This window comes from Motacilla alba, chromosome Z, assembly GCF_015832195.1.
Source record: "Motacilla alba alba isolate MOTALB_02 chromosome Z, Motacilla_alba_V1.0_pri, whole genome shotgun sequence".
Lineage (NCBI taxonomy): Eukaryota > Metazoa > Chordata > Aves > Passeriformes > Motacillidae > Motacilla > Motacilla alba.
In genome coordinates, this window is record NC_052046.1 from 30103049 (window position 1) to 30235882 (window position 132834).

Consider the following 132834-nt stretch of genomic DNA (forward strand, 5'->3'; position numbering starts at 1 on the left):
TTTTCTTTCTCTTCTGGCAAACAGGCAGGGACCAGAAAGACAGCAGCAGAAGTTTCAGAAGACACAGATGTAAGGTACATTAGAGCTTCTCAGTAGCACTATGTACAGCAATGTGGGCTCTTCTGCTGTTAATGACTGCTTTGGTGGCTTTGAACAGTGTTTCCAAGCAGAAAGCACATTTTGAGGGCCTATGAAAACCCATGCACAACTGCTCTGTCAAAAAATACAAGGGAAAACCACAGTTGTATTACTAGCCTGTGCAATGCTGGTCTGCTTTCCTGAATTGCATGAAATAAGCCAGGCCTCTGCTTTCCTGCACTGCATAAAATAAGCCAGGCCTTATCTAGAAGCTGATACAAAAAAGCTGAAACTACACTCAACTCTTACATCTAATAAGCCATATTTCTTAGGGGTATCATTTTTAAACAAACACTTCAAGGGGGTCAGCTTTACTGTAAATTTATTAAAATTGAAATAAAGGATTCTCCCCACTATAAGCTACTGCAAGGATTTTTCATGAACGTACTGATTTCTGACATACTGATGCTTAAGGAATTGCATGAACACTGGCGACTCTACCACCTTAAATATATTAGGACAAAGCCAGTATATTTTATACAGCGAAGTGTATTTTAAATTATTCAAAAATTCTGACCTGGAAAGTCCTTCAGAGATGGTACAGTTCAGCTCAGAAGCAAACATAAAGCAGAATCAGATTCCTCAGTTGCTGAGGCCCACAGAAAACTGTAATATCAGTGGCTTTTCACCTGAACAGTCCATTAAGTTTCACTGCAGGAGGACCAAGTGAGGCTGGTACTCTTGGTGGTATCTGAGAAGTCTCTTTGCACTCCTTGTACTCATCATCTGCTTTGGATTTACACTGTGTTTGTAACTCCTCAGGAAAATGAACAATAAAACCAACAAAACAAGTAAAAACCCTGCAAAAAAACCCGCAAACCACCAAACCAACCAATCAAACAACAAAAAACCCAACCATTCCAAAAAACCTTTATTGTCCATGAAAAACCTATTACATGACCCAAACTGAGGTAAACCACTGTTAATGGATTGCAGTTAAGGTCAAGCTGTGTAATGGTCACAGTCTATGGCTTTGGTTACAAATTGGGAAGGGGGAATTGGACATCTTTCCCCTTAAAATTATGTGATCCAGATTCTTTTGAACCATCCATGTTGTGTGTTACTGTGCACTCTTGAGCTCTCTGTTCTTTTCTATGGCTCCTTGGTATATTCTGCCACCATCTTCTGAGTTATCATACCTTCCCTTCGTCTTGCTTCCTGCAAAATCACCTTTGTCCACTACTATGCACGGCTCCTTATCCCCAAAGAAGTTTGTCATTCCTTTCCAGCTAACTTGCCATGCTCTCATCACCATGCTTTCCAAAGAGGTCAGTCTGCAAGCAGGTGACTTGCTCTTCTATGAATACACAACAAGCGAAGATATTTGCCAAGATATCATTTAGCTCTGGGTGCAAAAACAACAGGTGCAAGACCACGTTTTGAGACCAACACACACTGTTGTTATGGGTTAATCCTGGGCAGCAGCTCAGGGCCACATGCCCACCCTCCCCCCTGTGGGATGGGTCAGAAAATCAGAATGGTAAAAGTGAGAAAATTTCTGGGTTGAGAGAAACACAGTTTAATTTGGAAAGCAAAAGCAGTGTGCACAAGCAAGGCAAAACAAGGAAGTCATCCACTACTTCCCATCAACAGGCAGGTGTTCAGCTATTCCCTCAGAAAAGCAGGGCTCCACCACACATAGCTGTTACTTCAGAAGACGTTAACTCCAAACACCCCTCCTTCCCCTAGCTTTTACTACTGAGGACAATGTCATACAGCATGACATAGCCCTTTGGTCAGTTGTCCCACCTGTGTCCCCTCCCAGCTTCTTATAAACTTCTTCTGCTAGTGGGACAGTGTGAGAAACAGAAAAGGTATCCATGCAGTGCAAAGCACCCCCCAGGAGTAGCAAAAACATCCCTATATTCTGGTCACAAACTAAAAACATAACCCCATACAAACTTCTATAAAGAAAATTATCCCAGCCAAAATTAGTACAGCTGGGAAAAAACCTCCATAGGCCTAGTGGGGGTAACAAATCAACAGAAGAAGGACTGGACAACAAGGGAATTCCTTCCAAGAGTAATCAGGGAGCAGATTAGTGGAGAAAAGGTGGAGGAATTTGGTGGAAAGCATAAAGATGGGAATTGGTACCAGAGGATTACACCACTTGGCAAGAGCTGAGCCACAGGAGAGGTTGAGAGGCTACTCTAGTGCTGCTTATCACCTCTCTTACTTCTGCCCCTACTGTTGCTACTGGTCCTTATTTTCCCATGCTTTCCCTGCTGGCTTTTGACTTTGCTGCAGTCATGCCTGAAAAGCTTTAAGTGGCTAAAAATATCATCTTTCTGCACTTATCTCCCCTCTCCCTACTAGTTCAGCCTTGTCAGTGGCTGAAGTTAGCACCAAAGTAAAACGAGGTTATTCACCCAAGCTATTGGAATATGCAAAGGACACTGTATCAATGAGCCTCCTACAAGCTTGGCTTTTGGCAAGCCTAGTCTGGGTGCAATGGCATAAAGTGTTGTGATTTTCAGATGTTCAGGCAGGAACATGTGAAGAATTTTTCTTGGAGCAGAAGAGGATTTAACTCCCTTCCACATATCCATTCTCTCACAAATTATAGTGTACTTAATTGTGGTTTTATTCTTAATTAGCAAGGTATAGGGGAAAAAGTGCTTCCAGAACAAGAAGTTCTAGGAAAAGTAATTTTGGACACTGTGTTTTAGTGAGTCACAATTGAAAAGAGTATTTCTGGCTCAGTTATTTACAGAGAAGCTAGAGTGCCAAGGTTCCCCCTGCCCTGCTTCCAATCAGACACTTTTCCATCTTCTTCTGTCAGACACTTCCCATCAGACACCGTGCCAATCTGTCCTTGTTTAGGAATGGCACTCCTCAATTTTTGCGCCCTCAAGACTCTCCAAACCACACACCATTCCCTTGCTCCATTTTCTCTTCCCCCTGCAGAGTGCTGGAGAGAACTGGAGGCACAAAAGGCAAAGATCACAGGCTGAGAGATAAGAACTATTTACTGCAAACAGCAATGAGACATGAAAACGAACAGCAATAGCAACAAACTCCCTGATAACAGATAATTTTGAAGAATACTTCTAAAACCAGGATCTTTCAATACAGTGGACAGACAGGCCCATAGCCTCAATTACGTCAAAGATACTCTGCTGCCCAAATTAACTCTGGATCGCAGCCTGAGTTTCCACACTTTTGTATCTTCTGTCCAGCACTTGCGCTGGGACACTAATCATCACAGCAACTGCTCCAGGAACTCATTTCACAGTCAGACAATTCCATTGACTAGAATTGGCCTGCAGTAACAAGAGTCTGTGGTTCTCTACTGCACTGATGGCTCATTTATCTATTCAAAGCAACAATTACAATACTTCCCCTTTAATACCTAAAACCTCCCAGATTCTAGCTCATATTTTGGAGTGGGTTATTTTATTTTGAATGCGTGAATATCAAAGCCTGAAATATCAGTTTCACTAGCAAAGTTCATTGCCAGGATGTTAAGAAAAACACCCACTGAAAGCAGACATCAAATTGTTGAATTTTACTTATTTAATAGTTAACTTAATAATCAGGACTTTATTTTAGGTCTTCAACATTCTGTTGTAACCTGCATTTCCAAATGCTTAACAGTTATGGCCAACACTCTATTAAACATTTTTACAGTTTTCTGTTGAAAAGCAATTGGCTGTACAATCACTCCAATGCAGCTGCCCCTTGTAAAATCCTCCTGGGTTTAAACTTATATGTCAAATCTGCAGCACTATTTTCTCTATCACCAAAAATGTATGAAATTTTTCTTAGAAAAATAAAGACACAAGAAGTTATATATTGCGTAGTTTTACTTCCACAAGCTCAGTTTCAGGAAGATCTGGAATTCTGTTAATCTCCTTGCTAAGACACTTGCTACAAAAACCTTATCATTAGAGCACTACAAAATAAAATGCTACTATATTTATTTGTTAATTTTGAGAGAAAGTATTTACTCAACAATAATATATTCATATAATAATATTATTTATATTAATTTCAGGTTTATTTTTACAAAACAAACCATTACAAACCATTCTTTTTCTACAGATCACCTGAATTAATTTTTTTAAATTGCATTTAAATAGGGAAATGGGATAATAGCCACATCTGTGGTAAAGTAAAATTATTTACCAAAAGCAAATTCCAATTTTTTGGAAAAAAGCCCCCAACCTTAAAAAAAACAACAGTCACAGAATAAGTTTAGGATAACCTAGAAAAATTACCTTCACTTCTGATGCTGCATTAACTGATAGAATAGAAGAAAAAAATTTTTAGTTAAACCTACAATTGAGAAGAGTAGGTTATTCAGAAAAAGTGACCACTATGAAAGACTTGAAAAAGAAAACTATGCATTTCAAATCTGTCCAACATCTGTGTAAGTTTTAAGAACCAAAGTTCACAATCATCAATTTTTTGAGGGTTTTCCTCTTTGACAATTTCTGAATTCTTGAAAGCCAGATGTTTCAATAAAGATATATAAAATACTTCTGCAGAACTAAGATTCAGTCATGCTTGAAAGGTGCCGTTGCCGTCTCTTGAAGCGCTTTATGTTCCATCTGTATGTCTCCAGCATAAAAGGTCCATTGTAGACAAACAGCACAGTCATCTTGTCATTGTAAGTGAGATTCTGCAGGAGCTGGTGAAAAACACGGAAACCAAAGTCAAAATAGCTAGATGTTCCCCATTATCTAAAAAAGCTGAATAAGATCTATGAAAAACCTTGGATCTCAAAAATATCATGATACTAGGATTACAACCTGACAAATGAAGTGTATTTGTTCCTAGAAACCCCGTCAAAGGGACTCATTCTTCAGCCAATTTCCATGCATCACTATTCTTATTAGAGGAAAATTTTAGTATCTAATCTGTACCTTCTCTGTCATTGACCTCACTGCTTTTTTGCTGTATCCAGAGAATACCACCACTCCTCTGTGGACACAGAATAATGTTTTTTCCTTTTTTCCCCAGGGCAAGACAGGAGACAGTACAATTAAAAGTAAATCTATGTCTCTCTTTAGCCTTGTGCTTCTCTGAGCTAAGCAATTTCCACTAGTGGAAACTCAGAACGATCAAAATTACTTAGAAGCTGCACTGCTACCTTCTGGAGTAATTCCAGCGCCTGCACTACTTTTCTGAATTGTAACAGCCAAAGTTGGATACTTATGATAATCCACACTGTGCCAAACACAAGCCCAGCAGACAAAGATGTCATGCAAACCATAGATTATAAGCAGTGCTCAGGATGACATTGAATAATTTACCTGCCACTGATGCTCAACTTGTCACTTCCTCTCCCCAGACATTTAGGCATTACAACAGATGCTGTTGTTGATTTTTCCCACTTAAATACAAAATTTTTTGTTTGTCTGTACTGAAATGAATCCTGTTTTCAATAAAATTTACCTAACCTAAGATTATTTAGAATTTCACTTTACAGCAAAAAAAGGATTAACTCCCAACATGGGAGTTTTCCGTATGCTTAATAAACGTCATGTTTCACCAGATTTGTATTAAAAATACTAATTTTCAAACCCACTTCTAAGAACATATTAGTTCATCTACTCATTATGACAGCAAATCACAACTACTCAAAATACAGTATTCCTAATTAACTTTACTGCATATTAATTTATACTCCTTCCCTCTGCAGCTTGCTTAAAAATACAACCAGGGGAGGTGTCAATACCCTGAAAAAAAGGGTTGCAGTTTTTCCTGTATCCACTGGGTACACACATAGAACTTGGCTTAGTACAACAAATTGTCCCACTTTCTAGTAAGTGGTGATATATAGCAGGGGCTCAGGAACTTTCATGCAGGTAAGCCATGAACAGCAGAGTCTGGTCTTGTCAGCTCACCCTGTGCAGCCTTTTTAATTATCCTCTGATGCAGCCCACACAAACACTCTTAATCAACTAAACCTTTACACAACATGCTCTCTCACTAATTCTTCTTGTGACAAGTCACTGTAACTTGCCATGTCACCTGCTTGTGGGGGGAAGAGGGAAGGAGGCACAAAGAGTATCTTCAGCCCCCTCTCCATAACCCTGTCTCTTACTGCTGAATAATGCCGCAACATAGTCCTCGAGTCTCCTCTTACCATGATGTTGACTTTTTTTGGTTTTTTTAAAGTTTGGAGATTTTTAAAATTCTGCTTTTTAATTTTAATTTTGATCTTTCTGGTTAGCTCTGCATACTCAATTTTTCCCTGTCTCTATTCTTAGTAATTTGACACAAGACTCAACCTTTACAACAGACTCTGGACCCCAGATAGCAATTTTCTACAACTCCTTAAATTTGGGAAGCATTAGAGTTAGTTGAGCTATCTATCTTTCAGCATCCAAATAATTCTGTTCTTTCTCTAAGTAGGAAAGTGCACAGAAACCTGATTACATAAGGAGAGTAATCACAAGAAGACAAAAGGGAATAGATAACACAGAACAACAAAGAAGTAATGCGGGTCAGGAAATGACCGAACTGCATGGAGGTAAGCATACTGCAAGATCAGAAGGACAACAACAACAAGCGTTACCTTCCATCTCCTTCCAGTAAGGTAAATGCTATGAGGTGGCCTTACTCAGACCCTTCAATTGCTACTTACTGAAAAAAACTGGACATACCAGCCAGATTTTCTAAAATACAGTGTATAAAGAGATACAGGAGTGATATCTTAATGAAAACCAGCACACTTACTGTCTGCTCGTCTCCCTGGTGTACAAGTAATACTGACTGTTTCAATTTGTCTTGGATCAAGCTCAACATAACATTAGTCTCTGTTAAAGGTGCAGGTGGACAGCCACCCTATTTACCCCTTTCAAGATTTGGCACTGCATCACTAGCAAGTAAAACTGCCTTTTTCAAAATTTTGACCAAAGAGTACAATTAAACTGGTCACTCTCAGAGCATAGATCTCATCTTTTATGATCCTCTAAATCTCAGATTAATACAAGAAAACTATTCAAGTGATCATGTGGGACTCTTCTAGTTCTGATGTCAGCAGCACTGGCCTTCTCCTCCTCCAGTATCATCATCTGACTTGTCTGGAAGCTGGTCTCTGCTATAGTCTGAATTTTGTGTTAGCTAGAGGCATTACCTTTTACAGCCTTTTCCATGGCAACCCTGTCCACTGGCGGCTAACACATGGTACTTCCAGTGGGGCCACAAGTCCAAAGCAGGTTTCTGAGGAGATGAGCCTTGGTCTAAGTTGTCTGAATTCTTGCCTGACTGTCCTTAAAATGGACAAATAAGCCCTTTAATCCAAATTTCTTAGGTAAAACACAGGGAAGTTACACAGTGTTTACTGGTGTATTATCACACCAAATCCCATTCTCCTACACTTTAAACTTCCTATTTCAATTTCTGCCACACACCTTTGGTGTAATGAGGAAGTACTGAGACGTCCTTTTTTTACAAGCAGTTTCCACAACCATTTCAAAAACTCTTCTCTCATTCATTGGATCCATTCCCTGAAAAGAAAAAAAAAGGTCTGTTCTCTCCACTATGTCATAAGCATCTGTATACAGAAAGAGCAATACCACACTACTGATTCTCACCTGATTTATTTCATCAACAACCCTGAAAGGACATCTGTTGAGTTCTTGTAGAGCCATCAGGTATAACATAGTGGAAACAGTCTTCTCACCTCCACTATGATGATATGGAGTCAATTCATGAAGTTCAGTGCTACTGTGGAATTTGACTCTGATGCGAATTCCATACTTCTCATACTCCTCCTGTGAAAGCCAGTACCTTTTAAACTAATTTTCTTTTTATTATAGCTTATTTTGCAATGACAAGCAAACTACAGGACATTTATACAAATGTACATGGTCTATCAACTACTCAGGTTCAGCTTAAAATCAATATATTAATTCTGGTTCACCTATATATATTAATCCTATTTCATCTGTTTTCCTTCACTCATCTACTTTTGCTACAGGATTTCCAACACCATTTTCTTTCCATGACTACAATTTGTTAATTCCTGTTAAAAAAGATTTTATATGCAGTAAGAACATCAACAGGAAAATAAAAATCTTGGCTAGAATAAGAAGAAAACAATGCCCCTATAAATGCCATTAACAGAAAAAAAATGCCTTAGGATACCAGCAATTTGAACAGTGGAGTAATGGTGTGTTTGTAGGCTGTGCACCAATCTGAACCTCCTCAAGAGCAAGCAACTCAAAATCCATCAACCACTGGCTGTCCAAATCCAGGACAGCCGTTTCCTTTTCATACTTCAATGGGAAAACCACACACAAGGATTCCAATTCTGCCTTTTCTTTAACAGGAAAGTGAAACTTGGCAGCAGCCTAAGCCAATCGTGCAAGGTATCAGGAAAACAGATGCGGCTCAAAAGAAGGACCACACAATGAAATGCATTCATGTTTAAGATGAAAAAGAAATCTTCAGAGAACTCTCTATGATTGCTGAAGTTGTGTTCAGCAGCCACTGAGTTCACTTGGTTGGTCAGAGCACGATGCTCACCAAAGTTGTGGGTTCAATCCCTGTATGGGTCATTTACTTACGAGCTGGACTTGATGATCCTTCTGAGTCCTTCCAACTTACCTGTGATTCTGTGAGTTGTTCTGACTATAATTTCATGTAAGGAGAAATAAACCCCAGACTCTAAGTCTCTAAGCCCATGGTAATTTCAGATGCATTAGCAAAATTAGGTTTGAAAAAGTGAAGATACAGGCTAGCAAACCAAATTAAAAAGATTGCTGTGAAACACAGCCACAATGGCATCAGTCAGACCTTGACAACTGCCACACTATTTTGAATGCCAGGGTGTGCAACTGACAGATTTTTCCAAAATCTGACAAAAATGATACTCAAAATTCCTTGTGGTGAATTGAGGAATGTGAGGGTTATCATGGCCAGCAGTACAAATTCTGGTTACTAAGTGTTACCTAGGAAATTCAGACTGTTCCCAGAGGCTTCTGCTAGAATGTTAAGGAAGAACCCAGTGAAGTGCTTCAACAGTATCACAGGGTCACTTTGGCTGGAAAAGGCCTTGGAGACAGAGCCAAACCTATGCCTGAACACCAATCTGGGAAATAGACCATAGCACTGAGTGCTCTGCCCAGTCATGCCTCAAGCATCTCCAGGGATGGTGACTCCATCACCTCCCTTCTCAGTCCACTCCATGTTTAATCACCTTTTCTGTAAAGAAGTTTCTGCTAATGTCCAATTCCTCTTATTATCCAATGGTGACAGCAGGTGGTGTCACCAAGGACATCCACAGATCTCAAGATTCCTATAAAGCAGCCTAACAGAGGCCTGAACTTCAGTGCCACAGAAATATCTCTAATAAAAAGTAAGTCAACCTCAAGAGCCTCCTTCTTCTTATCTACAGGAGAGGCAAAAGATTCTCCTGCAGAGAAGGGCAAGGAGTGCAAACTTGAGAACAGATTATCCAACCTTCTAGATTGCAGCCATTGATCCTTTGAGGAAAGAAGTTTTACTCACTGGCACAGTACTGCTAGCTGATCTCTTAAAACTATTTGTGACATCTTTGCTATGGAAAAGCAAGACCTTCCAAAGGAGAGATTCAGAAAGGCACTCCACACACCTTTTGCTTTTAAATAGCTTTACTGCTCCTTCTGTGTTCTCTCTTTCAACATACTTTTATTTAGAAGACAGTTTTTGTGTAATATAGATCTGTTGAGGTAACTATCAAAAGACCTAAAAAGTCTATGTTGTAATGTTCTGCTTTTTCATATTACTAGTCTCTAGGTAAACATTTTTATGCAGTTCATATTAAGAGCCTTACCAGTCACTCTTCTGCCCTGAGTAATAACTGCCACTGCTATTTTAAGAAAAGCTGCTTGAGTAATTTACAACAACAACAACAACAAAAAAAAAGTCAGAAAAAAAATGTGTTAAATTCCACTATTGTGTTGTCTATGTGTTAACATATGAAAGTCTTGACATCATCATTTCAGTGATCAATTTAAAACAAATGACCAAATTTCCCTCTCCAGTTCATTGCACTGAATACTTCTCCCCAGGTTCTACTGATGCTTTAAACTCTTCACCAGAGGTAAACCCTACCTATAAAGTTACTGAGAAGGTAACGGGATGGGCCAAATGACAGCTGCTTCCAGAACAGATCATATGGCCTGAGACTCCAGCAGAAACTACGTGTAGAACCAAATCAATTAAACACCTAATAACAGAAGATTTAGATGACAGAGGACAAAAATTAGCTGAAAATTCAGAATTAAATAATGAGCTTAAAAACCTGAGTAACAGCTAAGTAAATACAGTGTTTCTAACTAAGCTTTGTAAGTTGCAGGCCTATTCCAAAAGTCAGGAGGTAAAGTCCTAGTCATCTGGATAAAAACTCACTTGCCTTCAATCAGACTGATAAGTCACTGAAAGTGTTGAGTAAAAGCTCAGTGCTTTTAAAAATAAAATCTCCACGTGACAACTTGTTATTTTTCTCTAGCAACATAATGATCAAAACATTATGCAAGAAAATATGAATGTTATATGAAAAAAAAATCATACCTCATTTTCCATATGAAGATCAACTTCACCAACACATTGCATAGAACTAAAGAACTTACTGAACTTTCCATTAATTTGTTCAATCATCACTTTCAAGAGATTTAGCCACTTTTCTTTGACCTAAAAACAGACATATCCACATAAAACCAATTTAAGACCTGGATTTTCCCCTGGAGATAGCATTTACACTGAAAAAACATTGTAATTAGGGAAGCCAGCATCTCCGTTTACACTCAGTCTGAAATGTTACCATTTATTTCTGTACATACATTCCTACAATAACATAGAATTACAATAATGATGCAGAAGTAACTTGAGCTATTACCTGTGAAATGTTTTGCTTATAGTTATTCAACTCATTTTTCTTTTCCTCTAGATATTCTGTTAACTGCTGTATTTCTTGTGTTTGCTTATTGTATTCTTCAACAACCTGCCAGAACAAAAAACATGCAGTCAGCAAAATATTTGCTAATTGTAACTCTGACTGTAAAAATACCACTCTGCATCAATACTGTTCAAACACAATTACACAGACTACAGCACTGCACACTAAACAAGACGGATTTCTAACTTTAAAGCAAGGAAACAGTAAAGCTTTGTTTCTCTCAGATTATTACAACATCTTTTTTTTTAAAGAACCTACTTTAGATCTTAGTAGATGCAGAATCCAGCATTTACAGCACATTGTTCCTACTGTCTAGCTTATTATACCAAGAGATCTAGCAGAGAGTGGGAAACAAGTACAATGTGGGTAGAGGGGGAGGGAAAGCAATGAACATACTGAAGCACTGAGGCCTGTGAAACAGGAAGCCCTGGTTTTTTCTTCATTCAGAAAAGCATCAATTTCCTCCAATGTGTTTGGAAGAGTCTGAAAAGCCTAAAAGACAAAGGACTGCACATGTTACAAAGCAATACTAATAAAGGACTCAAGTTTTCAAAAAAAAAAAAAATTGGATAAACCATAAACTATTTTGTAACTTTTAATCAGGGTGTCAGATGCTCAAGATTTAACATAGCAAGATTCCCCCACTAACTATTCTAGACAGAGAAAGAAGGTTGGAAATGCTGTTACATAATTAAGATACATAATTAGTTGCTCTTTAGCTGCCTAAATTGTGCAGGCACAGATACACAGAGATTCAATGTAAGACATAGACTATGCTAGATAAGTCATGCAAATGATACTTTGAAGAGGCTGGGTTCAGACCTCAGTTCTTTGGTGTTGCTTCATTAGAGTAGGAAGGTAGAAAAATATGGCCTCTATTTACTTCTGTGACCACAAGACTCTGGATTTCAACTGAAATCACAGATCTAATTTTCTCTCCTCTGTGCACAAAACAAAGTGGAAGCCATACGGTATCTCAGCACTATTGCAAAGGTGGTTTAAAAGGCTAATGACAGTAACAGAAGTACACATAATCCTTTACTGGGAGCCTTCTAATAAAAAAATACATTATTCTTTGCAGGAGAAGTTAGAAATTCAAGAGATAGGTGAAATTTTCTTTTTATACATACAACTTTAAATTCTTCTGGAAAATCTTGATTCGGACCCAATCTACAGATGTGTTGAGCCTGTTTCATCAATTCCTTGCACTTCTCATAAAGAAGTTGCTTCCTATTATCCAGTTCATGAAAACGTTGCTGTTAGAAATATTAAAAGGTATTTTTAAAAATCACCACCATCTTTTTTTTAATATTATTGTGAATTTCCAGAGCTAACTCTAGCACACTAGCATTAAACCACATCTGAAGCAGAAAAAGTAGGCGAAAACAGACTATTAAAATATCAAAACAATTTGCTTCAACTAACAAAACTCATTATACATCTCTGCTCACCAAGTCAAGAGATGCCAAGGTAAACTGATCAAAAGCAAGTTCTTCAGAAATACCTAAATTTCTTTTCTCTCAGCTTAACAAGTGTTCATGTAGGTTTTAAGAGTTATCATCCCAAGTTTTTACTGTCGTGTACTTCAGCTAAATATAGGAGCCCTCCAGTGGTGAAAAAAATTCAGTTTTCATTTGAAATCATACAGTTAGAGAAATACTTATTTCACAGTTTTAAAAACAGGACATAGACATTGATAATCACTCTCATTACTTTCTGGAACTGTAACTGATTGTTATTTACTAATTTCAACAGAAGCGGTAGTAATGGGTATGATCATTAGTGATCATCTCACACAAGTTAGTTACCTGTTCTCAGCAGCTATCAACTCAAAAAAACCTGTTCTTCCCTGCCTCTCTACTAAGCACTACGAAAAAGATCTTTGTGAAATGCCTATCTATAATGCAATCTCCACAAACATACTGTAAAAATATTTTTCTTTACTGAGTTGGTGCTTTCAGAAAGGTTGGAAAATTTTTAGAAGAGGCCTTTTTTAGACCACCTGAAGTCAAACTAGAGAAATCTAGGCTAAATATTTAGCAGTACTAACAGCCACTTCTAAACAAAGACACAGAAGCATCCTTTTCAACAGCATAAAGGCTTCCCAGAGAGACATTTTCATAGTAGGTACCCCAATATTTATAAATATTGTTACCTGTGCAGCTCTTAGCTGTACAGTTCCTGCTTTGTACTCTGATTGCAGTCTGTTCTTCTTAGCTGTCACCCTGGTCATCTGAAAAGCCAAATCTACTTTGATGATGTTCAATGGTACGATTCTCTGCACACAGGAAAACAAAGTAGGGTTTTTTCACCAGACTCAAAACTGATATAATCACTACTTTAGAAACTACCCATCCTTTTAGTCATAGCATACCATCTCACACATTCAGGTCATGAATACTACTGTCAAATTCAATAAAAAGTGGTGACCCAAGTTCTTAAAGAGGTATAATCCACATGTACTTTTAATATGTACCTACCAGATACACATATAATTTCCACCAAATATATATAAATACACATATGTAGATGCATACACACTCCTACTTTCAACCCACAATTTTACATCAACCCTCCGTCGCCCCATTCTTCTTCCCTTCTCACTATATACTAACACGAGAAATGTAAGAGCTAAGGCCATCTCAATTATTACTCAGAGAGAAGAAACCAAGAGGTGTGTATTGGTGGACGTCATACGTCACACAGAGATAGAAAAAGGTCAAAAAACAAACACAAAAGACATACACATCTTGTAATGACATTGCAGTTGACTGACAAGATGTACTGCAACTCTTATATCTGATGTCTTAACTGGAACAGAACATGACAACTAAACAAGGCTGTGTTTGGGAAGTTATGTAACAGACTTTAATGATCACTAGCATCTGGTTTGATGACATTGACATTAAAATGCTTGGGTTTTTTTCACACAAGTCAGCCTCAGGAACAATCCAGAGGCTTCAAAACCATCAACACACTGCTTACTGTCTAAAGGGTAGCTACAATTATGGGCCATTGAAAGCAATTGTTTATCATGTCTTTATGATATAAAGCACATAAATACAAATGAATCCTCTCCCTTAATGAAGGGGAGGATAAGGCTTCTACTGCAGACCTAGGGGACCTACAAGATAAAATTCTGAGGGCACTAGCATCTGACTACAGTGGTGAGCCAAGGTCTGAGATCTTCACTATTTGTCATTTTAACACAAAGTTTCTATAGTTTGAAGTTGGGCACAGAAAAAAGTTTATTCCTTTCCAATTCTCTTAGGTGATTTTAAAATAACTGTTAGAAATACAGACTTTAAAAAAATTAGAAAGTGATGAAAAATGGAAATAGTCAACATTATTCAATAATTAAGAAAGCTAGCTTGAAAACAGTGACAGTAACAAATGTTGCATGCCTCCTACTTAAATTACAAGAATTGGACTCTTCACAAAAGTGGAACACATACCAAGTTAAAAATACATACCTTCATGAGATGCATCAATTCAGTAACAAGTTCTGCTTTTTGTTTATTTATTTCTTTGATCTTTACATTTGCCAGCTGAAATTCCTTCTCTAGGTCAATAGCATCTTGCTCCAGCTGTCTTAAACTATGGGAGGAATCCATATTTGATTTATTATGACTAAAAATAAATCACACTAAAACCACAAACATTCTTACACTTGATGACAAACCAACAGTTAGCAAGAAAAGGAATTTGTAATCACAAACATTCCTAACACATTGGAGGCATCCACAGACTATGCACTTTAAACCAAAGAAATACAACAGACAAAAAAGTAGCAGTTAAAGAAACTCCACTTTTGACTACTAACAGCATCATTGAGGAAGCATAGTCCTTTACTTCTGGACTCAGAGAAATCCGAGAAAAAACAGTGTAAGGAAAGAACTTCTTCTGATACCTCTTTGTAACAATACAACAAAGGTGAGTTCAGGAAGTCTACTTAATTCTTCTTATATAGTCTACCCAAAAAATAATTGTATCCTCATCTCAGTGAAGAAAAACAAGAGTTTTCACTTGTTTTAGAGGTTCGGAACATGGAAGAGGAACCATGACATTTAGTGAGCTGCAAAGCATCTGGAGATTTTGCAAAACTGCTGAACATGCCAAGAGGATGAGAGAGGAAACTACAAACTGGTCATTCTTGCTTTGATCCCTGGGAAAATTGTAAAACAAGTCCTTTCAGGAAGCAATTCTAGGGGCATAATGGAGAAGGTGATCATAGAGATTTATCAAGCATTTACAAAGGGCATGCCATACTTCAGGAACCGAACTGTAAATCAATGAGGTGACAGAGATCAAGCAGTTGCTACTTACATCAATTTTAGCTTTCTGTTAGGGTACATGATAGAAGCTCACCTTCACACATATAAGAGAGACAACAGCAGCTGCTAGAAGTCCATATAATACCCTGCATCTTGGCTACACCCAGGCCCACCACATGAGCCATGGTCCATGAAATGCCCATCTCCAAAAGCCCAGGGCTATGGGGGCAGATGGGAATGAAAATTCAGGACTCAGAGAAAGGGACCACCCTGTCCCAGGACAGTCTCAGTACCAGTGTTCAGGTGGGAAACCAAACAACCTAGTCAACACTAAGGCACCCTCTGGACTGAGCGGGGGGTGCCTTCTTGCACTACAATTAAATCACAGAATTGGCTGGGTTGGAAGAGACCTTAAGATCATTGAGTCCAACCACTAACCTAACACTGCCATATCCTTCACTAAACTATGTCCCTAAGAACCACCCCTATATGTCATGTTACAAAACAAAAAAATAACTGAAATAAACCAAAAATCCACTCTTCCAGGCAATGATACAGCTCTCATGTAATTTCAGGCTCTGAAATACAAAAGTAATATCTGAAAATACTATTGTTAAGTAAGTCTACAGGGATACTACACTGGGCTTCAAGAAAATGAGTGAACACATGACTGCAAGACTGAACAGCAGACCCCGACCCCAATTTAAGTGGTGGCACAACCTCTGGTGACAGCTCTCCTGGCAAAGAGACAGCCACACCCCCTTCCCACCTTCCTTCCTCTTCAACAAACCAGTTATTCTCCATTGACTGCAGTTCACCTGGAAACCCTGTGGTTTCGTGGCTCTTTCACGTTTCAGTGGGCATTTCTGTCTACATTAGCAGTACTGTGAATGTACCAAACATGCTGCAGTATATTTGTGGGATACTCTGAGTGACCCAAATTTCTCACCGTAGCTGAGCAGCCTCACTGCTGGCCAAGTCCTGCGAAGGTTCACCAGGGTTACCAATTGCTCACTGAAGCTCATAAGCATATGGATATCTTTTTGAAGCAGCAGAGTGTAAAAATTACACAGAGGACACAAAACAGTGTTCCTACCCATGATATAGAAACTACCTAAATAAAAAAGTAAACATATAACATAACGAGAGGTCTTGTTTCTGACAATTTTGCTGTTATCTCAGTGGAGATTGCCCTGAATCTCTGTTCCTAAAGGCCAAGTCCTCCAGCTTCACTAGTCATCAATTCAGTGTCAAAACCTCGGTCTGTAGGGGGCAACACTAGCTGAACAGAGTCCTTTAACCTCTGCAGTCAAAATGCCACTATCAGGTGCTGTTACTGAGATTCCTCCCAAGCTGTTCAGCCCCCAGTCCAGCCCTTTGCACCTCCTGTAGAACAGCATAGTACTGGACATTGTGTTATAGAACAGACATTACGGGATCCAGCAGAAAAGCACAGGACTCTTACTATTACATATTCAAGAGTGCAAATAAATGTGAGGAAAGGGAGAAACTAGCTAACTTGGAGAATAACATGTATAGGAAAACAGGTTCTATATGAATAGAAGGGACACTTAGATGTAGTGGGCTGGCTGCTACCCATGTCCAGCCATGCCCAATTGGCACATTCTTTTTTTACTCAACTCCATTCCTCCCTCTTTTGCTTTCTACTCAGCACTCATGTGTCTGAAAGTCTAAGTGCAAGCAACTGTAGTCCAATCACAAGTCAGAGGGGGAAGCATGCTTGTCTGTGACGGCTGCACGTGGCTGGAGAGACCAGAGCGTGTGTACCACGGGATGACGCAATTGTCCATGCTGCCAGCACCATGGTACAAGTGTACAAGATAGGGCTTGATCCCTAGTAAAGACCAAGGCACACTAGATAGCAAGCGGCCTGGGAGCCAAGACAATGTGTGAGTCACTAAGGGTGGCACCACAGGAAGAAATGGGTACTGGAGGGATCAGCCTGGCTGACACAGACTCCTGCCATGTGTATGTACTTATGGGTTACATGACAGGAGTACTGGCTATGGGGTGCAGACTGGGGGAGTCATGGCTACCTCTGTAAATATATATTACCTCTGTATCTCTGAGTCAAGGACCACAGAATGAGCTACTGGGAAACTAAGGAATCACAGCCGGTTCAGCATGCAGGCACACACGGGTGAGTGAGACAGTCTCTAGAGGCCGACAGAAGCAGGGCTACAGCCTCAGGGGTTTGCATTTCCAGTACAAGCAATTTGGGAGACTGAGGTCTAGGGGTAGTGACTGTGCAGATTCAGAGCGTCTGGAACCAGCTGCCAATGGGATCCACACTGCCCATAGATAATGCACAGACAATGCACCAGGGTAATCCCATGCTGCTCAGACACAAACATGAGGCAACCACCAGTGTTGCATCTGTCCAGTTGCTCTGTACGGCCACTGTGCAATGTGCAACTACATACACATATGCTGTTCAGATGTGTTCTGTGAGTGTCTAGCAGGAAGTCAGGCTTAGCCTCACTACTAGATACATGCACGAGCATTAACCTGCATCAGCTTCATCTTCCTCTCAGTCTTCTGGATCCAGACTAATTTCTCTCATTTTCTGAGTGCAGTGCACTCAAAAATGCATGCACCATTCATGCATTCAAATTTCAAGACCATAGTCTGGATTAATTGAAGACTAAATAGGTAAAAAAATGTGGTTCTATGGTGACTCTTGGTTTGTTTTATCTTGCCCAGAAGTCCAGAAGCCCAGTACCAAGGATTATGTTCTGGATCCTGTCCTGTTTAGAACTCCTGCCAGCGACATGGAAGAACAAAGAGAGGGCCCTGTTAGGTTTTTAGACACTGAACTGGGAGGGAGCAATAGGCCTGCAGTTCACAGAGGTCTACTGAAGCTGGAGAAGCAGTTGACAGAAGATCTGTGAGATCCAGCAAGGACAAATGCAGAGTCTTGTCCTGCAAAGACAGTGGGTCTGTGAGTAATACAGGCTCAGGACAGACTGGCTGCAGCAAAGCTCTGCAAAGAAGAGCCTGAAGCACTGGTGGACAGTGAGCTGCGCATAAGCAAGAATCACGCTGGCAACAAACCAGGCTGTATGAGTAGAAGCACAGGCAAGCTAAGTGATTTTTCCTCTCTGTTTAGCACTGCACACAATTTGGACCACTGTGCCAAACCTCAACAACTTGGCACAAACTTAGAGAATCAAGATGGTCAGGGGCTATAGCACACACTCTACAGCACAGGATAAGGGTGCTCTGTTTGTTCACCTTGAACAAGAGACTAATAACAACAGCCCCGTATCTTTCTACAGCAGAAACCACTGACAGGAAGGAACAAAGTTCTCTTATGAGGTACACAGTAAAAAAACTGATAGACAGTGTTCCTGGGTTAAAACAAGAAAGGTCCAGACAGGATGTTAATGCCATCTACACTGCCCACTGGGAGTGTGTGCCTAAATCAAATACCTGCTGAAACATGCCCTGACTCTGCCTTATGACAAACGGTAACCAAAATACTAATTACAGAGGCCCATAAAAACAAAATGTATGTAATGAATGATACTACTGACAACTGGGGCCTTACTCAATCCCTGACATGCTTACTTAGTGCCATTTATGCATATTATAGCATTATCTAGATATGTGCTACGAAGTCAGAACAATAACCTAATATTGGAGTAAATACACACAGTGAAACTTAACTAGAATCCTATGATTTTACTACAGAAAATCATCTGGAACACTGCTACATGTTGTCTCAGATACTGTAGTAATTTTTACACACCTTCCTTGTCTTGATTATCACCTGCAGCTACTGCTCAACTACTGGTTACTTTTTAAGGGTAAAAGCACACTGCAGTAAGAGAAAACAAAAATATATCTGCTTTTAAAATGATAACATAAATATTATAGATTTTTTCATAGATAACATAGCTTATTTCCTACCTATCATACTTCACACCAATTTTTGATTCCAACTGCCTCCTCCGGTTTCCTCTTTCTAAAAGCTCCTTCTTCTCTTGTCTGAGCTTATTGTCCTTGTGATCCAGAAGTTTCTGTCTCTCAAACAGTGCAGTCAAACGTGTATCCAATGACTTTAACGTATTAATGATGTCCTGAAATAAAAGAACATGCACCACAAGCATTCTTACTGCATACCATACTAAACATATGCAGGCTCTGCTTAATGCATGATAAAACAGCTAAAAGTTCTCAACATACAGAGTTACAGAAATACATTTGTACCTGTCGTTGGTTTTCCAACTGTCCTCTCTCCTCTGTATCCACTGAACTAGTGAGATACTGTGCCTCCTTCAAGCACATGTTACTAGAGATGTTTTGTTTTGTGTAAGAAGATACTTTAATAACATATTTTTCTTCCGCTGTATACATTTGCCTCAGATTGGTTTCCTGTATGACCTAAGAAATACAGAAAAATGTTAATCTGACAAAAGCATTACTTAAGGTAACACTTTTTAGAACAAGGAACAAGTGTGATTGATAAACACAGTAAAAAAACTTCAGCTTATGCAGCTCCTACTTACTAACAACCTTTGCAAAAAGATGCTAAGTTTAATGCAGCATTACACTTGTAATTCAGACTGGTAAGCAAAGAACTGTTGAGATACTGTTGGAGTATATTACCACAACTAACTAAACAAGTCTGATTATCAAGATATTACAGACACCAATAAAAAACTGTTAGCACTGGTACTGCATAGTGAAGAAAGATTGTATTTACAAAGTATCCTGTGTAACAAAGTACTCAAGAATTAATAGATGAAATCACAAAGTGAGCTGTAACATATTAGTCAAGCAAATACATCTGAAGGGAAAAAGGTATAAAAATACCAGAGCTGCTCGTTTTAAAAGATTCATATCAAAAAGGATACTATAAATAACCAAAGATTTACCATAACTCAAGATATATAAAGAGAAAAAATGTTCACTAAACCAGAAACAGCAAAAAGCCTCCATAGGATAAGTTACATTTGACTAAAAATGTTGTTCAGTTTATACATGCATATCAGCTATATTCTGTCAATTACATTTAGTGAATAATCAGGCTGATTGAATTTAAAATGTCTTGCAACATGTTCGCCCATAATGAAGTGTTCCCACTTCTACAAGGCAAACAAAAAGGAAAAATAAAACTGCTAAAGCAATTTTTTGCATTATCCATATTTACTTGCCGAACAACTTCTAAAATAAAACTCCACACCACAGGTGCATTTATGCTTCTTCAGATACTTTACCCTTTCAATCATGTCTCTGGTCTTCTGTGTTCCCACAGGAACATCATGAACATGGTACTGGTAACAAAGGTAACTCATCACAGGAGGAGGAGCATCAAATAACTCTCGTAAATATGAATAAAATCCATATCGGCTGAAGAAGAGATAAAAAAGCAAGCATCACAAATCAAATTCAGCAGGTAAGGAAGCTGAAGTAACTGAAGGGTCAGAAAGAAGTCCCATTAACCCAGAAATGAACTGGTGATAATTTGATTTGCATAAAAAATTCTAATATATAGCAACAAAACAAACCCACTGCATTTATAACTATTTCTGAATACAATCAGATACATACTGTAATTCTTCAATAGGTCTTGAAGGTAAATTTTCAACACATGATTCAGGAGGTGCACATACAGCATTCACTCTTAGTTTCTGACGATCACGCACCTATATTAAGATTATATTAGATTATTTGGCAAGGACCAGAAAAATACACCATGTGCAAATAAAATATTAATTACTGATTCAGAGTCAGAATTATTTTCAAGTGATGACCTCTGAAAGAACTTACAAATTCACTCTGGCTCAGAAATAACCAAGTTCTCTAAAAGGAAACTCTATTAACGTCCCTGAAAACACTATATGCTAGGGAAAATAAAAGCAATCAAAGAAACCCAGAGCCAAGTGCTCAGTCTAAAGAGCTAATCATGTAAGTGAAGATAAGTTGAGCTGGTCAAAGCAGTCTTGAACTGAGTTCCACAACCACACAAGCAAGATAAGCCCCCAGAACTTCAGATATCACCATTACTGTTCAGGTATAAAAAAGTGGTTAGTTTCCACTAAGAAGAAGAGTGTGAAGAGTGGATGAGTCTTCAAAAATTGCAGGACAGTTTGTCACTAAATACACAGTTGTGTTGACTGCGGTTGGGAAACATTGTGACAGTTTAATACCATATCTTCTGGCTTTTTCCTCTTGCATCATCTGCCTGACTTTCAAAAGGAACAATCTTCTCACTGATTCAGGAAGACAGCAGAATTATAAAAAACAAGCTTAATTTGCTGCTTGGACCACTGCGTGTCACAGAAGATGCTTCCTGCCTCTTTATTCAAAGGGCAGTGGAAAATTTTGGTACTAAATTTGTAGATTTCTGCTCTAGCCATTTTCTTGTACATAGTATTTTCTACTTAAGTGACTATTGCCTTAAGGAAGGAAGGAATGAGGAAAACAATTAAAAAAACTACATCTTTTTAATATTCCTACATGCATCCAGTTAGTCTAGCTTTAAGGAAACCTTAATTCTGAACAAAATCTTTGAACACTTCACATTATCTACTTGTTATGATATAAATATCTATTATTATCATGCAGATTTACTCAGTAGACTCCCAAGTTCAGGGTTACTACTTCAGTACTTAATGAAGTTTTAAATTGGTGCCAACTTGCCTCCACCAGAAATGTCTCCATATCTTCTTGACACTCAAAAACGAAAGCCCTCATGTCATTGGAAGAAATGTGATTTTCAACGTATTTTGCATGTCTACTGTCTTTCATATTGATCTAATAAAGAAAGGTAATAAGCAAGTGATTTAATACAACTCAACTTAACACCCCCAAAAAAACACTTTAAATAATCAAGATGATATCCACATGTATATTTAATGAAAACAAGAACTATGTCTTTAAAAATTTATTTCTTTGCCTTTTTTGCAACCAATTCTCTTGGGAGGAAACCTATGGTAAGTCACAGATCACTGTGCTTAATTTTTAGCCATCCATATACTTTTTCAGCACTCCTGGAGTTATCACCATCTCTCACCATATCACCTCTCCTGCTCCATCCTGACGTTACAATTGAAACCACCCTCTATCTTATGTCTAATGGCTCTGCTCCAGCATTAGTAAGGATTTTCAATTAGCAACAGTAAACACCACACTCCTTAAGCTGAAGTGCATTTGAATTCCTAAGAAAAAAGCCCTACATACTTAAAATGGATGAAGCTTTCCAAATGTGAATGAAATGTTAATGTTTGTGTTTTTCATTTAACTTTCACTAGTAATTAAATATTATGTCACTGTCATTATACATGAAACACAAAGGCAAAATTATGCAGAACTACACAATTTAACAATCTCAAATTGGCAAAAGGCTGGGTATAGTTAATAGCAATTTGAAAGCTGGAATTTTTAAGTACACGAGACTGATTTACACGATACCAAAGTGTACTGGTTTTGGCTGAGGTAGAGTTAATTTTCTCCACAGTGGACAGTACGGGGCTGTGTTTTGGGTTTGTGCTGAACAGAGGGTTCATTATACAGAGATAGCTGTTATTTCTGAGCACAGGTTACACAAAGCCAAGGCCTTTTCTACTCTTGGTGCTGCCACTATGGTAGGGTAGGAATGCATGGAGACTGGGAAGAAACAGAGCCAGAACAGGTGACCCGAAATGACCAAAGGCATATTCCAGATCATCATCCTCAGTATATGACGTGGGGGGAAGAAGGAAGGGGGCACACTTGGGGTGATGGCTTCCCACATGTCAGTCTAGGAATGGTATTCTTCAGTTTAGAAGGACCACTAAAACCATGCCACTGCTTGCACCCCATGTCCTCTCCCTGCCTCAAGCTCTAGCAGGATGGAGTGAAAACTGGAGGCAAAAAAGGTAAAAATCATGGGTTGACATATGAATAATTTACTGGAAAGAGCAATGAGGTAAGAAAGCAACCAGTAACTGCAGCAATTTTAATAATAAAAGGTGTAAGACTAACAATTTACAACCCCAACAAATGCTGACTGCCCACTGTGACTTCTCCCAACCTGAAAGAGATGCCATTCTCAAAAGCAAGAGTCCCTTTCCCCCACTCACGTTGCAAAGAGGTGTGATTATATGGAACAAATTAGGGTCTGGCCACACTCTCTCAGCCACTCATCCTCTCAAGCATTACCAAAATTTAACCCTGACCTTGGCCAAAACCAAGACACCAAGTCACTGTTGCGCATGAGGGAGCCCAGCTTTCCTGGAGATGGCTGAACACCTGTCCATCCGTGGAAACGATGACTTAATTCCTTGTTTTGCTTTCCTCATGTTTGGCTTTTGCTTCCCCTATTGGATTGTCTTTATCTCACACCATGAGCTGTCTAAGCTTTTACTCTTCTGATTCTCTACCCAATTCTGCACATGGGGCAGTGAGTGAGCAGCTGCCTGGGAGTTGACTGATGACTGGGGTTATACCCCAACACAGAGAAAACAAATCCACACATCAACTAATGTCAGAGAGGTTAATGAGGCCATAAGTAAAAGTAAAGATATCCCTATTGAAGCATTTATAAAATTATCTTGATGTGGTTTTTCAGGGAGAATTCAAAGTTCTGGTAATAACAAGAAATATTTGGGATTCTATTCTAAACAAAAGCCATTTTGAACAGTCCTAGTACATGTACCAAGTGTAAGAATTTGTATATAAATATTCTAATATACTAATTTAAATTGTAGTAATACATTATTAAGTAAGTTTGCAATTCTGAAAAGAAGTGCAACTGGAGATCTTCATCCTTGTCACATTACATGGAGCATATACTGCAAGAGGTGCACTAAAAAAGTAATACCCTCTTTGAAAATTTAGCCCTGGCCTGCTACTTCTAGATCATACAGCAGCTATCAAACCAAACCAAAACACAAAACAAAACTAGCAACTGATTTCTTTGTCTCTAGATGGCTGGGTACAGTAAACAAAAAAAACACTTGGAGATCACAGAGGGAAGTAACCACAGCTGAGCAGGTTGTGCTGTAAGGAGAGATACTCAACTGGCAACTCCCACTGCTTTTTTAAGCAGCAACTAAGAACTACTTAAGTAGTAAGATTGGATAAAAACTGGTTGCACCACAGAGAAAGCCTGCAACAGGCATTTTCTTATGGAGGAAAGGAGCCATCCCACCTTACTCAATTACTACATTGCCACGGAATTCTAAATATGAATATCCTGCATGTACTTGGCAGTACATTCCAAGATGTGTCTCAAAACTCTCCCAGTCATTCTTGAAGCCTTGCAAGACATACATAATCTAACTGCTAACAGAGTGGTATGCAAGTGAATCTTCTTACTTCAAGCATCATGGGTTCACAAGTTTTTTTTTTAAACTTGTCTTTGTTGTTTCTTAGCCACATAAGAGCAGAGTGCGTGTCTCGGAATCTCATTTTAAGGTTCTCTTCCTTCATATGCATTATATTATTAAGTTGTCCAAGGCGATCAATTATTCCTGTAATTTAAGGCAGTTTCTTAAAAAGAGTCCACAGCAAGTGCATATTATAATCAGCATTTTCTGGTATCTAGTTTCTACACTCCTCCAAAACTAAGGCTGTTAGTAAATGGTAAGAACTAAGTTTCTCTTTCCAGAACTGAGATGCTGCTAATTCTGAAGAAATCTTAAAAACTATAAAAGCCTAAAATCTAAAACAGAATTTAAAACTTATCCAAAGAATAATAAAATATGGTAAGCACAGTAAAAATACAATAATTTTGCCCTGAAAGTATTTTTTTTCCAAGACCTGTTCTACCTTTGTACTCAAAACCAAAAACATCCCCAGAGGAAAGAGACAGTAGGACTAGTAATGTGAAATATCTGTGTTACTTCATGCTGGCAAAAACCACAATGTGTGACAAGAGACTGGGTATGAAAGCATCTGCTATTCAGAAGAGAGAGATCAAAACCTGAGAATTTTTTGCTATTCAAGGTAAAATAGTGTCTCCTTCCCCAGGTCACCTGGACTCCCTAGGTCAGTTTCTTCTTGGATTTTATGATTCTTGGATTGCCAACAGGTATGTGCAAATGAGCAACATTCACGGAGGAATATGTATATAACACTCTCACAACCTGTCAAGTATTTAAACTTAATTTCATTTCTTAGAAATGACTAATTGCAAATCCCAGACTAATGTAAAGAAACTCTGGAATTAAGTTTACCTAAAGTTCATCTAAGGACAACTGCAGCATCAGCAGCTACTATACTATATGTAATATATGAAGTAGCTAGATCGCTTTTCACAACCTGCTAACTACAGACCTTCCTTTTTAACCAAAAAAATCCCCCAAACTGCCAAAGGAGTCTCCTTACCCAGATATCAAAAATACTGATCATTTGAAGGACAGTTTTAAGGTCAATTGTTAATTTCGCATCTTCTTGTTCAATTTTGAAAGTGATTGTTACTTTTAACAAAGCTGTTAACAACAAAGAGGACTGCTATACATGTAAGCCAACTACAGGGCTTGAAGTAAACCTTGAATTATTTCACTACAGCAGGACAAGGAGATTCTGTACAAGCAGATTCATTAAAATAGTAAAATAAATTGACAAAGAAATGTAAGTAACTTACTTTTCTCTTCCTGTTCTTGGTTTTTTTTTTCTGCTCTTAGATCACTGACATCATTATCAATATTTGCCTTCTCTTCTTGTAATTTTTTCAGTTCACTATTAACAGCATCAATTTTTGGCTGAAGATTCTCACAGACTGCCATTGTAGCCAGCTCATTCTGCCACTCTTCTATTATTTTTTGAGTTTGGTGTATTTTCTTCTGCCTGTTTGTTTCTTCATCTTTTTTCATTCTGAATGCTTGATTAATTTCTTCAATCTAAAAATTTTGAGTATTTCCAACAAGAAATGAGTTTGGTATACAGAACCTACAGCAAATACTTAGGATACTTGTGCAACTGCTATTAAATGCTGACATAACCATGCACCCAAACCCCAAGAGTCTGTTACAGTTCCAATAGCACTATGGCAATTGAAGAACATAAGCAAAAATACAATCAAGGCTATAAACCTATTTTTGAAGTTGCTTCATTTTCACAAAAGCAGAACCTTAAAGGTTAAAAAATTGATTAACAGTTTACAGATTAACAGAATACATCTAAAGTTTAGTCTATGATTAAGTAAAATCTATAGCCCAAACACAACTTGGAAGTTTTGACTTTGCATCCTTATACATTTCATTTACTATACATTTCTTGGCCAAGTGCTTAAATGAGACTGTTTCACATCCTTGCAAGGATGTTTCTTTTACAAGATGCAAGATGTATATCCTTAGAAGCAGTAACCCCAGCCTCTCACACTACAGAAGCTGTAGCTTCTCAAGCAAAGCCTATTACAAACAGCATGTGTGCATATGTCTCTGTCTATCCATATATACACACACACTGTCCATTTTAGTAGGCAACATAATTTATACTGTATACACCTCTCTCTTAGTAATTCCTGTTTGACTGATAGAATTCTAAAGATACACTGTGTGCTGGAGGGAGTGAAGAGTGCAAGCACTTCCAGCATCTTCACAGTAATTTCCCACTCTGCTAACAGAAGAGCAGACAAAAAAACCAAATACAAACACCAAGAAAAGTCAGCAAGACTCTTACCTGTTTATCCTTCATCTCCAAAGCATCTTGTTTCTCTTTACATTTCTGGGAAATATTTCTGATTTCAGCAGTCTGCATACAGCAAGATATTTAAAATTACAGTCATAAATTCAGTTCTATTTGTAAAAAGTAGTCAGATTTTAAATAACATCTTGTATATGCATAACTAAGTATTTACTCCCCATTTTACTACTGACAAAGCCATCCTCATCCATTTCTTATTCTTAACTGTATCTGTAGCATGTATAATTTCAGCAATTTGTGAAGACTTGCATAACAGCATTCGTACTGTACTGTTCACAACCATTCAGCTACAGGTTTGCAAATTTTGGCATGACATATACAGGAAGCTCCTGATCTGAAACTAAAATACCTCCACCCTTGATTTCAATACAAATGTTACATTCAGATGCCTACAATTATAGAATGTTCTTGCCTCTTTCTCCAAACCAATTTTGCAAAGAAAGGTGATAAACTAAACAGCGAGCACGGCTTAAGCTCCTAGGCACAGGATGGCCAAACCAGGTTTGTCCAAGTCATCCTACCTCTGAAATGCATTGTGCTAGAGCTAGATCCTACACAACTGAGCTTGACAACTTGTTGGCTCATGTGTAGGCATCCATGTCTCTGCTCCTTCTCTATCCTCAGCTTCTATAAAGTGGAAGAAAAACATAGGCTGGAAGGAATTTCTTGCCATCACCCAGTCCCATCCTTTCTCAGAGCATGTTTTATTAGCTCAAGTTGCTCAGGCACTCACACAGCTGAGTTCTGACACGGGGGAAGTACACTATCCTTTCTCCGAAAACTGAATTCCTCCTTCCCTAAACCCTAGAGGCTGAAGCACTGTGAAGAGAATACTGGAACACTGCAGAAGGATGGAAAGACTGCAAGTAAATTCCAGTGCAGACACGGAAACAAACACAGCACTCTCAGCAGAAGAAACATCTTCCTATGAAAAGTCATACTGAAAACACTAAGATGCATCAAAAAAGGAGAAAATAAAACTATGCAGAATTTTTTCCCTACCCCAACCTCAAAAAATTTAAAGAGTCATGCAGACAGTTTGCATAAAGCCAGCACAGAAGAAATACATCTGGGTCTTGCAGTTGACTGCTAGGAAGTACTGATTCTGTGATGCTCTTTTCAAAGAGCTCAGGGAGGCAGCCTGAAGAGGAAGCTCTCTCCAGGAAACTGATGCACAATATTCACAAAACAGTTCTGAAGGCTCTCGAAATTAGGGCACTACTAAGGAACCAGAATTCTGTTTTTCATTTATCATCGTATTTTCAGTTATATGTTTCTAGACAGACCTACCTACAGAATAGACAAATAGCTAGAACAGTCTTTATGATTTTCATTGTACAACCAAAAAGACAGCTTTACACCATTAAATATTGCTAAAAAAACTGCATTACCTAATTAACTCTGTTCAAATGCCTTTAAAGAACCCGAAGAAACTGTTCTGAAAATACACCATTTCAAACTTTTCCTATAAAATGGGTCCATTTCTTTTTTTCCACATTCTACATAATACCACTCAAAACACCAAGTGTTACTAAAAATTTTTATTCCAATCCAGAAATTGAGAGGGTTTTAACACAAAGAGACAGGAGAAAAAGTCATGCAATGTCTGGATATATTCATTAATATAATTTCCAGATTTACTCCACCTTTCCTTGCTGTTCAGCTCCTTCCAGATAAAACTACAACTCCATACTAGGCTTTTTGCCAACAAACTTCAAGAAAGACAAAATGAAGATGTGGTTATTTCTGCTTTCATATATATATATATCCTCATGTCAAGAGAAAGATCTCAAGAAGCAGTCAGAATTAAAGTAATTTGATAATGGTTATAAGCCTGGAGCAAAGGATCTGAAGAGAATTATATTCCCTACAGGTCTGTGCATCCAGAATAGAGCAGACTTAAATATTAAACTGCTTTCCCTTAATGCCAAATTGAAACTAATCAACTCTTTCTGGCTTACAGAATATTTACCTGTGAAATTCTTGCTAAATGCTTGCGTTTGTACAAAGACAGAATTTTAAGTTACAAAAAATTCAAGCAGTCTATGAAAAAGTGAGGAACTAATCATGACATAGCAGCTTAAGTCATTTTAAGCTACTTAAGTCTTGCACTTTAATATTACATCAAAACTATCTCCTGACAGTGCAATCAGCACTCATTCTCCTTTCCAAGGATATTTCAACAGCCCAACTCTGAAAGTATGTGTGAGGGAAATCCATTTCAGCAGCTGAAAAAAAGGTACCGTCACGGAAGTTCAGAAAGTAGCAATGCATCTCTCAGATCTTAACTTGCCTGGTATCTTGCAAATAGCTAATGCCATAACCACACATATAATACATTCTCTTAAGTCTTTTTCCGCAATTCTGGACCCTGAGCTCAAGACAAAATAATAATCATTCAATTTAGACTTGAACATATCATTTAACATCAGAAAAAACAGGTTTGGAAGTGTCTTAGTTTAATACTATACACAGAATAGTATTAGTTATGAATAAGTAGTAGTTATAAATATGAATAATATTAGTTATGAATTAGTTACAAAAACTGTAACTCATCACTGGAAAGCCACATTAGAGTATTTCAGTAAGTCTTCTATAAATTACTTATTTCCAATTTATCCTCTTTCCTTCTTTCTGTATTTCTGGCTACTGGAATACTGTAGAACAAATGTACCTAATCCAATTTCCAGACATACATTATTTATTTATTCATTATTAATTTATTATATAAATTAATAATTAATTAGCACAAAGTTAACCTTTTGAATATATGGTATACAAAAGCTTTACTCAACAAGTTTAGATTGAAAAGAAAAATATGCTGATTCAAGAGTACAAATGAATCATCTCAAACATTCTCTCAGGTTTTCTTCCACTGTTTTGTAGGAAGTGCCTATGCTGAGCAAGCTCCCTGCAAGTTAAAACTAAAATGATTACTGTTTGTCCTAGGTTTCTCATAGAAAACAAAAAGTACAACCTTTAACAAAAAAGATTACTTTTATATGAATACAGCCCAATACTTCCAAGAACAGTGGTACCAATGATCAAGTAGAACTGCTCCCAGTTTCAAAAAAACACAGTAGCTTGATACATACGAGTAAAATCTAACACGATAAGACCAAGCAGTGAGAACAAAGTTTAGCAAGTCACAAGAATGAAGGCATTGTTGCTTTATGAAAATCAACTTCAATTTTCCAGATGTTAACTTTTCTCTAAGAAAGTACACTTATCTTTAAAGAACAAAAACTTCAAAACAAAAAGCCCAACCAGACCAAAAAAAGGCAACAGCAGTAAGACTGCAACATTTTGGAACATTTAGGTATTTTGCCTCACAGTAAAACAAACTCTTGCAATACTGCAGCACACAAAACCTAAATACTTTTACCTAAGAATTTTCTTATAATTATGAGGTACTTGAATACTTCCTAATGTTGGTGTAGTGTTTATCACAACAAAAACGTTTGTTTGGGGCAAGGGTGTGTTTTGGTGCCTTTTTTTTTTTTTTTTTTTTTTTTTTTTTTGAGGAAGCACATGACTAGCTTATTAACTCACAGTATATTAAATGCCACTGAAGTTTCAGACTCTCATTCTACAAAATGCTTCAAGGCAGTAGTCTTCTACAGGTGTCACATGTTTCCACCTCAACTCCTCTGAGCAGGTCACTTACCTTCAAACAGAACTCACTGCAGCAAACAAACATTCTCATGTGATCATTTAACTCTGGTAACCCACTACAAATTTGTGCAGCTTATACACACAATGACTTCTGCAGTCTGAATAGTAAATACTAGTCAAAATCCTCCAGGAAATTACAGTACTCTTATTTTTCATATGGAAATTGTATTTTTCCATAAACCCAGGAAAAGCAGCTGTTAAAAAAACTTACATAAACTGTAACATATAAGTAGCTACGTTTACCATTAAATTCCCTAATGCATAAAAATATTCACAACTGATGCGAGATTACTGTCTAATTAAAAAATCAAGTCCTACTTATGCAATTATGATCAATATTAGAGGAATGCTTTTAGGCCAGTAAAGATGTAATTTACCTTAAATAAACCACATTTTGAGAAAATAAGAGGAGTGAACATCCAACAAACCCAAACCACAGAACAGATGAAAACAGGCATCTAATTTAATGAAAGTACTTAACTTAGGGAAACTATTAACATTATATTCCACAATATATGTACATTATTTAACGTACAATGAAGAGAAATTTTAAAATTTGTTTTTACAAAGCCAAGAGCAGACTGAAGAGCTGCTACTAAAGGTTTACTAAGGAACATATTCCTTGAACAGACACAGAGAAGGCACTGAGAACCAAAGGCACAGGTGCTTCAGGTAAATTTCTGCTGAAATATCATTATGACACACTACGAAGAAAGAGGTTATTACTTTAGATTTTACAAAGCTGAACACAGAGTGCCTGAAATATTGCCTATGTTAAACAAGAACTTCAATACCTACATTATCTCTGGTTTTCATATCCAGATTGTTTAAATTTTCTTCAGCTTCCTGGATTTTCCTTGTCCATGGGGCCTGCATTTCTCTCAGACACTTCAGTTCTTTCTTAACTTGGTTTCGGCACTGTTTCACTTCTTCATGCTGTTCACGAACATTTTCATATTCCTTGGAGTGAAAGTAAAACAATATAAAACTGCTGTATTCTATTGCAGTGTTTTATACTGTCCAAAGATTTTATTTAACTGCTCATGAGTTTCAGAAAAATATCTCTTCCAGAAACTAGTATTAGAGCAACTATGTAATTAATACTGTTACAAGTTCCAATGACAAAGAGTTGTAGGGATCGTTCAGTCCTCAGTAACAAGGACACATTATTAACACTTCTTAAATAATATGCAATTCAAGAAGCGGAAGAAACAACCCATTTGTCTGCAATTACCTTGTTTCCAAGTTCATCTGGGATCATGGAAAAAACTCCTTAGCCCTCCTCTGTTCATAGTTTGAGACTATTTACACAGAAATCTAAAAGCTAAGGAGCAAATAACCAGAAACAACTTCGGGAGAAAGAAAAGGAAAGGAGTTGGACAGATCGTCAGAGCAAGTAACAGACACAACCACTGCTGAAGTAAACCAAGGGGACAGAGTGGAACATACTTTTGGGAAACAAAAACTCCACCACACACCACAAACACCAAAGCCATTGCTATCTAGAAGTTTAACTCAAGATACATTCATGAGAGAAAAGAGATGGTAAGCAGTAGGGTGACCAAGAACCTCCACTTCAGGAAGATGGGAATTTTGTAGAGAAATTAGCTTAAGCTAAAGGAGTCATTATTAGTGATTTTTCTGTGTGTGTTATACTCTCCGGGGAGAAAAAACATTAAAAAAGGAAGGATCAAAAAGAAGGGGAAACTCTCCCCAGCCCCCCCAAACTAAGAAACATAAGAGAATGATACATTCTATGACTATGAAGGGTTCATGAGAAAAAAATAAGATGCTCAGAGGTCCAGAGAGAGTAGATTCATGTATGCAGGGGGACAGAGGAAGAGAAGGCTGTTTGACTTTGCCCCTAATTCAAAACATATGCCTAGTTTATTCCAAGCCCTGGAGGTTATTATTACAACAATAGTAACAGTAATAGTAACAATAATAATAATGTTACATAAAGACCACCTGGAAGCTGCTTTTAACAGGTGAATTTCCTTTATCTGCTACCACTTTTTCATAGTTACTTAACTAACCCAATGAATCACAGATAAATCAACCTAGGCTACAAAATCCAAGCTCTTTCTTCACAGTATCTTTTTCATGAAGTCAAAAAGTATCTCATGAAAGCTGCTGTAATTCTGTGAAGTACAGTCAGTAGCCACTGTTACAAAGTTATAGAGATAAAAGGATTATATTTTCACTAATCTGAAAGATTAAGCTTAAAATTTATCTCTGCACTAAATAAGGCACTTTATTTCAAGATTAAAGCAAATGCACACATGTACAATCACACTTCAGATTCCACAAATAAAGTACAAGCAAGTTCCACAGAACTGTCATGACATGATTTTTTACATAGCAAATCCTTTTAATACTTTAAGAAAATCTGACTTCACCAAAATACAGAGATGTTGCGTATCTGTACTCAAGTAACTTTGATGCTTGTAATTATGCACTCCACTAAAGACTTGTAGAACTTCCAAAACATTTCAGTTTTCTCAAGAGGTATTTGCATCTTAAAACAATGGTTTTTTAGATTGTAAATGTGAGGGGAGGAAAAGAAGAATGGATATAGCTTGACCAAAACACATTTTCAAAACCACATGACATGATTCCAGGAACTATGGAATTCCACGGAACTTAAAGTATATGTTCAAAAACGTATTAGACATGGATATATGTGAAAATAGTGCACAATTCTCCACATTTAGAAGCAGTTGTCATTGTCTCGGAAAAAAAAATGGCTTGACAAAAAAACGTTCCTCAGGTGAAAAGCAGTATAGTCTTCAGAATTAAAATGCACTTCAACAGTGATCAGAACATGAACAAGCTCATCACTAGACTTCCTCTTTTCTTCTATGATTAAAAAACAGTCTAATGTCATATTTGAGTTATCATATTTCCAGGCTGTTTCTCTATTTCACAACATAACATCATGCAGTGTTTATACATTTGCCTTCCAGCTGACTTGAAAGCTCAGGTGTAGCTACTCTGCTTGGTTACAAAGGTAAATTCAACAGATAGGAGTGTTTAGTCTTCAAGTTTAAATCTGCATTTTGAGGAGGATGGAGCAAAAGAAACATCCACAGAAGGAAGAATAAACTCCCATACTATTCTCAACTTCAGTAAACCCCATTTTAAAACACAAAACCACCAATTTATTCTTAGGACTAAACAGTGCTAGGTCAAAACAACAACAACAAAAAAAAAAACATGCTCTTTTAGAACAATGAAATTCTTCTTTGAGAAAGAGCTTGGTATGTTGCAATGTAAGAGGATACCAAAAATTCTGTCATAGTTTAACAAATCACAAAACAGCAACAGAATGTGAAATTTTATTACAGCCCATAATTCAGATATTCTCTACCTAGTAAAACAATTACGTTGATGCCCTTCAATGAAAGATCTCGTGTTAAAATTTATCAGAATTTCCCTATAGTCACTGCTCTCGACATTGCTAAAGTGCATATTTACCTCCAGTTCTCATCTCTTTTCCCTGAATCTAATATACACTACTGATTCTGTACTGTCAATAAGAACTTCACCAAGGTGTCAAAGCACACTGTTGTTTCCATGGATTCAGTGGCCAAAAAGTTAACTGAGTGCAACCACTAAAAGCCTTTAACATACTAAGCAATATTAACTGTCTAGAAGACAGCAGTTGAAGTAAGGTGTGACAGTCTGACTAAACTTGCTTAAGTATCACATAACTAACAGCAATGTTCTCTAATTTATAGAAGGCAACTTAATTGACAGCAGATAAAATCATTAGTTTAGTCTTCCTCAACCAGTGTCCAGCAACCCTTTAGAGCTCTGTATAAGCAAGTATCTTACAGCAGAGATCAATCAGCATCAGTTTACATTTACTATGCAACACTAGGCTAACACACAGGTAGTAAGAAAAAATCCCACCGTTCAGCAAGTACTGACATCACAGAAGGCATACCCTACTTCCTTAACACCTACCACACCATCCATCTATTTCAATTGTTACTCCTAAATCCCCCTGCTGTTAGCAAGATGATTTGAAGGCAGTGATGGGTTCGCAGTTGCTCAAGATGCAAAGGCCATAATGCTCTATGCATAGCCATGTGAGGCTTCGTTATATGCAAAATTGCAAAAGTAAGTTTTCTGCATTCTTCACGATTAGTAAATTAAGTTCTCTGGAAGTTCTATATCTGTATTTCATTAACTTTATACTTATATATGATTAACTCTAACCTTGCAAACAAGGCAAACAACATATTGTTTCAGTAAAATGAAATCTCCATCAGTTTGAACTGTTTAGAATAATTTAATCTGAGTGATCACTCAACACTAAACTAAGGCAGCATTAAAGTGCTCCTCAGAAAGACTTACTTTCATTTGTGTAATTGACCTGCTCTTTTCTCTAGGTTCCTTCAAATGTGTTTTAATATTTTTCTGTCTAAATGCTAATATTTTTGAGATTGGCAATTTAAATTCAGTGACATGTCTGTCATGCACACTGAACTTCAACTAATAAATTAAGAACCTCTAAAATTTTAACAAAAAACATAAAAAAGTTACAGCTGAAGAAGCAAGCAGAGCTGTCTAGAGCTTAAACCAGCTGCCTCCGCACAGAATAAAAGAAGTACTGCTCTTGGCCTGTACTACTGGCTTTCCTAACTGTGCAAGAACTGCCCGAACTACTTCTGAAGCAACCTATGCAGCTAGGTATGTAAGCAAACATCACAGTTAGACCAAGAACAGAATTTCACGAACTGGCCTGCTTGCACTAAGCAATTGTAATGATATTCAAAATACTCCTGTCACACTTCTTCTAAAGCAACTTTTGGCCTATTTCTAATTTCAGTCTTACAGAAAACAGGTTAAGTGAGAAGAACATTGGCAATGAAACTTACCACCCATGGCCTTTTCCTCTCAAGCATCTCTATTAAGTCTACATGGCGTTTGCATTCATGGTATCTTTCAACATCTTGCTTGTACCGTTCAACCCTCTGTTTCATTTTCTCCAATGAGGTCGTTTTTTCTCTGCACAAGTTCTGTAATACACATTTTCAAGTTTTACAGTATCTAAACAGTTCCCAGAAAACAGTCTACATCTCACCTGTACATTAAAGCAGAAATTTAACATCAGAGGAGACATTTCAGTACAGCAGTAACTAGAGGGGAACCATCCCAAATGACAGGAACAGCAGAACAAAGGATTAAAAGAATGGCCTGTATGGCTAAGGACAGACATTGCTGTCAGAACAAGGTCCTTTTCTTTTTTTTCTGTCTCTTTGTTTTCGAAGAAGTGAGCAACACTAAAGCAAAGGACCACGCTTGTTCATAAGCCAATGACTTATAGAAGACATAGAATATCTGTCTAGGAAAGCTATTGCCAGTCAAAAATCCCAGAGAAGAAAGGATTACTTGACAACAGGCATCCCTCATCTTTTGGGTCTGGACCATTTGCACACATCTTCGTATTTACAAGCATGTGAGTGTCAGAGTGAATGAGTTCTGAGAGAAGACGAGCATTATTTCGTAAAATCAACTTACCACAGACTTTGTAAATAAATACCACTTTCTAATTCTGTTACATGTCAGGGTAAAATTTATTTTACTTTTCCTACATTCACTGCTGTCTAAAGAACGTGTTTACCTCTAGTTCTCTTTCCTTTTCTCTGAAATTTTTCAGTTCGCAATGAAACTGGTACATTTCTGGAGAACCAATGGATTTCTCAGTGGCTTCGAGCAACTCAGTCTTACTCAGTTTCGTAAATTCTCCAACTTTGTCCTGTGAAATTTTAAAAAGTTATAAAAAATATAGGATTAGCTAGAACAGTGCAATACAGTAATTCTGGATTCATACACTGAAACATACTTCTCACAAACATCACCTGACTTACAGTTCAATGCTAAATAACTCTGTCATAGCTAATGACCATCTCATGGAGTAACCACCAAAGAGCATTTGTGCTCAGGATGCTGAAGCAGCCTTGCAGTATAAATACTATGACTAACTCAAAAGTTAAGCCACGTAGAAGTTATTACTAAAGCTGGCAGCCAAGGCTATTAGGAAGTATTTCTGTTGAAATCAGAGGAGCTCAAAACTGAGACTGATGCAAGAAGTGTGCTTGCTGTTGATACACTGGGAGAGAACATATAAACCAGAACTATCCACACTGCAATATTGGCTGAACTGATATTTATGTACTAAAGAGAAAAAGTTCTTTTAAACACAAAGGTATTTTACCAGAGTATGCTGGAAGTTCCAAACAAGTACTGTACGTAAGTGAAAATGAATGATACACCACCTGGCATATTTTTATTTCTGCAGTATTAGCTTTCTAAACTTTAATGTTCTTCTACATGTCTTCTTGAATTCAATAATAACCCCATGGCTAGGCTCTGATAAGGTTTTCTTTCACTACCATTCCTGATGATCCACATGAACTGGGAAGGAACCTGTCACAACTTTAAGGTGCAGTGTGAGGCAACTTAGCTCTCTACACAGGAATCCTGATCTGCTTGAACATGCACTCAAATACAGGAACTGCCAGCAGTATTCTTTAATCTCTCTCCTTTAAGACTTACTTTCCATTAGGATGATTTTACTCTTAGATAATTCAATCCTATACATATTTCAGCCCTATGCTCAACAAACTGCTGACATTACCAGAAAGGCTATATTAGCAAGTGCTGCTACTTAAACACAAAGACAGGGAACATCAGCATCTTTCCTTTCAGAGTCAAAAGGTACAAAATTGTCCGATTAGTGAGCTTTAAAGTCACACAGCTCCTCTTTTCTTTCACCATCACATCAGCATGCTGCCTCAACCCTCTTGTTCTTTGTGCTCTCCCACTGAACTAGGTAAAGTGCTTCTAAAGCTAATCAGCAACAAAAGCTTCTCAAAACACAGCACTCCATTTGCACCCACTGTCTTTCCAAATTGTTTCATACCTGAGGAAGAAACTGGCACAAATTGTCCACTTGGATGTTTAAGGCTGCAATTTGTTCTTCTACTGTTTTCAGGGTCGCTGGTTTTCCGTTGATAAACCACACTGATGCATTATTCACCACATAAATCTCACGTGTGACAATAATATTGTCTGGTGACTTAAACCTGATTAATAGAAAGAAGTGTTCACACTTTCAAGAACACCTGAGAAGTGTTACATCTTCAAAGGTTACCCAGTGTCAAAGTATTGTTAGAATTTATAGATAGCTAAATATTTAATCTAGATTAACTGGACAGTAGCATCAGATTCTTATTTTCATGATTCAGAAAACATCCAGTACTTCAGTGATGAACTAAACTCACACAGGAAACATCAAGAATATTTGCAAATCAACTCAGAAGTTACATATGTAAATGAGATGCTCATGCTGAATGTATTAAATACTTAAAAGATGCCAGAAATATGAACAGTTTCTATAAAAGCATAATCTGCGTGACATTTAATAAGTTTTAAAATTGGTGTGAAGGAGGTACAGAACATCTTTAAGTAAGCTATGCACAGCTTACTTAAGCTATACATCAGTAAGCTATGCATATATACTCAATTAGAGAAAAAATAGCATACAACACAATAAATACTTATTTATTTTCATTTTCTGCTTTTAGAAACCACAGAAGATACATAAGTTTTCTAGCTCCATACCTGTTTTCAAAAATTTAGTCTGGTTAAGATGCAGCAATAACAACTAAGTCAAACTCCTGGAATTTGGTTTACCATTTTGATTTAAAAATTGTCTAGTGCCTGTTATGCACATTGTTAAGGATGGAGAATATAGACTTGCAGAGTGGCCATGCACCTCAGGACATTTAAGAACGGAGTTCAAGGCAGAAGTGAGCACACATCTGCTGCTGGTGTTTGCACTAAACACCAAAGGGACATGATCCTATTTCTTGATTACAGAACTATTACTTTCTGCATCACCTCACTTTAATTTATTAGACTTCCTTCCAAAGACCTACTAAGCCATGCTCCTATCTTTCATTAAAATAACATCATCTTACCATCATAACCTTTCATCATAGCTACACTTCAAGTGCCAAATTCAACAAAGGCAACACATGCCTACAGAACTTCAATTTTTAGTTCCTGTCAAAAAAGCAATCTTCTGCATCACTGGTCTCCCATCCTAGATGGTGTATTTAACAATTTTCTACCAATCAGACAAAGGACTCAACTACACTGCAACCATGACATGCTAGGCCTAATGAGCTATGAAATGCTAAATCTTCACACACTGCAAGATTCTTTCCAGAATTTCAAGTAACATTATAATATATTTATGTTAAAACAACCGCAGCATCTACGTGAAAAACATCCTATCTCCTGAACACATTGCCTGGCCAATCTCTAAAGAAGGTCTTGCTTGATTATTACCACAATAACAAAAATGGACAAACAAAATTTTTTCCAAGGCCTGCTGCGGTTTTTTTCCCTCAATAAAATTTTCTTTTTAGAGAATCTGATCAGGGTGGCCAATTGTTATATAAATTAACACAGGCTATGAGTCAGTTGACTATCTGCTCTTTCATTCAGGCCAACAGACTAGGCTAAGTTTATTAAAATCACCTGTGCCATAGCATCCACAAAAAAAGATGCATGTAGTATTGCCCTATGCATAAGCTACTAATGGAATTTTAAGTTCAAAAGATTTCCAGTTGCTCTGTTATGCAACAGCTTATCTACAAGACTGCATTACGTGGAATTAGTCAGATCTTTTATTTTCCTTCTTTTCTATCTGCGTGTGATGTTTTCAGTGAGAATGCAGCAAGTCCCTCCTACCAGCAGTATCACTATAAGAAAGTGAAGGCAGATCAATCTGTTTTAAAACTTAGACTTTTGTCTTTTTTTTCTTTAATGAAAAGAATTCTAACCACCACGTAGTGATGGCAGTAGTGACTATATCATCAGAACCGTAAATCTAATCAAAAGCTAAAAATACCATATAGAACTATCTTTTTCTATGCATTTTTGTACATCAAAACAAGGTGAAATGCTTCAGAAAGCGAGATCAAGAGTAGCCATCACTGCTTATTTCTTGTGTAATAATTATATAACTTTATGTTCTGAAGCCTGCAGGAATTAAAAAAGGACAAATTAAGCTTAAAGACAGACCTCTACACAACAAATTTTCTTCTCACAAGTTTGTGAATGACTGTGTGGGGAAATGATCCATTTAAAAGCGCATGAGCAAATAGTTTTACTACTTACAGTTCAATTTCCACTATGCCTTTCATGCACCCCTGCTTCACAAACAGACCAATCTACAAAATTAATTTACAAGTTGTTATTGCAAAATAAAATGTATTATCTTACAAGAATACACATTTGTATAATGGAGCTACTTAACAATGCATTTTATTGAAAACTCACAATTAAAAGCAAAATAAAGCACTAACTATAAATAAAGGAAGACATTACTATCCTCCACCATCAGCATTAGAAACTCCTCTACAAGTTAACAATTTCTGATCAACTTCAGCCTCCAAAACTGAACAAATTAAAATCAGCACATCCACAGACAGGAAGAAGTTCTCATGAATGTGGGGAACAAAGACAAGTGAAAAGACACTGCCGAGTACCTGTATCAGAACTGACAATTCTAATAGTATGAAATTACATCATGAGAAGTAAAGATACCCACACACAATACTGCCATGCAGTCAATTCCCATATTCATATTTACTTATGATAAGAGCATATGTGCCATCATTCAGGCACCCAGATTTATTGCTCCAAACCTACTCAGAGAAATTGTATCCAATGAGAATATCCAAGAAAGCAAGTGCAAAAACTTGAAAATTTCAAGATATTAACTTCATACTACAGCATCAATGTATATCTTGACAGTAAAAAGTGAAAATAGAGTAGATCTATCCAAATTCCATTTAAATCAAAGACCAGTGCCTCTATACTTTCAGCTGAATTTTCAAGACACATTAGCAAGTATGTTATTTCTAGAGATACGATGTATTTTGGAATTTATTTTAGACTTTGTCTATTTCTTCTTTAGTTGGTACTTCTTATCAAATGTTTAGGCCACTAAGTGGCACTTTTCTACCCCACTGCAGATGCTTAGCTATCTTCACATAAAATCTCTAGTCAACTCAGATTGCCCTATAATTTAGGTGTTTCCATTTCATAATTTATACAAGGCAGCAAGTAGTTAACTGAAATAACTTTGTCTCTGGGATTCAATTGAGATTCCATACTTTATATAAAGTTAGGCAAATCAAGGAAGAGAGTCTTTTCCCCTATCGTCTGCTAGACAGCGCACTGAATGAAATTCAGATTAACTATGAAAATTACAAAAGTTCATAATTACCTTATCAGCTCGCCCTAAGAAAGCAGGTTTTCCAGCCAGTCCCAGGCAGATGGCACAAACAATGCTTGACTTGCCTGTGCCATTGGCACCTACAACCACGTTCAGGTTGGGCCCTGGATGTACCTCACAGACAGTGTATGTTCTGGAAAGCACATCAAGTTTTTTAATTTTAAAACACTATATTACCTTAAAAAAAAAAAAAGAACTTACTTAGGAACATTTCATTACTTTATTAAACAGATACAATTACCTCATCTAGACTCAATCATGAAATATGTGAAAACATTTCAGTGAAACACCATGAAATACATTCCCACCAGCCAGAGTACTCACCAGACCTGTCTTTAAAATCAGTGACTATGAAGAATAAAACCCAGCAATAGGATGACAAAGACAACTTTTTAAATTAACTTACTAGGGTCTCATTTTATTTTCTAACTCAAAAAGAAGACAGAAAACGGATCATGCAGTAGCTTTCTGGAGTTACCGTATCAGCACATCCCTAGTGTTCAATTTCTTTCTAACTGCATTAGACATCTTTCATCATGTGCATCCAGAATGCCTACTGCAAGAGTAACTACGGGAAGAGACCAAACTCACCCATGCAAACTCGTATCACGTTAACACCCTAAATTTATAAAGAATCATTTGATGAATCATTCTACTCCTGCACTGTGCCAAACACAGAGAGCTGAAACACTACCACAAAAAGAGAAGTACAAATTAGTTAATGGCAACGCAATATTATAAACCATGTACTTGTGGAAGAGAAGGTATATGAACCCTTAATGAGCATTTAACTAATGTATCGGAGGATTCAATTAACATCTAACACGTGACTCATGCGCTTCACCACTGTAGATTTTCAAGGCTAGCATGGAGCTGTAAGAAAATGGTCCGACAACTTCTACAGGTCCAAATACATCCAAAACCAATGGTACTCGTAGTACACAGCAGGTGGAAAAAACACGTGCAAAGACCACAGACACTTCATCCTAATGCGTCTCAAGGCGTATCGCCACAGTCCTGGGAGCACCTTCTGCAGTCTCCCCTTCTCCAGTGCTTGGCAGCCACCTGCCTGAGAAACAATGAGCACGCAGAGGCTGCACGGCCGACAGGAGCCATTACCTCTGGGCAAGGCTGGCCAGCAGCGGGGTACGCGCCCCCAGGGAAGCGACGCTGCGCTGACAACCCTTGGGACTCGTAACCCACACAGCAGTCTCTACCAGCTCCCCACGCCAAGTAAAACACCACCCCGCACCGCTGCTTCCCTTCACTCCCTTCCCGCACTCCCTTCTCCAGCCCTCGGGACCGGCGCGACCCCGCTCCGCTGCTTCGGCCCCTCTAAGGCGGGGCGGAAGGAGCAGGCCGCGGCCGCTCAAGGGGGAAGAAACGCCCCCCGCTCACTTACAGAAAATTCTTCATGAAGATCCTGACGATGGAGCCCGGTACGAAGGGGGACCAGGACTCACCACGCCTCACAACCTTCCCCTTTTCCCGCGCCGCCGCCATCTTTCCCCCCAGGCCACCCCTCCTTCCCCCTTGGCAGCGAGCCCGCGCCGCGCGCCCAACCCCGTTGCCCGAAGGGGCGGGACTGAGCGGCCCTAAAGCGCCTCATTGGCCGGGAGCGCCGGCGCCCATTGGCTGGCGGGGCGGGGCGGGGCGGGGCGGGGCGGGGCGGGGCGGGGCGTTGAGGCCCTTGTTGCTGGGGCGGCGGCGGTGGGCGCGCCCCGCGTGGGGCCGGGGCGGGGCGGTACCGAGCACCGCGTTCCGCTGCCCGTGCGGTCCGGTCGCCGCCGCCGCGTTGCCTGCCTGCCTGCCTGCCTACCTTTACGACGTTATGAGCAGCTGGCGTGTTTAGTTTGGAGAAAACGGAGAGGGAATCTCATTGATGCATACAACTATCTCAAAGGCCGTTGCCAGGAGGAGATTGCTAGAGTCTATTCAGTGGTGTCCTGCTCCGGGACGAAGAGCAGTGGCCATAAAGTAAAGCTCAAGAGCTTTCCTCAGCATGAGAAGAGCTTTACATTGAAGATGGTAGAGTACTGTAACAGCCTTCCCCTGGAGGTTGTGGAGTCTCCCTCTCCGGAGGCATTCAGACCCCACTTGGACACATTCCTGTGTCCTTGCTGTAGGTGACCCTGCCTTGGCAGGGCGGCTTGGAATAGATCCTCTCCAAAGCTGCCTTCCAACCCTAACAATTGTGTGATTCCATGATTCAGGCTAATGGTTCAGGTAAATAACGTGCCAAGACTGCCTGTTGGACAAGAGGGGTTGGTTTGGCAGCAGAAGTTCCCGGGTGTTTCGGGTGAGCCCAGGAGCCATGAATCCAGGCTGAGGCCTAAGGAGAGCTCAGACCGAGGAATGCGGCCGGGAATGCCCCACAACAGACAGCTCGTCTTTTCTTTGAGGTGAGATGAGAGTCAAGTTTTCTCTTTTTCAAAACGTGAGAGGTAGAACAGGACTCAGTGTGCCTGTCACACTGCAAGAGGAGTGTGCTCTCTCTAGGCTTTGCCCTTACAAGCTTCTCTGGAGCGGTGGGTCTCCTGAGTGAGGGCAGTCACAACTGGCAAGCTCTGCTCACACCCAGGAGGACAAAATGCCAGGTCTTTTAGTGCTTGGCTTGAGCTGTCTTTGTTAATCTTCATGATTCTAAAGCGACATTTATATTAGGTTTATTTTGGTGTGACACCATAGTCAGAATACCATTTCATTTACTTTACAAAATCAGAATAACAGTGACATTTTATAGCAGTTACTATTCTGGATTTCTGTTGGTATAAATGAGATCTGCATTTGCCCTTCTTTTTGGAAATTAATAAGGATAATGATAAAATGAAAACTAATGGGACAATATTTACCGAATAAAACCAATATTAAGCATAAGGACCGTATTGAACAGGAAGACAATAAAAGGGCTTTACACTGATCTCGGGACAAGCTGAGTTCCTGTCCAGCACAAAGCTACATTTACAGCAATCAAATACAAGCCCATTACCGCTTGGGGCATTATAGCTGCTGTTTAAGGTTTATTTAATTTCTATTTTACAGATTGTGACACATCTAGCATCAAAGCAATTATTTGTAAGGTCTTCACTGGCTTTTGAAGAAATTTTCAGACATAACACAGGCCTGGTAGGGCAAGCCTCAGAAGAACTGTTCTTTGCCCCACTGTGGTCCTGGTACATCTACTGCAGCAGTGAAGCAAAGGAAAAATAGTAAATAAATATGGGTCTGGGACAGCAATGAATTGCATGACGAGTTTCCCATTTGGACAGAGCTGATAGAATATTTTTTTTATCTCACCGTAAAACTGAAGTTTGCCAGTGGAGAAATCACTGTCTGGTTAATGTACCATACCCAGTTTTCAAATGTTTTATAGTCATTCTTTCACTAGTCTCTGAATTTCCTATTCTATGAACTGATACTCACCAGACACTGAAGTACATGAAAGCCACCTTTCAAATTTTCCCTCTGTACTTTACTTCCTGCAACAACAATGATTGGAAAGGTGATGTTCCCTACTTAAGGAAGAACTTAGGTGTTTCTTTGGTTTGGTTTTTTTGGTGAGTTTTTCCTGTCCCGCTTTTTTTGCCTCCCCTATCTCTTCCTCCCCCTATCACACCCTGTGGATAAGTATTTCCTTCAGTGATGCTGTTAAAATCACTGTAGCAGTGAGGTCCCTAGAAATCACTCAGTAGAGACAGGTTAGAGTCCTTCATTTAGGCTTTTGTTTTATCAGCTAAAATCTAATTACTTTGATGAAGTAAGGCAGAGATATATAAATCTTTAGCAATAGGAGCCTAACAGTTGTACTTCATGCTTCATTTCATTTACATACTGAGAACCAGCAAGTCTGATTATTTTAACTGCTTCATCTTCACTTGTTTTCTGCTTAGATAATTTGAGCTGAATATTGATAACAAAACATGCACGTTACAGAACAATTGTAAAATTGTGTTGATGCATAGGAAACAGTCCATTATTTCTGTTTGCTTTCATTTTTGAATAATAACAAAAGTGATGTGTTCATAAGCAGCTGACTAGAGAGACTGTAGGTACCTAGGAGAGGCAGATAAGATATCAATTCCTTTTGGCTCTTCCTCAGTCTCTAGGAAACAAAAAATGGCTTCAATCTGTGTGGTTAAATAAATACATGAGTATTGAATGTATTACATTAAACAATCTCTTCAATTGTTTCTGCCACCAAAATGAAAATTTACAAAAGATGCAAGGGCTCTTGCAAAGATCATCTGCAAAGATCATCCCAGGAGCTGTTGTTCCTTACAGGCTGTTAGGAAAAGCGTATTTTTCATTCTGAAAGGACAAGGATATGGTGGCTGTAAGAATAATTTCTACCACTCAGTACATAGCTGCCTGCAGCAATTCAGATTACTTTTTGTTAGCCTTCCTAGGTGATGTGATCCACACATTTCATTCATGTCATGTTCAAAAATATGAATTCAGGCTACTTTATTAGGTTCAGTTCTTTCTCCTTACACTGATTAGTACGAAATCTAGAGCAGAGCAATAAGATGATACTCAAACTTACATTTTATTAGGAAGTTACAGTATATTTAAAAAAAAAAACCCTTACAAATACATAAAACCTTAAAAAACAACAAGACGTGAATTCAATTTCCTATTAATACAAATGCAAGACATCTGTGGTTGGGCAAAGTGTAAGTGCATTCTCTGTGAGTGTACAAACTTATTTAATATAAAAAAAAACCAACAAGACTCTCATCCCAGAAAACATATGGCTTTAAAGTGTTTCATTTCATATAGCTCCACATGCCAGCATCTTATGCTGAATTATACTGAACACTAGAAGTGAGTTTGTTATTGACAAATATATTTGTTATAGTAAAATAATGCACTATCACAAAAAACTGCCAGCAGAGTATTAAGTTTCCCAGAGAGATTTGTCATTGAGAATAATTGCACTTAACCTGTAGGATAATACTAGTAGCTAACACTATTTTCTTTGTTATTTCAAAACATTTATAATTTTCTTAACAAAAATCCATTCTATCCCCAACACAAAACATTCACTGAATGCAGATTTAAGATAACACAATATTGGACTTCAATTGTGCAACTTGAATTTCCTCTTTTTACTTACATCCCAGAAACGTTAAAAAAATTAAAAATGAATGATATGTGCAAAATGGGAAGCCTTTATGTAATAACTGATACCTCATGCCAAAGAGGAAATAATATCAAAAAATTATGGTCTAAGAAGCCCTGAGTCAATAATTTCATTGAAAAGGTGAGGAACATGAGTGCTCAAAGTTCTTCCTATGTATTGATGTGTATTCAAACCAGTCCAGTATTTACTTAAATCATATTTTAAAACAGGCAGTTCATGCAGTTTCTCACAAACAATTCTTTAATGTGCTTCATTCCTTTCAGCAGACTGTATTTAATACTCAATTTCATTTAAGCTGTCAGGATAGCCTGATGAGAACTGAATTTCTTCCACTTCTGGAATACAAAGAATGAAAAAATACTGTAATTATTTTTATTTTTGTCATACATAAGAGTACATACAGCAGAATTTAATTAGCATGCTGGATTTAAATGGTACTGTCATGTAGTTTTTAAAAAGTTTACAGCCACTAGTTCACTAGTTGAGATTCTGAGGATGATGTCATATCTTATTAGAGGGTAAAAGTTCTGCACTAACCCAGCAGCCTGATATGAAATTCAAATGGAGACTCAAGGGAAATATCACCCACCCACAAACAAGCACTGTGAATTTCAGGTGTCTCTTACAAAGTATCTTGAAACTTACCCAAACAAGGTCCTGCCTGGAACAGAATATCATCAATAGCAGTGTCACTTCTTATTGACACACCACGGATTGCCTCAAAAATAATCTGTAAAGTAAAACACAAATTTTCATGAATCCAAATGGTGGAAGGACTGAAAAAAAAAATAATAGCCATGCAACCTGTTCAAGGGACACCCTTTACCCCCTCCTCTGCCCTTCCTTCCCCTCTCCTTTCCTCTCCCTTTCATTTTCCCCTGTCCTTAGACAGACCTGTGGCTTTGCATCATCCCTTCTCCTTGGTGCCCCCTTAAAAATACCACCCTACAAGAAGCTGCCATTTCACCACAGCTCAGTAGCTGTGTCAAATCTGGACAGGGCTACAGACAACTGAAGGAAAAGAAATTACAAAAATGATCTTGAAAAAGCCCTACCACTATTGACTAAAAATGATGGCATTTAAATTTAAATACTTTAAAATTGTATTTAAATATGTTAAATTTTTTTTAAATTCATAACTATTTTCCTACTTGCAACCTATTCATCTCTTTAACAAATTCCTCCCTAACTTAATTTATAAAAGTTTATATAAAAGGTTACATTTTTTCATGTTCTTCAGGTATCCATTCAATGCCACCTACATTTTAACATTTTCTTTTTTTTTTTTTTAATAATACATAACTTGGATTCTAGTACATACTTCAATATTCCAATTTGAATGCTTCTTGCTTATTTTTCTTACCTGGTAGTTTGTATCACTTTCATATTCTATCAGTCCCCTTAGCCATGAGATGCTTTGTTCCCCTGTCCTCCTCCACAAAGGTATCTCTTCATCATCCCCTTCCTTTTTTAGATAAACACTTAATAATCCAGTCCCAGCTCCATACATATGGTAGAAAAATGTCAGGCACTGTTTTGCAGATGTTCCTCTTAGTGATCTTGAAACTAGGTATGCTCTCTGTCCATAGACCATGTCAGATGCCTCTATATACATGTAGTATCCTTAAAAAGATATAAGTAAATATTAGCAAAGTAGGATACATTATGTTGGAATGTTCATTATGCTCAATATACTCATTATATTAAAAAAAACCCATGACTGAAACTGTTTTGATAATGATTCACAGACTTTCTGCATTTGTGAACTGTAATATTTAAGATACTATATTGTATGCTGTAATAATGATGGGTTTGAATTCATACAGCCAAGAGGTGATCTAGTCTTTCTAACAAGTTTATAGTATTATTCAGTTTTTAGGGAAAAAGGCAATTTATTTTATTATGCTGTAATATGAGCGTTAGGTTTTGATTTTTAACTGAAGGAACTTTTACACATAGTGAACAACAAAGTCTTTGAAATAGATTGCACTAGGTTTGGTACAAACAAGCTTGGGAATTCTCCAATACACTGTATGAATTATGGATCTACAGCTGTAGATAATCTTCCTTTTCACCTTCTCTCTTGACTGCTGTTCGCCACCCAACTACAGCCTGGCTGAGAGGGGATGTCTTCACTAGGGGTTTGTGAAAAAAATAGGACTCTTGAGTATCGCAAGAGACTCTTAAGCATCCACTGGCTGCTGTAGCTGCTCTCAGCATTCTCACTGATCCTTGCGAATTCCCACTCCCTCTGAAGGCAATCTCACCCCCAGGACTTGTGGTGACAGACAGGCAGGTAAAGGGACAGACCACAAAAAGGGAACACTGGCACTGCATGAAGAGTTCCTGCATTATCTGAGTTCACTGTCTTCTGGCAGAGTGTACATCTCAAAACAGAACAGTTGCTTCATGCAGTGGATGGAATGTGAGAATGCTTCTCAGTCTTTTGATGCACCTCAGTTTGCTCCAGCTGGTGGTATCCGAGTGATGGAATTAGGGGCATGAATTTGCCTTCCACAAATTCATGGCTTGAACCCTTAAAACTTGGTTATATCTGTTGAAATACATAGCCACAGAAAAGAATACAAAGGAAGAATATACTACAGCTGCTGTTACACCAGGAATTGCACTCTGATAGAGATTGATTCATTGGAATTCCGAGACAGCTGCAAGTACATTTGAGGGTATGCTTTAGGCTGTGGTTGGTGGTGATGCAGTTTTCTGTGCACTCATGCTAATGGGGGTCCTAAATACTTGAACTTGCACTAGTGAGTGCAAATGTGCACTTGTGGAGCACATTTTCAAGATAAAGGACTTGTGGGATCTCTTTTATTCTTCATGTTTTCTTTTAAGTTTGGACCCAAAGGGGTTCATACAGAAGAATCCCAACCTCTTGCACAGCTTGCTGTTAAGAAATGAACTAAGGAATAATTATTCACAGACCAGGCTTAAAAGGCTCTCAGTTTTAAAGTCAAGGTATCAGCCTCGCTTCTCAGACTACTTAATGATCCACATAACTGAAAACAGATCTGAAGTCAGTTTCAGGGACTATTCGCATAAACTGGGAGTTTGGAAGGAGCTTTGCTGTGGGATCTGGACAATCATACTCTTCTTTTATCTCCTAAGGAAAAGGCTACTTGGGGACATGACACCCAAATTATCCACAGGGCCTAGAGATAATTCAGATTAAATGTCATATTCCAAAAACCACACATGAGTTCTCTGTGGAATCTGCTTACTTAATTTGATTAGTAACTTTTCTGAACAGAAGAGTAAAAGCTTTCTCTATTTTCTGGGTTATAATTTAAAATATTTCATTAATATTTTTTATTAACTGTCAATCTCTGTTCTGAAAGTTCCATGTGAGTCTTAACTCACCTACCCCAGTAGTGTGGTCTCCTTTCGGTCCAGTGTAAGAAGTGGGAGTTGGACCCCTCTTCCTGTGCCAGCTCCCACGACCTCTCTTCTTCTGGGTAAACACACACTCATCTTTTTCAAAAGTGCATTCTCCAGGAGTGGGCAGCAACAGATCTGTAAGGAGAGGATATAGTTTAGAACTTCAAATACATTATACTGATATATGGAGAGATTACACGAGTAATGTATTGCATTTCCTCACCTGCTGACATCAATTACAGCTACCTGGCAATGCTTACAATAGTCACAAGCTTATATAAGCTACCTTCAAACTGTCTTACAAAATTTAATTTAATTCTCTTCATGTCTTTGGGAAAATCTGTGCCCTAGTCTAGCTCAGTGCCTAAGATTCACTAGTCCTAGGATTCTTTAAAACAGCTAATTAGTCTTCACAACAGTGCTTTGGACTAGATGATCTTATGAGGTCTTTTGGTTTTAATGGTTGGATTCAATGGTCTTAGAGGTCTTTTCTAACCTTAGCAATTCTGTGATTCTGTAACAGGCTCTCTTGTAGAACAGAGTGTATTACCAGTGTAAATTTCTTCACTGTTTTGGCACCCCAAGCAGGTTAGTAAGTCTCAGCATGTATAACATGCATAATAAATGAGCCTTGTCAAAGACTGGAGTTATTGTGAACTGAAATCAATGCCACATTTAGCTTTCCTCTGTTCCTTTGGCACCAGACTCTTTTGCAGCCTACAACAGACCACAGAGCTGCAATAACTAGAGTATTTTCATTATTTCAATTCTATTAGATCATACAAAAGCTGATATAATTCAGGTGCATGCCAGGAAGGTTCTGTCAGGTAATCTTAACTTGTCATTCAGAAGTAGACATTTTAAGTTGCTTCCACATTTGAAGAGGAGGAAACCTTGATACCTCTGGGGCATTTTTCAGGCATTTGTTTTGCTGCCATCAAAGACAAGCTATGGCATGACTATACACCCAGATACCAGTTCTGCACCTTTGGTTCCTTTCCCAATTACTTAAAAATTACAGCAAAGCAAAAGAGAGAGAGACAACTGTTGGAAATCATTTAGAACAATGGCATCTTGTTTTGTACATGTGACTTCTCTCTGTTTTGTTAGCCTGAATGCATAAAATCCAATCAAAAGAGGTCATTAAAAAGCTATTAGGACCATTGCAAAGACATGGCTTTATTCCAAAGAAGACCGGGATTGTAGATTGTGCCTGCATCATGAGAATGTTTTTTTTTTTTTAATTAGGATACAATTGTTGTTTTGTCAAACCTCACAAAGTCACAAAAGAGGGAGTTTGGTGAGTTCAGAGAGGTTGGCCTGTGCATGTCAGAGGGTAAAGTTTTGCTGAAAATCATTCAGTTCCTCCCATTACAGTGGGAGTCTTGGACTGCTTTTTTCTGTCTTCATCAAAGAACTGCAGCTCAGGAGAGGCTGTGTCTTGGCCTTGCACAACTGTACTTTTTGCATAAAAAAAATTATACTGTGTTTTTAAAAATACTGCTTTGGGGTCCATTCCGGGCTTCTTCAAGACCATTTGAAAACTACTTTTCACTCAGTTAACTAACTGTGGGTTTGTTTTAATGCCCTCAAAGGGCCATTCACCTATATACAACTGCTCTGGAGTCACTGAAATTTATTAGGAGTTAGTTGGTACCCCTGTGAGCAAAAACTGCTCCTTGCTGGATGTTTGCTACTTTGCAAAAACAGGATTTATGCAATAGTTATTGGAGAAAAAGAAAAGACAAGAAACCACAACAGGATGAAGGCAGTTGTAGGACAGACTTGGAAAATTAAGGTGTATGATGAACTCTTACTCAAAAGGATAGCAGCTGTTGGATGACAAATACACATGGTCTTACCAGCAGCCTGGCAGCTTCCCAGGCTCAATGATACATCATCCAGTGCCACAAGTCCACAGTCCCAGAAGCTTTTACACCAGCTAACAAAGACAACCTGCAATACAGGAAGGAAGTTTCAGGTACAAAACCTGGCACTGTTAAGAGTCTGAAATGTTAAATGTTTTTCCCAAATGCACAGATAAATTTGACATCTACAGAACAGGAATAATGGATCCACTTTGCCTTGGCACATTCTACCAATGACTGAAATGTTAATTCTAGTGGGGACTAAATGTACGTTTTCAATCTAAAGAAAATATTTTCTCACTTTTGTAGGCAAATTATGGATATCTGTATGTAATTCCCATTTTACTGGAGTATTTTTTGTTGGTGAGAAAACATGACTCACTGAGATTGCTGTGATTTTTTTTTTTGCCCAACACTCAACATGAACAGCTCTAATATCTTCAGCTATCTTATCCTGAAAAGTAGGAGGTTTTATCCATGGAAAAATATATTTGAAAGAATGATGTGGAATGATGGACAAGAGTGGCTGTGGCAACATGCAAAGAATAATAGAGATTAACTGAAACTACTACACAAAATGGGATTATTCATAAATGACTCAGTGCCATGACATCATAGAGCAGGAGATTTGAAATGTTATCCATAATTCACAGTGTCATCTGAGTTTGTGAAGATTAATAAAAACATCCAAGATCATTGACTTGAATAAACATTAATTCTGCCATGGAAAATACAAGTCACTCATGAGATATTAAAATAAAATGTAAAGAAACTGTTAGACTCTCAGTTGCCCTTCTACCAAAGTTGACACAGATCTCTTTGAATTATAGAAGATATATTACGATTTATTTTGTGAAACACTGCTGGCAGTGTTTGGCCTAACTACTCCAAACCATCTGTCTGACCACTGGGGTTATGACCATAATTTAGGAGGAGCTTTTCAAAACAATTCCTTTGGGTTGAGGTATATTCTAGTGATTGCAAATGGATTACTGTCACTTCTAACTGTTTAATCTTCTGGACAACACCTCAGTTGCATATTTGAGGTTAAATGCTGACTGACAAGTTTCATGTGGGTAACGCATTCAAAAGTTGTTGCATTATTTAGTATGTTCTCTTCTAGTAGGCTTGGTAACACCTTCAGTGTGGTAACTTCATGGTATTTTGCCAGTTTGTTTTGCAATGTAGTATTTATTGACTCATTTGCTTATAATAACAGTAACTACACCAAAAACTTGAAGGCATGTATGCATTATGCTGCTCGGGGTGGAGCAATTTTTGAAACTCTTCCATTCAGTGCTATCAATCCTGGTTATTATTAATTATCTGTCTTGTAAACTGCCACAGGTATGGAGTTAAGGAGTGCCCCTGTTAAGAATGCAAAACTGCTCAACATATGGTGGCCTAAACCCCACACCTTTTTTTTTTATTCTTCCCACTGTAGAACTGTATCTTAGTCTCAAGGTTTAACAGGACAAAAATTATTTCATACTTCATAAGTTCATTGTCAGGAAACAGGGGCCATCCTTTAAAAACAGTAGCATCTCTTGGAAAAAACATAAAATAAGTGAATAAGTGTAAAATAAGATGCTGACTTCCGATGAATATTATTTACCAGAATTTTAATAAATTCATTCTGATGACCATTTGTAATGAACTTAAGACATATTATAGCCCTAAATCCATGAATCTTCGGAAAACCACACATGTAAGGATGAAGTCAGTCCTCATTTGTGAAATAACATTTCTACACTATGGAGTCATCTTTTAAGCGATGCAGGATTAAGTTCTTTATTCTTAGATTGCAGTAATTTATTCCATACAAGGTATGTAACAACCCATTGGAACATGGAGAAAGCCCTCAATTAAAAAAGCATCACAACCATAACTGTGGTCTCTCACAATGGTGTTGAGGGACACACTGCCATGAGCACACTCCATAATTTCAGGGAGGAAATTACAAAGACTTCTACTTGGGAGCTTCTACTTGGGAGTGCTGAGATTTCAGTATTGGCTATAGCAAATGTACTGAAATTATAAGTCCCCTTAATTTATTTTGTTGTTACATTCTTGATTTAGTTTTAGGCAATGGACTAGAACATTTTTATTCCAGGTCAAATTTATTCACTCTTCTTCTGTTTTAAATATCCTTTTCTGCCATAAAGCAAAATATTTGAGTATTTGAACTTTACTTACCAAAATTATATCAACTTGATTTTACTCTACTCATTTTCACAGAGTCAGATCTCTGAATCCTTCCTACAGTCTCAATAGAACTAATCTCAAGTTGCTTTGCATTTGTTCTTGTTTTGAAGTAAAATATTTGCTAGGTCAATTTTTCCAAAATAAAATATTATGACTTTATTTCATGCCTTGGAGAAGACAATAGAGGATTCTTTGTGCTGAGCTTTTTTTTTGTCATAAAGCATGGCAGATGAACAACATACTGATTGTTTCAAGCTAGGTAACAGAGATTCCTGGACTCACATGCTATTTTGGATGCTAAATTAAAAACATTATCCAGTGAAGGCAGTTGTTGCCTGTGTTACTGAAAAATAAAACATATTTCTCATGTGTCTTTTTGTTCCAATAACAGGACACAGCTAGGCCATCAATTTCCTCCCAAACCATTGCCCCAGCTTAGAAGCTGGTTTGTTTATCTCACAGTGCCTAATCAATGGTCTTGGCCTTCAGTCTCAAAGTATCAATAATCCTTTCTTAGCACTTATCCTAGATGATATGAGGTATGAGCAATGCCAGATGAAAACAGCTGGTTGAGCAAGCTTCTGCTAAGACACCACATTGGGTTGTGCTGCAGATACTGGGTGAGGTAGAAGGGACTTCTCATCCCTAGCACTCAGCGATTCTACAAGGAGTTAAAACTCACATGCATATAAAGTTAATCTGCTTTTGGAGGAGAAAAAAAAGGAGGACATGCAGTAAGGTACCTTTAGTGTAAAGAGGGATAATGGGGAAGCTTGCTGTAGGAGGTTTGGAGGGAGCTGGACTGAGAATAGGAGAAAAGGAGATCCCTATATGTTCCCTTGGATCCCTGTATGTTCTGTGTGTTTTCTTTTCTCCTTGTTTATCCCAGAATGTATATATCTTGCTCAATTAGAGAGTCAGGTCAGCCAAACAGAAGAAAAACATGAAAACAGCCCAATCTGGTGACTTAAAAGCAAGCTTTGCCTCTGCAGCAAGGTGATTTATCTTTTCCATCCTAATGAATATTCCTAGGTTTAAATGACACACTGTAAATCTGTGTAGACACAAAACTTGGTCTGTCACTTAGACACATTTAAAGTTCAATTTCCTGAAGAAGGACAGTTATAGTGGAGTCTGAGGTGTTTTTTTTTCTGTGATGCTATTGTTGTAACTTCCTCACAGTAACACAAAACTCAGTATTACAAAATCAAAAAATTGTGGGGGGATAGAATGGAGATGGTATATAAAGTAATCTTACCCCTGAGGAGTTGCAGCTGGGCTAATTATCAAAATGAGGAGAAGGCCTAACTTCAACAAGCCACAGCTGTAACTAGTAAGAACAATAGGAGCTATAAAAGAGTGGGTTGGCTTGTCAAGAGGCCACGCCTTAAAGCAGGAAGGGAACTGGAGTCAGTCGGTTACCTGGTGAGAGAGGAAGGGTGTGCTCAGAGGAGCTGCTCACCAGAAAACACCGAATAGGTATGAAACTTTGCTAAGAAAGAGATGAGAGCATAAAATTCTTGTTAAATATATGCATATATGACGAGAAAAAATAATTTAAACACTAGAAACAAAAGTGTGACCTGACAGGAAGAAGCAGTCAAGATGTTTTCACACAAGATAGGGAGCCTGACTTTTCAGTCAGTTGTGCAAATAAAGATCATGTAAGCATGGGACATGCTTACATATAAGCATGTAAGCCAGAGACTGACCACACAGGGGATGGGAAAACCATTCTGACTGTCTCAGGGCTTTTCAATACAGATGTTTTCAGTGTAGACCAAATTACTCATGGCTAGCTTAAATAAAACTAGATTTTAAGTGGCTTGCATTTCTTTGGCCTAAACACTCAGAAACTCATTTATCAAGAATTCAAGTAAGCTATTAAGCCAAAATTAGAACATCTGCAAGCTTTCTGTCATTTAAAATGGCACTCACCAGGCAAGTTCAGTTTCTTGCCATGTAAATACAATGAACTTCTATGGGAAAAATAATGTAATATGAAAGCTTCTACATAAATAATTGGATAACATTGGTAATAGGCTTGTAACAGTTGAACAAGTATTTTTGAAAACTTTTCCTATCCAAGGGCAGAAATAAACAATGAAAGAGAAACATAAAGCTAACAAAATAACCTAGTGCCACAGGCTGTTTATCCTACATCTCCTCTTGCTGGATTGCACAGCCTAGTAGACAACACTGCCTGCACACAAATATATACAGGACACTGATATTCTCATCTGTCCCTAACCACCCTCCCAGATTTCCACAAATGTACTGTAAGGGCTCTAGCCTCAGTTTCCTGTCCATTAAGGATCAGAGATACCAAAAGGAGATGTGTAACATTTCATGCAACATATCACCTTGCTGAGCAACTGCGAAGATGCAAGCCATTCAGGCATTTAGGCACTGCTTCCTAACCTGAGTAACTTTTCCAGTTTTCAGTATGCTATTTCCTTACCATGCATCAAGCATCACAGGAACTGAGGTTCCCACTTAGCAGCACTATCCTACTGTTTCCAAACTACCTCCACCATTCTTATTTTAGGCATTTATGGTGACTGTTCTTCAAGGAGTTTTTTATTTTAAAAGGTAAGGGAAGGAATGACAGGACTGTTCTATAAAACTGCAGCTCATTCCAGCCTCTTTAGGGTGCATACCTTATTGTGGGAAGACTGATAAAGGTTTTGTAGGAACAGTACCAAAAGAACTTTTTTTATTTGACACAAGTGTGAGTTTTTCAAAGGAAGAGCAGGAGGAGGAGGAAGAGGTGAGGATGAGGATGTCTGCCCTCCTTCAGTTGGCACCTGACTGAAGAACTGCATTTTTTACTTTAATGACTTGATCACAGAGATCTAGGTTTTCATTGTTTATCCAAGATTAGTTTAGGTGGACGAACAGGAAACACAGATTTCTTGCCAGCAAAGAGAAATAAATGCTAGAATAATTTAACATTGAGCATCACCATGGTGATGATATGAGAAGAAAGGTCCAAAGACACAGATCAAGTACTAGGAAGGCAGCAGGGTGATAATAGATATTTAGGGAAAACAGTACAAGAAACAAACCTGCACTAAAGTTTTTATATTTTGTCCAACCCAAAAAAAGCTGAAGAACTTGCTGAACTGGAGGTCACAACTGGACCAGCGTGGTTACAGTCACTGTGAGGTCTATTTTCCGTGGTTTTTTTAAATCTTTTTTAAAATGTATGTATACTATTGGCCTCCACAGCATCTTGCAGCAAAGTTTCTCAATATTGTTCTGAGAAACTCTTCTCTTTTCTTTGTTTTAAAACATGTAAATATTCAAGTGCAACACAGACTCACTTGATTTTCCTTTCTCACAATTGCAACTAAAATTAGTTATGGAGGATAAGAGAAAGCAACAGATGAAGTCAAGTAAAGAGAGTGAGGAAAAAACATCTAAGAGGAATAAAAGAATACTTGAGCAATAAAAAACCAAAAATGCTGCCACAGCTAGATGAAATAGTAGGATAGACTCTTATGCCAATTACCTTTCTGAGGATTTGATTTTGAGCTCTTTGGGATGTTCAAGAACTATTTTACCAGGTAATATTGCAGAATCTTGCATGATGGAAAAAAAACACAAGATGTTTGCTTTCGAAAACCTGAGCATCAGAACGATAACCCAAATCTAGCAAAAATGAGCAGAATTGATAAAAGCAGACCCAACTGAACTCAAACCTTCAATTTAATATTGGTATTTGGACTTCGTTGTGAAGTTGCATAAGAGAAATATTTTTCCATGCTGGTGTTTACCCACATACACACGCATGCGCACACACACACGCATACACAATATTAAAATGTAGATTCTTGCTTCATAGTTTATGTGAGCTTCTCAAGGATGCAAATGATATGTGAAATTTTCTTCCAGTTAACTCCTACATTTTCCTGACATTTATTGACATGAAAGATCAATTTCAGTATATTAAATCAAGTGAAAATAATCTATATAATTCAGATTTAGGTTTTCATGCTGCCCTTCCAGAGGCTTATACAACAAACCATGAAGGATTTAAGTGATGCCAAAAAACATTAGAACTTTTTTTCATTTCTTTCTTCTCACACTGATTCCCTGGGTACAGTATAAATCAATATACACTGTATGTATATATGATCACAGGTATTTACGCCAACTAGGAGAGAGTGCTGCAAGTACAAATTAGGAAATCAGGATTTTCAGTTCCCTGCTTTCTCACTAGCATTATCAGCGTGTGTATTTACAGTACGTACACACACACACACAAACATACACACATATATAAATATAAATATATATGCACACAAACACATATATATGTATGTAGGTATAGACATTTATGACTTGCTTAGCTGGATCATACCTGCCTAGCCTCTAAAACATTTTATTTTCAAAATGTCATATTAAAGCCAGCTGGCCAGCTTCCTATTTCCTGCTCACAAAACTCAAGCCATCATCTTGTGCCAGACTGCAGTTAGCTAATTCAAAAAGAACTTGCAAAAACCATTACAGAAACGAAGAAATGAAAATCTACATTTTTTTATTGCTCTGATGCAAACAAAAATGCTATCAAATCTAAAATGTATTAGATGGATTTTATATATTTTTCAAATCTTTGGGAGTAGTATTTGTAGTAGAAAAAAGATGAAGGATGTGAGTAATTGGTTATTTTACAGCAATTGTTTTCTGGCTGAAAAAATAATTTTGACATTCAGGACACATTGTCATTGATTTGACCAGCTGTTGAGGAAGTGCCAGGAGACTGTTTACTGTTTCCACATGGGCTGACCCAATCCAAAAATGGCTCCTGGTAAGCAAGAAGATGTTAAACCAAACTACTGTGAATGCCTACAACTTCTTACCATCCAAGTGATACATCTCAGAAAAAAATAAAGTAGGCACATCAGTCACTACGTCTGTATTAGAGGAAAGGCGGCAACCCTATCTTATTTTGAGACCACCTCTCTCCACTGAAAGACTGTTTTTCACTTGTCTATAACGTTGCCAAGACACAATGATCTCAGCTCAGATTTTCCATGCTAGGTCTTTGCTACAGCCTTGTTTTGGAAGATTTAATCCAAAACAGTTCCATCATTTCTGAGAACAAGGCTAGGAAAAAGGGTTTATTTTGCCCCTGTTAAACAAAAAAAATTCTGTCAAAAGCTTGAGCACTCCAAGGCTTTGGAGTAGAAGCAGAAGAGTGTAAAGAGTCTGATCTTTATGCCAGTGCTATCTTTTCTGTCAAGTCATTCATTTTTGAGAAACTAAAATTTGTAAGAAATGGGACAAGCAGGGCAAACAGAATGGAACACGAGTAATATTACAGGGGAAAAAAAAAATGGATTGTCCAGAGCTGATGGTAAGATGAGGACTGGAATGGGGGGCAGAGGGGTGGTTCATAGCCTATAGGACAGGTTAGATAAAATAAAGATGCCTCAGTGAGGACTCAAGAGACACAAGGACAGGTTGCAGGAGACAGGACTAGAGAGGTCAAGCTTCTGTCATGTCTCTCAGCACTGTCTCCCTCCAGAGTCAGATGTGTAATCCCATACTTGCTGGTTCCTACCACTCCTTTCTACCAGCCAAAACATGCTCTGGTGCACCTCCACAGCTGCCCTACACTGAATTGAGTGGGTTTTGCCAGCTCTTTCACTACTAGGCAGACACATCTTCACAGATAACTAACCTGAGTGTTTACACAGTACCACACAGTAATACTTTGTTTCCTTCTGTTGCCTTGGAAAAGAAGAAACAAACAAAATAAAACATGAAAAGACTTTTTAAAATGTTAAGGTTGAAGAGCTGGACATGAGATTGCAAGGAAAAGCCAGAATCAAGTTCACTGTGCAACTTCATTTGAGCCTACTTCTAAATATTACGAGCAGACAGCCTGTAACGACACCAGGTTTTCACCCTATTCCTTAAGCAGATATGCTTAAACTTTGGCATTATTTGTCTTTTTTATGCTACCTTCCCATCTGTAAACATACATTGATGTACTTTTCTATTTAATATATTTCAGAACTTCACCTATTTTGTTCTGTTTATCTAAGGAAAACCTTATAAACTGAACCCCCTGTCAAATACATAGTTATTTAGCTAAGGGGTGCCTGAATTACGGTTTGCTGAACACATGCTGACTTACGTAAAGCCCAATAAATCTCCCAGTATTTTGTGATATTTGAGAAATGCCTCCTCAACAGAAACTTCTGCAACTTGTTTCCATGGGAAGGAAGACTGTAACAAGACCTGAAGTACCCAGAGAAAAATTTTGAGACTTGGCAGAGGCCAATAAACCATGCTGCAGGGCATAGTTTTTCTCCCCCTCCTACACATCTTCTGACTCAGAAGCAAGTGAAGCAAGCTTCTTCACAACTATTTTACATATCCTGACTTCTAGGAAAACAAAAATTGTTCTTCACAAATTCATGCTGGAAAAGATTTTCCATGTAAATGTCGGATGCTAAAAACCTGCCACCGCCAAGGCTGTCAACCAGTTCTAACAGTCATGCTCAGATGTTAACACTACTCATGCAGTTAATTATGCTACTAAACCCTTCCAGAATTAATAAAGAAATACCTAAACAGGAGATGACAAAAGTAAATTATAAGCTTGCCATTTTAACTTCTCTGCAAGTGTCTTGGGATGACACTATGAGAAACTTTTCTCGTATGCACTTGCTGGGCACTAATAAAATTCTTTCTTTATTCTCTAACACTTGAAAGGGAATTACAAATTCTGTTATGTTTTATGGATAAAGTACATAAATAACCCATTGATACCTTTATCAGGTATCAATGGTATCTCACAGAAAACACTACCCAACAACTAGGACTGAAATTTTACATGTAAATTTGCCTCTCAACATAGTTAGGCAACTGGTTTTTGGTGACCTTTTATGGTCAGTAACTACTGTTATTTCAAAAACTAATTTGTAGTGGAGAAAATATTGAAGATTTTTGTCTTTAATTTAGAAATACTTAAGAGTTGCAAGACAAGCTTCCATTCATATGTTCAACATATTATCACACTCTGGTCAACACATAGTGATCCATCTGTTTCTCCGCAGATAACTCACTGATAGTGAAAATTTTTACAGAAATCAGGATAAATACAGAAGTAGCACTTAGAGAAATCTCTTTAAAAGTCAGTCTTTGAAAAAAGAGTGGAGCTGAGGAATTACAATGGCTTAAGGACTTACTCAGAAGGTGATGTCAAGTACCAATGTGTTATTAATTTGCTGAGATAATGTAATGACCTCTCCAATGAGACACTGCTAATTCTTCAAGTCCATTGCTCTCATTTACACTGACTTCTAGTTTCATATTGTAACCCAGCAGCTGAGTTTAGGCAAGGAGGATCAGCTCCCCATTTTGACCAGAATTTACCAGTACTTTTTAGATAAATTAAAATCTGCAATCGAGTGTGATGATGATATGACTCACACAGGAAACAAGCAAACAAAAATGAGAGGATGTGGAGCGTGCTGGGAAACCAAGACTCAAATGGCTTTTGTTAGAGCTCCTCTGGTGAAATCTCCAGCTGATTCACATTGCAGGTATAGCTCACTTAGCATTAATCCTCTAACAAAGAACTCTGAGAAAGCAAGGAAAATCTCCTCTTGGAATTCAGCAGATATGAAGAGTTGGCTCTTACCTTGCAAGGCATAGGCTTTTTGAAGGAGATTTCAGCTTGAGTCCAAACTCCCTTTGGAGAGTCCAAGACAGACCAGATTTTCTCTTGAACAACATGATTCTCCTCAAAGATATAAACTGCAAGAGTGCCACTCATCTTGAAAAACCCATATAAGGCATAATAAAAACGCAGACAAAACTGCAAGTTTCCTGGCAGGGTTGGGCCATACAGACGTCCAATGTACCCAGGCTGTGATGTAAACTTTGTGTTTGCCAACAAATAATAGCCTGCAAGACAGCGTAATTATTGTATTTAATATGGTATTAGCACAGCTGATTTGCTATTAAAGCAGCTTCTGCTATTGCGTAAGACTTGGGTTACAAAAACAGTTCCAACTGGCAAGAAATAGATTATCACACTCTGACAGGAAATAACCATTTTTTTTCCAAAAGCATCCTGTCTGCTTCTAGCTAAACAGGCACATGGCTAAGTTACCAGAAATAAGCACTTATCAAATTTATCCCAAAAAATTCCCTGGCTTGCTGGCCTCACTGCAAAACTAGCCTTTTCAGGGTTACCACTGTGAGACAAAAAAAAAAAAAAAAAAGAGGGTGGCCTATTATTCCCAGCACCAAGTATAAAGAACTGAAACCTTAGTGCATATGATTAATAACCATGAATACTCTACACAAAGAGATGTCTGAATTTGAGAACTTATTAACCAGTCTTTTCACCATGTGGTTTCACTACATAGTATTTATGTTTTCCCTTAAAAAAGCCAACTATCCGAAGCCTAGAAGAGCTAAAAGGCCAGTTTTCCCCACTAAAAACAATGCATTAACCTATTATTACATTTACTTCCATATTTTTTTGGATTCATCCCTCCAGCAACTACAGAACAGTATAGTGAAGATATTCTGATTTATGGCCCTGCCCGACTATTCAGTAGGTGACCTTCCTACTCTACACATGGGGAAGCACAGCCAGAGTTCCAGACAGGACCAAGCTGTGAGCGCTGATTTTTAATGGCAGAGAGTTGCACTGAGGCAAGCTAACCATTGTGCCAGTGATATTACTTAACAGAGTGAGCAATGATACAATAGGTTAACCTTAACCTTTTATACAACATTTATATATAGTCTGACTCTTCTAGGAGAAAGCAGTTTTGATTCACCGAATCCAGTAGTGTGATCTCCTGCTCTATACACATTGCGCTTCACTTTCACTCTGCTCCATCCTGGGCCATCTTTGTGATCTTGGTAAAAATTACACAGATCTTCCTCAAAATTGCAGCCTGCATTGGCAGGATTGAAAGGAGCTCCTAAAAGAAAGATGCATATGTTCTGTTAGGATGAGTACAGTGTGATAAGCATAGGTTTGATGCAGAAGGATGCTAAAGCACACTTTGGTTCATCTTGCTTTTCTTTACTGAAGATAAGCATGTGCAAAGATTTACACATATATAATGCACAGCCATGATGAAATCAAACTATCAAATTTCTATTGCAAGTTGGTTGGTCTTATATTCTTGTATTTTTTGCTGGAGCCATGAGAAACCCTGCTTTGTAGTCCCCCTAGAACACAAATGAGCTCCAGATACTAAGACCAGATTCTTCCTCCAGGACAGATAATTCACAAAGACATTCAGACCATTTGTTTTCATCTGCTCCTTCATTCAGAAGATTGTTAGGACAAAATGAGTGTGTCCATGTGCCTGTGTGTGCACTGAACATCAACATTCAGTATTTTTTTTTAAGAACACTTACTAAAAATCCTCTTTATAGTTGCATGTAATGTGTGTGCATATGCATGCTGGAAGTAGGGAAGTAAAATAGGTTTTTGTTCCTGTACCACCTCATGGCAACTTTGCTCCGGAGCTTGCCTTACACAGTGCTAACACTGCAGTGAAGAAAGCTGAACCACTTATAGTAAAGTTGATTAAAAGTAAAGCTAAGACCCACCCAGCCCTGCACATGGCTCTCTCTAGGCCTGCAGTATGGACTTCATGGGTCAGAACTTGCTTCAGTCTGAAAAAAAAGTGACCTTGCTGTATGGGCCATGCTAGTAAGTAAAACATTTCTACTTCTTCAAAGGCCTCACCGGTCTCTTACAGAAGGCCCTTGGGGAAGGAGAGGCACAACCCAAAGCTATCATGCAAATTTTGGCTTTGCCAGGAGCCCAGCGACAGGACATTGTGTATGTCACTCTACAGCAGCACATATGACCTTTCTCCATGGAGATGAAGAGAGCTCTTTTACCAGTGGCACACAGGCAATCAGCTTTAGTAGAACAAAAATTGTGGCTTTGGAGTGATGCCTAAGGTGCGTCAGTCTCAGATAGGCCAAACCTAAGCCCTCCTACATGTCTTAACTCTTCCTGAAGCTATGGCCTCCCACCTCTGCTTTCCTAGTTATAGAAAAAGCAGGCAGAGCACTACCATGTGGCATTAAACCCATATTCTGACTCATCCTTTGCTGAGCAAGTTTAGTACTCTGGTACCTTTTCCTCCATTTGGCTAACATCAAGACTTTTGTTGAACAAAACTTCCAGAAAAAAAAATAAAGAAAAAACTTAGTGCTATTATATATACTGCTATGGCCAAATACAAGGAGAATAGAGATCTCTTGCTTTTTAACATCTCTACTCAGAAGAACTGAAGATGACAATAATTGATAAGTCTGAAGGATCAAACAGTATATGTAGTATATGTTGTATGTAACAAAGTATAAACCAAATAATTTACTTTCATTTCTCAAACAAAAAAAAACCAAGAACAACCACAAAACCAACCTTCAAAATCAAAGTTAATAGGCGGAGTTCTAGATGAACCTATCATATTCAGGACAGATTCTGATCCATTCAGATTAGATCTGAACCATTCAACCACTGGGGCAGAAAATGCTATAAAATTTATCCCATTTCCCAACAGATATAAGTTGTCTGAAAATTAAAATGGAAAAAACAGATAAGCAGCTCCAACCCCATGAAAATTGCAAGCATCTACTGGGATTTTTGTTGCAAAATAAAGCAAAAACCAAAAATTTATTGAGGAGATAATGAAACAATGGATTTACTCAGCCAGGAGATGTGGATTATTAATGATTAATGTATCTGGAATCTACCTCCTTCAGCAGTGATACTTCAGCAGTGGAGGCAGAGCTAGCAAATACTGAGATAAAAAGGGGGAAAAAAACAGCCCCTTTTTCACTGATCACTTTTGCCAAAAAATTCTAACTTCTGACCAAAGGAATAGATGGCATCATTGGGAAACCACTAATCTACTTCTGACTAGTATTTAGTGCCAGAGTAAAAACCCCCAGCAGCCAGCTACCTAAGAGGCTGCATTCACAAATGACAATGTTCTTTGTCCTAAATGCCTCTGCATCAAAGGTCACAGGGATTCAGGTCGTGTCTGTTGTTGTGAAAACCTAACAAATACTCGACAGACACACCCTGCCTCAGCTGAATAATACCTCCTGGGAGAGTGAAGACAGGGAGGTAAGGCTCACGTTTTGGCTCTGAAGAACACCTCAGGGCATGTGGCATGAAGAATGCCTACACTGGCATTAATGAAAAGCCCGGGGCATTTTCTTCCTCATACCATCACACCTGGGAAAATCCACCCTCTCTTTCTGTGACAAGCCTGGAAGTGGTAATTTCTCAAAACCCGTAGTGATGCAAATACAGCATTCAATCCAGCACTCCAGCTGCAGAACCCTGAGGCAAGGTTTTTGGAAGGAAGCACTAAGAATTGGTTTCTGAAAAAAATGAATGGCACAGGTGTTATCTACTGTTATGTCTTCTGAAGGAAGAGGAGCCCAGTGGCACTGGTCAATTGAGAAGGTAGCACCAAAACTGCAAATACTGACAAACAGTTCTGAGGGGCAAGGCAGAGGGAGAAAACAAGGGAGATAAATAGCAGCAAGAGCTCATCATACCTGTCTGGTTGCTGCAGTAAACCGGAGAGAAAGAAATGTCATCAAGGGCAACATAACCTCCCTTGGCGCTATTGAAAGCAACTTCAAATATTACCTAGAAATTATAGGAAGTTGTTATTCATCTGCCATATACTCAGCAATAATTTTGGTACACATCTTTGAAATACAGAATTCTGATTGAATGTCCCAGACAGACTCGAGCAGATCTCATACAGTGCTGAAAGTGTTGGGACTAATTAAATTATATCACTTATTAGGGATATAAATCAGAGCTTGACCTTAGCACCAGATCTTTGCTCACTCAAGGTCAAGGAAACACCAGAATGAATATAGTTCTTCTGCTTTATGAAGCACCACTTTTAAAGATGCAGTAAGGCTTCTGCCATTGTATTATATAAAACCACTTTTCATAATCATCAGTCTGTACTGACTAGACCTCCTCCTGTCCAGATCAAGAGCTAAAACCCCCGTGTTCATTACTCTGCTATTAATATGTTAAATTTACAGTTTTCTGTAAATATCCTCAGACATTGAAACCTGTGACTTGGCATTAGTTGTCAGTGAAGATTTCCTGTACAGAATTTATTTAAGAACCAGAAAAGCTATTGCTGCATTTTGTTTACCACAGAGATCAAATAATGTATTGTATTAGTCATTCCCAGGGGAAATAATTTCCTCAAGTAAGTGGAGCACCATCAATAACTCTGAGGATGTATCTTAAAATTTCTCTTATGTATCAAACGTCTGAGATACAGGAAAACTTTGAGAGCCAGCCCCAGGGACAAAGCAAGGAAATAAGGACACATGCTTTTGGAGTGAGATTCTTTTCAGTGAAAGCAATGCCTGTGATGTTTTGCAAACTAGGAGAGCTAGTGAAAGAATCCCTAGCAATCTCCTTTAGCTAGATGAAACAAAGAGGAAGACCCTCTCGAAGCAACCGAAGGATTTATGTGTTAAGATTTAAGATTATTTCTATAAAATGATCTCTGAAATAATTACTGTGTTAAATTACATAGAAATTCCTTGAGCAGATTAAAGGCCTGTCTAGCCCAGTGTGTTTTTTTCCAGCAGAGAGTACCTACAGAAAAAATTGAAGACAATTACAGGCTTTCAGTTCTTCTTTCCTTACATTATACTCCTGATGGATTCTTGCTTTCCCATTAATTTTTCTGATCACTTTTTTAACTGATCTTAATAATGGTATCCATGGTATGTTGAGAAAGTGAATTCTGTGGTTGAATCATATATGAAAAGACCCTCTGTTCATTTTCTTTTAAAACTATTACATGGTAAGTAAGAATTTGGAACAGCAATGTGTATTTTGAGAAACAGGGAACAGTTAATCTTTTCTGTGTCTTCCATAATTCTTAAGAACCTCTAACATATTCTACTTCCATCTTATTTTATAAGGGCTGAAAATTGTTATTTCATTGATGAAAACTTCTCCATACTTTTCATTATCTGTGTCTCCCTCTTGGACAATATTTTTAAATCTTTTTTGAACCTTCTTAAATCTTTTTTTTTAACTGAGAGCTGAAGTTGCATACCCTGCTGAATACAAGGTTTCCCTGTGCATTTACCCAGTGGTACAACATCCTGTGTTTTGCTATTTATTCCCATATGGATAGTTTCCAACCTTCTGGACAGATTTTTGAATGCCACCAGGAAATGAAAGGATATTTTCAAAAACTCAACAACAGTATTGCCAAGCTCTAAATGATCATTAATTTCCATCGATAGTGCAAGGACTGATTTTCTCCTTTTTAAATGTGAATTTAGTTTCTATTAAGTGAATCAGTAATTCACTTACCATTCTGTATTATGAAGCCTTCTGAGAGCTGCCTTCCTTTCCTGTGAAGTCTGATGATTTCAATGGATTATCACCGAATTTATAGAGTGTAAAAGGCCTACATAACATCTCATGAAAATTAGCTTTACCCCTAATAATTTCTGGAACTCTACAGGTTTATGGTGAATTAGCAAATAACTTAAGTAGAATTAAAGCAAGTAGAATTTACCTGTAATCCATGTATTAGAAGTATATATGTATAGAGAGAGTATATGTTTATATATATATAAAAATTACATATATGTGTGTAAAATACACATGTAAGTATATATGTATATATATAATATACATACACTTTATTTCAGTCTTCTAAATTTGGGGTACTTTTTAGAAAACACTAGGGAAGAAAATATTCAATTTTTTTCTGATACTCTTGACAGTCATTATAATAACCATCAAGAGCTGTCTTTCACATTTAAGGACTACTGTACTCTTAGGACCCAAGTTTGGACTTTCTCTCATGAACTGCAGGATCTAAGTAAGGTGGAGAATAGACCTCGAATATTTTTTTAAATTTTTCTTCTGCAGTATTTTTCTTATGTATTATTTTACAATACTCAGCATCCTCAAAAATGGATCATAGAGTCACAGAAACAGGGAACTGAGAGAACATTGATATTACTCAGCAACTAAAAAACCTCTCATCATTCAGACTCTACAACCTCCCAAGATACTCTGATCAAGCACTAAACCACCTGGCTTCAAAATCAAGCATGAGTGTGGAAAGTGATCCCTCCTTGACCTTTATGCAAAGGGTAAAGATGTAGATTTCCTAAATCACAGATCACCAACATCTTTACAGCTATCTTTCAGATACTGTAAATCTGAAATCAGATACTGCTTGGTCCCTGCTATTTTCCTGGCTTGGCCTAAGTTGGCACTCATGTCTGAGGCAACCTGGAAGTCACAGCTGGACTGTGCAGGAAGGATTTCTTTACCTCCATGGGATATGGCGCATTGAAGTCGACTTCTGCCAGTGCCCAGTCTGCATTCAGTGCACTGTCTGTTTTCCAGATCTCTTCATAAAAGCCACTCATGTCTCTCAGGTAAACAGTAAAAACAATGCTGCTTTCCTGCTTAAGTTGATAATAAAAAGATAAGCAGCCAGATATTGGGGCAGTGGTCTTTGGTGAGATTAGCTGGGCCACTTCCTGAAAATGTTTGACATACACAGAGTCCACATACATGTAGTGACCTAGAAGCAAAAAAACATTTGGTATAAGGACACTCTTTAAAGAACACCAGATACAGGAAGTATCAACAGATGAACAAGGACTAGACATAAATATCTATGAGCAACAATGGTTGCTTCCTAGAAAAAATTAGTAATTCTACAAGGTTTTTTTTTTCTCTCTTTTCCTCCTATGTACAACCCAAAATTGTTTGGCTAAGATACCACTTGGCAAAATAGTCAGTCCCAGCTCTTTCTTTTCTTAAGTCTTTATTGTTATTAGAAATAATATATTTATCTATATTTGAAACATAATAAACTCTAAACTTTGGGAGCCATTCATAAATGGAAAAATGCGCAACAACCGTGTTAACTCCCTGCCTCCCAACAACTCAGTGCAGTATTTAATCTCTCTTAAGTGTAACTTTTACTGAAGCAATCCAAGGCACCTGTTTCTCCAGAAGTCATGAGGACACAAATGAACATGATTATAAGCCATGTGTTTTCTCATCTTTTACAAAGCAGTTTGTTTAATATATCAAATTATTGTCAAACAGCTTTTAGTCCTTACATATCTGCTCAGTGTATCTAGGATTTGGTTTATAAAAAATGTCATATTTTTACTGCATGGACTGGAGTTTTTATGTCAAATTCTTAAAGAAGATTTTTGGGAAGCGTTAATGAACAGAAAAATGCATTACATTTGAGGAGAGTATCTTCCCATCATGAATATGAGCCAATATGACCTGCAGGATTTTCTAAGCATACAGCTTCTAATATTTTGATTTTGGGAGTGCTATCTCAATTTAAACAGGACACATCCATGTTCATAAACATGCTGTGCATTGTAGTTTTTCTTGTTCGGCACTCCCAGAAGCACAGCGTCAAACAGTATCTGATGAACAAAAAAATGGCTCTTCACAAGTAGAAAGCCTGGAGAAGACAGAAGTGTCAGATTGGAGGGGTACTTCAGCATGAGCACTGCAAACTGTGCTGTTCGGTTTGAGTGGGCAACACTACATCAATTAGCACACAGCAGTCTCAGACCTTCTGACATCACTTCTTGCTTCACTCTGGTGGAAGGAGGGGAAAGGACTGCTTGGCTGTGGGTCTCCTCCAGATTGCCCACTGCCAGGGATTGGTGACTTCAGCAATACTTGCCTGCAAGGTTCTCAGCTTCAATTTTGTTCTGCAGTTTTAGCACATCTCATAGTTTAGCTACAATCTCCCTGGATGATGCAACTTTGCAGCCCAATTCTTGCAAAAAGAAGGCTCTTCTGTGACTTTAGGCTTCTTGAAGTCTTCTCAGTAAATGCTCAGCAGTAAGGGCTTGGTGTGAAAAACAAATGCTGTGGCTACAAGAAAACACATCCCTCCCAGTTGGGAGCATTTTCTATCATAGTACTTATTTTATAGGCTGACCCATTGTCTGCTGCTGAAGTTGTGGTGAGTTTAAACTTCCATCAAAATTTTACAGGCATTTTAGTGCCAGGGGGTGATGCAGGGATGGAGAGACACTCTGTACTCAACTCACACAATTGTGAAATAAATAAAAAGGCACAGCGGCATGAGTTAAGGAAAGAGGATCAACCCCGCTTTTCATGAGATGTGATTCCTTGCATCGCCACAAGCGTCATGCAGCCCAAGACACACAGTGTGCAGCACCAGCCCAATGCCCTGACTATCACCTGCTGTGGTACTTTGTGCAAAGGTGAAGTTATCCCATAACCTTCTTCACAGCTGTGTAAAAATCTCTTCCCTGAGCAAGGTGTCCAGGACAAGCATTTCATACCAGGCAAGTGCAAAAATTCCAATAATTCATCCCAGCATTATGGCTTTGAGGGGCTGTACTAACAACATCGCATTTGACTGAAAGAAACAAAATTTCTAAACTGCACAGTTTCACCCAAGATTCTCCAAGCATGTTTTAATACCTTAGTTTTCCTACTCGATTTTCTCAATAGCCATTGGAAAGAAAATCCCTGCCAGATGTACAGAGCAGCAGTACAAGAATCTAAAACTTACTGTGGTCCATACATTTAGAATACACAGAAGGTTGAATTTTCCAGCTCTCACATCCAAAATTTTACTCTTATCTTTGAGTACTTTTGAATCCTAGCAAAGAGTGTAAAAACCTTTTTACAAAGCTTACAGGCAGTTTTGTCTGAACTTCTGCAAAATCCCCAACCTCTTTCTAATCCTCTTTTTTTCCCATAAATCACTCTTACCACCCCCATCCCAACCCCACAATGGAAAGAACTCACATAATAATAACTCACAATATGAGAGTCACACATGAATCACAGAGTCAGATTTTTTTACCATATTTCTGCTCTACATTTGTTGCTTACCCAGTGCACTGTTAAGTGTGTGGTCTTTGGGCAGGATAGACTGAGAATTCCGAATGTTCCCTCCACCCACAAACCAGTTGACGTTAGGATTCCAGCGGTTCACATAGCCACAAAGATGATTTTCTTCAAAGTCACATTCTGCAATTGCAGACACCACCAGCTGAGTGCACACATTTTCATTACAGAAATAGGAACAGCAAATCGCTAAGCACTGGCCTCACTTCACATATGGCAAAGCAGATAATGCCTGTATTTATAAAACTGGACACAGCATTTAAAAGCTCATAATAAATAGAAGCAAACCTATGCAAAATTTTTGATAATTTTTTGATAAAATTTTCATTTCCATCATCTTTGGACCAATCTGTCTTTTCACCATTTGCCAGGATAGGACTGCTGTAATTTAGAACCAAATAAAGCAGATTTAAATATACCACCTCCTTGTAGTAAATAGTCAAAGCAGAACTTTCAATTGCAAATCAGAGATGGCCAGAAGCAAAGCAGAGTAAGTATTTCATAACAGTAATGCAACTGCTTTGTCTCCTTCACAGAGCCAAAGAATTGTGACAGCTTGGTTGGACTCCATCAGAGCTCTCCAGAAATGTGAAGATCTCCCAGCCTCCTTGACACTGGAATTTTTGAACTTCATTAGCAGTTTTTAGCAAATATCATGAGGAAACGGCAGTAAGGGTAAATATATATGTATCAGCACATACATATATATACATTTTTTGTCTGTAGCCTCAAGATGACACTTGTAAGGAAGCCATGGGCAGGCAGAGAACAGAAATAGTCATGCAGCTGTTATGTCTAGTATTTGAAGCAGTGCAAAGCTTTTTAAAATATAACAGTTGTTCCTGCTTGAACAATAAATATATTTGGAATTATACTGTTGTATATAATATGTGTATACCTATATATACACATATATACATATATATATATATCTATATATATCACAAAGATGGGTGAAAAAAAAACCCACTTACTAGTTTGTGCACTCTCAGCTTAAAAATTATCTGTATTGAATATGGTAGTGTACTTCTCAATTAGGAAAAAGCCATTGTCTTTTTTTTTAACGCCAGACCATCCATTCGTTTTCAAAACTGCCAACAAGGCATTCTCTTCTATGCAGAGAATATGATGGTTGAGCAAAGAGTACTTACCAATACAATATCCAGAAGTGATTTTGATTTCAAAAACTGCTATACTGGTGGATTTATCTTGTCCCATTTCGCCTTCCAATACCAGCTGCACAATATGAATCAAACTGTCAGTTTTAGAATTTCCTCAGTACCTTTAATATTTTAAAAGGATAAACAGGAGAACAAATTAAATGTTTCTTGGGGAGCCATCATCCTTACAGTCAGGTGTGCTTTTGCTGAAAGAGCTTGGCAGAATGCATTAAAGGTGGAGCCAGTGCTCTTCTTTAACCACAGAAGACACACTGAAGGACAATGAGACAAGGCAAAAAATTCCCACACTTCACTTAAGAGTATGGAATTCCATATTCCTCAGGTGTGGTTACGCAAGACATTATTGCAAGTGATGCAACATGATGGTTTCAGGGTAGAAGTACTCTTCTATCAGCATGTAACTCCTTCCAGAAAGGCACAGAGGGCAGGAATAAGTGAGCACAGCTACAGACCCAGGACCTGGGGGCTCCTGTATCTGCCACGTGGCACCAACAGCTCTGCAGGGATACCAGGAGATGAAGCATCCTCATGGCAGGGCTCAGCTGGCCATGTGTCCCCTTGAGCTGCTCCACGCAGTTGCTGGTCAGAGCACTGCCTCGTGCCAGCTCTGCTCATGGGTGCTAGGGTCAGAGGGCTCAGCTGACTTGTGCTGCCAGCCTTAGACATGAAAGACAAGAATAGGGCTCAAAATACGTCTGCATATATTAAAAAAAGAAGTTTGTGCAACCCAGCATATGCATCAGAAAGTCTGTGGCATCTTCCAAAACTGGGCTTACCTTAAACTTCTTTGTGCTGTTTGTTAAATCTAAGCTAGCTATGAGCCAGCTGTCTGATGGCTCCTTGGCTGACCACAGCAAACGATCAAAACTTTCTCCTTCCTGCCTCAGGTACAGGTTGAGCCTGGCAGGATCAGGTGAGATGTCTGAAGTTGTTGCTATCTGATAGATCAGTCTGACACAGTTCCATTCCTCCGAGTACAGATCAGGGCTGGACAGCACTGCTTTCTCACCCTCGTAAGACGTATCCACAGAAATGTAATGTCCTGGGAACAGACACACACCAGAATAATAAATGTCAGAGCTTTGCTTTTGCATCCCTGGAGAAAGTACTTATTTAGGAAGGAATGGTAGTTCTGGGACTAGATCAGGAGGCTGAGACTACCACTCCTCTGGTAAGTCACTTAACTTTTTGATATCCTGCTGTATTCACACAAATGTGACTTCATGTTCTGCCGTAATTTTAAAAAACAATTTTTAAATTATTGGAAATTTTGAGACAAGCTATTTTATCGGTGTAAAGGAGATTATTAAGCAGTACCCTTTGGAAATGATAGTTGTAGATAGACAATTTGATTGACAAGACAATTTGCACACAGAGAAATATTTTGCAGGAATATTCACTTGTTTTATAGACCAAAACTTTTTATTTTCATGTAGGTTTAAAAACAACACATAAAATGAGATATTACAGGTAAAAACTCCCAAAGCACTTCTGGTTTCAAACAACACAACTAGAAAGACACTTCTAAGTAGCAAAATTGACATGTTCAAGTCTGCTGATTCAAAAAATTGCAGAATGTAAAGCAACATTTAAACATACCAGCAGTCCAAGATTATTTTAAAATTACTCTCTGGGGCAAGGTCTAAAACAGCTTTCCATATAAAAATAAAAGAGTGCAATGACAAGCTAAAAGTGCATGAGGAGGCAAAAAAAGTGGAAATGAAACAATGAGCAGAAAAATGAGGTAACAGCAAAAAATTATAGTGAAGCATAAGCACGGTCCTGGAAGCTCTACTAAGATACCAAAACCAAGAGTAAAACGGACTATGGGAATCACAGAAACCCAAAATGCAATGCCAGAAACAAGTGATACAAAAAAAGAAAACTTTAAAATAAATTTTAAATACCCAAAACACCACAAAACAAAACAGTAAGACAAACTAGGACATCCATGTCTGAAATGTCATCCCACAGATTATCAGGAAATTGATCCTTCAAACCTATTGTCAATGTATATTAGACAAATCCCATTTCTGATACTAATTCTCATCACCCAAGCTGCAAGTACGAGTTTAAAGTGCTGTCAGGGCCTGTGTCGAATTAGCCCTTTATCCAGCAGCACATCACACTTTCCAGGGAATATACTTGTTCTTCAATCTCATCTCACTTGACCACAGAGCTTGTCAGTTTCCATGCATATGTAAATACTTGGATAACTCAGAAATGTCAGCAGCTACGCTGATGCTTGTCTTTGAGGCACAAAAATCCCCTCCCAAATCCTGCCTGAACCCTCCCACTCTACCAAGACACCCTGAGGTTGCTTCCCAGAATCTCCCTTGTTGCCTTTTTTAAAGTGTTCTATCCAAAGGAAAAAAATCATCTGCATGGAAGGTCACCACCCATCAAGGCAAAGCACATGTACAGATCTGCTTTATGAGGTTCCCAAAGTCTTCTCCCATAGACCCCCCCCCAGGAAGATGCCAGGAGGAGACAGTCACTCTGACAACACCTGATTCTTTGGGAACTGCATGTTACAGCATCCCCCTGCATCTGCTCCCTTTCTCACCTGTAGACACAGTGCCCAGCAACACATTTGTACTTCCCATTTTGTTTAACCGATGTAAAATAAATGATTGATATGAGACAGCTGCAGCCCTAAGCAGTGTAAAGGGCTATGTGTGCAAATACAAAAAAGCTGCATTCTCTTTCCCTTTTTAGGGAATGGATTTGGTTTTTTGCCTCTTATCATGATTTCTCTTTATATCTGCCGTCTGGTTTTAGTCTACTGGGGAAATATACAAAATCACTGGTAAAGTTCACGTAACTTGTTACTGCAGCAGTATTTGAAAGAAAAATAAACACAGGAACAAATATTTAAAAATAGGCACTTAATGTGCGTGCCAAATACTTAATCTGCCACTATGTTACAAGGAAGTCCGTAGCATCCACTCTTTCATGCATTAATCCAGTTAACTCACGTTAGCACAGACAGTATTTATTTGATGGCATATGCCTGCCCAGGGTACGCATGTTTTTTCACAGGAAGATAGAGGGAAATCTCTGAGACTCCATCAGAAGCCAAATGCTTCTTGCACATTTGGTTTTCATTGATGTAATTGATAATATCCTATTCAGATGAAGAACCTATGTTTTTAGGCTAGCCTGAACTTGGATCATTTTACTGACAAAGAAACCTACAATTTGGAATCCATGCCTGGCAATTTCAGTTTAGATTTCAGCCCTGTTTTTGCCTGTACTTCAAGAGAAACCCCATAGAACACAGATCCTTCTTATAACAGTAATCTTGTTTCTTTTTTTTTTTTTTCAGAAATAAATTAGCATTGACATAGGAAAATACATTCACATAAAGGCCTCAAATTACCAGCTATGAGGCTTAAATGGCTGCCAGGTTTTAAAACTCAACTGTATGTAGACTAAGGTTTCTTCTTCAAAAATAGTGGTTTCAAAGTAAACCTCTTATAATTTCCAATTCGGATGATTATGTCAGTGTAAATTTGACTCTGCTGTCTGTGTGTTGTGCACTTGCTCCCACTTTTGTCTGATTCACCACAGGTACGAGAGCAAAAATCATGAACTCCCTTTTTAACTGGGGATGGGGATTGGTTGCTTTTTCTAAAAGGATTCGTTTTACATGTTCATTAACTCTCCAGAAAGAGAGTGCTCTCACTCCCAACCTAATAATTTTAGCTTCTTTTGAAAACTTAAATGTGTAATTGGCTCCACTGAAATATGAGCACTGATAGAGAGCTTTATGTGTAGCTTCAAATGCTTTACTAATCAGGATCAGGGAGCGTGACACTTGGCAGTACCAAGCACAGAAAATGCCAACATTAAATTTCTTCCAAATGAATGGCGGCATTGACTACACGGCCTTTACCCTAAACTGTACTTCAGTAACAGCAGTGACATGCCATTGATGCAGAAAGGAAGGTCCCACAATGCAGACCTCAAGGACTGACCCAGAGCAATTGTGAGAGCAAAGCAAGGCAAAGAGGGGGTCCTTGGAGTAAAGAAGCAGACAATTTTCTGCACTTGTTTGTGGGAATAATAGAAGGTTATTTTCCAGTTCGTGGAGAATTTGATGAATGCACAGTGGTGTAGCCCCTCAAAAACTTAACAGGCAGCTTCATTTTGCAGCATGCCCCAATCCTCCTGCAAATGCTCATGACAGTTAATTTATAGCAGTCATTCAGGAGTTTTTAAGAGAGGGCTACTCTTCAAAATCACAGGAAAGCAGAGAGAGTAATCACAAAACTCTAGGAAAAGCCTGATGACACAGAAACACAAGCATGCAATTTCCAGCAATTACTTGCTCAGGGGGTAGATGCAGCCCTTAGTGGGCTGTGCAAATGCAGGAAAGCTGAACTTTCTTTGTTATCTGCTGAGTGACATGACTTCTTGAGTATCATGGAGAGGAGCCTGGCAACTGTAGAGTCAACTCCCTCAAGACTCTGGGATACATCTCAACAGGTCCCATAGATTTATGTATGCTCAGGTTCCTCAGGTGGTCACAAACCTGATTCTTTCTGAGGGACTTGGCTCCACCAGTCACATTTTACAGTCCATTCACTCAAGAGGCGTGGGTGAGGAGAGAGGCTGCCAGTGAAGGTTGAGGCAAAAACTTTTTGAACACCTCTCCTCAAATTTTTGAGCCTTCTCCTCATCCTAGTTACCTATTTGCCAGTCTTGCTCATCAAGGGGGTAAATGCTTTCTTTGACCTTCCTTTTCTGGCTGACACACATATAGATGTTCTTTGTTTTGTTCTTTGTGACCTTTATGAAATTCAGCTCCAGCTTTGCCTTTGCTTTCCTCACCCTATTCCTACACAACTGGGCTGTGACTCTATAGTCTTCCCTGGACACCTGTCCTTGCTTCCAATGACTGTGGATTTCTTTCTTGCACTTTAGTTTGACCAGCAGATCCTGATTAACCTATCCCCGTCTTTTGCCTTCTTTGCCTGAACTTTTTCTCCTTTTGCTAGTTCTTGTGCTCTACAGAAAGCAACCTTAAAGATCCACCAGACTTCTTTTGCTCCCTTGTCCATCAGAGCAGTTTCCCAGAAGATCCTATTGACTACATCCTTGACAACCTAGAATTTTGCTTTTCTAAAATTCATCATTCTGACTTTACTCTTTACCTGACCCATATCTCTCTGGACTGCAAACTCCTTGAGTACATGATCATTGCAGCCCAGGCTGTCTCAAATCTTGACGGCTCAAATTAACTTGTGTTGGCAACCCATGGGTCCAGTATCACACCCCCTCTGGTAAGGCTGGCTATAACCTGTCTTCAGAAGTTATCCTCTGTGCGCTACTGGAGTCTCCTGGACTGCCCACAGCTCGCCGTGTTACTTGCCCAGAGTTGAAGGCCTCTGGCCAGACACGAGCCTGCAAGTACAATGCCTCTTGCAGCTGGAGCAAGAAGGCTTTGTCAGCAGGCTCCCCTTGGTTGAGCAGCCTGTACAACATACCAGCCATGAGGTTCTCTTTGTTGTCTCTGTCTTTCAACCTGCTCATGTCTGTTCTTCGGAGACAGAACTTCACACTCAATCCACCTCCTGAAACAGAGGGCAGTCCCTCCACCCTTACTTTTCTGGAGCAGCCTGTAGCCATCCAAAGGTGCAATCGAGTCATGGGATTTGTCCTGCCAAGTTTCAGTAATGACAATGAAGTTATGGCTTCACAGCAGCACAGTGGCCTCCTCCTCTTCCTGTTTGTTGCCCACACAGTGTGTACTGGTGCAAAGGCACTTCAGCTGAGCTGTCAGCTCATGCTGCCCTCTTGGAGGAATACTCTCTAATCTCACTGAGATGTTTCACTGGTGTTTCTTGGCTTCTTTTACCTAAGGAGCCCCTGGCTCGTCTCCGTAAGATATCAAATGTGCTCCAGTGTGGCCAGCACATGTCAGGTCCACTGGCTGAGGACCCTCACCTGCACCCTGTCCCTTTAACCTTGATATGTAATCCCACAGCTTGTCAGGGGCAAGCCTGACATTGTCCCCTTCCCTGACACATCTAGTTCAAAGCTCTATCAATGAGCCCTGCTCGCTCCTGAGCAAAGACAAACTTCTGCAGACATGACAAAAGCCAGGGATTGCTAACTACCTTTGACAGCTGACAGCCAGCAGATGCCTGGTGAAGGCAAACACCTACAGCCAGGACAAGGGATGGGAGAAAGATATGTTTCTCAGATACATAGAAACTCAGATATGTTTCCCTCACCACTCTCTCACTACTCAGGCTAGTAAGTAATGCACTTTCTACTCACATTTCTGTGATGATGTTTTACCAACCATGTAACCTGTCTTCAGCTTGGCAGCTGAATCAAACTTTACAGGACCAAGCATGTATTCATTTTATATTCCTCCAGGTCCAAGCAAAACACTGAGCCCAGGCAGAATTAGGACACTGTGTTTCAAGCCTATCCCTCCCCAGTGCAACTATGAAACTGATGAAACTAGGTATTTAAAATATCAATGTCTGTCATCTTGCTGCTCTAATAAGCAGTTCTATACAGAGCTTCTCTCTATTACAGTTGGTGATGCACTAACTCCATGAGTCATTCACCCAAGTTTTCCAAAAATATATACATAAAGGTGGGCATCAGTAGATCCGTCAGCAGTGGTTACATCAATGGCCAAGGAATAAGGGCTGCTGAGGTCAGAAATTGTGCTTTTTCCAAAAAAAGAGCACAGAAAATACACTGATTGCTTCCTCTCTAAATAGCACAAACAAGACCAAAAAGCCAGATGCTGGCTAATAAACTAAAACAAATTGCATTGAGAAAAAAAAAAAAAAAAAACAAAAAACCAAACCAAACATCCACTGAAATTAAAAAAAAAATTACCAGGTAGCTTTTCAATGATATATTTCCTCTGTAAAAATTTGGAAGAGTAACCAGACTTGTTCTGGCTCTTGGTGGAGTTTATGTCTGACACAGCTGTTCACTTAGATCAGCCACAGTACAGCTTTACAAGAAAAACTGAATACAAGCAGCAAGCTCCAAGAGCAACAATAATAAGGAAATATGATGCAGGAAAATTTGAGAACTACGTTTGATTAGATACTCATTTATACAGAAAAACGGCAAGAAATGTCTAACAACTGCAAGTCCTGTTTTCATTTTTCTCTGTATTTCCCATACAGAAACAAGAAAGAATGTTACCAGGGTTCCTTAGGACAAAAGTTGATCTAATGATGCCTTCTGTGGAATCTCAGAACTCAGAATCTCAGTTTTGGGTCTTGGCTTTAGTTTTGGGATTTCTTTTTGTATTTTATTGCCAAAAAAAAAAAAAAAAGGTAGAAAAGCAGTACATTTCTGAGATCTAGAAAGTCTTCTTACATTTCTAGAAAAATTTAGTTGGAAATATTAACAACAGAGCCAGAGGGACAATATTTTGCAAATGAAGTTTGCACATGGAGGCTCCATGCCCTCTCCCCGAGCTGTATCCTGCAGGTAAGAAAATGCAGCAATAGTGTGGTGGATAACCCAAAATGTTACTTTATTCCACATCTATCTGTGCCCAAAATTGTTAATATCTCTGTAAGACCTGGCAGTGTGGCAGGAAACATGGGGTCAGGAGTGCTGGGTCTTTTTAAAGCCGGGGTCACCCAAGCAGAGCTCTCTTGCCTCCAAGCTCTGGCTCAAGCCTGAGGCTCCCCTTCATGGGTTATTTAGTTTGTCTCTTGCCTTCAGAGAGAGGGGGTTGTTTTGGGCAGGTTTGTGGACCCAAAAGAGCAGCAAACCGAGAAGCTGCATTTCACAATCAAAAACCTGTTTCAGAGTGAATTCTGCAGTGTGGGGTTGGAGCCATAGGGGCTGGAGAGTGCTGTTCTCAGTGCTTGGGGAGATCGTTTCTGCCCCCCAACACACCCACAGCTTGGGAACAGCAGCACCAACACTGGTGGAGTTCAGCAGGAGGCAGCAAGACCAGAGCACCAACACCCAGTGAACCAGAGGCTGACACATCTGCTACACCAGCAATTCTGCCACCAGAACTGCTTGGTAAGCTCCTGCCTCCCCGGTTTTTTTGATCCAGAGAGAAGGCTGCACCTGGCAGGGTTTACTCGATTTACTGCAATCTTACTTGACTGAGGAGAGCACCGTCTTGGGGGGGGATCACTCCCCCATTTTGAGTTTCCCCTTGCCCCCTAGGAGCCAGTGAGATTTCAGCACCTTTGTAACTAGTGATTGTTAGTGTTATTTTTTGCCTGCTATTTTGTTTTGTTAGTAAAGTGTTATTTTTTCACCTATATCTACTCCTGTTTGTTTCTCCTCATTGGTGGAAAGGGATTGATTAAAACTGTAAGGGTAGGTAACTCATTTCAAAGTGTCATTTATTAAACCATCCTAAAAGAACACAAGCAGTGATCCACTTTTGCCAGAGCTGGTATTTAATCCCTTCCCTTTGGCCCGCGGAAGACTTGCAGCAGCAGTTTCTCCCCTGAACAGATGGATGCACTCACAATATGCGCAGGGCTGAGTGGAAAAGCTTGACCCACAATAATGAACGTAGAGTCTGAGTCCCAAAACATTCAAGGGGGTGCCATGATTACAACTACTTGATGCTGCAGGGTATAACCGATGTTTTCATTCCCATCAAGCCACAGATTATTTTATTTCTGGTAAGCTGTTAGATTCACACCAGACAACCTACATGGTATACCCTGGGACTAATCAGTGTTGTCACCACTGAAAAAACATTCTGTTCTTTAAGCCTCCTTCTCTCCTCCATGGTTTCTTAAAAGCAGTTCTGTGAAAGCAGCTGAGGGATGGAGAAGCAAGAGGTGGGTGTTTTGTGTCTGTTGTCTGCAGTGACAGACATGCATTGCTACTGTGAAGGTTTTGCTTTCTCTTCTGTACCTACAGGGGCAGCAGCAGTTTCAAGCCTAAAGATGTCACTTTGCAGAAAAAGCCTCTGGTCCCACCTGGCCACTGCTGGCTGCCATTCCGGGCAGGGAGGAAACCTGAATACCCCCACCAGATCTGCCCCTGAGATAGTCATCTTCAGTAAGTCAACAGGGTTTCCAGGTAACTCTCACAAAGTTGAATAGAACATTAAAAAAAAGAAGAATTTTTTTAGAAAAGCACAGCCTGGTGTGATGAACACAGGCAGTTCACCCAGGTAGTCACCCACCTTCCTCTGGTCAAATGGACAAACCTGACAACAGCAGTTCCTTCAGCAGCTTTCTCTCCAGCTCACCTTTACAAGCTGAGTCTCCCTACAGGGATTGAGGTTTATGATTTGTTCTTTTTCTTGCCACATTCACCAGACCAGGCCAGAGAACTGTTTGCCAGCCCTGGGCGATAAATCTTCCAAGGTTCCTTTCCTAAAGGATGGCTTTATGAATTAACTATCAGCTCCACCTCCTGCCCTGGCCTTTGCTCCCCTCCCAGAAAGTTCAGAACTACAGCTGTTAGCAAGCCTGTCAAAACTAATACAATTAGTTCTGAAACACTCTGTGACTGTGGCATCTGCTTGCAGCTACTACCAATCTGGAAAAGTCTTCCAGCCTCCATCCGTCAGCTTGCCTGTGAAAATCTGGCAAGGGTCCAGCCTCAGCTGCCGTTTTCTGCTTCTGATTTAGAGGAGTTGCTCCACTGCACTGGGGATGCTTCCTCTCCTTGTTCTCCTTCAAGTCCCAAGGTCCTTACATCATGCACCAGATCTCCTGTTTGTTCTGAGTCACAAGCATTTTTTCCTTTCACAATGACTGCAACAATTTTTATTTCTTTTGTTTCAACCAATCCATCAGTCTCTGGAAACTGCTGTTCACATCACTAAGTTCTCATTTTCATGCTACTCATCACGTAATTTCGACAACTTTTCATCTGCTGACACAAAGGCTGCCAAGCTTTTGTTGGGTATCTCTGATTTTCCTTGAAACAGCTGTTTCCAAAAGACATCTCCATGACTTCTGTTAGCTGGTATACATCAACATCTTGGGTCTCCAATAGAGGTAACATTTGGAGACACAAGATGCTCTGCTGTGAATTTCTGGATGGGAAATAATTGAAAAAAGTTTTTTCTTTATTCTTTGGCATTCTAAATGATTTTCCATTTCCCCCAGTCCACAGGGAATGTTAAAGATAAGAAGCAGATACAGTAGAAATCACTAAGCATCTATTTGTTCACATTTCTCACCTCTTCCATTACTAGCTCTATTTTCTTGCTAAAGCATTTTTCCACCAGGATCAAGCACTGTGACATCTCTTCCAGCACAGCTGCTTGCCTTGGTGGAGCGCATCCCTCCTTCAGCAGGAAAATACAAAATTTCACTCCTTTCTCATTATGTTGTCTACTTACTTTGCTCATTACTTCTTTTATTTGCTTACATGGGTGCACGTGATGTGATGTAGTGAAGTATGCAGGTAACACATTACGAGCTCTGCTCTGTATAATACGCACATAATGTGCTCTGTGGTATAAGCACATCTCAGCCTGGCCAAGGCAAACCAGCTTAACTGTAGTCCACATAGTTTTGGGGGCACATCTTAGAAGAAAAAACTTTCAAACCTGCAGGCCAGCCCTCCACAGGGAGCCAGCATAAGGAATTTGGTGAGCCACATGATGAAACAAGGGACTTCTTGCTGTGTTTTAAAAGGGGGCATTTATGGGGCAACATTTCTCCTTGGATCAGAGTGACAAGAACAGCCATGGGGAGTAACAGTTTAAGAAAGAGAAGAAAGAGATGCTCCAACCCAATCAACCCTGTTTTGTTTTCAAAAACCCTGGTTTTTTTGTTTGTCTGGATTTCCGTCATTTGGAAGATCAGGCTTTTGCACGTCAAAAGTAAAGATTTCTTGGTTCAGTCATGTCCTTGGTGTACTCCAAAATGGTGTACTCCAAAACTAAAAGCCCATGGTGCTCACCATCTATGCCAAGCTCTGAAGCAATCCTGGACTTAGGGAAGCAGTCATACTGGTCACAGGAAGTAGTGGTCCAGGGAGGGAGAGGGCAAGTAAGCTTTGGAGTTCGCATGACGACTGCCCATCACAACTTGGCTTTGGTTCATGACAGAATAGGGTCACAGCATGCATGGGAGGTCTTGGACCAGGTTTTCCCTTGGGGAAATAAAAAAACCTCAGCTGGTGGCCTTCTGGAGTGCATCTGCATGTAGATGCACTAAATGCAAGATTATACAAGCTAAACTTTTCTGCTGCCTGGATCTGCTCTCTCAGCTTCTGCCAAATCACTTGGCCTACTGCATTACCCTGGAAAACAGCTCATCTGCCTAAACACTTGTCTGTCTCTCCCAGCTACATCAGATCAACTAAAATGGAACCTTTGTACACAAGCCTTGTCTCTCCAAGGGAAACTATAGATTCACTTGGGCAGTAGAAATTCTATTTATTCTGACACCCGGCTGGGCCCCAGGTCCTACACAGATGGGGAAAAAAACCCTTGAAATACATATTTAGTTTCACTAGCATCAGGAGTTGAACTCCCATTGAGTTCAGTTTCCTGCTTTACATAAGCATAGTGGTTTCATATTCTTTTTTATACTAGAATCATTGGGATAACTGGCAGGCTTATGGTGGGCTGATCAATAATCTCACATCATAAAATGCAAACAGAACAGCAGACAGGTGAGGCGCATATTTATATACAAGAGCTGAAACAGCTGGCTATAGAAAGAGCTTACCAATGAGCTAATCAGATCCTGATGAGTGAGGGCAGTAACCTGGTCACAGGTCACCTGAGGGAATTGGCTTAGCCACACCATCAGTTTCCAAAAGCTACAGGAGATCACTGTCTTCTAACGTGTCTATGCCCCTTATTTCCTGCTCTACTCACTTGGTGGCCATTCTTGAGGAACTGACCCTAAGCAAGAAAGCAGCTGCAGTGACTCATCTTCTGCCCCAGCAAGCTTCATCCTGGACCAGGTGCATGCAACGGTGAAGACTTAACATGCAAAATCACAAAACCTGTAGTCAAGGAATACATCTACTGATGTTGAACATCACAACCACCAAGCCCATGGCTAACATTTTCTGGAGTTCCACACAATTGCATGTATCACCTAACCATTTCAAAGATTGGCTTCAGTGTATTAGGGATGCTTCTAGCCTTGCAGTCCTGTACATCATTCCTGCTTGGCAGGAGCTGGTAGCAACTGAAAGTGTGTATGAGGTGTACAGACAGACGGAGCCAAAGTCCACAAAACTGGAAAAGGGTTTATGAAAACAGTCCCAAGATATATAACTGTAATCTCTAGAACACCTCACACACAGTGGTGAATTTACTCATGGTCTCAATATCCATAAAATTCACAAAATATTTTACAGGATGCTGTGGGCCTCTGTGGGGAGGGGCTGATGTCCTAGGATTCTCTCCCCTGTCCCTAAGTAGTCACAGTCCCTAGAACCACTGGAAGGAGATTCAGTCATGGAGCTTCTGCTCCAAGCAGGATAATTGAACTACCCAAAATTAGTGAGGATCACGTAGTATCAAAAGCAAAAGACAACTCCTTGAGCATACTCCAGTGTAAGGAACAGAAAGAGATAGATGGCAGTCAATGGTATGAATGTTTAGTCATTTAGGAGATTTAGGAAGCAGTATTTGGCTTTCTACAGCGTATCTAACTGCTGATTATAAGCAATTGTGTTTTGATATATTTTAGCTTCCCCAGTGTTATATAGGTTTTATTTTAATTAAAATAGCTAGTCAAACCCTTCTTTGTCCAACTCAGTGAACCACCTAACACATCTGAATTCACCTCAGGCCATCAGATGTCACTAGGCGCAGGGGTCTGCCATCTGTCTGTCCCAGTCCAGTCTTCACACATCTGTCACACTGTGCTTCCCCTTGCTAGGCAACAGTCAACAAATTAAGTCCTTCAGGCATCCCCTTCAAATACTCCCCAGCTGGGACACTTGTCATCACAGATGCTAAGACTTTATTGGTCACACAAGCCTCAAATATTTCCATTTTCTTTTCCTAGATTACTTTTGAAGTGAAAAGCTGACAAGAATGTTGATGAATTTTAGCACTTTCTGCAATGTCATTCCAGTGAATATCCAGTATTATCCTCAGGCAATTGCTCACAAAGGAATTCAGCAAATCCCACTTGAGCTGTAAGACACATTTATCAAGACTGAAGTAAAACCTGAGATATAAATGAGTCATTGAAAAAAATCTATCAATCTGACCCTGCCAGTGCATGAAACTGTTTTCTTCAAGATGTCCTCGCTGACTCCTCTTTCACAGTCAAAGAAAAAGCTTGCCAAAACTCTCCAAAGTAATTGAGTTCATAGTGTCTCATTAGATATTTTTTATTATTATGTTAGTATTATTCCCCCTAAGGGATCACTAAGGCTATTAGGCCTTATTCTACTTATTTTATATCCTAAATAGCCTAGAGAGGAGGAGGCTGAGGGAAGGCCTTATTGTGCTCTTCAGCATCCTCACGAGAGGAAGCGGAAGGGTAGACACTGATCTCTGCACTCTTGAGACCAGTGAGAAGACTCAAGAAAACAACATGAAGCTGTGTCAGGAGAGATTTACGTTGGATACCAGCAAAAGTTTCTTCACCCTGAGGGTGGCTGGGCACTGAAACAGGCTCCCCAGGGAAGTGATCCCAGCACCAAGCCTGACAGAGTTCCCAAAGAGTTTGGACAATGCTCTCAGGCACATGGTGTGATTCTCAGGGTATCCTGAGCACGGCCAGGAGTTGGACTCGATGATCTGGATGGGACGCCTCTAACTGCATATTCTGTGATTCTGTGATCCTAGGGTGATCAAATATACATCAATGAAGTTTATGTAAATCCATAAAACATTTGTTTAAATTATTTTCCACTCAGTGTGCTAAATCTCACTGGGCACTTAACTACCCCAAAGAAATGGTTCCCTTGCAAATGTACACCCTACATTTGAGTACTGCTCACAATGCAGCTAAAGAACCCCAAAATGTGCCAGCAGATCTGACCTCAACTCCTCCCAGCTGGCTGTTAGTACCCAAGAGTGGTCTCAGATGGATGCTCAGGTATGAATAAAGTGTAGAATAAGCACACTGTGACACTACCCTCCTGTTGCCTCCCAGTTCCTGCTGCCATTTTTCAGCATGGACGTCTGCCTCTGCTGGTTGTGGTATCAACTGTATGAGCACACAAGCCTAACTAAGCAGCATGTGCCTCACATTTATTCTGAATAAAAACAAACTATGCAGAAAATAAACCCTGCAGAAATAACTTTGCTCTATCTGCCAAGCTTTGTGTGGTCTTTCTAAAAACAGTCCTTAGTCCACATCTTCTGAGAATGCCTTTTAGTGTCATATTTGCCATGAAGTATAACTCATAAGTTGAGACAAGGCAAATGCTGCAATGCTTGAAGGCGTTACCAAAGTTCATACAGCATCAACAAACACATTCAGTGCCGATCCCAAACACATGTTCTCTGTGTCTGCAGCTTCCCCAGGAAGAGCAAATTCTCTGCTGCAAAAGTATTTTCTGCAAACATGCGTCCCTCGAGGGGAAATGGGAGCAAGGAGCTCACACTGGGCGCCTGTGAGTGCTCCCATACGCTGCTCACAGCACTGACAGGAGTGCTGGCATGTCTAGCTGGTCACTGGCAGTGACTCACTGCTTTGTTTCTAGTGAAACAATTAAAGAAACAGATTTTCAAGCCTGTCCCTGCAGCTGATCCCACCAGTTTCGCCTGATACCCTGCAGAGCCAGAAACTTCTGCTGCCTGCAGAGAAAGCTCATTGTTTACTGAAGAAATGTGCAGTTGTGCTCATTCAAGAAGTATGAATGGACATCTTTGGGAATACAGAGAAAATTAATTCCTTATTAAATGTTAATGAGCGATCAGACTAACTGGTCAACTGTTATTTAGGGTTCAAATTTCATACACAGGCTGCTTGACTCTTTAAAATAAAAAAGTGTAGGATAGGAATGTCTTTTCCAGCCTCTGCTCCAAGCTACACACTCAAATAGCATCAACAGCTGCTTCACAACACACACACACATGAGATTTGCCAAGAAATGTGGTATCAGTGCAACCTTCTGACATGGTCCCCTGTGAAGCAGGAGAAAGACCCACTTCCAGAGCGAACAGAGGGGGAAACTCCCAGAGCTGTTGCTCCTCCACACCTCAGAAGCTGAGAGTAAACTAGCCCGCAAGAGTAGATGTTTGCCAAGTTTTATCTTGGAAAACAAGGGGAATATTTATAGCCATTGGGAACTCAAAAAATACAAAAAGACAACCTTTTAATGCATGACACTGAAGTAACCTGAAGTACTGAGCCCTATAGCTGCAGTGCTCTGAGGAGGGAAGAAAAGCACAAGAGCTCACATACCATTCTTCAAAAGCCTGGTCTCTAAAGCTACCAAGAAGCTGATAGAGGCTGACCTAGAATGAAACAATTATCTAAGGCAAAAAGTCTTCACATTCTGAATTTAGGAAAATGTAATGACACTAGAACGCTGCAAAGAACTTTACTATATGTATTTTACTTTTTCCATTAAAAAACAATTATAAAGGGGGGATCAATAAAATACATCCTGCAAGTAGGTAACTACATTTTCTGAAAGTTTCTGAAAGTAAGATTCATAGAGGCTCCTGGTGAAAAGGAATGACAAAAGTCAGAGGGTCTGCAAAAGCTTATCAAGTTTTGTTAGTAATCCTTGCCAAGTAAATTGGTGAGTTTGTTCCTGACCCGCTATATAAGCACAGTGGGTTTTGGATGAAGGGGTAGGGTAAAAGAGAAGAGAGAGAGAGAGATGTTAATTAAAGAAGGAGAGAGAGAAAGAGAGAAAGGAAGAAAGAAAAAGATGTCATCAGTCCTGGCTCTAGTATTGAACCAGCTGGGGTGTCCAGGGTCCTGGAAGTGCCCAAGCACGCGGGCTTTGCAGAGTTAACTTTCTGCAGGTAAGTTATCCCTTCCCTGGAGATAAGTTTCTTGCCTTCTATGTGAATCAGCTACCACACATTGTACATTCTTTTAGACTTCTATGGAAATAGTGCAGAGGTCTTTGGTAGTTTTTGGTGGTCTTCATTTCCCCCTACAGTTCATACCCACTTCTTGTCCTCAATTCTGTGCCTGCACTGTACTGTGTTGTGCTTATCTCTGTGGTGGGAATAGAGTATAAGAAATGTGTAAAAAGCAGTTTTACCCCGTAAGAGTTGCAGCCAGGCCAATTATTCAAGATCAGAAACAGGCTTGACTCACAGCTGTAACCAATAAGGAAGAACAGTCCTACAAGACAGGGAGAACTGGGACCTAGAGTCAGTTGCTGTTTGGGCATTGAAGAAGAAGGAGCAGTGTTGAGAAGAACTACCCATGAGAAATCACCGAGAAGGTATGGGACTCTTGCAATAAGATAACAACACTTTTACATTGAGAACACAACATATCTCCACATTATTATTATTAAATATTATGCAGTTGTGCAGTAAGCTGGTGAAATAGGAGAATAAAGCAGTAAGTATAGACTAGTTCATTACAGTTGGTGTTTTAAAAGCAATTAATTTAATTAATTGCTTTAGATTAAAATTAAAAATATGTTACAACTGAAGAAAAGAGCAAAAGCAATTATTTGGAGTATTACTTATATAATCAGTTTGATTTTAATCTGACCAGGGAATAATTTAATGAAGAATAAAAGTTTGGAACTGAACAACCCATCTCATGCTCATTTCTGATGCTCACTGAAGTTGTCACAGTACTGGTCCGTTCTCCCTCACAGCTTATGGCTCTTTGGTTGCGGATGCTTGCAGACTGTTGCTGACATAAGACTATTGATATTTGCTAGAGATGATGGACAGCAGAAGTGGTTGATAGAGGACTGACAGAGGTCTTGATATTTCATAATCTTTGTAATTCTCTCAGCTTTCTAGAAAAAAAATTGACTTATTGTTTGGCAATATACTGATATAAAAAGTTGGAAGAAATAAAGTGACTGAAAAGCAGAGCCATGACTCCTGGTTATATTTTGAAATTCCATACTGCGTATCAGTTCCTTTTTGCCCTGGACTCCTTCAGCATCCTTTTCAACAGTTATACTGTGGTCTACCTATCTAAAGCATTCACAGCTTTGGACAATCTACCACTCCTAAACTCTCTTCCATGCCTTTGCAGGGCGGTTTCTTGCCACCTTCAGGCACTTCAGGGGACAAGAGTGACCACAGCAGCACTAATGGAAACAGATGCAGCAGATTCCCTGGGAACACCATGCAACCTCCTCAGCAACTGGTGCTTAAATGCACCGACCCCCTGGCCAGGTAAAGTCTGCAAACATCTCCCCAAAAGACTTTACAGGCTGCCTTCTTCCGCCAGGCTAGAGCAAAACATTCCTGTGAGGCCCCTTCTGTCTGCCACCCTTCCCTGCCAGGGGGTACACTGCAGAACAAAACAGCTCATACACACACTGTACAAAATGAGATGGTACAACCACTGAATCAGAAAAGACCTTATGAGGATAATTCAGCTAGCGCAAATGTCCAGCAGGCAACAATTCCATTTTCCAGCAAGTTTCAAAGATAAAGTAGGGGCTTTTTTGTCTTTTTGCAGAATTGTTTAAATATTTTCAGGCTGTGGACTTCTGTCAAGACTTCTTACTGCTCTGGGCTTCAACTTTCTCACAGTGGACTAACCTGCAGGTCAACCATAGGCATAGCAATGAAACGTCTTTCTAGATGCATAACTAACAGAAAACACTAAATGGTCTTTCTCTCAAAAAAAAAAAAAAAAAAGGAAAAAATTTCAAAAAAAAAAAAAAACAGCACAAAATCTAAGCAACCACAAAAAGAGAACTTTTTTAACTAACAGAAAAATATCTAGCTGACCCAGCACAGGAAAAGATTCTCATCTCTATGTTAGTAAGGGATGATTGATCATGTAACCCTCTTTTTGGCTTCAACACTCATCAGCTGTGAATTTATATTCACTTTATACTCACTCCAAATTTATATAAAAACAAACACTGATTACAGCTCTAAGGTTTTTACCTACATGTGCTAGTCCAAACTACACATACCACTCATCTTATTTCCATATAAGACAACTTCACTGTGCAACGTTCTCTCTTCTTTTTCAAACAAACCACAGTTACTGCCCTAATAACTCCAGTTTGACACTCGGTTTAAAATAACAACTAGAAGTGGCTATATTTAGAGGACAATCTGGTATTGGTATAAAGCCTCTCATGTTTCCACTCAAGCACACAAGAATATCCTTGGCCAGGAAAAAAATCCCTCTATGAAAGGTCCTGTAAGAATTCAAATGTAAAGCAATGACTGTATAGGGACTAGAAAAGCTTAATTCATTTGAATTCCTCCTGCTTGTTGTGAACTTCAACTAAGCTTCTACAAAGCACAGCTTAGATTAGCACTAACTAGCTATATGGATGCATATTCAAAATGTTAAAGGTCACTCTACTTGAAATGCTATAAAACCGCATCATATGAATATGCTTATGAATATGAAGCATTCCTACAGCTACATGTAAGTTCTAGAGGCTGTCTATGAAGATGTTAATACCTGACAGTGAGCACTGTGAAGCTCAATATTAAGCTGCAGATGCAAACATTGAGCAAACCTGTATAATGACATAGACTAGAAAACGCACTTTATTCTGTACAGTGTCTGATTTTATAGGTGCTTGTCCCCACATTACCATGTCGCTAAGGCCTACCTCTAAGGGAAGAAAAGATCTAGTATATCCAGTTTTCTTTAAAAAATTATTGCTGCTGTATTTGTTACCTTTTAAAATCCAGGCACCAGGATAGCTGCATTTGCAGTTTGTGTTTGGGTATCTCTCTGTACTCTGGCACTCAATGCAGACTTTACTTTGCTTAAGACTTCAGGACTTGACACAATCAAAAAGTAGTTTACACTATGGAAAACCATATCCAAATTTGTTCTCAGCTAGGGGAGTACACCAATCTGTAGCTCAAAGCCAGAGCAGTACTAGAAGTTCCTCATTTTCTTGTATTTTCTGTATTGAGTAAATTTTCTGAACTGAACAGTTAAGGATGACACCAAACTGTCAGGCTCTATAACGGAAAATTAATTACTATGGAGGAGAGGCAAAATATAACAACAGTGGCATTACTCCAGTTGTCACTGTCATACTATTGTAATCATACAGGACAAAACTGACTATCACCTGACACTTGGGTACATAAATATGATTCTCCTGGGATAAAAAAAAAATACCTCGGGAAGATTGTGAAGCATGAAGAAATGTGTCACCAGGTACCCGGTCTACTGGTTCCAGCTCTTTCCTACAGCATGCAAATGACTGTGATTGTTTGCCACAAGTGTTTTCATGTCTAAGGCAGAGAATATACCTTGCTGTACACCATCCATCTGGCACTTAGGGGAAGGAGAGAAGAAGGGATTTGCTAGGAGCAGACAACTGCAATAAATACTGACAATGAACTGCAGGTCAGCTTGAGGATACATGGCTTGGGAGAATTAAGGACTCTATTTCCCAAACAGATGCAAGGGAGAGAGCACAGACACCTACATCTGTTTCATCACCTTTCTGAACATAGTGATGAGCTGAGAGCAGCTCAGAGTCAATATCCATTCATTCATCTGCTTCCTTGCTGGCTCCAGGAAACAATGATGCCAATTACCATCAACTCTCTCATATGGCCTAAAATGAACTCAATTCACTTTGGCCAAACAGCTGCAAAACTGTGGTCTCAGTCAAGGAGGTTCATGTGCAGAATGATCTGCCAAGAGTGATTAGATGGAGCACAACTATTTTGCTAAAACTTCCTCAGGATAACAACCATGTCTAAAACAGAACATGCCAAAGGCAAGCTTTCAAAAGGAAATTACTAAAGAAGTAGGAAATTATAAAGAACAGATGTCACAAAATGCATCAGAGTACTCTACACTTTAACCTATCTGCTTCCCATGAAATTCTGCAGCCATAAGCATTAGAAACATTAGCTATATGACAATCAAGCTCCAAAGATATCAGTAAGTAGCAAGGTCTCCATATTCTGCTTACAACTAAGAGATCATTCATCTAACGGGATCTACAACAAACTCATTTTTTCTTCTGCATGAGGGTGCAGAGATTTCATATATACATACATATAAATGGATCAGGCATCTACACATAGCATGTGACTATTCTGTTTAATTCTTAACTTTACAAGGAACCAGAAATTCTTATGTTCTTTTCCTGTGCATGAAGATATCTTTGAAAGGCCACTGCAGTAGGGCTTTTTTAACTTTCAGTCAAAAATATGAAGATGCCACAGAATCACAGAATAGTTAAGGTTGGAAGACATCTCCAGAAATCATCTGTTCTGACCCTCCTGCTCAAGCCGGGCCATCTACAGCCAGTTACTGAGGACCATGTCCAGATAACTTTTTAGTATCAGCTGGAATAGAGATTCCACAGCCTGATAGCCACCCTCACAGTGAAAGGGTGCTTCATACTGTTCAGAGGGAACATTCTGTGTTGCAGTGTATGCCCATTGCCTCTGGTCCTGTCACTGGCTACCATCAGAAAGAGCCTGGCTCCATCCCCTTTGCACCCTCCCTTCAGGTCCTTTAGATTTATTTCTAATATAAACTTCCTCCTCAAGCCTTCTTTTCTCCAGACTGAACAGTCCCAGCTCTTGCCAAACTTTTCTCACACGAGAGATTCTCCAGTCTCTTAATCATCTTCATAATCTTTCACTGGGCACTCTCCACTATGTCTGTGTCTCTCTTGTACTGGGAAGGCCAGAACTGGATAGAACTCCAGAAAGGGCTTCAGCAGTGCTGAACAGAGGGGAAGGGTCACTCTTGAGCTGCTGGCAACAGTGCTAATGCAGCCCAGGACACCATGAGCTGCCCTCGCCACAAGGACACATTGCTGGCTCATGTCCAACCTCGTATCCACCAAAGCCTCCAGGGCCTTTTCTACTGAGCTGTTTCTAACTAGGACACAATATAAAAAATATGGAATGTTTTCCCAAAAGACCCTCCAGTGCTCACAGATCTTGCAGTATCCATAAAGATTTTAAGTCAGAAGCAACTTTGCCTTACAGGTACCTATAACTCTGTGAGCCTGGTTGGATTCTTATAGTCAGGCACCAACCTTATCACCTAGCACTGGAATAAACAGACGTTAAAGTGGTGTTTGCTGCATTCCACAGTCCTCTAACCCAGAGAAAGCACTCATCCCACCTGCTGACTCCAGCCTTATTCAAGGGCCTTCTCAAGTCATATTCATGGTAATTTCTAAAAAGCAAGAAACCATGTTCCAGGCTGGAATAAACCTGTTTAGCGAATGTGAAAGAGGACAGTGAAGTGAGTCACATTTTTATTGCCAGATGTACAAATGAATTAGTAAGTTCATTGGACAATTAAGGTTCCCCATCTCATGTATCCACTGAGAGGATTTCTACTGCAAGGAGAAAGTGCTTTCTGGAACACTTAAAAATTTTACCAAAGAGAAGTGATTACAGAGTAAATCTAAATTTTATTTAGTGTCTTAGAACATGATCTTAAATGTCATTAGAAAACAGCTTATTAACAGCTTAACAGTAAATCTGCTTATTCACAGGTATGATCAGGTATCATTGTCTGGCTTCCTTACCCTCCAGACGTAATATTTTGCCACAAATGCATTAGCATTTCCCTAGACTTCACTGTCACACAGAAGCCTGCTCCAATCTTTTTGAACCATGAGGGATAGACAAGGCAACAGACTCACAGTATTGATCAATTGTTAGTGATGTAACACCCAAAAAATAAGATAACCTGAAAAAATGGATAATTACTTCCTTCAATAGTTTTGTATCTCACTATGGTTTAGTATACAACAGCTGTAAACTGCCCTTCCATTACTGTAGCTCTTTATGCATTTTTAATACCAAATACAGTTTGTGGGCCAGGAAATTTGAAGAAACTTGGCACGTCTCAAGAGTGCCTCTTAAAACATTTTAACAGTGTGCTAATTGAAAACTCTGAAGACTCTGTTTCCTAAAACACGTTGGCTAATGTTTCAAATGGAAATCTAATTACCATGATTCATGGTTATTTTCATACTAGACTTACAAGGTTTTCAGAACAGAAAGAAGTGCTAGTAACATGTAGCTCATACTTTATCAGAGAATATATCTATTTAAAACAGCATTAAAAGTACACCAACACAATTACTCACACTTGTAGAGTAGTCTCAAATGCTGACCTTGAGCCACATTTGGGAAAGGAAAATATGTTGGAGGAAAGGAACAGCCATATAGTATAGAACAAACACACTGTTAATCAAAGACCACTATACTGTTACGTAAAATTGTAAGAATCTTTGGCTTGATTATGATGTGAAGAAGGACTACAATAATCCCCCGTTAATCTCTGGCTGTCTAGAGACACAGTGAAGGATGGGGCAAAAGAGGCTTACTCTTTTCAATGGGAGCAATAAAATTCTTCAAATGATATAAAGCATTCTAAGCAATCAAAGCATTATATAAAATTACAAGGCCTTTTATCTGGCCTTCTGTAGCACAACAACAAAAAAGTATTATTAGACAGTAAAAACTCAAACATTAAAGGAAAATCTCTCCAATTTTTAAAGTATATTTTCATGAGATGTAACCACAGAAGATTTGGCCCTATTTGGTAAGTTTAATCAGTCAAGTAATTACAGCTTTGTTTGTACTGCCCTTGCACACAGTGGCTGGGGATGAAATGCCTCAGAAAGTAACGTCATAGGAGAGCTCCAAAAAAATCGAACAAAACCAACTAGTTGTAACTGATTTGGACTTTTTCAATAACTTTCCAAATATTTCTACTCAATAGCATCCTATATAATAAGAATATCAGGGCATTTTCAGACTGATTCTATCAAAGTTTTGAACAGTCTGGACCATGTGCAAGACGAACAAGTCTTCTTCACTAGCAGAAATGCTTCTGGAGTGTCTGTGATCATCCTTTCTGCACAAGTGCAAGCTTACTTTTCCTCACTACATCTTGACTCACACTGGATCTTGACCAAAATTTATAGTGAAAATTTCTTCCCTCCAAAAAATGAACTGGCAAATGATTTGCTTTCCTCTTCATTTTTCAAAATGATTATGCATGTAATGTAACAGGTGGAACAACCACAAAGTACTGCGTAACAGCACTTTTACTGATTAAAAAACTCATGCCATGCATCTTGAAATTACTGAAAGAAATTTCACTTTAGTTCATTTGCATCCTCCATTTTTTTTCAAAAAACTGAAGATATTTCTAGAAGTTTTCAGTGATTTGCATGTCTGTACTTCAATTTTAGCAAACTTCAACAACATCTGCAAGGGGGTTACAAGCGTTTTGTTTTTTTTTTTTGACTAAGGTGATTTCACCTCCATCACAACTCCCAAATTCTCTTTTGACCTTCTTAAGTTTTTTCTTTTTCTTTTCTTTTTAAATTCAACTGACAAATTATCTATTTTCAGTATTTTCATGCAAAACAAAGTCCAGCCTATTGTCAGAAGTGCAAGGTATATTCAGTAAACATTAATTTTCTAAGAGTCATGCTCTCTCTCTTGTGGCCAGGTCCCATGGCTCAGTGTAAAACGCACTGCAGCAGTTGTTGACTCTGTAAGCGCTGAATCAGTGACAGCTGTATGTGAAAATACACTTATGAGAATGTTACTATTCTGTGGAGAAGAGGAATGCTTTGAAACTCATCTCTCATGTAGTGACTCACTGACAACAATTCAGGCTTTGTTTGTTCCTCTGTAGCAAATGGAAAGGCCAGACTTATCACAAGTGTCATCATGCACTGGCAACCGCTGCTGAAGCTCTTGATGGACATAAAGTGCCCTCGGCCTTTTTTTTTGCACAAGACCTACTTCTGAAGATGGGGAAAAAATACACTAATAACTGTGATGTGGGCATAGCTCAATAAAAATGCTTTTACCCAGAAGCCTAGGATGGAAGTTATGCCTGGGCAAGCAAAATGTAAGATTCTGGGATCTGGGATCAGCAAGACAAGGGACAGGCTGGAGCAAGATGGAATGCTCCTCACACATGGTACTACTATTAAACTGCCAGTGGCAGCCTGAACAGGAAAAGAGCAGGAAGAAATGAGTTGCTTACACAAGAGTGATGGCTGAGTTGAGTGTACAGGAGAAATGGCACCAGAAGGAAAACATGAAGAACATGAGAGTCTAAGCGTAAAAGAAGTGTGTAAGTCAGCCTTTCTTTCCCCACTCCTCAGTAAGGACAGCTGTCTCTCCAAACTCAATTACTTTGGCCAGGAACACCAACATTTTAATTATCAGGTCAAGGCAAAACAGACCACATGCCAATCTAAGGGCTTCTACCCTCCATCAAACAGCACTCAGTGCAGAGATGCCCTGGCTACAGGTTTGGAAACCCCAAACCATTAAGCTCCTGTGGCAGGCTGAATTCATCAACTGAGAACTTGGCAGCAAACAAGCTCCGGGGTATGCCAGCCTGGTTCTGCTGCAGCTAGGTACAAGCTGGTGCAAGTCTCCTTGACTCCCAAGTACACAGTGATCTCACAACAAACACGTGAGACCACTTGTCCCCTCACAATAATCGTACAAAGCCAGCAATGTTACAACTTTTTTTTACATTTTCAAATTATTTACTTCCCAATGTACAGAAAAGTACTGTAGACAGATGGAAAGAAAACTAAAAGTTCAAATGTGCTAATTTATTTGCCAATAGGTTTGTAATGAAGCATGACAGAGCACATACCAGACATGAACTGTGTTTGCTGTGCCACAAAATCTAGGATTGCCAGTTATCACCTGCTTCATTACCCTGCATATTACAACCATGTGATGTGACATTCAAGATCAGAGAGCTCAGATCAAAAGAGGTCAATTTTAAGTCATATGGCACAGCTGTAAATACAAGCTATTTAAATGGTATGCAGGCAATGTTTAGATTTGAGATTCCTTATGCTGCTGCTCTCATGCCTGACTTGTCTGATGGCCTGCAATAGCTGTCCTGTCTCTTGAAATTATTTTCCATATATTTTTAAATGCAGCTACGTGATAAATATGTTCCAAAAGACAAGCTTCAGTTTCCTGAAACTATTGTTATTGATGTTGCTTGCTCACCAGCTTTCCATAAATTGTTACCTGATGGATGCCTGTTTGGAGTGTATCACAGGAGCAGCATCTTGGAATAATGAGGCAAAACTAGGCATACACTTTAAGAATAAGAAAAAATGGCCATATTTGTAGGTAATGTAATCTATTACATCACTCTTCTGAGTGAAATCTCTCTCTTTTCCTTCAAAATACTGCAGAAAGAGGAAACATTATTAAACCCCTGAAATGTGGGCTATTAAAATATATTCTTGGCGACACGAGATATGAAGAAATACACACTTCCAGAATTTTTGAAGGAAAGCAACACTCAAAAAATAGGTATTTGAAGCTGTCAATTATCCTATTGACAGGTGCATTCAGCTGTATCAATTACCAGTGATAGCTTTAGTGTTCCAGTGCCACAGAATTCATTAGGCACATTAAACAATGATCACTTGCTTTCTGGAGCATTTACATTGCTAATATAAAATCGCTCTTCCCTATAGGTTGCTGTCATAATAGACAAGTTTCTTATCTAGTGCTAAATCCAGGCAAGCAGATGCAGCATAGCAAACTCCATTAGGGCAGAGTTAAACCGAAAGCCAAAATGCACATTATTTTTAGCACTATTAAACTGGACTCTGTTAGAGTGAAGGGCAATGGAAAACAAAACACACCAACAGTTCACACAAAGTGCTGTACGGATAGTCTAAGCAAAAATGTAAACATTGCCCAGAGTCCCAGAAAAGACATACCATAGTCATTGTGTTTAATGAAATTTATCTCTAACAATGTTCGTGAGCAGGATGTTCTTACCATCAGGTTATGGCCAGCTCTGTGCTGGACATGGCTAAGCATAAGGTTTGGCAAAAAATGCCCAAACCTAACACTTCAGAATGCCTACAACTGAACCAAGGCTGCGTTTCCTATTGCTGTTTTAAGTGGGTCTGCATGTTTTTATTACTCTACTGAGGATTACTGCCTATTACACACAGCATCTTCCTTTGTTACAAAGACCATTTTGGATTTGCAGAGCATGTCTGTCATTTAAGATAATTGCGTAATTTGGTTAAAGAAAATCTCAATATTATTTGATGAATCTTACCCTATGCAGCTTGACAGCATGTATTAGAATTAACTGGTATTTTCCTTTGCAAACACATATGTTGACGACAAAGAAGTAAATACTTATGGATATCAGCCACTATGCATCTGCAAAGCTCTATGCCCCAAAATAACTGGACATGCTCCATACACCTGTAGGTGTTAGTAGAACCAGCATGGTGTTCAAACTTCTCAACTATCTCTAGCTACTACAGTAGTGATGAATACAGATGTGATTCCTAAATTTCCTATCCATTGGTTGAGTCACAGAGTTTAATCTTTGTCTTATATTTTGAACTCAAAGTAAAATTATCTGTTCAAGGCATCATGAATGTAACATTTCTACGGGCATGCCTACACCACTGAAATGAACATGGACCATTGTCTCCTCTGTTTATGCATAGGAGAAACTCACATAAAGCTTTCAGATCTTATCACTGGTAACATACAAATTGATCTGTTGCTCATTTCAAAAGCAAGATTATACTGTGATGATCTCTTCCTGAGCAACAACATTACTATATTTCTCGTGTAGTTAGTATCCTACAAACACATGAAGCAGAAGGTGTTGCACGGAATTTCCCATGCTACACTGAAAACAGAACCGGCTCCTTATGGAACAGGATGCCTCAAGCCTGATACAGTACTTAACCAGCCTGGGCTATGACCTCAGATGTGTGTGCTTCCCAGCCCACCCCAAGGCTCACTAGAAATTTATATCCACAGCTTTTTCTTTATGTTACATTTTTTCTTGCATGGTGTTTGTCTGCTAAAATCATTATCGTTCTAAAATGCAAACACCAAGCTAGCCAGTCACTGAAAAAGCTGACAGTTAAAAAAAGCGCATTGATATGCTTGAAGGTCTTATTCCTGAATTCAGAGTCAGGTAAGAGAGCTTGAGGGTTATGGAGGGTTTCACTGAAGCAGAGGTTTTATGGGAGCACAGGTCGACTGGACAGATGCCTGAATTGTTTCTTGTATAGCTGTTCCTACAAACAGCCACTTCACTAGGGCCAGATTTGCCAGTCTTGAGTAAAGCACTTAGCAGTGAAACAGCTACCCTTTGTAGCACTGAGTATTTTCTTTTGATTTGCACTTGATAAAAATAGGCCCTTAAATGCCAGTTACAGGTATCAAAACTTTAGCTATAAATTTTTTTTTCAATTATGAAAATTCTGAAATAAAACAAAAAAAATTATTGTATGCTGGAACTACCAGAATACTAAAGAGAAACCAGAAACATTTAAAACAGCAGCTGAATTTTAGAAATATATTCATTTAAGTGACACTATGTAGCTGCAAACAAAAGCAAAATTTATACTTCCTTTCCGTGTTCCTGCCCCATCAGAAGATACTGGCTTCCTTGGCAACTGGACAAAATACTTTCAAGTATGGAGTGGAAATTTCTGGGCACGGTTTTAGTTATATTTACATCACCTTGACAGTTTGGCACAAGACTACACTATTGAGAGATTTACAAGATGCAAGAACTTGCACTGTCAGTCAGATAATCCCTGCTAAAGACCCACTGAACGAAATTCTACACCACAAATAACATTATAAAATAATAAAACAACTTTGAAGCAATGCAAGGAGAAGCGGAACAATTCAAAGCTAAGCTGTGTCTCCCGTTCCTAACTTCCTCTGCTGTGCCAGTAAATCACCACATGCACATACACTGACCAGCAAATACCAGGACACAGTGCTGCCAAAAGGGGCATGGTTTTATAAGATAAAAGAATGAAAGAGCGTCTAAAGAAGATTAGTTTTGCACACCTGCTGAGTAGATTAGAATGAATTATATTCAGGTAGATTTAGTTGTGATTCTATGAACGTATTTCTGAGGAGACAAGTAGAATACCTTGTGTGCCAAATGTTTGCACAGCATGTCTTGCTATGATCAAATTACAGACTGCAGAAAATTGTTTATAATGGAAATCCTGACAGAACCATGTCTGTTACGAGAGCTGGTACACCACATATCCTCCCAGAGTATAGTTATGTATCTCTGAAAACGAGATGTGCAATAACAGAAGCTGTGCAGCTGCTGGTCTGTTTGTTTGTAAAGATCAAACTACGGTAACAAAAATTGCGTTCTGTGCACCAAAAAAAGCAGGCTGCTGCTGATCCAAATCCCTGGTCAAAGGTCCTTATGTCTTGAAACACTTAGTGTGGATGTGCACAACATGATACACACCCACTTCTGTAGGTTTTGCTCCCAGCAACTCCCAGCCCCTTGGAGCTGAATCAATACCACTACCATGTGGCTGCCTGTAAATCATAAGGAAGAAGTGCTGCTTTGCAGACAGATAGACTAAGAGGGCATGGTATTAGGAGGCATAGCTGGGACAGCAAAGATGGTTACTTAATTTCCGATAATAAAGGAAATTTCAAAAATACAGGAAAATCTATGTATATTTAAATAAATTAATTAATTAAGAAAGATATATCAAATAAGAGAAAAAGCACATATTTCAATTATTACATCCTTGCAGGCTTTTCTGAGTTAGGGTTTTTTGAACATTCTCAAAGCCTACTGACTAATCTAAAAAGTAACAATGAAGGTGACTTATTTTGCATAGGTGAGAACTGGGCATGAATCGGGGGAAAAAATAGGGTTTTTTAACTGAGAGACAAGTGGAATACAAAACTGGACCTGCCAGTTTTGAATGGAGGACTGATTAATGGTTTCTGAGGGGCTGTCTATCTCTTTGTACTGTACTCACCTCTTCATTATTTTTGGCACATGTTTTTGGGCTTAAAAACTTTAAAAACACATAGTCCCTTTTTCTGTGTGCGCACAGCTTTCACTTAATGAATGACAATTTGGTGAACACATAATCAAAATTAAATTATTACCCAGTTACAACTATGCTGTGTATATTTTTGTTCAGTCTTTTGTTCATGCAGATTCTGTCAAAAATTGGAGCCCACACTGAAAACTTACCAAGTAGTTAGAGTTGCATGGAAACTGTGCAGTGACTGACTATTCTTTTCAACAGCATTAAGTCTTGTAAAGCCTAATACAACTTACTGAAAGACTTCACTTTTTCTGTTGAACTGGACATACTATAAATCAGAGAAAAGTCTTAACTGAACATGTTGCAAAGATATTCTTGCCAAAGATTGTCTCTTGCCCTGGAAATGCATCCACTTTTGGAATAGAACCCAAAATACATTTAGAAAGAAAATAATGCATAAGGAATGCATAAGGAAAATAATACATAAGGAATGGGACCGATGTGACTGGCTTTTTTAGAAAGAGGTCGTGATAAAAGACACCTTTTCCCAACAAAACGTGAAAGACAAAGAAAGAAAGGAGATTTTTGAGGCATCCTGCAGAAACCTGCGGAGATACCTGCGCCAGGAGAGTGCAGAGGTTTCCCCGCAGGGCTTGCCTGGTATCAGGAAGGAACACACTCAGCGGGAGGAACTCGACGGCGGCTGCTCCCCGCGGAAAACCGAGCGGCGCGGCGCCGCCGCCAGCAGCGGCACCCCGAGATGCCGCCGCCCCGCCGAGGGCTGCGGCAGCGCCGGGCGGAAAGGTGAGCGCGGGGGGAGCTGCGCCCGGGAGCGGCAGCGCTCTCACCTTCCCCGTGCAGCGTCCAGGGCAGATGCGCGTAGTCCCACTGGTAGCCGCAGGCGCTGTCCTCGAAGGTGCACGACCCGGGCGATAGCAAGGCCGCCCCGGCGAGCCGAAGAGCTGCAAGGACAAAACGAGCCCCGGTCACGGCGCACCCGGCCCGGGACCGCCGCCGCCCCCGGAGCAGCGCCAGGCGCGTCCCGGGCGGGCGGGAGGCGTCCCCGCCGCCGCTTACCGTGAGCGGCGAGCAGGCAGAGCCGCAGCATCTTCCGCGCCGGGGGCCGGGCTGGGGGCAGAGCGGGGCGCCGAGCGCGGCCGGCCCGGGGCGCGGTGTGCGGCGGGGCTGAGCGCGGCCGCTCGGCACCCCCGCGGGGCGCGGGCAGGGCAGCGCGGCCGGGCAGGCAGGGGAGGGACGGGGAGGGACCGTGGACACCGCGGGTGGGCGGCCCGTCCCACTCCTGTCGCCGAGCGGGGTCGGCCCCCGACGGTAGCCCAAGGCCGGAGTGGCTGAGGCTTGAGTACCCTCCAGAGTGGGGGTTGCCGCCTCCTCTCCGGGCAACCTGCTGAAGAGTATCACCCACCGCGCAGCGAAATGTGCTTTCTTGCGTTGAAGTGGTTTTTTTTTTCCGCGTTTCAGCTTGTAGGCTGTGCATCGCTCCCGTCGTTGCTTACCATTACTGGGTACCACTCGAAGAGCTCGGCTCTGGCTGACGTACTCCCTGTCAGGTGTTTGTGCGCTGTAACAGTAAGATGCCCACTCAAACACATCTGCAGAGGACGAAGGGGCTCCTACCGAAGAGCTTCCGTGTTACCACAGCTTGCCAGTCTGTCCTTCCCTTCTACTAAACCTGACCTTCAGAGGACCATGGCAGGGTAGGTACCCTGGCACTTTTAGCTAAGAATGGTCCAGCAGCTGCTGAGATGCTCCGAGTGCTGTAGTTCATCGGCTTACGGAACAACTCAGGACTGGACCACGAGAGACATCCAGTCCAAACTCTGCCCAAAGCAGAGCCAGCTTTGAGCTTAGACCAGGTTGCTCAGTTGGGCTTTGATAACCTCCAAGTCCGACTGGACAAGCTGGTCCCTGGCTCTAGTCCTGGGCTGTTTTTGTGAGGAAAGTGTTTCTTCCTTGTGAATGCTCTGAATTTCCACTGTTTCAGCTGTGCTATTCCCTCTCACTTTCCAACCATGCACCACTCTGATGAGTCCGGATGCTGCATTTCCTCTGTCCCTCTCCTGTCCAGGACTGCTGTTGGATGTTACCAAAGTTATCTCTCTTCCAGCTGAACTCTCTCCTTGCAGGACAGGTTCTCCAGGCCAACTGCCTCAGTGGCCTTCTCTCACCTCACATCTAAAAGACATTAAGATCACTTAATCTGTTGCATTGCAAATACAGAAATTCTGAATTATTTGTCTAGTCAGGGCTGCAAACATAGCATACTTTTCAGATTTGACTGGTGGCGCACAGTAGTATTTAAAATACAGACTTCCATTTTATTACCATGCTTTAATATCAAAGTGCTCAATGAATAGGACCACCAGAGACCCCTTTTGTTACTCTCCAGGACCATAAAAGGACTTCCAGCAGGAGGTGGATGTGTGTAAATTTTTTTTAGGGAAGTGATGTTTATGTATTAGATAAGACACACCTTTTAATGAATATGTATGATTATGATGGATAAACTTCCTGTTGTAAAGTTTCACCTCACACACTGGGTGAGGAGAGTTTGATCCTCTGTGTGTCCTGTGCAGATAAATAATGCTTGCTTTTTAATCCTTCAAATTGAGTTAGAAAGTTTATTCTGGCCAATTTCAGTATCTCCATGAACTAATTTCAGTAAGGCAATTGATTAGCTACATTTCTCCAGCAGCTTTGACACATGCCTATTTTTATACAGAATTGAGTATAGTGCATTGTCTAGAATACATCACTTCTGAACAGCTGATGGCACAAATAGCCAATGGATGCTGATGACTCACCAATATAAGCACTCACTAAGAACAGCTGTAGTGGCCAATGCCCTCAGTTTTTTCCTTGCTGATTTCCAAGATGTTCCACCTCTTAGCAGAGATGGCTTAGCTTCACATGTCAGCCACCAAAGTTTACAGCACCATGTGTAAACTGGTTTTCAAAACTCCAGCTTGCTGCATCCTCTCAGGAGCCAAGGAAGTAGCAGGTGTGTGTGAATGAGATGACATTGAAATTCCTGAAACTGATGTAAAACCTCAGTGGCCCACTACGCTCTTTTCCAAGAACTGTATTGAAGACATTCTTCTTAATGATGAATTTGTAAAAGCATTTTGCCCCTTATTGACTCATGTTTCCTCACCCCATCCTTTCCTGCTGTTGATTTAATTAGGTTGTCCTCTTCATATCAGGGAGTATAACATAATCAAGGCCATGCTAACCAGGCAATCTCACAAGGGAAAACAAATGTCAGAAGCATCATTAATTGTTATATAGGAATATTTGAGAGGTACAAAAGGCTTCTACAGATGGTGGAGTTTAATTCCATAAGCACTTACCCAGTTTGTTCCTGACCAGGCAGGAAATGGATAAGCCACATTTGTCCTTACTGCCTTTTGAGACAGGGAATGCAGAGATCAAGCATGAGGCAGAAGGCCAGTTACACCTCCTGTCAATTCCTATTGAGTGAGCTTGCTAAGTGAGCTTGCTTTGAATGCAAAGTTAATCCACAGGCTACCATTTGACTTTTATTAATTTGACTCCATTTTTGCAGATTAACTGCAACGTCAGAGAAGGAGACGAGCAGCGACTAAAGTCTGAGCTTTTCCAAATTCTCTGCACAGCTACAGATACTGTCCTCTCCAGTGTTTGCTTTGAAATTCTGGAAAATACACTTAATAAAAAACCCTCTCTGCATGCCCAGGCACATCCAAATTTTCCACTTGTTCTCAGACATTGGACACCAGTGCTGTTCTCAGTTGGAAAAGGATATCAGGACTGGAAAAGGAAATGAGGTCTTGTAGTACCTTTTAGTGTTCAAACTTCAGTCTTCTCATATACATGTGTTAATATTATTTTATGCTTTATATGCTTTAATGGAACTATAATCATACATGACACTTTACAAGTCTACTCAGGCAGAAGTCCTGGCATCTTTTTCTTTTTATATTTATCTTCAATAAGAAAAATACAAATAATTTCAGCTGAGCTCATCTAATTTAACTTTGCTTTGGTATATCCATATTTCTTAAGTCCTCTGCCCATTGTGTCCTGTGATTCACAATTTCAGATGATTCTGAACTTGCCTATGAGCCAGTCTCTGCAGCTGCTATCTTCTCCATTCTCTGGAAGTATGTCATGCTGTAGGAATACTGCCATTGGAAAGGTAGAAGGTACTAGCGGCCAGTGGCTGTGCTGGACGTTTCTGCTCCCATATGGTTTACCATTTGAGGGTGGGCTAAGAGAAGAAATGTACCCATGGGATGAGCAGGAAAAACTCCTGGCAGTATAACTTCATTTTTCTGGTTGCTATCTGGTTGTATTCTTAGCAGGAAACTGCAACTGCAGCTGAAGCATGGGAAAAGCTCTTCTACTGCTGTCTCTGGCATGAGCCACGTGTTTACCAGCAAAGCAGTTACACCTGTGTGCTTTGGGATGGCTCAGAGAGAAAATTCATTCACATTCTGTTGAAGTGATTCTGAATAACACTTTGGAATGCCTTGCTCTGCACAGCCCGACATGGTTTACTCCTGACAAAATGCACATGTTTGTCATGTTGTTTCAACTTATTGTGTCTCAATTCTGTGTATTTACTCTTCTGTGCACTGAAGTTGCATCTACCAGTTGATGTTCTGAAAACTACACATGGAGATCCATGGAGCTCTGCACTGCTTCTAGTTTGCTGAGAGTGGGTGACTGATCTTCAGGAGCACATGACTTTGTGAATGGAAATTGCAGTCAGGCCACTGCTGGGTCACCTGCTGAGGCTCAGTGAAGGGAATCCTGCTGCGACTGACCTTGGCAGGATTGGCTGCTGCTGAGGGTTGTGATACACAGTCACGACAACAGACAGGAGGGGTTGATCTGTTTTAGATGCCAAGTCAGCATTTGCTGTATGTAAGTATATATATGAGATACATGTGTATCTGTGAGTAGTGCCGTACTTATAGATAAGAATTTAGTTAGTGGCTGAACCAAGCAATCCTTAAAAATATTCAATCATTCTGTAATATGCAGGGTTCTCTTAGTAGGGAAAAGACCAGGAGGCCAGTCTCAGGAAAGTTTAAGCTGGGCATGAAGGCACTGCTCAGTAAAGCTGACTCTTTGCAAGGGGCGACAAAGAGACTAAAGGAACCCTCTCTTACATTGAAAGTACTCTCTTACATTAAAAGAATCAGGCTACTTTTTATAATTATGGTATTATTTTACTAAGATTATTATTTTCAGACTTTGTTTAATTGTTTAATTCCCTGTAAAGGAAAGCCAGCTGCTTGAATGAGGTGGGTTCTTGCCATACATCACCATGGTTTAATGGAGAAGAGTAAAAGGAACAGTCAAGAATAATACCTGCATATGAAATTTCTATGATCTGTCACTTTGTGAAATCTCTGCTGGCACCAGCAAACTCTGCAACTTCCTCTTTTACAACTGCTCTCACATCTGAGTTCTATGATTATTTTTTTTTAAACCAGACAGTTAGCAGATTATTGGAAATGGCTGATTCATCATCCCTAGTGGAATTTAAAATACATGTAGATGCAGCACTTAGGGACATGGTTTAGTCAAGGACCTGGCAGTGTTATGTTAGTGGTTGGATGATCTTAAAAGTGTTTTCCAACCCCAACCATTCTATTATTCTGTGATTCTGTGACTGAACTGTACAGTATCTAAACATTGACTACAAGGCTGAGAATGGGCCTGCTGGCCTGGCAATGGTCCCTGAAGGCCACTGGATATTGCTTTTAGCTGCAAATTCTGTCCTTTTCTGTCAATGGAGGGTGCTCAAGTCACTGATTTTGCAGTTGGTATAAGTGATCAGGAATGTCACAAGAATACCCAAGCTTGATCAATCCTAGGGAATGCAGTTCTACAAGAGTCCCTTCTGCAGCTTCACACTGCAGGCTGGTCAGCCTTGTGGAGAAAAGGAAGCCAATAGGAAAGAGCTGGAGTAGCACCATCCTTGGCAAAGCAGGAGAGCCAAAGTGAGATGAGCAATCTCATAGCCATGAGAACTACAGATGAAAAAGTGGTAGTAAAAAGTAGCTTTTCCACATGCACCCATGTAAGGGAGTTTCTTGGAATAAGTTCAAGCTACAGTACCTTGCTTCACTAGCAAGAGACAGGAACCACTGCAAGAGAAGACCTTTGCAAGGCAAAGCTGAGTGCTAGAATTCCCCAGATAACTCTGCTAGAGATGAGCAGTAAGGAAACAAACTCAGGAAGAAGAAGGGAGAAATATTACCATATTTTGGGTTTTGGGGATCAATATTCAAGGAGATTTTGGTTCCTGGACAAACCCACAGAACTTCTCAAGATTCAGTCATTTTAGTGAATATTTCAGATACTCAGGTGAGAACAAAAACAAATGCTTCAATTAAAGCTGTCCTGTGAGTGTCCTGTTACTGAGGGTTAGTTATATCCGGATGAAAAAACAGCCTTTGCTGTTCAACATGAAAAGATGAGTTTAAATAAGTACAGACACCTGGTGTGACTCTTGGGGTCCCCTGTGCAGGGTCAGGAACTGGACTCCATGGTCCTTGTGGGTCACTTCTAACTCACCATATTATGTGATTCTGTGAAATATAGAATAAGGACTACTTGCAAAAATATAGCCTAAATATTAATTCCCACACAACTATATTTTTAATTTTAAAAGGGATTCACAGTACTCTGAAACAAGATGTACTAGAGCAGGCAGTTATACAATGATTACCAGTGTAACTCTAGCTTGTAAATTGCAAAGTTTTCCCATGAAGACAAAATTCCGAGAAAATCCAGATGGTCATAGGATAGAGTAGAAGGACAGCATATATTTTGAACTGAAGAGGTTTATCATTTACTTTGCATGAAGCTAGAGCTAGGATTTGGTTTAGGGCCAGGGAAATCAAACACCTCAGAGCTGAAGTGTCAGCAACGCCTTGCTCAGCCCAAGGACCTGGGATGGCAGCTGGGCTTAGGAAAAGCTGTAATTCAGTGCACATCTGGAATCTTAAACAGGTCTTATTCCCTACAAAGGTACCTAGTTTAAAGTCACAGTCTGGGTTATTTATCTGAGGACCACATTGGAGCAGTGTCCAATTGGCCAAAGTAAACTGTTCTTTCTAATATATACTACCTGTATTCTGCTGCAAATTTTAGCTTTGAAAATAGAGAAGTATTTTTTTTTGCTCAAAAAGCATTAATGTGCCATTATCCTCTTTGGACATTGTAGAATGAATCAGGTAAGAGAAGAAATTTTAAACAAAAATTTGTAATCCAGAAATAACAAAACACCATGGACAGTAATTTGTACCAGATGCTACAGTATACATGTGAAAGTAAATACAATTAGGCCTATAACATCAAATATGAGTAAATTAACATCACTGATTGTTTTAAAATAGGTAACTCTTTCTTATTGTCATGAACAAAAGCCATTGACAACTGCAGAAAACCTTTTCTACTGAAGGTGTCCCTTTTGTTTATTGGTTCTGTGCCTTTAACAATACACTTTTAAGATTTCTTTGAGATATCAGCTGCAGAAGAAGCAGGAGAATGCCCAGCTGTTCAAAAGCTATTTCATGATACAGAGGACTGTGCAATGAAAAAAATTAGCGTTGCCATGGCAAAATATTATTTGTGTATAAATAAATGCCCTGCAGACAGTTCCTTCCTCAGATGACATTACTTTTGCAGAACTTTGTAGAAAACAGAGGACAAAGCCAAATATGACGATATGTGCAGAGATGGAAAACGGGGGGGGGGGGGGGGGAGGGAAAGGAAGTGAGACAAGAAAAGGAAGATTTATTCAGTGCTGTTGAAAATCATTAGTGCCTATGTTTTAGAATTCAGTGAAGTGGACCTGCATGTGCCTTATCTCACTATAAAGTAGTTTTCCAGGGGCTTCTTGAGACTGAAATAGGGTAATGAACCCCCCCTGTCAGAGGCAAAATTTCTGCCCAAATAATTATCAAAATCCTGCAAAGAGGGGCTGCCCTCTTTAAGAGAGATCTCCTGTTGCAGGATTAGTTCAGCTGTGTCAGGAACTTTTCCGTCTCCTGAGTCAGCAAAGAACTAGCAGACGCCATCTCAGCATTGTATCCTTGGGGTTTGAAGTCCTACAGCTGCAAGTTACTGCACTAACCTGGCTGCTGGGCTGGAATTTTGTGTGGCTTGAAGTCATGCAGTACTCCACCTCTTAGCTGGGTATTCCTCCTGCCTGTCTCAGACCTTTCTCTTTGCCAGCACTGAAACCATCTCTTCTGTTAAAACATGCTGAATAGAGCAAGGATATGTACATATGTACATAAATGAAAGACATGCTCACAGCAATAGCAGTCCCAGTTGCAACAGCAAATAGGAAGTGTATGAGATTTAAAAAAAAAACCCAAAAACAACAAACAAACCCAGAAAACAACCAACCAACCACTACAAAAACAAAAGAGCTGGCATACATATGGCATTTTTACCTGAAGGAACTATGGCTGCAGTTTTACAAATTCATAACAAAGTGAAGAATATTCTTTATTTTACAGCAACTACAAAGGAAATCAGGACACTCACTGAATGCTAGAGATTGCTGAGTATCACAAGAAGTATAGCTTCACTTTTACAATCCTCCAAAGAGGCAGCTCCAGCTGCTCATCATTTTTCTATTTGATATATAACATAAATATATGGGCCACAAGATAAATATATATTTAAAGCTGTACAGGCAGGTATTGCCACAGGGTACCCCAGCCCACTCATGTTAAATGCCAGCATTTCAACAGATTACATGCAACAAAGAAGAATCTCTGTAATGTATTGCTTACTTTGATTACAGGTCATAACTTGTTAGCTACCTGATGAAAAACCTGAATGGCAGCTCCACAGTGTTCCTGCATTGCCAATTGATCTGACTTTAACTCTGTTTCATGGGCAAAACTGGCCATTTTTTCCCTGCTACACCAATTTGTTATCTGTAAATGTTGTGGCATTCAAGCAGTTGTTGAAGATCTTTAGTGCAGCATTTATTTCAATGGTAGGAGAAAGGAAATTGCTGGAACAAGAAAGGAGGGAGATGAACAGAGTGGTTGTTTATTGTTTGGAATCATCCATTTCATTCCTCAGCGAGAGGGCAGCATGCTAATAAGCTCAGGTGTTTATCTATTTAGTGTTGTTTAAACAGTTAATACCTGGTTGGCAATTCATATCCCAGTTTTATAATTCAGTCTACTTCTTCCTAGTTTGCCCTGTGATTGATGTGAGAAGAGTGTGGCTTCTCAAACTGAAATGTTATGTAGCCCAAGTTAAGGGAGTATAGGACCCAAATAATGAACATAAAGAATGCAAACCTGGGAGGTACAGAAAAATCCCTGTATATTCTCTTCTTTAGAAGCCAATTTTCATGAAAGAGAGAGCATCACTTTGTTATTCCTGGTTTGCTTTCCAACCAAAAAGCCTTGCCAATTTGACAATCTGCAAGGACAAAAATGTCTTCCACAGGTTAAAATATTTATTCCTTAAGAATTATTAGGGACTGTTGGACCTTATGAGTGCTTCCAGATTGGCAGAAGGAATGACTGACTCACACTGATCATCTCTAAAGAAAAAAATTAAATCTAGAAACTTTAGAAGTTCTTCTTCCTGTTTTTAAAGCTAACAAACAGATGAGGCTATTTCTTCTAAAGTTTTTTACTTAGACAAAAAAAGAAAACCAAAATTACACCCCTTCTTGTGGCTGTGCTTTTGCCCTGTCAGCTGATCTGATCAATGTCTCCAGCAATCTGTGTGTCCACCCTGGTTACCTCATACCAGATGAGCCAGTAGTGATCTTTGCACCAAAAGCTGCACATCATGGTAAACAAGCAAATTTCATTTGTCAACAAAGCTACAATTTCGTGGCCTTCTTGCAACCATGTAGAGACAAAAGCAGTGAGTGAGGATTACAGTATATGGCAAGGTCCAAGGGGGAAAATGACTAATAATTAATGACACTGGAAATGATGTTTCCACAACAATGTGCTGTCATGGACTGGATCCTATGACTGACTTACACAATACATGTATATGTTTTTGAGTTGTGTTCTCTTCTGGTTAGGAACACTCCATTTTTAGTTCTATCATCATGACAAGATGGGTTCAATAACTAGCAAGCTGCCAGACACCCTATTTCCATCAGTTTCTAGATTTCAGTTGTTGCTTGTTCTGAGACATGCAGGAGTGCCTAAACTGTTTGTTTGGGTTTTTTTCCCCACGGTGAATTCTCAGAGAGGTTTATGGTTATTATGTTTATTCTCAGAGGTGAATAAACAGCGGGGTTTATGATTATATTGTGCCAATATCTATAGCCACCTAGGGAACAAAGCAGAATAAGGGATGAGGTGCTCAGTTACAGGTGGGCCGACAAGAATTGGTCTGAGCAGAGCTCCAGGGCAGGACTCCCACACAGATCTTACATCTGTCACCGTGACATAGCAACAACTTCATCAGCTTCCTCAGGCTGACTGGGCCGCTGCTCATCACTGTTCTACCTCCCCCAACCACCAGGCTTCTCCCTCCTTAGTCCAGACCTAGCCTTATGAGAAGGGAGAGCTAGGCATTGTCCACACATAATCTTCTGATTAACTTTGTATTGATTTCCTTTATACTTGGCTGATGGTCTGGAAGTCATCACCCCAGCTGACAGCTTGTGAGTAATAGTATTAATTGATGGTGCCCATTAGTCCCAGTTATATGACAGCAGACTGTGACACTTAGCTCATCTTCTGCACAGCAGTGAAACCATGGGTTGAAAGGGCCACAGAAGTGTATGGGAGAATAAATAGGAGCATGTTCTGCTGCTATTTGTATGGCATTGTGCATAACAGACTAAAGAAATCTGATGGTCCTGTATTTTTAAATAAAGAACACTTTCAAATTGGTTTGTCAGCTGGGATTCCTCCCTTTAATTTCTCTATGAATAAGCTTTTTTTAAAATTTATCATGAAATGTGCTTTGGAATCTATTTTTATCACAGATCTACATCACAGAATCTCAGAGGTTGGCAGGTATCTCTGGAAGTCACTTAGTCAAACGTCCTGCTCAAGCAGTATCAGCTACAGCAAGTTTACCAGGACTGTTGTTCAACAGGGTTTGTAATATCGCTAAGAATGGAGACTCCACCACCTGCCTAAGACACTGGATGCACTGTTTAATTGTCCAAACACTAAAAATTTTTTTCTTCTCTTCAAGTAAAATTTCCTGTATTTCTCTTTGTCTCTTGTCCTGTCACCAGGCACCATTAGAAGAGTCTGGTTTTATTGTCTTTATTCCCCCCATCAGGTATTTGTACACATTGAACTACACTGTCTTGTAACTGCAGTTGTGGCTCCTGCCAATATTCACATTCCCAACCAATTTTTTTTTTCTGTGAAATTAATAGAAACAACAGAACTCCTGTGACTTTTCAGGCACCGATGTCAGGAAATCATCTTCAGTGGAGTCCAGAAAATTCCTGAATTGTGCTCTACTTCATTAACTCTGCAGCAGATAGAGTTGAAGAGCTGAAGAGCCCCCCAAGGGCCCGGGCAAGTGAAAGTGAAGTTTCTTCTAGCTGTCTGAAGACCTTATCTGAAGATCTCCAGATCTTCTCTGAAGCAGACCTTCTTTTTCCTAAGCATGTGTTCTGTAGAAGACACCTTTCTCAACACCCCTTATGTGCGCCTGCCATCCCAAGATTGTGCTTCATGCACTCCTGCTGCTCCTTTGTACGAAGGGCAGCTGCATCTCCTCACTCACCCAGCCTGTCCTTCCTAAAGAATCTGTTTTCATCCATCACAGCACTCCAGCCATGTGAGTTTCCATCCATCGCAATACACCAAGATACCTGCAGTGAGACTGTAACCTTGCAAATGCACATAGATCTCCAATTCTGGCTGTTTGTTCCCCAAGCTGCAGTAGATAATTAAATGGTACTGGTGCTTGCAACTTAAATTATGAATTCCAAAAGAGAGGGTGAAAAAAATAATCTCATTTTAACCTCTATTTCATCTTCTGGTATACAGTCCTTTAGAAATACATTCCATTCTGTAACCACAAAACAAGAAGTTGTGATCTTTTCTCTAGCTTAATCCAAAGACCTGTGGGATTAATAGGCTCCAGATGGAAACAGCAAAGAATGCAAGGGAATAACAGAGCACTATAGCAAATTACTTCTTTAGTTTTCCCTAGTAACTTCTTTTGTGGAAATCATTTTGTTTCAGTTTTAAGTAACCCTGAAAGAATATGTTATGTCTGACTTCTGTTTTGGTGCCAGTCAGAAAAAGATAGGGAGAAAGGAAACTCCATGCTTGCTTGTGAGACAGTTATAAGCCAAGGAAGAATTTCAGGACCTTGAGAACCTACCACGGTACTGCAAGCCGAGGTGCCCCAAAGGGGTGGTGACATGGACACAATGACACCGAATCGTGTCACAAACCCTTTCCCACATGGACTGGAGAGTTCCTCACTTAAGGCAAAGGGATGAGCTGTGTTGGTTTTGGGAGGTGGAAGAAACAGAACGCATCTTTGTCCACCAGTCATTTCAAACACCACAGTGGTGTTACCATATATTGGTCAGTGATTTCAAGGTCATGAGGTGGCAAGGAGAAGGCAGAGTGAAAGAAAACTGTTAGAAGAAGGGAAGAATACAGAGTAGTAGGATGGGCAGGGAGGTCTAACCTCTACACGTCAGCACAGCCAGAAGAAGATGAGACTGACTGCAAGAATAAAGAAATCCAAGCATGTACTGCAGGTATTTTTCATGACTTACAATCACAGGTATATATAATTCCTTGTTATATGAGCTGGTAAATTGTGCTATTTGCAAAAAACCCATACTGGCTTTTGAACAAATATGAAAATTATGTTAATTCTGTTGTAACAGAAAATTTTAAGCTTGCAAAAGAAAGTTGTGCCACAACAGCAGCAACTGTGAGCAAAAGCAGATGGAGAATAATGCTGAATGGCAAGTTTCTTTCTTACAACCACCAGAGGCTAAACTATGTTAAATGACCATAGGGACCGTTTAAAACCATTTAACAATGTCCAGTTTTAAAAGTCAATAGACCCTAGTTATTTTTGTAATTGAGTAACTTCCTGTTTACAGCTGCTTAAGCATACAAGATTTGCAATCAACTCACCTGACAATTCTGTTTGTTTGCTATTGTTTCCTTTGGTGCTACTGTTAATTTTAAATTTGACCTCTATGCTCTTCACTTGAAAACTTGTCTTATCTATCTCATAATACATTATGATACCATATCAAAATTTGAAATGGCAATTATGGATACCTCTGTAATGTAAAAATAAGTCTGTGAAACAAAACGTGAGTGACTTGAGCTGAGTTTAATTGGAGACTCTAGGAAAGGCGTGCACAGAATGACAGAACCATAGACTGACTGAGGCTGAAAGGGACCTCTGTAGGCCATCTGGTCCAACCCTCTTCTCAGTCAGGGCCACCCAGAGTCAGGTGCCCAGGACCATGTCCAGATGAATTCTGAATATTGACTCCAGAGCCTCCCTGGGCAACCTGTGCTAATGCTGAGTCACCCTCACTGTGAAAAAGGGATTTCCTGCAGTTTGTAGGAAAATGTCTGTTTCAGTGTGTGCCCATCATCTCTGGCCCTGTCACTGGGCTTGTCTGAAAGGAGTCTGGCTCCCTGCTCTGTGTGCATTCCCTTCAGGTACTTGCACAACTTAATAAGATCCCCCCTGAGCCTACTTGGAGCTCCAGGCCAAACAGCCCCAGCTCTCTCAGACTCTCCTCAAAGGATTCATACAGCACACAGGGATTGAAAACATTACACACAGCCTGTTTTTACATCAAGCTCAGAAATCACAACATTTTCCATCCCTAAAATGAGCTGTTCTATTTGTGGCCTGACTTTGCATTGTGATTTCCTATTATGCTATGGGTAAGTGTATTGAAGAAAAGCAGTACGTATTCTACTATACAAATAGTAGGCACGAGTAAACACTTGCAGATTTGGATCATAATAAGTATAGAATTGGTAGAAACAGACATAAAGTATCAGTATCCAAAATTATAGTGTATGTTAAAATAAAAGGAGCCATGTTTAAAGGTATAATGCCATGCAATGATGCTGACAAGTCTGAGGTCAGCTGAAAAGATTATGGCCAGCTTAGTACTTGGCATGGATGTGGTAGCAATAATGTAAAATAGTAATTAAAATCTACAGTGTGTATGCAAAGTGAGAGTATTTCTACTGAGATGAGTTGTCCCAGTTTGAAGAAGACAGAAATTTTATGGAAAAGCCATGTGAAAATCTGTGCAAAAAGGTATGCCATGATCAGCAAAGTCTTCCTGCTTGGAATCCCCTGATTCAGTCCTGCCAGGAGTTTTCCATAATTGGTGCAGACAGCTTCACACAAAACATGAGTGTGAAAGCAGCAGCTATTGCTTTCTGCAGACCTGTGAGGAAATATGGTACCTATCAGAAAATAACAAAATCTCTTTCATAAGAGATTATTCAGAAAAAAATTTTAAAATCTTCATTTAAATAATTTGTGCGTAAGAACTAGCTGTGTGGGTTTTCTTCAAATAAAGAAATTCCCAAACACCTCCAAAAGTGGAGACTTCTGTGAGCAGAAGAATTGAAAACATCTGGTTTTAAAGACAGACATATAGTAAATTATTCTTCTTTGTGTAATTATACAGATCATCATACTAATCCCCAGTATGTTCACAAAAACAAGAGAAAGGCTCCCCGAGCAAGAGGAACTACATTTCACGAGGACATCCAATTTAAGATGGAAATACAAGTTTGATGCTGTAAAACAGCTGGTGACCATCAGGCCTATTGAATTCAGACCACAAACTTATTAGAGCAGGAACTGCTTCTTTGTTCATGGCTGGTGTCGTATTTCTTAATTGGCAGTGTTATTGCAAAATGAGAGTAGAAAGAAAAGCTCTGATTTTTGCTAATTCAAATCAGAACTGGAATAACACCAGTTTGTTAGTGTTGGATGCTAAATTTTGACATGCATAAATAACAGAAACCCTATTACACTATGTCAAGCACTAGAGAGTCCAATCGTGTTTGACTTTGCTATGGTCACACACTCTCTTCAATACCAACCTTTTACACAATCTTCTGCTTTTAAAAATAGAATTAAGCCTTCATGTTTCCCTCATAGATTTCAATGAAGATTCAGAATCTCTTGATGAGAGTAGAAGTGGAAAATATCAGTGTTGAAAAAAACCCCATACTTCTGAAATGCTGGCACAGGCAGAATTGAATACTCAGCTTACTTCAACCTGTCTCATGGTGATGTATTTCCCTGGCTTTGTTTGTAATACTCTCCAAATATTATTAACCAAGTCTTTCCATTAACGGTTCTCGTGTGCCAGAACAACAGACTGAATTTTGAAAATAGAAAAAGAGTGTAGTAAAAGGCTAGAGAATAATAAAATATTAATATTTATTAGTTTCCATAATAGACGTGAGAAGGAAAAAGTGAAAGAAAACAGGATCAGATAATTGCTTTCAAGAAACTATATGTGATAACTCAATTGTGCTCCCACTGAAGGAAGAATAAGACTTTCACTTGATATTACTGGAAATAGGCAAAGATTTTCAGTCACCTAGAGAGGCTGCAAACTGAAAAGATGTGTATCCTTGAACACTGCTGGAGACAAAGAACATTACATTTTATTCTACTTTGTTCAATGTTATTTGGCCATAGAAATAAAAAAGATAGTCTTAACAGCAGCAAAAAGCTAGAGCATACAAACATAGTATTAAAGGTATTTATTAATTCTTTTGTCTGGTTATGAAAGGTTATGAAAGCCATCTTACCTCAGCTCATCCAGCACATCACAGTAGAGGGTCAGGATTTCTACTTTCAGAACAGAAACAAACCAGTGCTTTTTTAAATTAATCAGTGTATAAACAGGTTATTTACTGTGCCTCTGTGCACATTTTTTTCTAAATATACTTGAGATTCAAATTTCATAATATACTGTAAAACTCCCCAGAACACTAGATTTAACATTCTCATGCTTTCCCTTGCCACAGTATGTATTGCTCTTCAAATATCAGCTCAGCTGTAGGCAAAACAGCTGCTAGTTCACTGGAGGCAAACTTTAACCCATTTCTTGTTCCTTTGCACCCCTCTTTTCTCCACAGCTGAAGTGTGCACATAAGAGACTATGAGTCAAATCCTAGTCTCATCCAATCAGGCATAAAAGTCAGCAAACACCTAAGAAATCAAGGCAGGAGGAATAACATGCAGAAGAAGCCAAGTCTTTTAGGCAGGAGCACTAATCTGCCTGAAAAACAGCCTTGCACACTTTTTCCTTTTCAAACAGTCCATACACAGCTGTGAGAGTTATTTACCATTTCTGTCCCTGCTCGTCTTCAGGGCAAAGATTTGTTGATACGAAAACCTCTGTCCCCCTCCACCTTCATGAGCTGGGATTGTGGACCTCCAGCCATCCCACTGTATCCAACTGATTTCTTAGTAAACTTCCCTTCCCCTTAGGAATGGTGTCCCAAAGACCAAGTTCTGATTTGCACTTAACAAGCATATCTGTGTTAAAAGAATTTGTAGCATGTTCACAACTAAGGGCAACTTGCATTTGAAGCCAATGACTACATACACAGCTTCAGACATATCTTGGGTTTTGAAAGCCTTTCATGCTAACCCCAGAACAATTGTCAGAATTTATTATGGTGATTTCTGACATGCCACTGGGGATTGTTTCATAATCAGAAAAAGAAGAAGAACCACAAAAGTAAAAGTTCTGCCAGAAAAGTAGACTAAAGCAGACAGATGGTTTATATTAACTGAAAGGGCATCCAGATTTGTGATTTTCTTTTTCCTTAACAGCAATATCAACAAACAAATTCAGAAAGTTAATAATATTTCTTTAATTAGACGTTCAAACACTTAGTCTCTTTGTATTCCTTAGGTGACCATCAGCATCATCAGCTTCATCTCCCATACAGACAAAGTAACTGGAGATAGGTGGAGATCTCACCCTGCTCTGAAGACTTTTTAGTGTCAAATTAAGTACAAAACCAAAAGGCATGCTGAAAACCCTGCCATACAGTATTAATGAAACATCATGCTACTGATGTATTTTGCCTGTCCTAGCACTAGGCATGCAGAATGCAGAGACCTCCTAGGACTGCATGTGGTGAAAGAAGCCACACACAGTGCAACATGTGTTTGTGTTGCCTGTTTGTGCATACAGGTGTTGAAGCACCCAGACAGATCTGCCCCAGTTTCCCTTGCCCCACCTCAGAGACACCAGCACAAGTACATCCTGAGTGATGAACCATAGGAAAAGGTCCTTCAGCAAAGCAGGCATTACAGTAAATTGCTTACTCCCATATACTCTCCAGTGGCAAAGAAAATTATGTCAAAGAACCTCATATTTTTGTTTCTCCTATACTAGTCCACTCTGTAACTAGGTCCTCAAGAGGCTTTTTTCTTCTTGATGCTCAAGTTTCCACTCGAAACCTAACATTTGTGGCCACTAGACTATTATCTCCAGGCTTGAGAGCCATCTGTCTTTCTTCTTGGGTGGCTTCCACAGTTGTATACTATAATCAGGATCAATTATGTATTTATTTCTGACAAAGAACAGCCACTTCTCATGCTTTACTCCACCTCTTCAGACAGTGATTGAGACAATTCTGATTCCTGGGTCCCAAAAAGAAGAGGAATTCTTACAAAATAAGTAGAAGATTTAGTAGACAGGATATATTGGAAATAGTCCTTCTTTCACACAGCAGGCCATAATATGGGCAAAATTTTTCATTAGAAAGTTACTACTAGGTCATGAGAAACCCTCTTAAAATATTAGGGCAGCCTCTGTAAAAATATTATTAAACATCTGATGCTGACAACTTAGCAGTAGACATAAAGAACAGATGAACCTAAGACGAAAGAAGAAGCAAACCCTGTCTTTTTCATACATGAAACTTTGTCTATGCAGGGAATAGACAAGCAGGCTCCTACAATCCAAACCAGTGAAGCAAACCAAAAGATGCAGCCTCATCAAATATCTCTTCGCTGGAGTCACAAAGCCTTCTCTGTGAAATAGCCCCACGTGACCATCAAGTGCCTGAGAGAGTGTGGAACTGAAACTGCTCCTGCATCAGTGGGCATGGGAATGCTGTGGGCCCAAGATCCACCACAGGGAGAAGCTCCTCCTCCTGAGTTTCCTCACCAAAACTGAATTATCAACATGCACAAAAAAACAGGTCTACGTTGAACAGTCCTTGGCTGTAAGAACCACCCTTGTAAATAATGGCTCCAGCAAAACAGATGCAGCCAGGCTACACCACTCTTTTTTCAAGGTGGTCACCAGAAGAGAGATTCCAGCCCTATTGTACCAATTCACACAGCTGTTCAGAATACCAGGTATCAGTATTTTGAAAGGTTTATTTGTCATTATTGCCAGATGTCAAAGGAATTATTAACCTAGATGCTGGTGGTATCTGAGATGCCTGCAGCAAGGTTATGGCGACCCATGTAACAGTCTCAGTTCACATTCCTGTGGTCTGGGATTTCAGAGGAGTCCTATTAGCAGATAATTCGTACATTTAGTAAGTGTTTATTTGTTTCTAACTGTACTTGAAGCTCCAGCTAACAGACCATAACTGCAAGACCTTTAAAAGCTCAGGCATAACCCAGTAAACCATCAGAACAATGAAAAGGCCTTTACAGACTTATCACACTTTAAACTGAAATAATATGTTTAAGGCTTGCTACTTTGTTCTAGTTTCCTCAGAAAAAAAACACCTAAACTTCAGCTGTTTTAAAAAGATGTTACTGAAATAACAACCACTTTCCTTCAACACCTCCTGAATTAGGGGAAAAGAAATGAGGAAACGAAAGACGTGGGGAGTAAATCTTTCACTATTGATGTAATTTGGTCTGCACATTTCATAGTGTGTAAAAGCAATGTGGCTTAATAATGTTACTTTTCTTTTTGAGAGAAAACTTTTGTTTTTAAACTTTCTAGAGTAAAAAGTAACAGCAGGATGGGGATTTGCTATCCCCAAGATTCCCAGATCACAAAAACTCAGTTTATGTAGAAAACGCGTTTTGCTGCCTACTCACCTCCTACACCTGCATGGGTGCTTTGTTTTATGTGCCATTGCCATAAATATTTTAGTTGCAGTTCTTGGTGAAATGTGAAACAGGAGGAGTCCAGTGAAACAAAACAGAATGGGGAGAACGGACAGAGATGTCTTTGAGACCTTCCTTCTGCCTACATCTCTTCTTGGAAGAGCTGTTTCTCCATGGGGTGCCAGCATAACCAGGACTCAGGGATGGCCAGACATAAAACCTTCTCTGCTAATTTCAAAGAGTAAGGAACAGAGAAACAAGAACAGTTCTAGCTTGAAGCATGTTTTGTGTCATCTTACCTGTGTTTAGATTGGCTAAAATGCAGTTACTACTTCCTAGTTTTGTAGAAATTGTTCTGAATGCTCATGTTAATTAGGACAAGAGAGCAAAATAAGTGTCAAGAGAGATTATGAGCACTTGTTTCTACAGTGGATTTTCTTTAGTGAAAACTACAAACTTCAGCTAGGATGTTGTGGATAATGCTGTCAGACATATGGTGGGATTCTTGGGACTGTGCAGAGCCAGGAACTGGACTTTGATGATCCTGGTGGGTCCCTTCCAACTGAGGATCTTCTATGTTTCTATGAGTATTTGCTTGGAACATTTTTTTCCACTCCTTGAACTCAAGGGAAAAAAATACAGTAAAATACACAACATATAGGCCTAAAATGACATTAAAACAATTCTTAAAACAAATTGAGAACTTCTTGTCCACATGAGACAACAAGAGAGTAGCTTGGATAAAATAGTAATTTCCTAACAGTGTTGTCATTACGTGTATATAGGAAGAGACAAAGCTAAATTTTAGTTAAAGAAAGCTTACAATTTCAGCAGTCCACTTCCTTTTTGCACTTACTTGGTCTCATTTAAAAATTCTTTTTTCAAACACCTCTTCAATAACTATGCTGACTTTTTCTCGGCTGAAACACAAAAATTCTTTGAATTCATTGTGGAATCACTGAAATTTACAGTCAGATGTAGGTTTTCTCTTGTGTTTTTCCTCTTAAATCTCTGCACATTTGGGGCACAGGAAGAAGAAAAGCAAAAAGAGTGTAGGAGACCAGCATAAGTACTATAAATTTTAAATGATGACTATAGTGAACTGAATTTTTACTTTTAAGCATCCAAACAATACTTAGAATTTTTTTCTTTTTTTACTTCTCCATGACTAAAATGAAAAATCAAGGCACAATTATTATTCTCTCACAGCAACAGCTAAAGTCAACACCAGGATTCTGTTCTGAGGTGCATTGGAAAGCAATGTCTAGGAGAAAGAAGCAAGATAGAGCAATGTGTATCTAGCACAAAATACCTCAAAGTCTGAGACTAACACTAACACCGTGCATGTAAGAGACAACTCCTGCAAACACTGATTTACTTGGTACAGCAGACTCCCAGATATATATCACAGTATGAAATATTGTTCTTTGGTTGGTTGTTTGGGGTGTTTTCGACTGTGGGAAGCTTAACACAGTTATAACAGATGCTTGTGTTTCTATACACCCAAGGTAGAACAGAACAGCATGTATTGCGGCACACTAAAAAAGCCTTAAATGTGAATTGTACTGCCACAAGCAACAGTAAAAATGGTACTGTCTGTTCCTTAGATATGTATATACACTTTTCAGCAAGTAATGTTCTTGTGCTCTCTATGCATGATGTAAGAATGTCCTGCTGTGCCCTTGGTTCTGTCCACCAGACTCACATGGCATCTGCTGCCTGACACAGAGCTCTAGCAATCCTCATCTTCTGTATTTTTCACCATTTTTTGATGTCAGTGACAGACTTTGAGTTCTGAACAGGTAGATCAGAGTAGAAGGCGTAGATCTGAACAATGCACACGGGTCTTACTTTTCACTCTTTAAGTACCCTATTACCAGCTTTGCCTTCTCCACTCTTCACCGGGAGGTTGCTCAATCCCTAATATGATTTTAGGAAGCTACTTCAGCTGTCAGTTGCCTTTTCATTTTAGAATCATAGAAATGTTTAGGTTGGAAAAAACTTCTTAAATCAACCTATGATTATAATTTTGTGCTTTGTTTATCAAGTTACAGAGGACAGGAGTGGTCAGTACATAGCTAAATTCAAGAAAAGCATGCTCTATGGTAACAACAAATACATTAATTTTCATGGCAATAGTAAACTACCCTTATAGCAGACTTGTTGGCCAGAAAAGGATTAAGAAACTAAATCATTTACTGTGTTTACTAGATGAAAAATAATAAATATTTCAGGAAATTCAATGAAAATCAATCTCTTTAATTATTCTTTACTATTATTTATTAGCTTTAACACTAATTTTTATACCTATTACATACTAATTTATAATACCAGCTTGTACTATGAGTGATTTAATTGTTGTTAATAAAACAGTAACATAAAGAGCAATAAACTGATATTCTGGCAAGAATATTTGGATGTGATTAAGCTCTACATGAAAGAGAAGTTAAACCTATGATGTAACAATGATAGGAAGTTTTCAACTACTTCAGGAACTTCATTAGGAAGACTAAGAAAATTATATACTAATCCTGTGCAAAAGTAATCTAATCCTGTCTCAAAAGTAGCATTCTATCTTTATGTGTCAACTTGATTTTCAACAAAGACATACAGAAAAGATGAACCTGTAAACAAAATTCACACTTCTGCTGAAACCAAATACCCCAATGTAGAGAAGACTGAATTTTATATTATTTTACAGTCTTTGCCAAACCTCTGCTGATTTCTGTTTCTTTTTGTTTAAACTTCTCCACTGAAATCTGTCTAGTTGATGAATATAGTTAGTAACTCAATTTCACCATTTAAATCCATAGTTACATACAGAAGGAATACCTGCCCCAGAAGATGTACAGTCATCAACGGGTCTAATCAGATACTGAAAACAGATCCCAAGTGCTGTCCTAAATTATTTTAGCCAGGAATTTGTTACTCTTTATTAGACTTCATGTGCCTGAAAACTTTCTTTTGACACCCTAATCTATTCTGTAATCCTCTACAAGTTAGCTTCCATTCTTTTAAATACTCAATTAGTAAAACTATCTCAAGAAAGTGTTCACATGCTTAACAGTTTGTGTATTTCTTCTGCTAAACTACCTGGTCTAACTAGTACGTTTTGTTTCCTATCTGTCCTTGTGAGAGGAGGAGGGAGGGCAGACACTGATCTGTTCTCTGTGTTGACGAGTGACAGGGCCCAAGGGAATGCCCTGAAGCTGAGTGACGGAAGTTTTAGGTTGAACATTAGAAAAAGGTTTGTTCACCCAGAGGTAGGCTGGGCACTGGAACAGGCTTTCCAGGGAAGTGGTCACAGCACCAAGTCTGATGAGAGTTTGAAAATCATTTGGACAATATTCTCAGGCACTGGGTGTGACTCTTGGGGTATCCTGTACAGCACCAGGAGTTGGACTCAGTGATCCTGATGGGCCCCTTTCAACTCAGCATATTCTGTGATTCAATGATTTATTGGCGAGACATTGATTTTAAGGGAAAAAATAAAACCACAACTAAAACCCTTCAGATATCTTAGCATTTTGTCCCAACCGGTATTGAAATCAAATGGCTAAGTAAGAGTTAGGCAGGTAGTAACTTTCAGGCATACCTGATTAGTTATGCTCTTTTTACCTGCTGCTCTATGTCGCTGCTGAGCAAAGAGTATGGAAGACCTGGCTCTTATTCATCTTTTTGTAAGAGAATAGTTTACAGGAACAAAAACATCATCTGTCTCTCCTGGTGTGTTTGATTTGTCACTATTAATAGTAGTTTTGTTACTAGGATGCTCCTACAGAATTAGGTGCCTATCCTGAATTTGACATACACGATAGGCATGATGCAGACTCACCATTGCACTTTCTCTTTTTCTATATTGTTTGCAAAACAGACTTTAACCAGCTTAAACATAACAAAATTATCAGAGAAGCAAGATATAGCCCTGAAAATGTAGTCTTTATCACAATATGAGCCTAATGCAAATATAAAAAAAACAAGAGCCATTTATGAAAGCTGGAAAGGCTTATTACATAAGCCTCCAATATAGCCTCTGGATACCCAAAATCTGAGTTCAGATGCAGCTTTGCTTCTAGGTCAAACACAATTTTTGATTTCTCCTGTTTTCTCCCCTTCCTGGATCCACCTCCAAATGGATCCAGGAAAGGAAAACAGAAACATAAAACTCTTACTTGTAGGTAAGAGTTTCTTTTCTAGGTATGCCTTAGGAAATATGTGACAGTTCAAATTCCTTGGTTTCCTAAGAGGGTAGTTTCTTCTTAAGAAGCAACTGGAGGTATACAACAGTTCAATATTTCTCCATGTTGGCTTACTTAGACTTATTTTTGTCTACAACTGGGTATTATAGAGCCATAGTTGCAAACTATTTCTAAATGTTTTGTTTAGACTCCATGAATTTGTCAACAGAAGCTATTTACACAGCTTAGCTTGACCTCTTGTTGATCTATGAAAATTAAGGATAGTTCAAACACTATTAGTTTTCCTTATTCACTACAACTGCAAAAGAAGTATGCAAGTAAATAGGGATGAAGTAAAAGATGTTCCATCTATTATTGTGTGCATTGTTGCATTTTTCTCCCCAGTAACAAATTATTTTAATAACTGGGCTAGATCTAAAACACAGAAAATACCATGTGAAAGATGTATGCCATACATAGATTTACTAAATATGACTACCACTGTGACTAATTCAACTATAAGAAATCCCAAACAAATGAATACTTTTTAATTTAAATAATTCTTTTTAATAATTTTAAAATATAAGATGTTTAATATTAGATGTTACACTGGGTTTTTCTAGGTTCATACACAATGGAAGCAAATATTTATTATATGGAGTATTTGATGGTAACTGGACAGACAATATCTTGGAGGAGGAACAGTTTAAAATGTTGTACTTATAATGTTACACTGTTTTTGTGGAAACTTAAGCCATGTTTGGAAAAGCTCCAGTGACTTGACACAGTCACATTTAGAGCTCTCAAAGTTTCATATGAGTACATTGCTACATGGTGGCTTCATATACAAAGAACTGCAAGGAAAACAAAAAGTAGAAAAGAACATTTGGAGTGTTTTCATGTCTCTAGACATATATTTAAAAAAATAGGTTCTACTTTATTATTAGTGGCAGAATAATTTATTTTCTTTGATGTTTCAATTGCAGGGAAAGAAACCAAATAATGAATAGCACAATAAACTTTTTATATTAAAATCTCCATTAAAACCTACAATTTGTAACTCAGAATTGGTCAGTGTTGGGCCAGTGTCCCAAAATAAAACCTACAAATTGTAACTCAGAGTAGGCAGTTTCAGGGATGAGGGCTGTAGTTATTTTAATTCCATAAAATTAAGCTTAAGCCATCTGTGTATTAAAACCACTAAAAACACTGAGAAAATACCTTCCAAAAATGTCCTGAGAAGATTCCATTTGCTGGGGACCAGATGAGAATTATCTTACTGTTTACCACCTTGACTCAACACTCTCCATTTGGTTCTGAGATGAGACAGTGGAAAAAAAAAAGGCAAAATTATCTGGCTTTGGTAACACATCTGGTTTTACGATGTTATACTGACTACAGCTGTAAAGAAAAAACCCAACAAACCAAACACTGGAAAAATAAAAGAAGAAAAATCAAGACTACATAATTTCAGAAAAATGCATTTTCAAAATTCTTTCCTAATAAGCCAAGAATTGTGGCTGCCGGGAGCTGGGGAAACATTACAAGCCATGTTCTTGCTGGCCTTTACAGCTGGAGAGGCTAATGCATACACCAGACTTGGGTATCCATTTAGGTAATGGTCCATTTAGATAACAGAGACAGATTTTGTATTTTCTACAGTTCTGAAGTTTTCTAATGATAATGACATTCAAGCTTGACCACCTTCAAATTAACAAGAACATGATGTTTTGTCAACAGTCAAATAAGAACAACTGCTATGTCTGCAGATTCTCATTTAATAAGAACCATTTTATCTCTGTTGGCTTCAGTGAAATTACTTGTAAGGCATCTGAGAACACTCTGTCAAGGTGTCAGAACAGTACTCGTATCAGACATATATCCCGCAAATTTAACTTGGTGATCTAAATATAATATAAATGTCAAATGAATCTTAAACGGATTTGGTGTTTAACTGTGATATGAACTTATTCAACTCCTCAGTTCAGCTCGCTGCCCTTGAAATTCTGAAAAGAGATTTACAAGAAAGGCTGAAAATCGAAAAATGTGGACAGCTATAATGCTTATATGGGTCAGAGAAATGGGTGTAGTTACAGGAAGAGTGACTCTGGAATATTACTGAGGACAAGTTCTTACTCTTAGAGTAAAACTCTGTTTCAGATGGCACTAATACATATTGCCCACTACCTGTTTTACCAGAGTGAACTGCTTTATCCAACAGTATGCAACAGTCTGTGTGTTTTCAACTCTGTCAGCCTTTTTTTAAGTCCTGCATTTTAAATGCATTTCCAGAGATGACTGAAAACTGTCCTCCAACATTTGCCTACTGAAAAATTACAAACAGGAGGACAAAGAAGAAAAATACATCACACCTTTATATCTAAAATGCAACACTAAGTCATTAGTCACTGTATGTACTAAGTCATCTCTGTCAAGAGTTGCATCAAAGCACCTGATGGCTTACATCCAGTTGTGGAGTTTGGCTATCCTCAGCAATATTTGCAACAAAAGATCAAAGGAGGAGAAAAGCAATAAAGGAGTAAAATTAGACACACAGGCCCTCCCTCTGCTAGCTACACTATGTCCTCTAGCATCTGAGCTTTCATTTAAGCAGCCCTTCTACATTCCACCTAGGCTTTTCTAGGATAAATATCTGGGGAAATCAGTTTGGAAGTCAACATCCTTTTACTGCTTTATTTCCAATCCTGGAAGGCAAACTTGACATACTGACAATCAAGAGCACAATAAAAGCAATTCTGAACTATGTTGTGTTGAAGTTTCTTACAATCTTCCCAAATGTTTTTCTCTGTTTTGAATATATTACACCATACAGATCTGTAATATTGTTTACCTGAAATAATAAAAAGTAAAATCATGAATATTTTAAAATATTCTGATGACGGCCTGAGAAAACAGCCAGAGTGTAAAAGACATTCTGTCAGTTTCCTGAAAATCAATCACTATTTGAGATTCTATACTTACTGCATTCCATCTGTTATGAAGAAATGTTTAAATAGTAAACAATTAATGATAGAAAACTGATATGAATCAAACAGTTTTACAGGAATTTTTTAGAGGTTTGCAGTATTTCTGCAATCAGGGAAGGTTGTTGCTGAAGACTTAATAATACAAATCTGTCACAAAATATTGTTCCTCTTCCTTTCCACAGCCAAAAAAATGGCATGAAAAATCTGCAAAGCAAATTAAGCAGTACCATCTTCAGCATGCATTATCTCATTTACTATTTAAATAGTTTTTCAACAGTCCCTCTTCTCAAGTTCTCTTTATATAGAGAAAGCTTTTTATTTGAAAGACACAGATTACATTTTAACCATATTTGCATCATATAGTGTTGTACATAGTTTCAGGCCATATGCATTTCTTCCCCATCAGGCCCCCTCCATCAGCATGGCTTTAGATCAGGGATTAAAGGCCTGTGTTGACCAGGGGAAAATCCTAAAAATTAAGTCCTTCAAACATCAGATTGAAGGGGCTGTTGCAGTTCATCATGCTACAAATTATTTCAGAGGTCCAGTTCAGAACTCTGTATCACACACAGAGATAACTGCTCATTGTGGTACCAGAAATAACACATTAAGTCCTCATTCCATTAGTGTGGATTTCTAGAAGTCTTAAATATGATTTCCTTATATTACATAATGATAATAGGCTGAGAAAGGTGAGCTTGATAAGTGATGATTCAAGTCTGCAAGGAAACAAAAGAAAACTCTCACAGTTATCTTCTGGCACAATGATACAAAATCTGGTAGATTTTTTATGGAAAATATATGTATCATATGTATTTTTTTATGTAAAATTTACTTCTAGAATTATTTTTTAAATTTTTATCACCTTTTCTGAAAAAAATCGATACATTCTTCACAAAGAATGCCAGGGCAATAGGCTGACAGAAACCTCATGAGGTTCCACCAGAAGTGCGCAGTCCCTGTGAAAAGCCCCTGGCACCATTATGGAGACTGCCCAGCTGGGAAGCAGCTTCACAGAAAGCACTTGGGGGTCCCCCAGACACCAAACTGACCATGGGCCAGCAGTCTGGCCTTGTGGCAAAAAACCCCACCAAGAGCATCCTGGGCTGTGTGAGGAGCAGTGCTGCTGGCAAGGGGACAGATGTGATCCAGCCTTTACTCAGTTCTGGTGATGCCACACCTGGGTGCTGATCCAGACTGCACCTGGACCATTCTGGGCCCCTCAGACACAAGAGACGTGGACATACTGGAGAGAGTCTAGCAAGGGCTGCAGAGATGATTAAGGGATCGGAGCATGCTCCTTCGAGGAGGGTCTGAGAGAGATGGGGCTGTTCGGCCTGGAGCTTCCAGAAGGCTCAGGGGGTCTTATTAAGGTGAAGGGAGAGTACTCCTGAAGGAGTGCACACAGAGCAGGGAGCCAGACTCCTTCCAGACAAGCCCAGTGACAGGGCCAGAGATGATGGGCACACACTGAAACATAGACAATTCCTTACAAACAGCAGGAAATCCCTTTTTCACAGTGAGGGTGACTCAGCATTGGCACAGGTTGCCCAGGGAGGCTCTGGAGTCAATATTCAGAATTCATCTGGACATGGTCCTGGGTATCTGACTCTGGGTGGCCCTGACTGAGCAGGGGGTTGGACAGATGGTCTACAGAGGTCTCGTCCAAGTTCAACCAACCTGTGATTCTTCATCACTGAGCAACAACTGTCAGTCCATGAGTTCAAAAATAAAAGTTTCTGTACTCAAGAAAACATGGAGAGTTTATTTTATATTTCCTGCAATGCTACAAAATACATTTTCCACTGGAAGGTTCCTAGACCATGCAGCAGTACCACAACAGACCCTAAAATACATTACATTACCCACCTCTTTGCCATTTGTTGCTCTTTTATTGCCTTCTCACACTAGAGCTTACTGTTTCTGGGTCAGCCCTACACAACCACATGTAGCTTTTTATTACATATTGGCTCATCCTTTCTAATGACTCAGTGCAATAATACACACTGAATTCCATTGTTACTTTAAATGAAGACCATCATGGAAGGGGGCAGACTCAGGTCCACTCATTATGGGATTCATCACTGTTAACTAAGAATTCCCTTACAAACATACAGTTCCTAAACACTTGAGGGCATCAAAATACCGTCCTCATCAGTGCTTCATCCATTAGCAAACAAGACTACAAGCAAAGCTATTTGGTGCAGAGAAAGGTGGAGTAATGTATTTATTTTTTTTAATACAGGACAGGGTCTGGGCAGTATGCAAACTACTGCATGTTTTTATGTTGTTTACTTTTAGGACTAGGATTCAAATGCCATTCTATCTTCAAAATCCACAGATAGTACTCTGGACAGCATGAGTATGTTTCAGCCTTTTCATTTCCTTGGCACAGCCACAGAGAGAGAATCCATCCATCCATCCATCCATCCATCCATCCATCCATCCATCCATCCATCCATCCATCATCCATCCATCCATCCATCCATCCATCCATCCATCATCCATCCATCCATCCATCCATCCATCATCCATCCATCCATCCATCCATCCATCCATCCATTCATCCATCCATCATCCATCCATCCATCCATCCATCCATCCATCCATCCATCCATCCATCCATCCATCCATCCATCCATCCACGGATCCCCGCAGTCCCAGGAGGGTTCCATGCCCAAAGCACCAGGATAAGGTGTCACCGCGCCCCCTGCTGTCCCCGGCCGGGCTCCGGGACCCGCTCCCCTGCTGATCCTGTTAGTCCTTCCTGCCTTCCTATCCCATCACTTTCATGCAGCTACAGCCAAACTCAGGACGTTAAAACAAAATATGTGAAGTTCACGTGTTTTTTATCATAAAAGCCTTTGCATTTTTAATCCCTTTTTTTTTTTCTCCAGACTACATTAAAATATCATTTAGTACCTTCCCTGTCACATGAAAGCCTGGAGCGACTGCTGCTCAAAGTAAGCACTGAGGAGTTACTCCAAAACCACAACTTCATAACACAGTTAAGCTCCAGTCCTAAAAGGCTGGAAAAGATAAGTTCTAATATAAATCAGTTTTCTACAACTGCAGTAAGAACTGTTGTTCCAGCAGAACACAGCTACCTGTTTTCTTCTTTTTTTTTTTTACATTAAGAAATGGCATTGTATTCCTGTGATTTAACACAAAAGGAATGCAGCACATTAAAAATCCATGTGCTATCTCTGTTTGTCCTGGACTCGAGGAACTTCTAATCTCTCCTTTCTGCAATGAGTGTTATCTCTGTTTGTCCTGGACTCGAGGAACTTCTAATCTCTCCTTTCTGCAATGAGTGTTAAGCACTTTTTCTGAGTCAGATAATTAAATCTGAAATGGGGCTTTGTCAGCCCTGCATCAGAAGGGAAGTCAAAACAACTGTGACATTATCTCAATTAATGATAGAGCAAAATAAACCACACTTTACCACCACTCACATATTCCTATCACATTTTCCTAACACTCTGGAACAGGAAAGTGTTTTATAAGGAGTTTAGCCATGGAGAGCCGCAGCATTAATTGAATAAAATTACAGTAATTATGTCAGATCAGTAAGTCTAAGTAGGAATAAAATAATTCCATAATTTTTTGTTTAAATACATGTCTTCTGTAAAGAATGGCAGTATTGCTAAGGAGTGGTTTTAAGTTTTGTCCAGTATTTTAAGCAGACATTTGCAGCATTTTTTTTTAATGTGTGGAAATCTTCTCACATTCAGTAGCAGTGCTGTGTTTTATATTCGTTACACAGGTCAGTGCAACACAGAATCTGTCACTTTGGAAGCCTTTAGCACCAACTGCAGGTTCACTAATATCCTTCATATTTACTATATTACTAATCTGTGTTGCAGTTTTAACACTCAGAGAAACATAAGCAAACCCAAACACAGTAAGTTACATCACTTCAAAATAAAATAGGACAAGATAGGTGAATTTACTTTGCATCCATTTGAGTATTAATGGAACTGGGTTTTTGAAGACAAGCAGGGGGAAGGGTTAGGAAGTCCTACACACAGCACATGTAAAAGTCTAGTCTCTTCTTGATTCTATTCTAAAATTGCTCTTGAATCTTAGTTTTTCACAGGAAACACTTCAGAAATTGTAGAAGCCTGACACTTTTGAATTATTGTACGACAGATATATAAATGCTTCTAAAAATAATAATATTATTACATAACACACCTTTGTATTCAACTGCATAAAAACGACAGCTCGTTTTTCCAAAGTTTTCTAGCAAAAAATGTAAAATGCATAGGCGATAATGAATCAAAGTATGTTTTACTTTAGACTTCGGCTGCTGAACTGGTTTCGTTTCATTAATGAAAAGTTGTCTATTAGAACAACCAGCTTTCACCTGATACCTTAACTCACTAACCTTAGGAGATCCACCAAGTAACTAGGAAGAAAAAAGCCCAGAGATAGTCTCGGGGTGTTGTTGTCTTGGAAACTGTGGACCAGCTGACTACAGTTCCTTGGAGAAAGATTTCTGTATGAATGCTTTTGTTTAGCATAACTGAATTGTATTGCTCTCCAGAAGAAGCAGAGAAATATAGCCAGCATGGAATGATACAGACCTATTTCTCATTTTTGAATGCCTTAGTAACATTCCTATGAGCCATCAGCTCTGACCTAGAAAATACACAGCCATACCTACTAGATTTGAAAAACCTTGTCTTCTGTACACAAAAAAAAATATTATTCACAGAGTGAATGTATCTTTAGTCTGTTATGCAAAGAGGAAAAGCTACCTACTTTAATTGAAGTGAATTTGCCTTCTCAATGGAAAATACACATTTAAATGTTATTTTTGCTGAGTAAACTAAACCTAAAGGACATGAAGATGCAGATGTTGTTAGTTAAAGCTACAAACAGACCTCACAGATGTGTGCACTTCAATTTCTGAGCTATAATAAATGCGGTGACACAGTTGCTTCTTCTATACTTCCTTGTATCAAATAGATTGAAAAGAATTTCATTTATATCCTAGTCTTTTGAGATCAGCCTCTTAGTACTAAGGCATGGCAAGGAGAAAGGTTAAAAAAAGTACAAGTCACATTTTTGGAAAGCCAGAGCGAGACATTCTCCAGTTTCCATTTCTCCAGGATAAAGGTTAAAAACCAGTATTATTTTAATACTATTTTCCAACACTCTCTGCTACCACCTTTAATTCATATAACATTTGTATCTCATTACACTGGAGAGATGGCAAGTAAGATCTATGCCTCCCCTTCAAGGGAAAAAAAAAAAACTTCCTTCTGACACATGGTGTTTTGTGCATTGAAGAATAACAAAGGTCAAATTTGTTTCCCCATCACTACACTAATACTAAAATAAATAGCAACAAAACTAGCTGAGATGTATGTAGCTGTAGCACATTTCCAGAACTATCAAAACTCTTCTTTACCTACATTAATGGGCACATAGTAGAGTTCCTTCCCAGCAGCCCTTTAAACCTTCTCCAGATCAACAACTGCCCTCTCCGATTAACCACCTCCAAGATATTTTTTCTCAATAAGATATATTCAGAATGTCAGTCATCAACAATTCCACAAAAATATAACTGAAAGATGAAAACTGTATGAGCAGCTGCAGATACTGAAACCACAAACGTATTCTGGGATTCCCTTTATTTGCTTCCCAGACCATAAAAGAAAGATGAGACTTCAGCCTATGGCTCCACATATATTTTGCCACCATCTTAACTAAAAATGTGATTTCATCATTTACAGAATGGAGGAACAAACGAGTACCTGATTCTCTTTAGCAATCCATGTTAATATGTGCATAACATGTGTAGCACATTAAGCTACGGATACCAGGACTGAGCGCTGCAGGATCTAAAGGCTTCAGAGTTGTTATTCTCAGGAGTCTTCTGCTAATTATAAGTGTTTTTTCATTATCTAGCTTGACTAAACTAATTGAGGCTTGCATGCACTATCCT

The 132834-nt window shown here is 39.2% G+C and overlaps 2 protein-coding genes and 1 long non-coding RNA gene across 6 annotated transcripts; 1 reads left to right on the forward strand and 2 right to left on the reverse strand.

Moving 5' to 3' along the window:
* Nucleotides 1-3089: 3089 nt before the first annotated feature.
* Nucleotides 3090-42514, reverse strand: SMC5 (structural maintenance of chromosomes 5). Of its 3 annotated transcripts, none has more exons than XM_038123806.1 (24): nt 42366-42514; nt 40955-41096; nt 39841-39893; nt 37574-37736; nt 36272-36406; nt 35526-35666; nt 31438-31599; nt 26941-27012; nt 25904-26159; nt 24634-24788; nt 21976-22089; nt 20884-20978; nt 20550-20682; nt 19540-19713; nt 19240-19409; nt 14506-14629; nt 13188-13310; nt 12163-12288; nt 11429-11524; nt 10973-11077; nt 10648-10767; nt 7686-7865; nt 7503-7598; nt 3090-4771 (listed from the first exon to the last, which is right to left on the reverse strand). In XM_038123806.1, exons 1-24 carry the CDS (start codon nt 42464-42466, stop codon nt 4631-4633), a joined length of 3177 nt encoding a protein of 1058 aa, XP_037979734.1. In that variant the 5' UTR covers nt 42467-42514; the 3' UTR covers nt 3090-4630. The 3 variants fall into 3 exon arrangements, with proteins under 3 accessions (XP_037979734.1, XP_037979737.1, XP_037979736.1); XM_038123809.1 differs by having other exon boundaries at nt 40955-41140; nt 42366-42473; XM_038123808.1 differs by lacking the exon at nt 3090-4771 and adding an exon at nt 4797-7361.
* A 2971-nt stretch (nt 42515-45485) lies between these two features.
* Nucleotides 45486-102046, reverse strand: MAMDC2 (MAM domain containing 2). 2 transcript variants are annotated; one of them, XM_038124841.1, is made up of 14 exons: nt 101675-101969; nt 101446-101559; nt 72496-72761; nt 71690-71774; nt 70524-70661; nt 67940-68196; nt 65153-65246; nt 62389-62535; nt 61236-61501; nt 51365-51458; nt 49485-49637; nt 47470-47729; nt 46752-46836; nt 45486-46441 (listed from the first exon to the last, which is right to left on the reverse strand). In XM_038124841.1, exons 1-14 carry the CDS (start codon nt 101703-101705, stop codon nt 46380-46382), a joined length of 2052 nt encoding a protein of 683 aa, XP_037980769.1. In that variant the 5' UTR covers nt 101706-101969; the 3' UTR covers nt 45486-46379. The 2 variants fall into 2 exon arrangements, with proteins under 2 accessions (XP_037980769.1, XP_037980770.1); XM_038124842.1 differs by lacking the exons at nt 45486-46441; nt 46752-46836 and having other exon boundaries at nt 47567-47729; nt 49489-49637; nt 101675-102046.
* Nucleotides 89448-108321, forward strand: LOC119695758. The gene is made up of 3 exons (XR_005255378.1): nt 89448-101401; nt 102077-102312; nt 104181-108321. It is a non-coding gene; the product is annotated as an uncharacterized LOC119695758 (long non-coding RNA).
* The last annotated feature ends 24513 nt before the right edge of the window (nt 108322-132834 follow it).

What these genes read in the sequence shown, in the direction of transcription:
- MAMDC2 (XM_038124841.1), bottom strand. Translation starts at nt 101,705, where the DNA reads ATGCTGCGGCTCTGCCTGCTCGCCGCTCACG. An exon ending in CACACTTAACAGTGCACTGG is followed by an intron (nt 68,197 to 70,523) that starts GTAAGCAACAAA and finishes TTTTGCTTCTAG; the next exon opens with GTCACTACATGTATGTGGAC. An exon ending in AAAAGCCTATGCCTTGCAAG is followed by an intron (nt 51,459 to 61,235) that starts GTAAGAGCCAAC and finishes CCTGTATTGCAG; the next exon opens with GTTGTCTTTGTTAGCTGGTG.
- SMC5 (XM_038123806.1), bottom strand. Translation starts at nt 42,466, where the DNA reads ATGGCGGCGGCGCGGGAAAAGGGGAAGGTTGTGAGGCGTGGTGAGTCC. An exon ending in TCACAGGCCTCAGTGCTTCA is followed by an intron (nt 11,078 to 11,428) that starts GTATGTTCATTG and finishes TTGTTCTGGCAG; the next exon opens with GTTGTTGAAGAATACAATAA. An exon ending in TTGTTGATGAAATAAATCAG is followed by an intron (nt 7,599 to 7,685) that starts GTGAGAATCAGT and finishes TTTTCTTTTCAG; the next exon opens with GGAATGGATCCAATGAATGA.